Raw genomic sequence first — 136,846 nt, 5'->3', positions numbered from 1 at the left:
ATCTGAATGTGGTTTTTTCTTCACAATCACTTGAAGCTGACACCTAAAGTTGAATTTAGAGCTACTGCAAGTGACAGCAACATAAAGAAATATAGTCTCACTTTCAATTACTTAGAAATTACTACAGGTAAAATATTATATCTGTTTTCTCACCAGTATTATTGACTCTAGTTTTGGCCCGCAGGGTGTATATTTGATTTGGAATTCATTCTAAGCTGCATATTTAGGATATTTTCAATTTAGCAACATATGAGGCATCTAGTAGAGTGTTATTGCTTCCTGCAATAACAGGTAAAAATAAAGAAAATAATGTTTTATGCAGAATTCTATAGTCATTGCAACAGTAAATGGTAAATTTGCTGATCTCTATAAAACTTGAGAAGCAAAAGTTTGAAGATAAATGAAAATGCTATTAATATTATTGCTTAGCCAAATACTTTACTACTGAGGCACTGAAATTTGTCTTCTGATGTTAGTGCTTAAATAGGAGCACCCAACTTTCAAATGTGCACAGCACTACAAAAATTAGTGCTAACTTCAGCAAGTCTTGAGATACAGATACATCTGAAGCCACATAACAGAGGCATCTAAACTTAGGCACTGACAGTTGTAAAATGCTGATATGTATAATAATAATGTATAATGAGGCTTTAAAATTGAGTAATTTCTGAAATAAATCCTTTTCTCTCTCCTCATATCTGAGCCAGTTGCTCATGCATGCGATGCCTGTAAGAGTCCCAGTGATGTCTGCTTGCCCCTTTCCTGATGGAGCTGGCCCAGCCCTAACAGGGACCCCTCTGCAGTTCTAGTTTGAGCTCACCTGTACCTGAGGAATAAGAAATGCAGGGTGCAGACGTGAGGAAAGAGGAGAAAGAAATGAAGGTCTCTGGCCAGACAGAGGCTCCCATGCCTGTCCTTGCCAGCATTGCTTGGTCCCAGCACTGGAAGCTGGCTCAGAGAGCACATCCTTGTCTACCTGAGGAGCTGCAGGTGTGTTTGAGGGAAAGCTGCAGTTGGGATGATGCAAATGACCTTGGGGATGTGTGCAGGGCTTGATCCGATGCTGCCCATGGACCAACCTGGCCCAAGGAGTGCTGACTCAGAAAAAGGGTCAGGAAGGAGTGCAGACACTGAGAAAGCAGGAGGAGGAGGAGGGCTCCCCCAGCACAGAAGGTGTGAGCTATTGGTGGGCCTAATGCATGCAAGTGATTTTTTTCATATAAACGTTGTCTTTTTTTATGTTCTTCCATATTCTTATAGTAGCTTTATGTGTTGATAATTCTGAATGGTGTTTTTTGTTTATCTCATAGCAGAGTTTTAAAATTAATTGTATTGAAATTATGGCTTTGTCATAATGAAAAAGTTACTCTTACAACAGATCTGAAGATGGCTGGCATGACTAATTACTTTATTTGATTGTTTTCAGAATTGCCATTTCTTTTCTGTTTTACTGCAAAGTAAATAGGAAGACCACAAATAGTTGATTTATTTATCCTAAAAGTTCAGCTCAAGTACTAAGGTTTGGGACTGTTATGGCAATGGAATATGTGGTATAGATAAGCAACTTTAGAAAAGTATTTTCCCTCCTTTGCATTAGTGTCTAGCTTGCCATTAATTATTAAGCATCATCTGCTTGCCATTTTGAACTGCTTCATTTAAGGGTCTTGTGTCTTAAACAGGAAATTAATGTAGAGCATGTGAAGCCACAGAGCCCAGATGTACTCTTCAGATAAATGTTTGGCTGCTTTCTACAGATTGTGATCATTTTGGAGGCCCTTGATTTTAAGAGTCCATGCATTTTCTGAGCATTTTTCAAGCAGGATGATGTTTGCTGCTGGTTCTTTTTTGTAATCTGGGACTGACTGTCAGAAAACCTTGTGGTTTTCAGTGACTGGGTGTATACATAAAAAAAAACACACTGGCATGATTGCAGCTACGGTGGGGGACCTTCAAGACTCAGAATCATAGAAAATCTGGCTGAAAGGGTCCTCTGGAGGTCATCACCAAACTTCTCAGTCAGAGTGGGATTATCCCCACTGCTCCATTGTGCACACCTTCACCTACCTGATCTCTGAACACTTCTAAAGGTGGAGATCCCACAGCCTCTCCCAGAGTACAGAATAGCAAACCTGGTCCAGTGCTGATCTGCTGATCTATCCTCCATGTGAACTGATTTTGTTTCTCAGGTGCAACCAGAATTATTTCCCTAGCCTCAATCTACTGCCCTTGTATGTAATAGCAAAATTGTATTTGTTGTACATAGCATTTGTACACACAGTATTTATAATAGTGGAGGCAATGTCCAAGGTATAGGGAAAAAAAACCAAACCCACTTTGATCATTTAGTATTTAGGAAGTTTCCATTTTTAATACAACATAAAAGAGCTTTTTTTCTTTTTTTGAGGGAGCATGGGCTATTTTGTTTCTACAATACTTATCAAGCAAACAGTTAGAAAAATAACTTATGATTTTCTAATAAACCTCCAGTGCTTGTTAGTCTTCATCCAGTATCCATTTTACATTGATACAGATTTCTTGAAGGTGCAAAAATTGCAGTTATCTCATATCAAATTGAGTTCTTTATTACTAAGGTTCTTCTGATAGTCAAGGGATTTTTCATCACTTTTCAACACTTTTGAGGTCTCCATCTGGAAAGATCAAGATGTTCTTCAGGAGTATATGAGTTATTTTTATGTGTGTCTTGGTCTATATACAACTGTATACTTCCAAGCCTTTGTTTCTCATTACACAGGAAACAAAAGTTGGATGCTGCACACACATGGCAAGCAGCACAAATAGTGTGTAATGTTATGCACATAATTCATAGAAAAGCCATGCATGTTTTCTAGTTACCACACAGAGAGCAGATTTAGTTGCTTTAGCCATGAACCAGTGGATTAATGGTCAACCAGAAGACATTGTTTGATGACATCCATAGTGTTTTTCTCCTTTGCTAGGCACTATTGTTAAAAGTAAAATGAAGAGAAAACCAGAAGCCCTTATTGTACCCACACCATTTAAAATGATGTTTGTGTGTCTTCAGCTGGTTCAAAGCCCAGGTTGCTTCTTCCCTCTTCTCCATAAGGGTTCACCTCTTCATGATTTGATCCTGCCTCACCTCTGCTTTCTCTTGCTCTCCTGTAATGAAAATTCATTTTATATTAGATCATCCCTGTTCTGTTCAAGTCATTCTGGATCCCCAGAATTCCTGACTGTAAATAATACTATGTTTAACTGGAAATATTTATATAAAAGAAATCAGCTTTAAGAACTGTAGCAAATCTGCTATGTTCTTAGAAACCCTGTTAGTGGAGTGACATAGAAAACCAACCAAGATATCTTTGTTAATGCAATAATATTTAAGGAAAATATTATTACTATATAGCCTACAACCAGATTACAGAAAACTACAGGTGCTGATGAATGTGGGCAACCCTGCTGTTGGAGAAAGCACCACATTCCCAGCAGGACATCCCCTCCTCCTTGCAGCAGGACTGGCAGAAGCCTAGCCGCCCTGCAGCTCCCTGTGGACAAAGTTGGTTAAACTGATGGTGACAGGGAAATTGCATTAAGCTGCCAAAGCTGCCATGTACTGAGAAACAGGGAGATGAACCTTTAGCTAGCACTGTTGATGGGAAAGGGATAACAGGTTTTCATTCCTTAACTTGCTTCAAGTAAAACTGAAGCTTCATTTCTAAAAATCCTTATGATTCAATTATCAAGACATCTTCCAGTAGCCATGAGCATAGTATCAAAAAATATTACTCACTTTTTGCGATCTCTTTGCCCAGTGATGACCAAGGCAATAACTCCAACGACAATCAGACCCATGACCACCCCAAATACAATTAACCAGATGGTTACTGGTGGTTCATAGGGTGCAGCCAGGGTTGGAAGTATTCCCACAAACTCCAGTGTGCTATCATCCAGTCTGAAAGCCTCATTGATTCGTCCTCGAGACATACTGCCATTGAATGCAAATTCAAAGAGTATCACACATTTATTGGAAGGAAAGGAACAGTTTTCATTTGTTTTATAAACCTCCAGCATGCCAAGCTTCCCCTGAACTGTTCAGTTGAAAAGGCTGCAGAGGAGGTAAACCCATATTCCTTCTGGCGTGTGAGAGACAGCCACAGGAACTTAAAAAACCCTTAACCTACTGCAGCTTAACCGACATGTTCAGACACTTTATGGACTCTTAAACTCAGTCTTAACATTTATCAAATGAACCTACCGATCTCCTTCTCTCTTTGTATTTTTCATTCTCTTTACTATTTATTGTCTATTGAAAAGTTTCTTAGTTATGCCACATAAAACCACAGCTGTGACATCTTACCTGTTTCCATCCTACAGTCTTAAACAATTTTGACTAGTGTTTCTCACTGCCCTGAAGACCCTTCCCCTGGTGTATCATCTGTGCCTTGTTTTTCCTTAAACTTCTACGTGTGCTACTGAGCGCTAACCCAAGAGTAACTTTCACAGCCATACTCTTTTCCCTTAGTTCACCAATTTATCTCACTGCTTCTTCAACCCCATATCATGTTGATGCTGCTTTTAGATTTGTGCCCTCTTCATTTCCTACTGCACATTACCCACAATTTTCTGCAGAGCTGCAGTTTTACCTATCATTTTTATAGCAATGAATTACAGTGGTGTCACACCATGCTATGAAAGACCTGTAAGTTCACTGACCTGTAAGTGGGAACTAGCTCCTGCTCTGACCTCCTCTATATAATCAAATACATCTGGCTGTCTTTCTAGTACACCATTATTCTGGAGTCCTTGTTAACAATAATTCTTGTACTGACTTTTCAAAAATGAGAGGAAGAACACACGTGTGCATGCACACATCATTACTGAATTCCATATTTCAGTATATAGAATAGTTCCTGTTAAAATTTGAGCAATTAGATCTGCTGGCAAGGTATGATGCAATGAGGTTTGTTTTGGCAATTTTACAAGTCCCCTGAAGCATTTTACTTTGGCTGTTGTCCAAGATACCATCTGATAGATGGTCTGTTTGCTTTCTGTCATAATAGTTTTCATCCTAGTGTCTCTCATCCCACTATTTCCATTTTAACTGCAGAATTTACTTTCTTGTCACTGCTTCTGCCTCAGCTGACTGAAGCACTGCTTTCCCTTCCAACCTTCCATCTGGTTGGCTGGTTGTTTGTTTTTTTTCCCCCAGAGGAAAAAATCTCACCTGATGGCATTTTCCACATCAGCTTTGGGCACAAGGTTACTGATATCACCTGGCATGCTGACAGTAATGTAGAAGGAGATCCTTTGTGTCTGCTCCCTGACATGAACGTCTGTAATTCTGAAGGGGAAACAGAAGAAAAAAGTTATTTTCATTGTTGAGATGACATTAGCTTTAAATTTGGGCAAGTGAACAGTTGTGTTTGATTGGCATTGCCAGGGGTTTAGTTTACACTGGGGGAATGTTTCCTAGTGAAATCAGCTGGGAAGTGAAATCAATTTTCCTGCCAGAATTCCTTTTTCTATGTGCTAATTTGTAACTTGAGCTGGAGAGAGTCTCCCTCATACCTAAAGGAAGTCTTGGTATAATTTTCCACAGCATATAATCACTTCCAAAACAGAGTGTTTGGGGTTGGTCTCAAGAATGAGGTGATGTATGAAGTACTAAGTGAGAAAAAAAATATCTTTCTTCCTTATTTTTCTAGACCAGATTCTAGATATTATGTAATTGATGTTCTATAATGTCTAATAGCTTAAGGAGAAAGCTTCTGAACATTACTGAAGATACTTAATCAAAAGGGTTTTTTTCTTACCAAAATCACTTTCAGGTGAAAGATTTTATGCTTGTAGCTGAACCTAGATAAAATTAGTAAATGTGTACCAAATTCTAGTGCTTTATAGTCAACATGTTCATCTTTCCTTGGCCACAAACCTCTTGGATATTCAGTACAATACACATACATTGCTAGAAATGTTTCTTTCTAATCAGTGTACCTTTCCTGATATCCTGATGTAAGTGTTGGGCACAAATTGTCAAGGTTCATCTCCATCAGTGATAAGCTGAGGGAGACAAAGCCTTCTTAACCTAACTTTAGCACATTATTCCTAAACTTCAGGCTCTTGAGGGGAAAGATACCATATACCCAGGCTGGCATCTTGCCTTTTACAAAGAGCCGATGTTTGACATTGTTTCATTGTTTGTTATGTTGTTCATGCTGAACATATTGTTCATTGTTTCACCTTACAGTTGACAGAAGGCACAGTTAATCCCACCAGTTCCTGTCATTAGCCAAGCAGGAGCAATGCAGGCTTAGCTGGTACAATTAAGCAAGCCACTCACTGGAAGTCAACTTCCTGTTTCTTCACCTTTGCGAAGTATTTTCTCATGGCATAGGCGACAGATGACTTGAACAAGAAGAGCTCGTTGTCATCCCATTCATACTGCAGAAACAGCACAAGAGAGAGAAATTCCTCAGAGAGGGCAAGAAGTTAGAGACGTTAAGAAGTCCTTCTAAAAAGAAATAGCAACTGTAATGCTTGGCATGCACTTCAGTATTACTTATTTGTGCCATGATAGCACATCAGAAACCAACCCAAACCCTTTGGATCTGTTAATCTGGGCACTGTGCAGGAGGATAACCAAGGAGGCATCCCTGCTGCCAGACATCATTCTGTCCCTCTGCAATCTCTAGCACCTTTATATGGGACTGCTGAAGATGCTGCAGTCCCACCACATCTCTGTTACTTACAGGGAGAAAAGGCATCAGCAAGGCTATTCCTACTAAATATTGTGTATTTTCTTTGAAGTTCAAAGATTTCATTATTTAGATCTTGTTTTAATCACATAATTTTATTTGCAGACCTGTTCTGTTAAGGAGGAGAACCTTTGTGGTAGAGTAGTTGTGTGAAGGTGGCTAATTTATTTGCTTGATGAGCAAGGATTTTTGTTTGGGGTCTGTTTTGGTAAAAAACTCTTTGCATCAGTACTTCTACAGTAAGCATATATTTGTTTTTTTCCCCTGGAAAACAGATAGGTGATATAAAAAAAACCCCGAAACATTGCCTATGTGCATGCTTCTCCTGGCCTGCCTTATAAGTCCAAAGTTATTTGCAGTGGAAGACAAAAACAGCTTCTCTGGGGCAGGAACCAAGAGCTGCACAGGGGGCAAAAACCACCACAGGAGGTGATAAAGCAGCCTGGTCTGTTGTGAAATAGCATGTGTGCACAAAGGGAAAATTCCCAACTGAACTCTGTGGCACTATCTTTTTATTCCCCTCAGGCATAGATTTGATTGTGTTTATGGTACCTGGGCAGGAAAGCCTATAAATGCTGCCAATGATAGACAGTCAGCTCCTGACTTTCTTGAATATTATTCAGGAACTTGTGGTAGAAGGCAGCTCTGTTGTAACAGGCTTTATAAAACCCAGCTACATTTTTCAAATGTGTCCACTTCTTGAAACTGATGTAAAATGAGAGAGATGTATAAATATCTATGAGGAAGCCAGGGATAGACAGGGATAAACTGTTTAGCTGGGTCTGTTGCAATAGGACAAGGAGTAATGGTTTTAAACTAAAAGAGAGTTGATTTAGATTAGTTACTAGGAAGAAATTCTTTACCCTGAAGGTGGTGAGACATTGGAACAGGTTGCCCAGAGAGGTGGTGGATACTCAGTTTCTAGAAACATTCAAGGTCAGGCTGGGTGAGGCTTACAGTAGCTTGATCTAGCTGAAGATGTCCCTGCTTATTGCAGCAGGCTTGGGGTAGCTGATCTTTAAAGGTCCCTCATAACCTAAAGAATCCTGATTCCATTGATAAAGGGGAGGAAAGGGCAGGAAGAATCCACTGCTGTCAGTCCATTCAGGATCAAGTCCCGGGAATAGCACAGGTACCCAAGGCCACGGCAATCAGAGCAGTCCTCAGGGCATTTGGAGGGCAGGGGCTGTGCCAGCCCTGGCCATTCCCACCAGGAAAGGCTGAGGCTGAGTCCCCTTTGCGAGGCAAAGGCCCCAGGCTGTCTCTTGCTTGCACAGCCCTGCACTGAAAGCACCTCCTCCTGTTACTGCTGCTGCCTCCGGCAGCTGGCACTGTTCACTACACAGCTAAGAGGCTATTGCTGGGGTTTCTCAATTTTCTGTTTATGCCAAACATCTTCAGGCTGGCAGTGCTACTTTTTTATTATTATTTTTTTTACCAGGATCTAATTGAGCTTGATTCCTCTACTGATGCTTTCTGTACTTAGCATGCTAACTTCTTAATAATTTATTAATTTCTCTCACTTAAATTTTGTCTTTTTCAGTCTAATTTTATTTTAATTGCCACTGTGCCTCTCAATTGCCTTTATAAATACTGTTATTGGCTGTGTGGATGGGAAGTACCTGGCTGGCTTCTGATCTGTGTTTGAGTCATGACTGATCACACAGCTTCCCCAGGCATCTCAGGCACCCACTGTACACTGTGCTTCCGAGAGAAATGAACTCTGCCAAGCACCTCTGCCCTGTTACAGGGTGTTCGCTCCAAGATCCGATATGTGATTTGAAACACAGTGTAAGTGTGCCTGTGGTTCAAAAAGGACTTTCCATTGTAAAATACATCTAAATACCTGCAGACTGACAGCTCTCCACTGCCTAACACTGCCTTGTGTGACAGCCCTTTGCACACGTGGCATTGTGATCACACACATGGCATTGACCTGGTAGAGAATTTTGAATCCATGTTTGGAGTGGGGGTTGGTTTCCAAGTGGCTGGTGCTCCTGGAACTGTTTATTTTAAATATGACAGACCCCAAGGGATTCAGTGGGATCTTGTAGCACTTTCTCTTGAGGGCACTTTCATAAACCCCCAGCTGAAGCAAAGCTGTGGATGTTTCAGCGTCATCACCAGATGCACTGGTGATCCAGCGATGCTGTGGCAGCAGCTCTAATCTCATCAGCCTGAAAACAATTAGCAGGGTAATTGAGGCAGTGCACGCTCTGGTACAGCTGGCGTTGAGCCCAACCGAGAGTCTGGATGCTCAATTTGCCAGAACGTGGGGCTATCGAAATGTCCCTGCTGGTAAGAGCCAGGGCTGAGCCAGGGCCTGGAGGCTGTGTGAGCTGCAGGTGTGCCCAGCACAGCTCCACCTGAGCCCAAAGCAGGAATCTTTCCCTGCCTGCTCTCTCCAGAGCTAACGAGCACAAATACAAACCTGCTTGCTGGCATACTCAGAGTGCTTTATGCTGTTAGGTCAGTGCAAAGCAACTCAAAATATACCTTAAACAAACAATTGCACCACGGGGCCCACAGCTTCTGTGCACTGTGAGCTGTGCAAAGCACCCAAAACACTTTGCTCTGTGTAGCTGGGCTGAGATTCCTGCCTGAGATTCCCCCTGCCTATGCCAGTTCATGCATGTGCCATTACCTGCTGCTGCCATAGCAGCATTCAGCCATGTCCCTGGGGGCTCAGCAAAAGGGAAATTTGTGGGGAGGCAGAAAGCAACCGAATAGAAAAGGTTTCTTGCAAGTTGGTGATGTGAACTGGTTTTGAGAGGAAAATGCATGGCTTGCTCTTCAGCTTAGGAACCTACTGTCCATACAATAATTCAAATTAAGTAATCTGTATGAGATTGTTTTACAGCTGCTCAATTGCACAACAAAAGACTATGATAGCTAAAGGCAGGCATAAAAATGATATTAAGCTAAACATTAACCATAATGACTAATAAATGTGTTGTAATATGGAACCTTTTTATACTGTTGATATCAGTTTTGAATTGTATCTAACTCAACTAGGCAGTCTAGGAAGCAATAAAACTCCAGTGGGGCTTGCATGTGAGAGAGTGATTGAAGCGAAAGCATCAGTTCATATGAAAAATGAGCCCATGGTTTGTGTCCTTGCTAGTGCAATAGGCTCCAACACACAGGTCTAAACGACCTGCCTGATGATATACTCGTTCTTGGAAAATTACTAATGTCCTGCAAGGTGAAAATAGCTATTAACAGGAATGAAGTGTCTGCACTTAAACCTTCTACACTGCCTCCATGAGATTAGCATAAAGAGGAAGAGTTAGAATAAGGAGTGAATTTTCAGCCTGGGTTAAGCAGATGGGCTAAGCCAGTGCTCTGTTTAAAATCGTAAAAGCCATCTTTGGCTTTGATGAGATTTTTTCATTGCTGTAATACATTTTATTGGACCAGCTGGTATAATTGGGGAAAGCAGATAAGCTCTTGGGAATGAAAGCCTTTCTCCTCATCTGAAACAGAAGCAGCTGCCCTGCACTGTCCCCTGTACTCTCAATAACAAAGCTGTCTCTGCATCAGGGTAGGAGGGTAGGAAGGCGGTTGAATATATCAGGGCCTGGAAATATTACTGTAAACAGCCAAATAAAAATTTACAAAGAAATGCTAACAGATGTGTTTCAGTTTGAAAGCAAGAGCATTCAAGGACAGTGAGTGGGATCCACCAGCCTGCTTTTAAATGTGAAGTTAGCTGCTCTAGTAACTTCTGAAGGCAGCCACCATAGCCATGACAATGGCAATTAAAAGAAATTAGGTAGAAGCTTTAAGTAGACACATCAGCAAATGGGGAAAATACAGCCATTTTCATGTACACTCTATGTTAGGCCTGCTCTGTAGGAGGTGAAAAATCATGATTGGTATCTCTACAGAATAAATCATCTAGCTGAGATGCCTTTCCTAAAATGGGTGGGCTCACTCCCTGGAGAAGTTCTTCCATTAAATCTAGAGGGAGCCTTGACCACAAACTCAGACAAGACATACGTGATAATCCTTCACCTGAGCTGATGCCACCCTTCAGACACAGAGATCAGCCATTCCCTGACCCATTTTCTGAACCATTATCAAAACACCTCTGCTGCCCAAGCAATAAGAAGGATGCCACAGGACAAACACACTCACCGCCTGGTCCCCCAGAGCTGACTTCAGGCTGATGCGCACTTTGATGGCATTGCTAGAATCTGGTTTAAAAAGAAAAAAGGGTCATGTTAGAGCTGCAGCAACAAAAAGTCTGCTCCTGGGAAATGCTGAAGTGACTAAAATTTCCTTAGAAATTCCCTTGCTCCCCTTGGAGAGCTTGGTGGGACTGATTTTATTTCCCTTCAGTCACCTCTACTGCAAACACACTCATCTGAGCCGTCAGTTCCCAAGTCTGGTTTTGTAGCAGATTGAAGGAAAATTCCTCTCTCCCACCACTGGGAATGAGCATCTTATATGCAGATGCTGATGCCTGCTTTGGTGAATCCCACTATCAGAGACTGGCACAGGGCTGTAAGAGTTACAGTGTTTTCCAGTACCAGCAATCATTACACAAATATAACTTGGCTGGGTCATCACTCAGTGTCACAATAAGCTGAAAAATGTATTTTTCCACAGCCTCCTCCTTTTCCTCTCCTTGAACTCCCCTCTTTGACTAACACATGTCAGAAAAATCATAGCAGTAATATTTTTATACTGGCTTGCCCCAACACCTGGCTCCCAGGACCAGTGGCTCCCAGCTCTGCAATACAGGCACACTCTCTCAGGAAAGTGCCACACAAGACCAAACTTCTGAATATTTCTTTCTTCTGTAGAGCCATCCCACACTCTCAGTACTGTCATTATGAAATAAAAAGGCACCTCCATTTCTGAGAACTGAGTGGGTCTCTGACCAAGACACGTGCTGACTTCTCCAGCTCTGGCCATGAGGAAGCCAAACTGTGAGTAAAACTTACAGCTCAGTGTTTATTTACCATAACCCTGTTTTTCTAGGGAGAATAGCCTCCAACAGCTACAAAAGAGAGGGACTTTGCTAACCAAGGTTGTAAAGAATAACTAGTGTCCTTAAATCACCCACAAGCTATACATACATGGAGTCCAGTCTGTTTTCCAGCCAATGAATCTGCCAGAATTGTTTCTTTTCAGCCACTCATATAAAGGTTCAAAGTAGTGGAGCAAGGGAGCTGCATTCATGTATTTTTCTCCTGTTACACCTTCCAGTGCTTCAGTCCAGGGCTTGGATCTCCCTAATGCCAGCAATTGTCTGTATATGTGGAATGAGAAGTAATATGTTATTGCCATGTTCCATCTAGACAAGAAAAACATTCTGTGATCAGTATAAAAGTGTTTCTCTTTGCTTCTGATTCACTCCTTTCTCCCATTATTCCTATTAATAAAAATATGTTATTCCCACAAACAAGTAATTAAACTTTTGACGTTTAGAACCTTAGTGTACATAAATTTAGTCAACTTGTCAAAATGAATTGAGCGGGTATAGGCTAAATTTACAAGCTAGGTTTATTCTTGATGCAGCCTCATTTATTCCAGAAGCTTTGTAATATTCTGATTTATTATGTATGAGAAATGTGCTTTGTTACCTGAGTTTCTGCCCAGCTGCAGTGGAGTTGGTAATGTCACATTTGTGAAGAGGGCCAGTATGGTTAGCTGCCTTGCAAAGTGCCTCCTGAAACTGGAACTGATAGATGGTGCGGGTGTAATACCTAAAGGAAGGGCAAGGAAAAGGGAGGCACAGGTTGTATTAGCTGACTGTCAAGGAAACCTGGAAGCCTTTGACCTTTGGGAAGCTCTGCTGCATCAGCTGTCACTCCTGTTTGGGAAACTGCACTGCAGAGAGAGGCCAGCTTGTATTTATAGGCTAATCTAAATCAAATTTAGCAAAATGCCAAGATCAAATGGGCTAGAAGAGCCCCAAATCTGTTTGTTGCCACATAAATCAGGAGAGAGTAAAGCTTTTAAGGGCTAGTTCTCTGCTCTGAGCCCTCTAAAATGAGGTGGCTGGGACACAGCAGACATCCAGGGCTGCATGTTCATGGCCAAAATGACACGGGGCACAGTGATTCTACAGCAGGCAAACACCTCATACAGAAGTGCTCCTGCTGGTTTGATGGCAGCGTGAAACTTTTCTGTTCAGCAAGAGGGTCAACAGCCTCCTCACTGCTCAGAGATCATTATGGAACAACCCCCGATGTGCAGAGAAACACTCCCATTGAAACCAGCAACTTTCGATCTGGGCTTTAAACAAAATAAGATTGGGTCCTGAGAGTCTCCAGCAGATGTTTTAGGTAGTTGGGGCTTGTTCTGTAGACAAAACTTAAGTCATGAATTAAACACTGCACTACCTTATGAAGGAGTAATCATTGGCCACATGAAACAGTGTGGCAGGGTCACAGTAGGTTTCATCATGAGGGACTGGTTCCACAACACCAACTATGTCTCTCCTGCAGATGAAGGAAAAAAACAGGGTTTCTGTTTATAGACAATAGGCAAAGGTAATCTGACTCAGCTTTTCTTCTGTTTTGTCTGATACATACAGACACCTCTCACTTGCAAACAGAAGAATTCCTTACAGCCCCCAGTAACCCCATGCAAGTTCTGCTCCAGAGCAGGTCTGGAGACCACAGACAGGAAACTGTTTGGAAACTCACAGTGCAAGGAAGGGATTTTTCTGATAGCAGGATGTGCAATTAGTGGTATGAAATAATCTGCAAGACATGAGCTTCACACAACCACCTCATGTCCTGGGCCATCCCAAGTTTAGAGACCTGTGTTTTGTTCTGGGCAAGGGCATGAAGAGACTGGGCAAACCAAAAGGTAAATGGCCTCCTGTGCCACCGGGCTGGAGATGAGCTTTCTCTTTATTTTCCTCTCCTGAGACTGTGTTTCCTGAGAAGTACTACAGAAACAAACCCATACCTCGAGTTCTGAAAATTGTCATAAGCTTCCATGGAAATATTTTTCATAAACCTGTATTTCAAGTAGAGTGCTTTGCATTGCCACTGCAACAGATGTCATAAGCTTCCCTGAATAATCTGTCATTTTATATTTCTCTGACATCTCTGCTACTTTTGAATACATTGAAGCTGATTGATTTTTACAGTGGGTCAGGAGGCTTGCATATATCAAGTTTTATTATAGATTCTGATTGCTGATGGAGGCTTACTGTTCATGTTAGTGTTAGAGTTCAGGCTCCATTTTCAGTGTGGGGCTTGTTTGGGGTTTCTTTGCATTTTTCTGCCCTCATATTAAAACCAACCTGGGAAATCACAAACTGCACTCTGAATCAGTTATTTTTAATCTTGTGCTCCAAGGTGCTAAATATAGACTAATTGATGGGCATGATCTGAAAAGGCACCTCTGGCTGTTACTTGCCCAGGGAACTGTATTTTCTTTACTGTGAAAGGAGGTATCTTAGTACACAAGAAAGGAAAGATTCAGTCTGAAATCTTTCAGACAATTTGCCTCCAAAAGCACTATAGGTGGGGAGGAAACACAAAGCAGAGAAGTGTGCTCAGATATTTGGTGGATTGAGATCTGCATGTTTCTCTGGCTGGCAAGTACAATGAACTTCACTTTCCACTTGTCCTTAAGGATGTGGGGAGCAAACCAGCGCACATGACCAATGACACTTAGAGAAGGGCTGTACTTCAGCTGCAAAGATGTCTTGGGGAATCTATCAGGGGGACAGCAATGTTGATCTGAAAGAGGCCATGCAAAGGCCATGGGCTGTCTTTATCAGAAAGCTGACATTAGAAACAGGGAGAAAGTCTTTTGAGAGGTAGGGTAAACTGCTAGGGGCTGTACAGAGAGTTAATGGGGACACATGGCTTATGAGACATTGTCTGCATCACAGTGGGGTATTTCTATCTAGCACTCTACTGGTATTTACAGAAACACCCAGAGACAGAATTCCTGCCATATGGGGGCACAAACATCTCATCATGTTGAGTAACTAGGGTTGAGTTTGCAGGTTCATATAAAAAAAGTCCCCTTTGTTTCTCAAACTTACTTCATCTCCCACCACCGTTTGGTCCACTCCTGAGTTGTAATCTCACCCCTAAACACCATCCACCTCCATTTCTCCAGCATGTAAGTAAAAGGCATTGTTCCAACAATCGTTAGTGCTTGTTTGAGAAGAAAGTTGATTTCAGTTTCTGAAAGAGAAGCAGTTAAGGCAATGGTTATGGTAGCAATTAGTATCTGATTAGATGGCTAAAGTTGCTTCCCTTTACAGTTAATGCTTACATCTCGTTTGAATTACAGATTTTCACTTAAGAAAAAGTAGAAGGAAGAATATTACTGGAAAAAATATGATAAGTTAGGAATTGTACACTGTTTTGTCTCTCTTTCTTTCCCCCAAACTTTTTAATAATCTAGTCCTTTGACAACAGTCAATGATAACATTTAGTTACCCATCACTGAGAACCTTCCCAGTCTTCGAGGAATTTTGAGCTGAAGACATCTCAAAATGTATAAAATGTGCATCTTTGTCCATCTAAGGCAGTATTCAGAAGCCAGATGAACTGCATTATAATGAGGGCCTACCTATGTTGTCACTCAATATTCACTTCAGTGTGAGCTGTAAATCTTAAGGTTTCAGTTTCATTTGAACTGCTAAATACATATCTTGATAGAGATATGTATGGATTCATGCAACAGAGATTGAAAAGAGTTTTGGAGACTCATTTAAATGAACTATGAAGATTTAAGGATGGGTTGTTCAGTACTGAAGGTAGTGAAGTCCTAGCTATTTTTTTTTTAATTATGTAACAGCATTGTAAAGCAGTGATCCTTGCTTCACAATGTGTTTTGGGGAAAAATATAGGAAATTAGAGGAGTAAGATTTTCAGAAGCCTGTCAGTTGCTTGCTGAGTTTGCAGGCACAATCTTCTGCTACAAAATAAGGCAAGCAAGTGCTTTCATACAAATACATAATATTTATGCATTTATTTACCTTCATCATCTTGGAAAGTTGGCTCTAGGAGACCAAGAGATTTCAAATGCTGAGGAGTGGCTGCAGAAAGTGACATAATTTCACCTACAGCTTCATGGAAGCCCTCATTGGCACCACTCCTGAGCAGGTAGGGCTGTACCGCGTATGCCATGTCGTATTCAATGTGGCCCATCTCGTGGTGTGCGGTCAGGAAGTCATCCATGGTCACTTTGGTGCACATCTTGATCCTACACACCAGAATAAAGTGTCTGTGGTTAGAGGGAGAGGGGCCCAGAGAAAGGCAGCCTGAGCCCTGTTTGCTACAGCCATGGTGCAAAGCCCTCCAGAGCTGGCAAATGCCTCTTGCAGGACCTGGGCATCCTGGTATGCAGTGCAGATCCTCCTGCTACAGCAAGACTTCATGGGAAACTCAGCAAAACACCTTCAGCCACCTTGAAATTGTCCAGGGAATAAGAGAAAACTGCTGTTTTGTGAGAAGAGCTGCTCCCTAAAACCTGGTGATAAACTCACTGCACGTGTGGGAGTGAGTAACCACCAGCAATCTTATTAAGATAGCAATTTATAAAACTCTGTATGTTGGTGACTCCTGCTACTTCATCCTTGTGTAGGTACTACTGGTACTAAATTTACTAAAGGAATGTCTTCCAAATAGAGTCTTTTTTCACCTTCCCCAGACTGCTGAGGTGGGACACTGATGTGTTTCACTAAAGCTCTGCTGTGCACCAGTTTCTTTCCCTGGGTAACTGTGGGGACTGCAAGAAGGGTCAGAATTACTGTGAAAAGCATGCATTTTGTGGGAACTTGCTGTCCCACTCCTTTCCCAGATATGGAAGAAATTGATGGATTTTCATGAAACTGGATAACTCTGCTAAAGATAGACAGTGGACTCTCAGGAGATTTTCCCTTGCTGCCATTGCTGCAAAATGCACAGTCCACAAATCACAATGGTATCCACCTGAATTTCTGCTTTCTAAGCCCTAGAACATAGTAAATATTTCTCTAATTCATAAAAATCTTAGTCACATCTCAGATAAAATTTAAGAGTAGATCTGCTAGTAAATTTGAGTAGATCTTCACAGAAGAAGTTACACAGAAGGGTTTACAGTCTCACAGCATCCTTGCTCTCTTGTCTTCCTCTCCCCACTTTTCAGCCAGAAAAAAAATAAAGAAGAAATTAGGAGGTGGCACAAAAAGGGGTCATAGCAATTTCAGTACCTGTAATCATTTTTGCCCAGGTCCCACGCTGTAGGATGGCAGACAACCTTCCTGTTGTCTGTTGGCTCTGTGAGCATGGAGTTTTTCCAGAAGCCCTCAGTCATGGGATCAAGGCCGATGGAAACAAAGAAGGCCTCAGCAGATTTGAATATTTTAATTGCATCCCATTTCTGAAAGAAAGAGTGCCACCATTAACCTTGGCTTCTGCATGCAGCCTGTTCCCACTGCCCTGCTCAACACAGGGCAGCTGATTTTGTATTTATTTCCCAGGAGCTTCACAGCTGCACCTGGCCCATCGACAGAAAGTCAGTAGTGTCTGCCTTTGGCACTTCTGTGAATTCTGCTGGAAACTGGAATTAAGTTTTCCCTTAAAAATTTTGTTTTCCCTGCAAACAAAATAGGCTTCTGTACTCAGAGGTTCAGCAGATAGCACCTGACCCAGACCAGAGAAGCTCTCAATAAAAGATAAGGTAAGATAAAAAATGCATTCCTGGCAGTGATATGTCAGATCTGTGATCTGACCCTTCAGTCAACTTGGGGACAACTCATTAGAGGAAGTGGAGCTACATTCCCAGCAGATGAGCATGAGAGATTTCAGCCAGAACCATAAAACCTGGCAAATGCATCTATGGGAGTTGCTTATCAGATTAAAACTGCATGGTTATGTTCAGGCTAATTTTGCCATTCAGCTGTTTTATTATTCTACCCAGCAGGTGCTCTGCATTTACTGGACTGAGCTCTCACAGACACCTGGGTGGCAAACAGCTCATCTGGATGAAAACCCCAAATGGGGCACACCCACCAACAAGGATGAATCCCCCCCCCCATTGCTCAAAGGCTCTATAAATATTGCTTCCCTTCTCGCAGTGGTACTTCAACAGACTCATATTTATGACTACAAGGAGGTCAGTAGTGTAAAACAGAGGTGAGATTAATGCAGACTTATGCAAACTGCTAATGAATCAAATTCAACTATTCCTTCTCTTACCAGCATAACATTTCCATGGACTGCTGCCTATGAGAGGAGAGTAGATTTCAGGTGAACCATTGCATTTCAGAAAACAAATTCCATCTATCACCCTTTAGTTTTAAAAAGGTAGGAAGGCTTTGGCAAGACTACAGAGAATTATCTTTACCCATGTTCTTGGTCTGGTAAAGGTGCTGTCACAGCTCCTAGCTCTACAGTTCCCAAACACAGACCTCATGGTGCTATGCAGTTATCAAAAGAAAACAGGCAGCATTGCAGTTTCTCTAGCTGTATACAAATAAACAATACTGACAAAAATAAAACAAACTGTGATATACAAACTATTTGATTATGGTAATGACTGGAAAAGGTCATATTTGATACCAGCCCACTCCAGGAGTCCTGAAATATTTATAAGTACAAAATATATCTCTTAATGGCTAAGTGTCTCTGAGGAAAATAGACTTTGAGACAAGATTAAGGGGGTCAAAGAGGGTTCAGTAAAACAGAAAACAGCTAAGAGGATAAGTACAGTGAAAAATGCATAAGCACTTAAAGGTGAAAAGCAAAAAAAAGGATGCGAAAAGCAACACTTTGTTGGCAGTGTGTCTGCCTGAGGGCAGCCATGGATTTCTAGAGAGCAGCTAATATGTGGTGCATAATTTTTATACCCTCTAGATTTGTTACATAAAGCATATTGCATAAAGGTATGTCTTACCTTTTCAACCATTGCAGAAGTTACATCAATGTTTGGTTTGGCTGGATAGGGAACAGTCAAGGCATACAGATTTGTCCAGAATCTACCCCACATATCACCTTCATAAAAACAAAGAAACAAAGAAATACTTTAAATGATTTATTATGTATTGCTCAGAGGTGCCAGACAGGTCTATAAATTGTGCAGTGTCAAAAATAGGGACTCCTATTCATCTAAGCAGGCCTAATCCCGATGTGAGCTCTGGAAGGTCATGCATAGGTCAAACTCAGATCAAGGATCCTTTTATTACCCAATATCTGTAATTCCTGGATAATATAGTTTCAGGACTGATCATACTCCTAAAGGTGAGTGAAAACTGAACACCATTTTTGTTAGTCCACATGATTGTTGTGCCACGTTCAGGTACACAACTGTTACAACAGCTTAATGCTGCATCATTTGAAAGCCAAGACATGAAATGTGGGATCTTAGATTAAAATTTGAAAGGAAAAACAAGTGTCTCTGAAACTCTCATTTCTAAGGAAGACAAGTGCTGCAGAGGGGAGAAAAATGTCCCAGCCAAGTGCTAGAGTTTTGTGCTATGTGAGTTTTGGCTAGGATGAAAACCTGCCTTCCCTTTCTGCCACTGCTGTTAAGCACTTGTGTCATCTCTGCTAGAAATTTATCCATTTCTCCTCTACCCTTCTCTTATCTGTAACCTTTTTGTTAATATCCTGATTAAACAGTCAGATTACTCTCCACCCATGTGCCCTGAAGGTGATTGTCCTGTGCATTAAGTCAGGCTTGCAAAACATGGATGCATTGACATACCCAGCAAGTGAGCAGGGAGGCCTCCTGTGGAGCTGATGAGCTCAGGGCCATACGCTTGCCCCAGCTTGTGTCTCACATAGGCATGCAGCTGCTCATACAGAGGTTTTATCTGGAGGCAGAGGAGGAGAACAAAACAATTTTTTATTTTTTTTTTCACTTTGCTCTATTCCACTCATTACTCCTAAACAGAGAGCCTTGACAGATAACTGCATCCCAAACCTGCAGCTGAGTTTTGCCCCCTGCCTCAGGGGTCAGGCACTGAGTCCAGATTCCGGCCTCAGAAGTCCTGCTCAGGTATGAGGGAGGGAGCATTGCTAACTTTTGAGCTGCAATATCAAGGATGCCATCTACCCCATGGACCCTACCTGGAGGGGAGATGTGGACCTGCAGAGCTCCCTCTTTCCCAGCCTTTGGGGACCAAGCTGGTCCTTGAATGACTACAGAGGTAGGAATGCCGTGTATGTCTCCTCACATCTGTTTCTGTTAAACCCACGTAGACTGAGATCAGCCAGTTTAAAGCAGGTTTCATCTTCATTCATAACATCAGCACGTGAGCCCACCATTTCAAAACACAACCCTGCAACCCAGATGAGAATTTTTCCCGCCTCTACCTGATCAAATGTCTTCTCCACATCTTCAATCAGCTGGTCACGGCTGTATTTGTAATTCTCTGGAGACTTTGCTTCATAATTTGCTCTCCAGTAGTCTCCGTAGTCAGAATAACCTGTAAAGCATGGATGCATCACGTGAGGACACCACATGTAGCACTGCTTAGGTCTGCAGGGGAAGTGCAGCTCCCTGCGGATCCCATGCAGACCTGCAGCCTTCCCCCAAAGCAAAGCATCAAAATGCAAGATAGTTGGGTTTTAGCAGAGAGGAAGAAGTCTCCCTGAGGGTCTGTCTCATGAACATGCAGGTATGGAAGATTTCCAGTAAATTCAGAAATTGATGTCATGATTATCTGCTAGTTAGATTCATTCTCTGAAGGAGGTCAAAGGAAATCAGGAGTCCTGACTGGAGCTCCTGTGGCTGTGAGGGACAGCAGCCTCTGCTCAGGCTGGATGCTAGGGGTTTCTCACAGAAGGCATAAACCAGTGGACATTGAATGTGGGCCCCCTCCTCCAGAAACTAAACCACCAGGACATGTACAGACACCTGAGGTAAAATTCAGCTCCCAGTTCCACTGACTCTTCCAGTCCACTGAGCTCCATCAAGCCTGGAGTAAAAGTGGCTCCTAGCTGAAGTCTCTTCCTTAGTGGTATGGAGGAAGCCCATAGTCATCTATGTTTGAGGTTTTTCCCTCTCTTGCTATTTAGGCCATATTTTATCATCCATCTCCAGTTGATTTTTTCAAAACAAGGAGGATGGGAAAGAGGTGATACAGCTGCAGTCTGGCCAAGAGACAGATGATGTAGTTACTTCTGAAACTATCTTAGACGACCCCATAAGAAAATTAGAAGGCAGCTGCTACTGTTCCTTAAAAAGACAGTTCCATATGATTTGTGGAGATCTCAGACTGGAAGAACACATTCCTCAGTACAAAATCCTTTGTGAACACTCAGCTGCACCTGCTGTCCCAGGCCTACCAAATCTGATCATTCCAGCTAGGGAATAATGCTTATAAATACACCAATCATTGTGGCTGCTGCAAGAAGGCCAAGGTCCCTAGGAAAGAGGAGATGTCACCAAAATTCAGCAGCACTCAGAAGCTGTTTAAATGGAGTGTGCTTGTCCATAAATCACAAAAGGTGTAGTCCTGGGTGGTATGTAATGAGGGGCACTGATGCCTTTGGGAAAAGTGCTGACAATGAAGGGTGCCAACAAAAAGGTGCCTCTTCTTCCAGGCTGGGAAGAAACCTCTGAACTGGTCAATGGCAGTTGTCTGCAATGCCTCTTTCTTTGAGACCTGCGCACCAAGAGCAAATTATGTGCAAATTATGTATGTGTTTTGAATTCCTGGGAAAATTGTGTAAGGCTGCAGTATGTTTACTAGTTTCTGGAAGCCAGAAGGAAAACAAAAAAAAGAAACAGAAAGAAAACAAAAACTGACTTACCATTAAGCCTTGCAACCTCATTTTCAAGTTCAACATACTCTTCATATAATGGTCTCATCATCCTGCCAACACCAGCTCTCCAGCCTTCCCAGGCCCACAGTCTCTCATGATAATCAGTGCTCTCAGCCATAATAGCATCCAGACCTGTCAGAACAAAAAAGAAGGTACTAGGCTTTGAAAAGCAGAATTTTTCTTTCACAGCAGGCAAACAAACCAAAGTGAAAGAAATTAATGAAAGGAGAAGAAAACGCTTTGTATTTGATATACTGAAAGATCCCATTATTTCATTGCATCATTTCCTAATTTAAGGTTTTCTCCTTGTCTTTAAGAAGCAAGAAGCACATCATGAGTCTCTCAAATGCTCTCTCCACATTAGCTTCCCTTAAGTTGGTAGAATTCTCAGGACCGGCCTAACACAACATTGAGTCCAACATGATTGATGGCAGGGAATAAAAAATAGATTTTCTGTGATATAGGCAAACCTCAGGTGACAGGCAGGCTGCCACCTGACAAGCTGAGCAGCCCTCCCCAATTTTTTTTTGCTACAAACAGGAGACAATGTGTCTCATGGGCAGAAGGTCCAGTGGAGATCCCTGAACTGCGAGGTGCAATTAAATTATGACTAAGCTTTAGATAGCAGGAAATATCTGTTGAAATTACAGCCTGTTATTCTGCAGTCAGGAATCACCCTTTGGTTTTCTCTTTTTGTACCCTCAGGGTGAAGAGCACAGTAGGGGCAGTGGTTGGTGTCATACCTGGCTCCAGCACCAAACACTCAGATGGATTGTTGGTTTTACAGACAGTCCCAGTGCTGTAGATGGTACTCATTGTATTTAGCACAGTGCTCAGCTGTAAGTTAGATGCAAGATAGCCTGTTAGAAACACTTTGTGCAAAATAACAGCCAATTATGCTAATTCCTTAAGAGCTAGAATCAACACTTCACCCACCAGCTTAATATTTAAGCATATGTTTGAGCTCAGGAGAGATTAATGAAAGAATTTGCCTAAATGCATTACTGAACCAGACCTAGCTAGAAAAGACAGATAATCTCCCAAAAATATGACATAAACCTGCAGGTTCTTAATATCCAGTCAGACAGAGCTCTGGATTCAATGAGCACTGACTGTCACGAGAGAGCTGTCAATGCACAGCATCAGTAAAAAAAATAAAGTTTTTCAATATGCTTCCATAAGCATGAACCCACATAAACTTTGCAGGAAGGTTGTAGCTTTGAGTGGCAGCAAAAAGGGCCCCTTTGGCAGGTGCTGCCAGGATGACTGTTGCCTGAGGGTGTTTACATCACATCCCACTAATTGCATGGATCTGCTTGGACTCCATCTCTGAGAAGCTGTGGCTCATGTCATGGGCCAGCTGAAGGCCAAAATGCACCTGAAATAATTCAGCTCTATCTCAGAACCTATGATACATAGCTTTGTTTTAAACATTTTTTAATGTTTTCATGTCTTCATGCCTCAAGGAAAACGTGTATCACTTTTAGCTTTCCCTATAGGACTATGCAGTTTCTCACTTAGAGATTTAAATCAGAACTTGAAAGCTGTCAGTGGGAGAGATAGTTAGTGAGTAGCTCTAAATTTACCTCTGTCAGCATTAAAATATATCAGTGCCCAGGCAAAATTTGTGTCAGTGAAGAATACTTAGATATTCCTATGGAACCCCATCAGACTGTATAAAAAAGTAACTTTCCAACATGAATCAATGACTTCAGCCCCAAAAGCCATTATCTAGGAAATTCTAAGTACCTAAACAGGGAGGGTACTGAAGAATATACCTCCTCAACAGAAACAACATTAACATTGGTGCACTGTTGTGATCCAAAATAAATATATTTTTGTATGAACTGCCAGCATACCCACCAAGACAATCTCTTTTTCAGAAATGTATCTTATTTGGATCAGACAAGAGATCCAGCCAATCTGCTGCTTCCCTTGCATGGTGATTAGTACTGCTGACCTTAGAAGAAAAATCTCACCATTCTTCTGTAGTTAGGACTGTAGGATCCTGGACTGTAGGTTCCCATGGCTCATGCTACGTTTCAATTTGATCTTCAGCAAAGGGAAAGTAATTTAACTCTCAAGTATGTGGTTATAAATTCGTTTTGAGTCTGCATAGCTGCTCACTCCAATTTCACATAGAGTCATTATCCATATACCTGCCTCTTAGGTGAACTTGTCAGTGCAAATGTTAAATCTCATTATGACTCTTGCCAAATCTTGCTGCCCTTCATCAGCTTTCTGTGGAACCCTCTCCATTTTCAGGCATCCCAGGGTGCCCAGTGCAATGAAACATTCCTTCTTTTTCACAATGTGATAATGTACTATGTTCAGAGAAAGAAAGACTTCCTCCATCTCCACCTTTTTGACTCACTGAATGGCCTTTTACCCATCTCTTTCTGCTCCTTGCCCTAGGTCTGGACTTCACCAAGCACTTACCACATGCCTTTCTCAGTTTTATGGCTGATCCATCTATAAGTGCAAGGACTGCTCTGAGGCGTGTTTGAAATTTATTCCATAAAAAAACTGCTGACAGAAACGGCAACAAGCTTCCTAGGCCAGACTACCCCACAGTCCTGTATTGCTGTGAACACCTAGAACAGGTACACTTCCATACCATACACTGCATCATCCCAAAACAAGCAGACAGCACCATGTGAGGCAGCTGAACTCACCCACCAAAAATGATGATCTACATTCAACAACTTACTCTGTTATATTTTTCTGATGATAGCACAGATGATCCTCTTTCCTGGAGAGTCTGGATCTGGAGCTTGATGAGGTCATCTGTGATGCTGTCTACTGGGAAGTTGCTGGCATTCCTGGAGGCCTCCTCGTAAAATGCAGACCACTTGGCACCTGCCTGGCTCTGCAAGGAGTTCACACAACCCTGAATTAATCCCTCCAAAGGAGTGGAGTGGTCTGATGCACTCAGTGGGCAAAAATATCACTTCTATGAAGAGCTTTATTGGTGAAGAACACCCATGATTGTGGGCTGAGCACTTGCACTTCACAGTGAAATGGCTAGAGAGCTTTTTGGCTTTGTTTTATTCACACATCCAGATAACCATTTTTCTTTGGGAATAACAAAAAGCATGACTGTTTATGCACACCTTGCTTGTTATAATTGATCCAGCATCACTTTGCTGTGTCTTCTCCTACTCTAAATCATGTTTTCTTCCCTTAATGCTTTTCTTCACCCACCAGTTAGGAAATAAGCCAGAGCACAAAGAGATCTGTGACCCAGATGTCAATCCCCATTTCTGCTGCAGTAGCAGAAACACTCAACAGGCAAGATAGTGATACTGAGTCTGTTTTTAAGGCAAATATTACTTTCTTCTGAAATGCTGGCAAATAAAAGATTATACTTAGGCAAAGGAGGCTCTAAACAGGTGCCCAGATTGGACATTGCTTTTAACACTTCTGCAATTACAGACCATGATATGTGAAACTCCCAAATTTCAGTGTACAAAGTAGCAGCATTAGAACACATATTGGAGTTGGGACTGTCTTATTCACCTTTTTCTAATGTGTTTGTACACAGTTTAACACATCAGCAACAATTCCAAATGGCAACAAGAACAGTACCAATTAACCTGGGTCCTTGGGAGAGTTTATTTAATTGTGCTTATGCCAGAGTTTCCCAGCTCGTGGATTGGGCACCTGTAACACCTGTAAAACTGAAGAGTTCTTTCAGGCACCCTTTGCCCCTGTGCAGACACACCAGTAAGACCAACACCTTCTGCAGGGCTGTACCTGAGTTGTTCAGCCCCATGTGTGACGGGCACAGCACCCACTGCTCCAGGCTCCAGCAGAGAGGGGTGGTGGCAGAGGTAAACCCGTGGTAATCCCAGCCCCACATCTCCTCCATCCTAGCCATCACTGGGAGGCTTTCCAAGCTCTCCCCTTCATGGGAGCAAACAGTGCTAACACTCCTCAGCAGCTTGCAGAGCTCAGTGGGCAAGAGCCTGATAAGCACCCAAAGGAAGAGCAACACTGTGCTAATGTGTTCCTGAGCTCCTTGTCCTGAGCAGGAACAGAGAGGCCTCAGGACTGGCAGAGCAGAAGAGGGGGCTCGTTGGCTTCAAGAGCCAGTGGAAAGCAGTTGTCTTGCTGTCTGATATTTCCACAGCTAGAGGAATTGGTTGTAAGTCAGGGGAATAGTTGTAGGGCTTATGACACAATTTACAAGGAAAATGGATGTGAAGGAGCCAGAAGGGACAGTATTCATTAACTCTCCTCCAGCAGAATGTGAGGAGGAGAAACAGTGGGTTTATTGCCAGTGCTGCTGAAGAGATCAAGAGAGAGAAAAAGTTCTCTCTGAACACTTGACTAATTGGTTTTTATTACTGGTATCTCCTCATGTATTTTATTATCATCTCATTAATGCTGAAAATACTATATAGGGCTTTCATTTTATGTGTTTGGAAACATTACAGTTTAAGTATCTGGTGCCTTGGAAAAAATTCCAGATTGACAATGATTAGTCATTAGGATTTCTTCCAGCAACCAGTCTCCTTGCTTTAATTAAGAAATATGATAATTAAAACATGTTTTAATTAAGTTATATGACTACAAAGTGAAAGACCAGCCATTAAGCAAAAATAGATTTAGGATGTTCAACTTCACTTTTATGCTCTGAATTGTTTTCTCTAAGGCTTGAGTTAACTTTAAAAAATATGCCACTTCAAAACAAAGAAAAATTCAAGGTGGTTTTGTTCATTTTGAAAGGCTTTGGCTTACAAGGTCCTGAGCCAAGGCATGGCAATATCAGTAACCATGGCTGCCTGCTCCTGCAAGTTCTTGCCTAGAGACCCCGAGGCTGGGGCAGACAGAGGCTAGTGCTGAGAAGCAAGAACTGTTTTGGAAGACAGCATAAGTAAAAATGCTGTGGTCCTTCCTGCAGATAGAAATGGAGTTTCAAACCAACATACAAGACCATTGTAATAGAAACTCCACTGCTGCATTTGCTAGTCTGTGATTTCACTTCATTTTTCCCAGTCTAATACCTCCAGGCAGTCTACCAAGAGCCCTGACTATGAGAAGAGTGATGGGGGCGGGGGGAAGGTCCACCACTGGGTAACTGGTGTGGGCAGCTATATAAATCCATCAGCAAACATTTAACAGAATTCCTGCATCCAGAAAATATTTGCATATTCACTGAGAAGTAAAACAACTGCCTGTGTCAATAAAAAGCCCAATGTTTGTCTGGTCTTAGGGAAAGTGGAAGACCTGAACTCATGAGGGTTCAAGATTCAAATCCTGTTTCCTTGCACCACAGACAGCACCTACCCCAGACCCTTGGAGAGGATCTTCACCCTCAGGATATGTTCTCTCCAAGAGGAAAGGGAAATGCTTTGCTTTTGGAAAGAGAAACTCCACAGAGAAACACTACACAGGAGGCACTGGTGGTGTTGGACTCAGCAGAAGAAAGCATCTCCCTCCATCCAACACAGATTTTGAGGATGAACGTGCGGTGTTCCCTTGCCTTTTCTGTCCACTCACCTGAAGTGATGGCTAGGGACAGTCCAGCCTCTGGACATCCCTGTGCAGTGCAGGTAGTCCAGGTACTAACCCAAGGCTGTAGAGGCTGATAGTGGCCCAGGCACATCTGAATTGCTACATTACAGCAAGGCCCTTTACCCTCCCCAAAATGAAGCACAGCTACCAGAGAAGTAACACTCCAACTTCAGCCAAGCTTGGTGGAACCAAAACAAACCAGAAAGTGTCAGATTCCTAAGAGAACAGTAAAACCTATAGGATGGAGCACTTACCATTTTATTGGCATTCTCCTCAGTGATGTTGGTGTTATAATTCCATGACGCAATGGAGTTCTCATAGCTGATATTTTCTGCTCTCCTGTTAAACTCTTCTAAAAACTCTTGGGCTTCTTGTGTGACATTCTGAGGGGCCACAAGAGCACTCAGGCCACAGAGAAGCGAGAAGTGGACCAACACATTCATGTTCAGCATGAGAACCTTTCAACAAGCAGGTTTCCTCAGGTAAGCTTCTCTGTTGGCCTCTGCCTCATCAGCCTTCAAGCATGGTCACGGTGAAGAAGAAAGGCTGAATCCAATTTGCTGGACCTTTTATAGGTTTTATTCATTATAGGAGAGAAAGGGAAAAGTTTTTTATAAAAAAGCCAAATAAACAAAAGTCAATTATTAACTTTGGAAAAACATAATTACTCCTGCCATTTTATAGCCTTCTTATAAAAGGCTTTTACTTTTGGTTAATGTTTCCCAAGTGTGCTGTCAATGATACAGCTGGTCACTTTATCTATAGCCTACCCATGTCTCTGGTAGCTCAGGTTCTGTCAATCCTTTAACAGGTTGGTGACAAGCTGTAAAAATATTTAGAAACTTCACTGAAACACCAAGCCAAGAACCTTAACTCCCAGGCAGGAAGAAACTCCAGTTAGTCTGAGATAGGGTGCCTGGTTGGTTATTTAGGGCCATGTTGTTAAAGGCTTTGCAAAGCCCAGGTGATTCGGGGAACAGACCTCTTTTTCAAAGCAATCAGGAGATATAAAACCTGAATTTTAAATGTGTTCACTGAGCCACCAAAAAGCAGCAAGAGACTTTGTGAGATCACAGCATGTTGTGTAAATACCTAATCTGAAATATAAATCAACTGGGTTTAAGTACTAAGGTGACTAAGGCTACTAAAATGACTCCATCTTAATATTTAAATACCTTTGCTAATCTACCTCAGCAGTTACAGCAAATCAATGGGAGCATCAATGCATGAATTCGCTCTGGAAGTGCAGCTTGGGTTGAGTGTTATCGATCAGGCAATGCCTTAGTATTTTGTAAATTAGCCTATTTCTGCTCAGGATCACTAGGTTGGTTTTGTTTTGGGTCTTGTGGGGGTTTGTTTTGAGATGCAACTCTGAAACCACATCCACAGGGTTGTTTTCCTATTCCCAGCAGAGTTTCTCTGAAACCACCATGAGTCTGCCTCCCTGGGAGCAGCAGGAATCAGCCCCTTCATTGCCAAACCCTGGAGAGGAGATCCAGTCCTCAGGAGCCCTTGGGAACCCAGCACAGCCTCAGCAGGGACACCAGCAACAAGCATCTGGCAAGCACAGCCAGAAACCAGGGACCTTGAGGAAACACCTGGCTTCAACATCTTGTGGTACCCACGTCCTGCGGACCAGGGGTGATGTAATCTCTCACATGCATGTGCAATTCTCTAACAATCAGGGTTTTCTGAGTGAAAGTTAACAATATTCACTCAACCCTTCTCCAGAGGTCGTGTTCCCTAAATTTCATGTTGATCTTGGTGCCATCCAGACTTGCCATATTTTGTGCTTCCTTAGTGGTTGTGTCCAGACCTGCAAACAGTTGAAACTGTATCAATGACCAGGAATCCAATTAATGGAACATTTTACATCCAGTGCCTTACACACTTTCTTTCTGGCAACATTAGCCAACATCAACTGGTATTCCAGCTGAGACCTTTCTGGTAGTGCTACTTGCTCAGCTGTTCCCTTTTTTCTCTCTGTACATCTGGTTCGAGGGTGACAGCAATTACTGCATTGTAAATTTGTCTGGGCTGAAGCACATCACACTGATTTCAGTCCATTTTTCAAAATTTTATGATCATTTGGAATTGTAATCCTTTGAAGGACTCCCTTGGCAGTGCTTGGCAATGCCCAAAAACCTGTTAATAGATAGATATTCTCTTCCCACATCCAGATGATATGGGATACAGTAAAGCCCAGGAGAGGTATTAAAATGACCCCTCTTCTTGACTGGGAACCACAAAGCCTGTTTACTAAGTAATTATGTGCCTTTTGTGATTCTTGTCTTGCTCATTGCTTCTCAGTTTGCCAGTGAGACTGTCACACGGTGAAATGATGAAAGGTTTTTGTGCTGTTGTTTTGGTTGTTGTCTGTTAGAGCAGAGAATTATGCCTATTATTACCTTAATTTCTTCTTCCCCAGTAGAGAACAGGGACTATGTTGACCCTTCACTTCAACTCTCCTATTTTCTCTCCTGTGCTGGCAAGTTAATTGCACAATCACTGAGCTGGGTACTTTTTAGGGTACTGAAACAGGGCTAGCTGATTCAAAACTCCCTTTTTACATCCAGGTGTTATTTTTCCCCCTTTACAGTGCTCTCCTTGTCCAGAGGCAGCCCTGCTAGCTGTCACCTCCTTGCCATGGTGCAGGAGTCAGCTCTGCTCCTCGCTCCCACCTGCTGCTGCCACCTGTCCTTGCACAGCCTGAAACCACCCAGGAGCCCCCAAATGGCAGAATACTTCTAGGGGATACCTGTAGGGCAGAGAAGGGTGTCCCCTCATTTTGTATAGGGCTTGCCTCTGCACCTGCATTTAAATGTGTGTGCAAGCACTATAGCGAGCTGGAAATGGAGCAGCTCCATTGCTGCTGAATTCTGAATTATGCTGCAAATTCTTAGCCCTATTTCCAAGTTCTTTTCTGTTGCATGCCTAAGTCACAGAATCACCGGGTTAGAAAAGACTTCCAAGATCATCTAATCCAATCCAGCCCTAACACATCAACTAGACCATGGCACTGAGTGCCACATCCAGTCTTTCTTTAAACACATCCAGAGATGGTGACACCACCACCTCCCTGGGCAAACTATTCCAGTACTTTATCACTCTTTCTGTAAAAAACTTTTTTCTAATATCAAACATATATTTCCCTTGGCACAGCTTGAGACTGTGTCCTCTCGTTCTGTCAGTTGTTTCCTGGAGAAAGAGACCAACCCCACCTGACTACAAACACCTTTCAAGATGTTGTAGAGTGATAAGATCACCTCAGAGTCACCTTAAATGCAAACCTTGATACCTTATCTGAGGAATAACACAATACTTGCATTCCACCTTCCTTGCCATTGCTTTTACACAAAAGAAAAAATAAGCTGTGAGATGAATTAGCACAAAGCTACATTTTGAAAAGCTGTGTTGGAACACTGAGGAGTCACTGAGCCTCAAGCACATCAAACCTGCATAGATGGATTTGCTCCCATTGAGAACACATGGGAAACAATAGATTAATAGAATCATAAAATCCTAGAATATCCTGAGTTGGAAGGGATTCACAAGGATCATCAAAGTCCAACTCTTGGCCCTGCACAGGACAGCTCCAAGGCTCACATCATGTGCCTGAGAGTGATATCCAGGTCCTTCTTGAGCTCTGACAGAGTTGGTACTGTGATCACTTCCCTGGAGAGCCTGTTCTGGTGCCTGACCAACCTCTGGGCTATCAGAGACTTGATTGTGTCAGCCTTATTAGCACAGCAGGCTTTCTGCAGATTGGCTGGGCTCTTAGCTGGGAGTGATTTATATAGCCAGAGTTGGTGATGGCCATCCATGCTTGGGTGAGGAGCATTTCTTGTGGTGGACCTTCAATCTGGTCTGGAAAGCTGATGAGAGCATGAAGACAGTTATACCACAGCAAAAAGGGAACAATAAACAGCTGAGAAAGGGAACTCCCTCGAGCCTTTTCAGGAAATTCAAACCTCCAAGGGCAGCAAGACAGCAGCCATGGGTCTGGATGATGGAAGAGCAGCTGAGGGTTTAAACCGTGTCTCAGTGAAATCCATTGTTGTGTGCGATGGCAGCCAGCCGGCTTGGCAGGAGCAAAGGGCTGTGTCAGTTTGCCACTGCCACAGCACAAAGGCTGCCTGTAACCTGACATGCTGACACAGGCTCCTTCTCCTCCCGTGTGCCAGCTCTCCCCTCCATCCCTCTTGTCTGCGGCGGGAGCTGCAGCTCCCAGCTCCTACCTGGCGCTCCCAGTCCTGTCCCCAGGGAAGGAGTTGTCTGACATCTGCTGAAAGAGCTGCCCACCGATGTTCATCTGTACTCTGGCTCTGTCAAGGCAGTTTTCTGCCTCACCACTCATGTTGTTGGCTGAGCTGTGCTATGAATCTGGGACTGCAATAACAGAGAATTGCAGTCAGGACATGCCTCAATAAAAACCCTCTATGTTGCGTATTGGGCACCACACACCCTTAAAATGGCTTAAAATGCCATTTTCAGGACAAATTTTCCACACAGGAGCGCTGTTTAAGTTCTCTGTTACACTTTTGTCATTCTGCCTAGTGCATAAAGGATGGACAGAAGTTTTACTCAGTGGCCACTTTGTGGAGAAGGGCTCTGAGGGGCTGCGCGGCGCCAGGATTGCCTGTCCTGGAGCATCCCAGGGAGAGCGAGCTGCCGGGGCAGAGCCGCCTCACCGCCTGCACAAGGCTGCGGCCCCACTCTGCCATTCCTCTGCCCTTTGCCCAAGAGCAGCTCGCTTCAATTAAATACCTGGCAAATCCTTGCTCTGAGGACTCCCGTACAGTGGCTTTGTGGAGGCAGCGAACAGCCCAGGGGTGGCTTCAGCCCCTCCGCACATCTCCCTGCAGAAGTGCCTGGAGAGCGGCCGTGCTGCCCCGGCTGCACCTGGGCATCGCTGGGGGGAAATCCCCCATCCTCTTCCTCGTGCTTCGAACCGGGGGCTGGGCAAATAGTCCTTTTAATCCCCCGAGCAGCCTTTTTCCCACATGACTAACTCTTCTGCATGCGTGACATCCGCCTTGTGTCAGATGAAAGCCCTCCCGCCAGAGCTGGCACTGCGATGCTGGCTCCCTGGCTCCCTGGCTCCCTGGCTCCCTGGCTCCCTGGCTCCGCAGCTGCGAGCTTCACCCCGTGCAAGAGGGGCTTTGCCCGCACTGGGACACATCCCTGTCTACAAGAGGAGGCTTTCGTGAGATCCTCGTGTCCGCTCTCTCGGGAGAGCCGGAGCTGTGTGACAGCGAGGAGAGCGGGCATCTCTCCTCTGCTGGCAGGCACGGCCTGTCCAGCTCGACATCTGAGCCACCAAAGGCACGTACCAGCACAAAGCGTCAGTTCGAGCATCGGCAATTTGGGCTGAGCTGGCTCTTCCTCTGCAGAAACGAGAAAGGGCAGATAAGTGGCTGTCCGGTTTAATTCCCAACAGGAATGGAGGTAAAGGCAGCAAGTACAGAGCACAGAGCCTCCCCACCTGTTGTGCCGCACTCAGGACCTCTGTCTCTGAGGGGAAGAAGCCAGGGGAGGTTTCCTGAAGTTTTTAGCAGGAGGTGCTGCTACCTGATAGAGAGCACCCATCCCCCGCAGCTGGTTCCACTGCCCAGCCACTGCCCAGTGACCTCCCAGAGCACCGAGGGCTTTGCACCCCACTGGTCCGAGTCTGGGACCAATGCCTTGGACAACTAATCCGTATCTGTCCATAACCTCCTGTCCCAAGACAGGCTGATTTGCTCCCTGTTTTTCTTTTTCAGACCTCAAAAAAAGCTGTCACCTCCACACAGCTCCATTGCACTCCAAGGTTGCCACAGGCTGAGGGCTGTTTCTCAAGTCAGAGTGCTGAGCATTGACAAGGGGACAGTGCCCTGTGCACAGGGGCCAGCCTCAGATCTGAGGACATCAGGAGCTGTGTAAAGATGCTGCCAGTTTCCTGAAGCATCAGGAAACCAAAGTGTTTTTGCAAAATTTAGAAGAAAGCTTAGGAGCTGAATGATTTTTAGGAAGACAAGTGTACAAACTGGCAGGTTAAATTAGGATCTCATAAAGTGCAACTTTGAAGGCTACAGTAAAAATTAAAACCATAGGCTATAAAGGTTTATACATGCAACCACTCATGGGGCATAATATTCTGCATCCCTTACACCTTTCCCTTTACAAAAACCACCTTGCCCCAACAATGAAGGGAAAGGAATTGATCCTCTGAAACATGGCTTTGGTTCCAGGCAACATGTGTTTCTCACTTCAGTTTCACTAAGCGAGTGGTCCCAGTTCATTTTACAGTGACCATGTGTTCATGCATCAGCACCTGCAAAGTTGTTTAGATACAATATCATCAAGAACGTTAGTCCAAAGTCTAAAATTCCTGTTGGTCCACAACTGATAAAAGCTACATACTGTACTTTGTAGTGATCATAACTCAAATTATAGAAGAAAAGCAAAGGTGATAGAGAAATAATGCAAGAACACTCTTGCAGTTTTTCCAAAATTAAAGGCTTTCCATTTAGCCATTGCTGTAGATAGCAAATGCTTAGACAGATTCAAATTGCCACCTCTGAGGGAAAGGGAAACATGGTAGGAAGGAAGAGGACAGACTAACAAAATCAAACTTTGCTTTTTGATCTTAGGTCAAATTCAGTTCCTACTGAACCTGCTTACTTTACTCAGAACAAAGCTGGATCTGGGCTATATGGGCAAAATTACTCTGGTCTGATACAAATATCAATGCAGACACAAAATAGCCAGTTAAAACATAAGTCTTTTATGCAAAGTGCATCCACAATGTTTAATGTATTCACAAAACTGAACATACTGACACATTTGTGCTGGCAAGAGTGAACCACTCATCACTGTCGATGTACTTTATTTAGCTTTATGTGGTTTGAAAATCAGCAAGTTCAGTCTGTCAAATTAGGCATATCTAACTGTGCAAATTTTTCATTAGCAATTGTCTGTTTGCGTAGGAAGCTGTGGTATCACTCCATTGCACACATCCCTTCTTGCATGCCACATTAAAAGGAAACAAAAACCATGAGAGGCCAAAAGGAGCTGCTCATAGAAAGCCAAGCACAGATTGCTCACCACTAATAGATTGTGGACAGTTGGTCAATGCATTTTCTATAAAAGCTTGGTGTATTTAAAGCAGCTCATTTCATGAGTCACAGGTTACTGCTCTGATGAACTGACCAAATTTCTGAGGGCATCTGAGCCATGATTTAAGAGTATCTAGAATCACAGACTCCCACTTTTCACTGTGTTGTTTCACGTCTGTGTTGCACTTCTTCTCTGAGCTTGAAAGTAATTTCTTTTGTTTTCCCAAATGTGGGAGCTTACTCATGAATAACTCCTTCTGTCAAGACGTGATAACTCTCCTTTCTTAGTCAAAACTGGCACCCAGTTCTTGAAAGAAATTATCAACCCAAAATCTCTTGTGCTAATACTGTGATTTGTATTAATTCGGGAATTATTTTGTACTCACAGTGATGAAGGAACAGGCCTTGAATCCTGCCCTGAGACTTCTTGAGCCCACTTCACCCATCTCTTTTTTGAACATCAGCAGAAACAATGGACTGACTTCCCTCAAAATGTAGAATAAAGATGCTACTTTATGAAGGCTCAGCCAGGAAAGAGTTCTCCATGAAGATCAGAATGACAGAAGCAAATGTTGTACCTGGTCAGACAAACAGGAGCGTATAATGTGCACGAGGCCTGTGAGCTCATCCCTGCAGGTTCTTCAGTGCTGGCAGAGCCCCAGGGAAATACCAGGTCCAGCTGTTGAGTACCAGGCTGCAAGGTGGGCTGATAGAGATATTTAGGGCTGAGTACCACAGAGGCTCTTTACACTGATGTTCTTCAGCACTCCAAATGTGTAGCTAATCACTGACAGTGTAAACAACTTACTCATGCATGACTTGTGCTCATCCTAGTCTAGACATCAATGATCTCTCTCAAGTAAGCTGAACAGAACTGGACATGTCCTTTCTGAAATGTTGACTTGCCAGGGATGTGGAGCTAATGCTAAACGTTGCAGATTTTCTTCAAACAAAACTTCTCTGGGTTTATTGCTTCATTTAATTGAATTTTCCTTTCTCCTCTCTTTTCTCAAACACAGCTCTTGAAAATGAAACAGTTGAGTCTCGGGCACACCATGTACCTTTTTTCAAAATTCATTGGCATGAAATGCCAATGTAACTGAAAGCAGAACCAACTCATTGATTTAGGAAGCAGTTCACCATATAGACTATATTGCTTGTTACTCACTTTCCTGTTTATTATCAGAGGTTGGATGCAGGTGGTTTAGAGAAAAAAAAAGTGGAAGTTACATAAAACATCTGGGTCAGATCCTCAAGGGATATAAATTGTTGTTGCACCATTTGCAGGCTCTGGAGGACAGGTTGTACAAAATCAAAGTGTTGTTTTCTAACATGACCCTACTGTAGACTAGAAAAGAGATGTATTTCTTCTGTAACACTGTGACCTTGATTAACCTCATTTGTGGTATCTATTTCAGTGAAAGAGCTAATACCTACACTGACTTCAAAGTGTTGCTAAATGTGGTATATGGCTGCTCATATATAATTTCTTTTTCTCAAGCCATTTTCTGACAGCAGAGAGGCAAGCTAGATGTGTGCTCTGGGTGATTCCTGTATCATCATTAGCAGAAAATTAAGCCAAACTGCTGTAAAGTAATTATGCAGCTAAAAGGTGAGCTGTAAGGAAGACACTGATTAAATACTTACCACCACAGTCAGCCCACATTGCTTAATGTCTTGTTTAGGGGATTTCAGTCTGTTTTCAGATTGGCCAGTGCCATGGGCTGGACTGAACCTTCATTCAGGCCTTAAGAAAGAAGTATGCTCAGATAAGCCTGGACCTTTTTCATCTCAAGAGAATTTTATTTCAGTATCATACAGTACAATACAGGATAACAGCAATTCTTAATCTGTAACTTGAGGTTGCTCTTGCACCACTAAGCTGTTCTCACCAAAATCTTTCACAGGTTCTTGCAGAGGTGCTGCAGTCACAGCAATTCATTGTGGTCACACTGAGATGTAGCTATCTGTCATGCAAAGACTGGGAAAAGTATGAATGTTTAGAAAGGATAGGATCTGAATTACCTCAATAAAACCTTGCCTACATGAGAGACCTTGGAGCAATGACTGAAGCAGTAATAATAACACTGTACTCTCTATTTCCCCTCCAACACTGTCAAGATTCATTTTCAACATTCCTGTGAGAAATACATCCACATCTTGTGGATGGTAATTTTGAAGCACTGAGATATTATCACTAATAACTGACTTTATTAATCCTTTCCAGAACAGAGCAGCACACACTGGGACACAGAGATGATGCAGTCCTTGTCCAGAGAGACCCACCAGCAGGACATCAAAGACAACTGTGACAAATGAGATCACGTGATGCAAATGATTAGTGGGTTCCATAATTTTATTTTGTATTTATTTTTGTATTTTGTATTTATTTTGTATTTGTATTTAAATTTGTATTTATTTTGTATTGTATCCCCTGCCTCCCCCAGCCTTTGGCTTCCCTTGCTCAGCTTTCCCCTTTCACCCTGCTGCTTTCCCTTCTCCTTCCCATTCCTCCCTTTCTGCTGACACTGCTCCTAAGAGCCAGTGCTGAGACAAGTCAAAGGTGCTCAATACAGCCAAAAGGCTGAAGGATTTCCACCCTGGGAAACAAGAAACCTTTGTACCCTTCAGGACACTAGATGGTCCTTTACAAGCAGCTTTTCCTCTGTTTAAGCCTGTTCCTGTTGGTGAGGAGTCGGATGAAACACTCCTAATAAGCAAAGAGGTTTTCTAATATTGCATCTAAACATGACACTGGAAACAGGATGGTTAATGGTCAAATCCTGCCTTCAGTGATGTGGGCAGATGCTTGGTGACTGCAGATATTTTGCTTCAACACATTTCCATTCTGTTTTTATATTTATGCACACACAAAACTCTCCTTTTCTGTGGACCAGTGCTTCTGAGACAGCCAGAATTTTATCACTTATCCAGGTCAGGCATAGCAAACACAGAAGTTTGTGTTTTACACCTTGAATCCTTTCAAAAGTTATCCACCTATCACAAGAACATGAAGGCTCATCTGACCCCATGCTGGCTATCTTGGAAATCTACTCTAGCTTTATTATTAAAAACTGAAAGCAAGACTTTTCCAGAGAGCTGTGAAAGACTACTTACAAGGGCTTCTATATAACAACAGGACAAGGGGAAATGGCTTCAAACTGAAAGAGGGCAGGTTTAGATTGGATATTTGGAGAAAATCCTTTACTGTGATATTGTTGAGGCACTGGGACAGAACACCCAGAGAAGCTGTGGATGTCCCACCCCTGAAAGTGTTCAAGGCTGGACTGGACGGGGCTCTGAGTAACTTGGTCTAGCAGAAGGTGTCCCTGCCCATGACAAGGGGATTGCAACCAGATGATCTTAATATCCCTTCCAACCCAGGCTGGCTTGTGATTCTATGATTTAGTGAGAGCCACTAAACACTGACTGCACCTGTGGAAAATCTGCCCTTTGTTGCAACTTTTAATTTCAACAAATTTCAGAGTTTTGTTTTAATTGCCAGCTCACAAAATCTGTAACTTTGACAGTTAAGTGAAAAACACTTCTAGTACCATTTTTTTCTAGCCCCAGAGCTATAGATGATCCAGGTATTTTGACCTGGTCTTACAGAGGCTGTGAAAGCTTTTTTGTTTCTCAGTATATGAAAACTGTCATGCACTGTTGACTGTTCCATCCAAAGGCATACTACATAGCAGCAAACAGAAGTAATTTTACAGAGAAACTTTTGCATATGGCTTGAAAAAAACCTATCAAGACTTGGCAATGATGGATGATCTCGCCAGTGAGATTCAAGAATACTGCTGTTTCACATTTATGTCAGAGAAAAACAAACAATGGACATATTTAAATAATCATTAAAAATGAGATGTCTGGCACAAGGCAGGTTCCAACCCTGTTCTGCCACACATCTTCCAGAAATATTTTATGGATATTATCTGAGGCCTTCTTATTTGCGTTGCTCATGAAAAAGAACTGTAATGGAGGTTCAAGTGTATGTGTTATCAGCAAAAGGTTCTCTCAAGGGAAATTACGTAGAAGGACGTTTTTCTTGTCTTCATGTTTGACATTCAGGAGTAGTGACGAGAAAAGGCAGGCAAAGGAGTCTTTCAGGAAACCACCCAGGAGCAGTGGCAGCATTTCATAGGGATGTGAACCGTTCATCATCTGCTGCAAAGACTCCATTAATGTGGCCTGCTTTTAAATCCAGTGCTTCACAAGGAATCCCATTTTCTAGTGTCACTTCATCTTTCTCTTCTAAATTTTCTCTCTCTGTTGACTCTTTATTCTTTCTAAAAACAAGAAAGAAAAGATCATCTTATTCTGTTGACCTGCAGCACTCCGCCATGATTCCACAGAAAGAAAACTGCATATTTAGTTAGAAGTTTGTCATAGGTTATGCTCCTAAAGGCACAGTCTGGTGTACCTCCTTGCTGTAGTAAATACACCAGATGGGTTTATCTAAATACAGTAGCTGGGGAACACACAGATTGAAGCCCTTAGCAGCTTGAGATCAGAACTGGAGATCAGAAAAACTGAAGTAGACATGTTGTAAGTATATTTTAAATATTATTTCACCTTTTTATTCTGCAAAATGACTAAAAGATGCAAAAGAAAAGCTGGGGCAAAAAAAAATTTGAAAAAAATCTCTAAATCTGTTTGGGTTTTTTTACATCAGGAAGGTCTACATTAAGCATGTAGTCTGACCCTGTCATGTACATCATAGAACTCATCCCATGATCTGTACAAAATAAAACATATTTTTTAGAAACAGATCAGTCTTAGACTAACTATAGCCTTCAAATGTGGCAACTTAGTTGCCCTCACATCCATGATTACCTTCTTCAGGACATTCATGACTACTTTCTTAGGTAATCTCAATGCTGCAAATCTGCATTTTTTTCTTTAAACTTCATTATCAGCCACCTTCCTACCCAGTATTTTACAGTTCCGTTTTCTAGATCAAACAATTGCATGGCTTTCACTTTTCCAGACTTCGGTTGTCCTAAAAACATATTAAAATAATGGTTGAATAAAATTATCTACATAAAAAAAAAAAAAAAAAACAACTAAAAAAGTTACATAAAATGCAATTATGAGGAGATGTAATAAACAAATATCAGTCAACAGGTCATGATGTTCCTTTAATTCCAGATTTACTCTGACCTTGAGAACAATTAGTTCGTAGCAGAAAATCCTGCAGTACTTTATGGCCTGCAGCATCAGCGGTTTCAGAGGACAAGAAACTCAAAGGTCAACTGCGCTGTTTCTTCCTATCCCACAAAATGCACTGTAACAATCTGACTCAGGACAACTGTAAAAATCTGACTCAGTGTAACTGCCAATGATAGAGATATTAACAATAATAAAAATTTATTGGCCTCTGGGAGACTTGACATTACAGACTTGTTAAAACAAACTTGGGGTGTAGTAGCGGAAACCTCTGACCTCTGGCTGTTTACACTGATAAAAAGGCGTGTTCTTTAATACAGAACTGTGAGGACAGAACATAAAAATTACTAAGAAGGAGGTTCAAAAGAAATGAGAGGAGTAGAAGATATGTGAAACTCATTACCGGAGGAATTCAGAGAAGCTGAAAATTTCCATGAATCCAAGGGGTGACTCAACAAGTTAAGGGAAGAGAAAACATTGTGAGTTACCCAATATAAGAAGTCCAAATCCAGTTCAGGAAGGCCCACAGCTTCAAATTAATTCCTGGTAGAATTCATTTAGGGAAAGACAGTGTGCTTACTCTGTTTCCACTCTTCCCAAGGCAAATGTTTATGGCCCCTGCTGCAGATGGGATTTTAAGGGATAAGGGGAGACTTTGGGCTAGCTCAAGATAGACTGTAGAGGATGATCCTGCCCTGGGCATACGGCAAACCTATTGCTGTAAGGAGAGGTGTCCTATCGCTGCAAGGATGGGAGAACAAATACAAGGCTGGGAGACAGTGTGTCTGACCCAGCTCTCTGTAGGCACTGAATTCAACAAACCTCTCAGTTCAATAAATGATGCATGAGTCTAACTCAATACTGAAACTCCTCTGTAGGCAGATTTCTCCTCCCTGACACCCTGAGCATGGACACCCTGGAGCACGTGCTTTTGGTCTTATCTGAACTGAAGAATTTAAATGGTACTTTAAACTGCCTTTAAAGACAAAATGCCAGATTTATGAGAAGCCAACACAATCCTTGGGGCCAGAGTTCCAACATAGTTTACTAGACAAAAGAGTTCCCATTATGTAAGCTCTGGATGGACTTGTAAGAAAACTAATTACTGGACATGCTGAAGTCTTTGAAAACCTGGTCACTTCAGTGTCTGACAAAAAAATCAGCACTTTTGAAATCCTTTTTTCTGATGTCTGGCTTTTTTTTTTTTTTTTTTTTTTTCCTAAGTAGCCAAATTGCCCAGACCATCCCTTTTACCTCTCCAGTCCTTGCAACAGTAGATAGAAGGAATACATGCTTGGTTTACCCTCTCTCTCACTTCCCCACCCCTGCCTGCTCATGGTATTGATGTGAAAGGAGGGTTAGAGTTCAGCTACAGATGAACCTGCCCTGAGGAAAGATTATATGTAATGGAAGAGTAGGGAAACAGAGGGAGAAGTGAAAAAAGCATAGCAACTAAAAGGAGAAGAGCATGAGATGGGGAGGGTGCTAAGTGAGCACAGGCCAGCAGCAACAAGCCATATTAATGGCAGTGTGATGATAAGAGCATGTGGTTTACACCATATTGAGGGGAACTGCTCAAACTCGGCTGAGTTATTTTGAAAACACAGAGGGAAATCCCATCTTTCAGCATGATATGAAGCACAAGTGATTATTTTAGCTAGAAAAATCACAACTGTTTATCATAGTTTATTTATATTACACTTATGTAAAATGTTCAAAGATCCCCTTAAAGTTAGGCACTATAAAGAAAGACAGAGCCATGATGCCACAGAGGGCAGGTATGGGCTTCAGGTGGCAACATCCTTCAGTTTTACAGAAGAGGTTGCCTATGTTTAGGGCATGAGATAATTCAGTCCATACAACATGAGTGTGATAGGGCTTTAACTATCCACAGATTCCAAATATCCTCCCAGACTCTTTCTTTCCCCAACATCATCTTTCACCTATTGTTTGCTGAATTTTGTGGGGTTTCTTTGAAAACTGAAAGGGATTTTGGAAATTCATGCAACTCTTCTGATTGCAAAATATAACTGAAGGGATTCTGACTATACTACTAAAGGTTCTCTATGAGAAGCACTTAATCTTCACGACTGTTGTTCTTCTGATGTCTTTTAACATTCTTCAGGGTAATAAAAAGGTAGAATGGAAAAGTCTGTGCAACATGCCACTTTTCATATATTAATTCCCTGTTCTGATATATTTGGGGATACAATCCATTATAGAGTCATTAATTTTGATATTATCTGGTTATCAGCAGGAATTTACCCTTTTTCAGTTCTTCTGCTGTTCCTGTATAAATCTATTGCTGAAGTCAGAATTTTGTGTAAACCTAAACTCTGTGGCAGCCAAAAGCATGGCAGAAGCTGAACTTCTTTGGCAGAATCTCAACTCAGCTGAGAAATTTCTATTCCTTATATTCAACTCAGAGCCAGCAGAGATAGAAGGATCAAAATTCCGCCTGCTCTCTGTGTTGTTCCCACATGCTCACACTAGGGAAGCATAAATACCCTTCTCTTTTTCACCAGTGCCACCAGGATGTAAATGGAGAGGAAAAGAGAGTATCTCTCTCCTACCCTACCACCAGAAAAAACTCCTAAGCTCATGGGGAGATCTGCCCATGCACCTGTGAAGGGCTGGGTATTTTGGGCTCATCAGGTCTTGAGTAGTAAATGAAACCCTGCTCTGTTCCAGCAAGCAGGCCCCCTTCAGCCATAAATTAATCATTACTGTGTGCTCTACTGAGTCTTCTCAAGCTGCAGCCCTACCAGCTTTTGATACTACTGGCTTGGAAAGGACACAGTCACTGCCAGCCTTCCCCTTCTTGGTAGCTTTTTGGGGGTGGTCTGTGAGAGGAGACTCACCCATGCCACAATAAACCTTCACAATAATGACATCAATTGTCCTTTTAAAGCCCATCTCTAGTTAGGTGGCCTCCAGGATCATATTTTTACATTCTCCATTTCCTCATTATATTCCAAAACTACTAAGGCATCCATACTTAACAGTTTAAAGTTTTGAGTCTTTTCTTCAGAAAAGGAGAGATAGGTTATCTTTACCTAGCTAGTGAAGGATGCATAGCATTAATCTGTCTGAGGCTGCTCTGAAACACCGACCTTACTAACAAGTATTCCATTAAAACAGAAGAAAGACTAGGCTGCTTACTTCTTGTGTTTCTGAATCCCTGAAACAACGAGGAAAACAATCCCAGCCACAATGAGACAAAGAACAACACCAAATACAATAAGCCAGACGGGAGTAGAGGGTTCAACAGGAGGTGATAAGGTTGAGGTTATCTTCAGGAACTGCAGTGTTTTGTCACTCAGTAGGAAGGCATTGTTGATTCTGTTCCGGTTCATCCTTCAAGAGAAAAAAACCAAATAAACAGAAAAACACCACAACTCTTTATAAAGGCATTTTACAAGTTAAAAAGATAGCAGAAAATAAAAGGATTTTTCATGAATGTGCTGCAATTTAGTCAGGGCTGAACGTCATCCAGCATGATGAAGAAAAGGATGTGATCTACCATGGTGGTGATCAGGCTCTTCTCTCCAGCAACAGGACAAGACGATATAGCCTCAAACTGCATCAGAGGAGGTTCAGGCTGGACAACAGGAGGAATTTTCTTCATTGCAAGGGTTGTTAAGCATCGGAAAAGGCTGCCCAGGGAGTGGTGGAGTCACCATCCCTGGAGGTGCTCAAGACACAACTGTACATGGCACTTAGTGCCATTGTCTGCTTGACACAGTGGTGGTTCAGTCAAAGGTTGAACTTGATGACCTTGGAGGTCTTTTCCAACCTAAATGATTCTGTAATTCTATGATGTTGGCAGGATTACACAGACTTTGACTATAACAGAGACCTCAGTAATCAGAACATTTGGAACACCAGAGTTTCATATACATTTATCTGAAAATCTGGGAAATACAGATGAGACCTGAAGTACGGTATTATTATTTATTTCTGTTTTGAACCATGTCCTGAAGACATAGCAGCTTGTAAGCTGTAAGGCTGGCTCTGTTGCCTTGCTCATGCAGCATTCAAGATTAGCACAGGAGTGGCAGATCTAGCCTTCAATGCTTGCAGGATTTACTTGCAGTTGTCCCCTAGTCCCTCAAACTGAGCCATCCTGCATGTTATGGGCTGGTACATCTGCCCTTGCTAGTGTAGACTTTCCTAGATCTATGAGGCCCAGGAAACAATTTGGTCTGGAAGAATTCACACCTATTGTCAACATGTCCTTTTTCCTTGCAGGATGCAGCTAAAGGGATTTGTATTTTCCATATTTTTCCATTTCCATATGAGAGACTGTAAGTCTGAGAAATATGCTTTTTCACAGAAGTAGTACAACTGCTATCCTTTAGCGGATATCTTCACCCATTTTCTCTGCCTGTAAGCATTTCACTGACTGTAAGATATTTCTGGATCTAAATCTAAGCAGGCTTTAGAGGCTTTAGAAGTATCTTTTATTAGCTTTTTCAAAATGTTAAAATTTTTTAAGCAAATGGATTACATATACTGGTCTTGAAAGTTTATTTTTGATAGCAGTTTTATGAATTAATGGAGCTCTTTTTTGTATACAATTCAATTTATTTACTACAGAGCAAGTACTTCCTAAGAAAAAATGTATGGGAAATACAGGTAAGATTTAAAAAAAATCTCTTCTTGGAAATCATAATGTTTGGCTGTCCCTTAAACAGGAAGTTCTTAGCCTTAATAGAAAGTCAGCATTCCTGGACAGGACTGAAATCCATGGCATGTTTTAAGACTCATAATTCCATAAGCTGTCTGCCATTTAGAAAAGATTTCCTTACTGATATGAATGGATCATTGTGAACAGCTGAAATAAGCATTGTTTACCCTCATCCAATGGCTTGAATTTCAGAACTATGTGCTGAAACACATGCAGGCAACTACAAATGCATCTTATGTTTCTATATGCATAACTATATATTGTGTATATTTATGCAAAATCTTGAGTATCATACAGAACTCTCACATGGCTTACCTTTCTCTTTATTCTTACTTTGTAGAAATCTCATGCAACAAAATTCTAGTCCATGACTAGTGTTATGTGCTACCCTAGCATAAAGAATTATAATAAAGGTTTTGTATGGAAGCCTGCAATCAGAAGCAATTGAACAAAAAACATTGTAGTTTTATAGCGCATTTTATTTCTTGTTTTTAAATTAGGTAGGAATTAAAACTTTTCAGAAATAGCATATTCTTTATCAGGTGACAGACAACAGTTAAAAACCAAACAATAACAGCCTCCAATTTCTGTGCCAAACGGGGCACATAAAAGACTTAAATAAATCAGCTTATGCTACTGAATGTATCAAAGAATAACAGAAATGCAAAACCCCCACAATTCCAGCACTCTTACAGAGAGTTTCAGTGAATAAATAATCTGCTTCTCCACTAATGCTATGAAGCTATTGTTTAGTGTCTCTGTAGGAAATAGTTTAATCTGCTCATAAGCTTAAATTAATCTTTCCAAAAGAACGCATACTCATTCATCAGGAATTAGGCATTACACCTCCATAGAGATAACACAAATTTTCAAGACAGAGCACAGAATGCCTGAAAACAAAGAGATCCATTTTCCACTCCATGCTTGAGAAATATATGTGCATTATGCTGCTTGAGGGACTCATCCCTATAAACCCCTAGTGCAGGGGTTTTTTTTACCATTGAAGTCAGATTACCCTATTTTTCCTTTTTTCTTGTCAGCTCCACATTCTTCCTTTTACTTGCTACAGAATGTGATCATAGAAAACAAAGTGATTGTACTTTGTACAAGCAATGCTCCGATGTGATATTGACTGGCATTCTAGAATGAGCTGGTATGACAAGAATGTGAGCATAAGATTGCTTAAATCAAGATGGGACACAGTCAGCTCTGCTCATGAGGAATTCACACGAGCTCTTCTCACGTGAAAGCTGACTTCTAAATTAAGTCAGGTGATCTGTTAGTGAGAAGCACTGAAAGGGAGCCTATGGTCATTAGCCCAGGTACAGATGTACATGTAGCATGCAGTGAAAGCTAAATTATATTAATCACATCCAGAAAGTGTGTCCTTCCATCACCTGAGGAAGAAGGCTGTCTCACTGGGAAATGCAGCAGTTGGATGAGAGCAGTGTGCCACACACTGGACAGCACATCACAGGGAGGGCTCTGGAAAGGGACTAGATTTCTTCTGAGTCTCCAGCATCGACAAAGACTCTTTCCAAAGTTATAATCCCAAGGTTCACATTCTTCGCATTCTGTGGGACTTTTAAACACCCTCTAATCCCACATTCATTAAAGAGTACTGACCCCTCAGTGTTTTAGCAACTCGGATTAGTTCATCTTTAAAAATGCAAAGTTCTCATTCATACAAGGCCCTGAGAGAGGGCCTCAGTAACATACTCAGTAAACAAGGAAGAAAACATTGCAAAAGCAGTGACTGTACCTGATGGCTGCCTCTACCTCACTTCCAGGAACAGTTGTCACGTTTTTGGAAGAATCTGTGACTACAAACCAGAAGGACACTCGGTCTGTCACATTACAGAGCAGCACATTGGAAATTCTGCAGACATTTAAAACAAAAACCATCATTAAAGATGCATGGAATGAATTGTTGAAATATTGCTCTCAACTAAGGGGGAAAAATTTCTTATTTTTAAAAATGTTAACAGTTAATACCCAAGAAAGAAATACCATTCACAGCATTTCTCATTTTCCGTATGATTTTAAAGAAATCAAGCTTATGAAGACCAAATGAGTCTTCAAACAAATTTCTAAATCTATTACAGGCTTGCATGGTCTTGGACATACATTTAGTGTAATCAAATGGAAAAAAAACCCCATAGTTGAATAACAATCATCATTGGCTGTGACAAAGGCCATATAATGGAGCAAGCGCATTGGCGAACAAAGAATTCTGGTTTTGACAGTAAATACCACAGGAACCAGTCATTGAGAATTCCCCACGTGACTGTCAAGTGAGTGCAGTTCTTCTACAAGATACATTTGTTGGAGGGAAGATCAGTGGAACTGATGTTATGCTTTTTGACATCTTTGTTCACAGAGCCAGGAACAGAGTGGAGGGAACAAGCTAAATTTAGTCATTCTACTGGCACTGACCTCTTCCTTTTAGCTTATGCCGTGTCAAATATTTATATTATCTATTTTATAGGAAGATTGTTTTTGTGAAGTTTTATGTGAAGTTAAATGTGGAGGAGCACAGGGAGGTGGCCTCTCATGGCATACTACATAAACAGTGCGTGAAATGCCTTTTAAACGCCTTTTTTTTCCAGATTTCCACTAGTAAATGGTGGAAACATCAGAAAACCCTTCTGGAATGACACAATCGCGAGTGTTTGAGGAAAGGAAATTAAATCCATTCCGATCCAGGTCAGGACCGTGACAGGGCTCGGGCGCGCCCCGCGCTCTGCTGCGCAGCGCCACCTGCCGGCCCCCGGCAGCACCGCCCCGGGGGAGCCGGGAGTGGGACTGGGGGCACTGGGGGCACTGGGGGGATTGGGGGGACTGGTGGGAGTAGTGGGACTGGTGGGAGTAGTGGGATTGGTGGGACTGCTGGGACATCCACAGCTTCTCAGGGCACAAGTCACCACCAGTAAAGAATTTCTTACTCATATCTAATCTAAACCTACTCTTTCAATTTGAAGACAATCCCGTTAGTCCTGTCACTTGCCCTTGTCAAAAGGCTCTTTCCATCTTTCTTGTAGGCTCCTTTCAGGTACTGGAAGGTGCTATAACGTCAAACTAGAGCTCTGTTCTCCAGGCTAAGCAAACCAAATTGTCTCATCTTTTCCTGGAAGGAGAGGTGCTCCAGTCCTCTAATCACAAAATCATAGAATATTCTGAGTGGGAATGGACCCACAAGGATAATTAAGTCCAACTCTTATGGGAGTGCTCCATGCAGGGATCAAAGTCACAACCTTGGCATTTTTAGCACCATGCTCCAAACAGCTGAGCTGATTTCATTTTGGCTTTGACAGGTTCACGTCCTTCCTGTGCTGGGGACCCTAGAGGTGGGTGCAGCACTCCAGGTGGGGTCTCACCAGAGCACAGCAGAGGGGCAGAATCCCCTCTCTTGCCCTGCTGGCCACACTACTTTGGATGCAGTCCAGGATGCAGTTGGCTTTCGGGGATATAAGCACCCATTCCAGAGAGATATGCAATAAAATGGAAAGCAAGGATTTTGCAGAGCCAAAATGACCACTTTTACCTCTCTAGAACAGTATCAATTTTACAGAGAATTTTTATGGATAAAATAAGAGATCCATCCTCTGGAATTTGGAAAGATGTTCACATCAGTTTGCTGGCAACAGTCAGAAGATGAAAGTAGGTTTATTCTTTGCAAAACAAAAAGCAAGCACAAAATTTGCAGGAGAGGGGAAAAAAATGCTTACTTTTGGCTGGTGGCTGACAAACTCTTGCTGACTTCACAGAATATCTAAAATTGTAACTGCAGAGGAAGTTTTCTGTCTGGGTGTTTGTAACAGTAGGACCCAAAACTTCATGTTGCCAAAGTTCCTAAAGCTGCAGTTTCTGTGGTGCAATCAAAAACCAGGCCAGATGAAAATCTGAGTTTGTGTTGCTCTACAGATGTTCTTGAAATGGGGTAAGAAAGATTGATCCCCAAAGAGAAAGGCAGACAAGGACCGCCAGAACACCCTGACTTTCACACCCTCATTCAAAGACTCTTCAAGCTAGGGTCTTCCCTAAAGTGCCAAGGTTTTTAGCATGAGAAAAGGCAGTCAGTCATCACAGGGGTAGCATCTCTGTAGAACAATCAGCACTGAAACAAGGTGCAGCAAGGATTGCACTAGGATATGTAAATTTGGCTTATTTCCCCTGTTGTTTCTAAAATCTTTCTCCAATTCTAAAATCCTTCTCAATTACAAGCATCCAAACTCCAGTTTCACTGCCACCGTTTTTTCATCAGTGGAATACAAATGCCATAAACCCTTCCAGGCTCCAAAGAGAATAATCCCACTCATGAGAAATTCAAAGGGGATGAGTAAACACCAAAACAGATTGTCTCAACAAGCACCAATGTGGCAATTTCAGTGCAGTGCAGTGGTGCCCTTTTTTTTAATCCCATGCCATTTGCTTGAAGGTTTGATTCACAACATGAAGAACCATTGCAACTATGCTGTCACACTGTATAGAGCTGAGAAACCTGGCTTCTCCCAGCACTAATGAAGTGTATTTGTAAATATGTATGTGGACATTTTTTCCTTTCCTTAGCAGTTGATAGACTTTTGACATGCTATTATAGGAGACTGTTATCATCAAAATGACAAGATCCTGGTTCGACCTTATGGCACCATGGCCAAAGTCCAAAATTGGATTTCCTTTAATATACCGGTGAGTAGAGTGCAGGAAACCCTGGCAATTCCTTGGCCTGAAACACCATCGTGGCTCCTTATGGAGATTTAAATGATTGTTTAGGGGTAAGAACAAGCTGTCAGAGAGTCAAAGGGAGCTGAGTGCCCACAATGGCTGTTAGCTCATGAAAGAATCAGTCCCCAAGTCCCAGGTGCCTATCTCTAGCTCTCCCAAAAGCACCATGCCTCTTCCAACACAGGGCTCTGCAGTTGCTCCTGCAAAGGAACATTATTTTCTTCCCAGCAGGCATGGGATCACCTTGGTTTAACAGCTTTACTCCATCCTCTGATTTTGCTGTTCTAGTTGGTCGCAATATTTTTAGTATCAAAAAAGACTCTTAGGAAGATGGATAATATTGATGAATTATTTTTTGGTCACTTTGTAAGGAAAATTTTAGATTTTTTATCTATAAATGGGGGGAAGATGTACCAAAAGTATATTCTGTTATTTGAATGAAAACAAATGTGTTGACATTCTTTCTGCTCTAAAGATTAACTAGTCTCAGGCCCAAAAGAGATGCATATTATTTCAAATGAGTCACAGATTAGAGAAACCAGGGTTACTAACACAGGCTACAACAATAATTTTTTAACTGGGGGATCAAAGGTTGGCTTACGTAGTTCATGACCATATGTATTGAGAATCAATTGAAAGGTCATATATAAAGCAGGAAATAATGGGGTATTAATTTTCCACTGAAAAAGAAGTATTTATTTATATCTCAATTATTTGGTTACTGAGTAATTTGACTGATTGCACCCTTCTTCCGTTTTGTGCAAACTTGAAAATTTGACAAGCCTTTTAAACATTACACACTGCTCCATGATTTATTAAATTTCAGTTTGGAAATTAACTTCAGAGAACTCAAGATGTAACATGTAATCCTCCCCATTCTGTGCTGGGTCACTCAGTGGTTACACAAGGGCAACAACAGCATCAACTGCTGTTTAGAGTAGCGCATTGAAATGCTTGTCATCACAGGCCAGCTTTTATCCAGCTTCAGAAACCTAACAAGAGGTGACTGAGTATCAAAAATGATGGGGCAGATTGCAACAATGGTTATCCTGATCCACCAGACAAATAATTTTGGTAATTTGATGGTTATTCAGTACACTTGTTGAAGTTAATGGCATTTGTGTCTCACGTGGAAGTTAGTTGTAGCTGTGAGTTACTTCAAGGCTGCAGGGGTGTTAGAAATTAATGGGCTTTTAAAGGGGAGGTTTGTCACATCCTGGCCATGGCCACATGCATAATTTATACCCTGGCAGAACCAGTATTTAGCTATGCAAAATAATAGTGAATTTTTTCACAGGTTTTATTTTGACAAAAAAAATTCAATTAACCAGATGCCAAATTTCCATAGGTTTAGATGCTACCAGAATGCTGTCACAGGCAACTAGTTTGTTTTATATGACAGAATAACTGGTCATTGGTATTTTACATCTCCTGAAAAAAATCTGTTGACATTTTCATACAGAAGCTCATGTAGTGAAATTCAATTTATTTGCCAGCAGTGCAATGTAATTTATTTTCTACAAGCTCCTGTTTGTGCCTCCCCCTTCACCACAGTGAAGTCTCTTCACCAGCTCTGCCAGGGTGCTGTTCCTGTGTACAGCATGCTGCTGTTGCCTCTGGGGTGCTGGTTGCTCCTACACCTCCATGCCTGCTGCAGAGGGGATGGAACAGGACTGCACTCCTTCCTTCCAGCTGCCAGCCACAAGGGTGGGGAAAGGAGTGTGTCATTTCCAGGACATCCAACAGGATGGAGGCTTTTGCAACCTTCCTGCTCCCATGTAACAGGTAGATTCTTTGAGGTGTGCTGTGAGGTTCATCTAGCTTCTCCATCACTAAACTTACTCTGAAGTCCCTTGGGACTTGAGAGAAGTCTATGCATAGGAAACTCCTCAGCCAGTTGCCTAGGAAGTTGTGCCAGATCTCAGAGCTCCACAGCTCCCCTTCAGGTGACATGCTGTTGATAATGACCCCAAAGGTGTCTCTAACTCCTACATGAACTATCAGTTATACCTGCAACATATATCCTGTGAGGGGTGTACCCAAGTTATACCCCATGAGAAGGTCTGACACCGTCTTAAAAAGAGGTAAAGATGCCCAAGGCTGCCTGATTCCAAATATTATAGTGACTTTTCTGACCAACTTAGTAGCAGGGAATTATTGATGTGTGCAGTACAGCCTCCAAACTGGAGTAACACTGGCATGATCATATTTGTCCATAGGGAAAACTTTCTAGACAGGAAACTGAATTCATTAATATAACTTCTATGATTGCCCAGAGTGAGTACAGATAACTGCCATTATAACTTCTACTCCTTCCATACTGGCTTGATTTTTTCCCATTTCTTCAGCAATCTTATTTTAATCTGCACAAAACCACACTGCTTGAAGAGGAAAAAGATCACTTGCTTCTGACACAGAATTTTTGCTGCGTGAAAATAGCATGACTTTGAAGGAAGAGAATAATTTAAAAAAGGACCTAGGACTAAAATAAGTATACAAAAGTGGATCTTTATGGATCAGATGCTGAATGAAAACTCTGCTGCCTTGAAAGCCTGAGAAAAAGTCCTACATAATAATCTGTAATTATCTTGTATCTTGAACTCATTTTTTAAAGTGCCATTTTAATTGGGTTGAGTAGCACATTTGGCTGTTTTTGTTAAGCTTGATGTAACAGTTCTTTTGCTCAAAGGAGACCACTTCTGAAGAATAAAAATGAAACAGCAGAAATCAAACACTCCTGTCACATGGAGGGGGAAATCCCCTTTTACTTAAGAGAAATGCAGCACCCACAATAATAATCATGTGACTAAAGTTAACTAATATCTTTTCCAATGGGGATTATGGCTTCACCTGATGCAATGTCAGCTGGAAGCAGTTTTATTTTTAAGTAAATTGAAAACCTTATTCTTGTTAGCCTACCAAAAGTATCAATCTTTCATTTCAGATTGAAAAACAATGAAAAAAATAATAGGCCTGTGGAAATGCACTTACAAGGTTTTTCATTTCAGAAAGATAAGAACATTTTGAAAATACAGCTTGCTAAGTGCTCTGTCTAATCTGGTATCTAATTTCATAGAGTAGCAATGATCAGAAGCCTGAAAAGAATATTCAATACCTCAGGGTAGATTTAATCCCAAAACCAATTAAAGGCTGATTTCTATCTGCACTGCAACATCTGAAACTTCTTCTTGATGGTGGGTAACTCAACTGCTGTAATACCAGAGCTAGGAATGCCCAGCAGAGCACAGCACTGCTTAGCTATCCACCTGCCAGGGCTCCAAGTCAGCTCATCTTCAGCACACTGCTGAAGCTGAGCTCTAAGGAAGCATGCACCAGAGCTGCTTACTCAAAGATCTGTGCTACCTTTCCTGATCTCCCCATGTGTCCCTTCACCTCCTCTCAGTATGGTCTTTCTGCTGAAAGTGAACTGGCACCATCCCACTGAGATCCACTGCTGTGTCACTTCACATCCACAGGGATACTGGTTCAAAGATTGAACATTGCTTAAGATGGAGGAATGTGATGTTGAATATGTATCTGGGTGTCAGAAGTATAGTGGAGCAGCCTGTTTTTAGAATCTCTATATCATGATTTCTACAGCTCGGTACTGCAGAGGACAGGTCACTACATGCAGCATTGTTAATATGTATAAAGCAAATCCGAGCAGATGCTTACTGAGTTGTACTCTTGCTGGAATATCTTCTCATTGCAAAAGCCACCATTGCTTTGAAGAGGTACTCTTCATTAGCATCCCAGGCATACTGTAAAGGAAGATGGAAAATAATTAGTTTCAGCACCAGTGCTGGCAGTACAGAGAGGGTAAAGAGTCACTGAACTTGAAATGCTGTATTGATCAAGAAAATTAATAAATTCTCTGGTGGAGCTAAGAAAATAAATGCCCATTATTTAGTATGGACAAAGGACTTTGTCTAATAGGAAAAAAAAAAAAAAAGTGCAACATGAACTGTAATATAAGTAATATAAATTGCAAAGAATATTTCCAAAAACCGAATTAATTCAATATTTCTGCAAGCTGACCAAATGGAGATGTAAAGTTTATTATACAAAAGACTAGACATATTACTAGAACTCTCCCCACACAGCTGTACTCATGGCCTTGCCTCTTTTGCTGGAGAAACTCAGTTAAAGAAGATGGTTTAAATCCACCCTCAAAGAATATTTGGCTCTGGCCAAAAAAAATAATAAAAAACTGCCTAATGTTGGTGGTCTCTGGGAGTTGGACATTAGGACACCAGGAAATAACTGCAATCGCAGCCTTATTGCTCCACACTGTCCTGATTGCAAGAAGACTCAACTGTATAACAAATTATTATACTTCATGTGAGATAAAAGAAAGAAAATAGCATTCTTACTACTTCAATAAGAATGTAGGCTTCAAAACCTCTTGTCTGTTCTCTGTTGTCTTGATGAAAAATCATGCTTTCATAATTTAAGTTTTCTGAGACAGCTTCACTGGGTTCCCCTGGGCTTTCATTCACATATGCAATTCTAATGATCTGTAAGAACTGCATCTATTACATTTTTATAACCGGAGCCATGACTGAGGCATACTGATTGAATTTCTTCCCTTCTCAGCAGATTACAAAGATTATTAGTTTGTTGGAATTGTATTAAGGGAGGTTAGAAACAGCTTTCTTCAGTCAGTCAGAACACAAATCTAATCTTAAACTTTCAGCATTAAAAAAAATCTGCTCTGTAATCATCCAAATCAGAAACCCAGTGGTGTGGCCACTTACCTCTGTTGTCAACTTGGACCTACTTTTTCATGGTCCTTTGTAACACATTCAAAAAACAGTAATGTACATCAAAAAGCAGTAAATAGCATTGAAAATTCCAATTCTTAATTATGGTTTTTAAATTCTGATTTTGGGTGCATGGAGATGAAACCTCTCCTCAAACAAAGGGAGGATCCAACTTTCAGGTATCTGCAGCCCTCATGCTAGACTGGCATCCTGGGAAACTGAACAAGGAAGGATGCAGTTAGTTATTTCAAGGGCAGAAAGTGATCTTGTTTATCATCCCTAGATGAATGTTGAGTGAAATGGGCTCTCTGAGATGAGATAGGACAAGGAGAACAAAGCTGAGGTAGCAGACAACTTGAGCAGCATTAAAGCACAGCTGCACTGCTGAGAACCTGGGTTCTGACTCACCACCCCTGCCTTGTGAATGAACGGGCTTGTGAGCATATTGTGATAATGCTTGCCAACTTGGGAACTTAAACTAAAAAAAAAAAAAAAAACCCAGAGAGAAACTCTTTGGAAAAAATTTATAAAAGCCTGTGTTTTGATCCCACTGCACTGATGAAAAATGACAGTAATGAGAGCAACTAGTACTGAAAGAAAAAGAGATTGTGTAGTAAAGGAATTAATGCAGATTGGAGCCACAGAATCATTTATCATCTTTTTAAAGATATCTGTATTTAAACCATAAAGCACAATTTGCAGTACTAAAAGGGAAGATTTGTTTTTTCTGTGTGTGGCACTATTGACTGAATCCCTACATGCCATCTGCAGTCTTTGAGAACAGGTCCAAAAGGACAAAAAAAACCATAATTTGCTAGCCAGTGGATTAAACCAGCTGTACAGATAATTTAATCAGTTGTCTTGAAAATGTATAATGATGAAGCACACTCCATTTCATGCTTGCATGGACACAAATACAATGCAGCACTGCCAAGTACATGTAACCAAGTACATAAACTATGTTTATGTTTAGTGCAGTGCATATATACATGCACCATTTGTCACAGCTCTCATAAATAATGCACTAGCCTAGCACTTCTTTAAGTCAGAGTAACAAAAAGTGTATCTCAAAATCAGGGAAGATAATTTGTAGTGAGGAATTCCAGGCCCAGTTGAAAGAGTAGGCACTTGAAAAGAGAGAGAATAAACAGAAAACTGCAAGAAAGAGGAGGAGGAGATTGGCAGAGAAAGCTCAGAAGAAATCAGGGGTCTGCTTGGGTCAGGAGAACATATTGCAGACAACTTTCTGGGCAGACGGGCAAGAAGCCCCATGAGAATGGAGACTAAACAGGAAGTAGAGGAGATGACTGTGGGCTCTAGGTGAACAAGAACCTCTGTACATGCCTGCATATGGGAATATACAGGGGGAGGCAACATACTGAGGAGGAAAAGTAAGGCAACTTTACTTTAACATTATTTAACATTTATTTAACATAAATTTAACATTTAACTTTAGTTTAACAACAACTTTAAGCTAACAAACTGTATGAACTGAGGACAGGTGGGCATGAATTTCCAAAACATGGTTTCTAATCAGAAGCTTTCCCTAATCAGAGGTGCAAAGAAACATTGAATGATTTGGATTGGAAGGGACTCTAAAGGTCTTCTAGTTCCAACTGCCCTGCCATGGGCAGGGACACCTTCCTCTAAACCCTCCTACTATCAGCTTTATCATCTTCATCTTTATCCTCCAAATGCAAAGGCCTGGACCACAGCAGATGACTGAGGATGTCCCTATGCCGTGCAGCTATTGATGCACACCTGCTGCTGCTCTCGAGGAAACACGAAATTTCATTTGCAACCACATTTAAATATCATTTGCAACCACACTGTAAATATAACTGTTAATGAAACACTACATGATGGTATCAGAACTGTTAAATTTACCATATTCATTGTGCTACAAAGGAATCAATATAAAGATGTTGGCTCAGTTGCACTTGCCATCCTTTATACACTGAGGAGCAGAATTGGACACATTGTGAAAGGCAGTCTTAAATGCCTCTTACTGAATGAAGATGATGATGAGATAATGCATGAAAGATGATGAGTGTAGGTTGCTGATGGGGTGAAATGCTGTAATAGTGCTGTAAAAGACAAAATTTAAGATATGAGAATATAATATTACAAGATTGCTCTGAGCAACCTGACCTGACTTCAGTGTTGACCCAGCTTTGAGCAGGAGAGGACTAGGGACCATCCAAGATCTCTTCCCTCCAGAATGGCTCTGTGCTTAACTCTACAGCCATTCAGACTGCAGTGTGGCCACAGACACACAAACACACTTCTGGATCCCGTCTGGTGGCAAAACACAAGGTGTATGTTAGCATTCCTCCTCTTCATCCTCCACCCTGGAAGCAGCCTGAGTACATGAGCCAGAAGGGAAGTGCACTGTCTGCTTCAGCTGGCTGCAGCCCCTGCAGTGCCAGCTCCTTGACTCTTATGGTTAAAATGAGTGGTGAAACCAAGTTACACAGATTTGTCAGTGCTTATCACTTCTTCTCACTCTCCAGTTGCCTCTATTTGAACTCTCTACCCCTCTGCTGGCTCCATTAACAGAAAGCAACTAGTGACTAGTAGCTATTCCAGAAGCCACTCATAAAGTCAGAACCATCCTCATAGGGACTCATAAATCACCTTCCATTTAGGACTACAGGCACCATGTTTCTTCCCATAGATTAGCAAATAACATCTCTGTCAAGTACACCCATTATTTGCACATAAAATGGTAATGGCTGAATACCTACTCCATCAGAGCTGCTCTTTCCAGTCCCATTGTGATAAGAACTAAATAAATACACTAAAGGGAACTCCCTGCCTCAGAGTACAGCTTACCTGGTGAACAAATTAAAAAATGGTGTCCTGTTTTCATCAGCCTCACAGAGGGGATGGCATGTACTACACTATGTGAAAATCTGCACCAACCTATTCCCTATGCCCCTGAATGTAAACTGGAGCTATCCTGTAACTCCTGGAGAAAAATTGCCAAAGTATCAGGGCTTTCTGTTATCATGGAGTTTGAAGTGACCTGGAAATGAACTAAGGTGACTGTGTCCTGCTGCGACACAATGACACTATTACACTTTTCCTTGTTAAAACACATAAATAATACAAAGAAGTAAAGTACCCCAAATTCTTTAACGAAAATGAATTTCAGTTCAACAGTAGTTTCAGTTTTCAATTTCAGTCACTCACAGAGAAGACTGCAATGTATATGGAAAGGAACCACTATTACCTGTGTACTTAATAAATTGTTTACAATTTGCAGATGATTTTCTATGGCATCATACCACTTACAGCAAGCTATTGTTCTAAAATGCTGCTCTTGATTGTCCCATTCTTTGAGCTTTCACACACTTTGTTATAAGACATAAACAACTACAAAAAAGCAATAGACTCCTCAGTTACTGCTTTTTTTCTTGCAATACAAAGTGCCTTCAAGGGTAATGATTTTTCTCATACCCTTTTTGAATGAAAAATAAAAAAAACTATAAATGATCAAACAACGTCTCCCTATTTTATTACAGCTGGAAAAAGGCACAAAAAAAGGGCATTATCAGGAACTGCAATTTTTGTTCTCTGCTACTGTGTTGAACTAAGATTAAATCAAAATATTAGCTGTTATCATCAAGAGGAGATTGAATAATTAACATATTTTCAGCCATAGTATTACAGTATTTTTAATAACAAAAACCCAAAAAAACCTAGGCTCTCACTACTGTTTAATTAAAGTCTCTCACCTAAGAGAATTGACTTCACTATGAATTTCTTTACTTTAGCAGGTACCTTGAATATTTCTTTGTACTTTGTTTGGCTTATGAAATTACCAGTGAAATTTAGGTCCCTGCTACTGTTAGTTTAAATTGTCTGATCTTTCAGGATAACTTTAGAACAGTTTCTACAGTTATAGGGAATTTCTCATATCACCAGTCTTTTGAAACGTGTAACCTGCTGCTTTTTGTTTCCCAGGGTTCATAATAAAATCAGACACCAGACTTACAGTGGACATGACCATCCAGGATGTTTCATACCTAGTTTTCTGCTGAGCCCTGTTAATATGCTGCAGATTTGCTCTGAGTATTCAAAACTACTAACAAGGTACTGGACTCTGACAAATTTAATAGTGCCTTGGATCAGGAAGGACTACTCAGTCATCTAATGTCCCAGTCTCTCACTGCTCACACCAGTATTTCTACATTAAGCCCAAAGATCTGAATTAAGCCAAAGCATTTCAGTCCTCATGAGACAAGCCTGTGCACCACAGGCAGAGAAGAAAGGCCACTATCTGAAGCCCTCCATTAGCAGGGAATTGATGAGACATGCTTGAATGATCTCTACAGTTAATGCTTGTCTGAGAGCCTGATATAAAGTCTCATTTCATAAAGACCTAAAAATCTTTTCCTGCTTCTCTTCCTAGACATGCTTGACTTTACAATTAGCACTCTTGAGCAGAAGTGCTTTTTCCAAAATACAGACTTACATTTATGCAGCACTTCTCATGCATAAAGTGTAACATCCCTACTGCTTTTCCAGGGGAAAAAAAAATCTTTGACAGAAAATTATCTTTATGAAAAAATGAGCTTTATATTTCTCCTAAAGGATGCCATTTGAAGGAGTGGGCTAGTCAAATGTCAAGAAATGATTCCTGGGTCATGACTTGAGCAAACTATTACTATTACCACTGCAGAACAAATTGCTTGTGCTGCCTTCAGAAATTTTATAGCATATATTACTTCTATTTTGGCAGATACTGAGTTAGGAAGACTATGTGAAGATATTTTACTTACTGCATTGTCTCCCAAAGCTGTTTTGATACTAATCCGTACTTTGAAAGCATTCTGTGCTTCTGAAACAAAGAGAAAAAAGCAACATATATTGATATTTTGATCACTCAAAATAGGATTTGAAATCATTTACTTACCTGATTATTTCACAAATTTCATTTTGTGAAATGTGTCTTAAGAAATCACCCACTTAGGAGAACAGAAGTTACTTGCATGAAAAAAAGCCCTATAGAGTCTCAATGAGGTTTAACATGACCTCTTTAAGTGAGACCAACTTCCGTACTTAATTTGCAAACTTAGAAAAGAACTCATGAAAAATGCTCAGTTCTTCAATCTTCAAACTGAAGACAATAAATTAAAATAAAAATCTTAGAAGCTGGCAGCATTGTAGTCTAAACTGATAGCTACTTTACCTAAAGAAGGATGGGAATCAGCTCCAAATCTTACCTGGCTTGCAGAGCTCAGCATGAACAATGGCAACTACTGACAGTGTAAACAGCAAAGCACGTAACATCCCGTCAGCATGGAAAGGTTGAGGCAAAAAGAAGTGAGTCTCCCCTGTAAAGCACTCTTAAACTTTGTGTGACCCAGGATTAAAGCATCAGGAGCACAAGTGAGCGACCAAGTAAAAGGTTTAATAATTAACCCCCGTTATTTTAGCTAAAAACAGGCACTAGAAACAACTGTCTTCTGTTAGTTATTTACTACCTTTCTCTGTAGTAAAAAAAAAAAAAAAAAAAAAAAAAAAGCTGCAATAAGTATTTAATTTTCCTTCTTCCTTTTTAGAAAAATACAACATTTTACAGAGTGTTCCAGGCCAATGTTTTTTTCTCACAGGCATAGTGTCAGACACATGAGGTGTCTGTGGGATGTCACACCAGAGCAGCTGGCAACTGTTACCCACAGCAGGCGAATCTGAAGCTTGGCTGTCACTAGATCCCAAAGGAAGCTGCCACCTGTCTTCCATGGGAAACTGTCTTGCCCCAGTGAGGGTCCTTGAGGACGGAGGAAGACTGGGGACCCTTTTCACCTGCCAAAGGAAATGTGTGATGAATACAGAAATCCCAGACCCAAAAAAACAGGACTCAGGCATTGCCCCTCACTTGCCTTTGAACTCACAGCACTTGGGAAGGGCCAGCCTGATAGACAGTGCCGTGTCCCCCCAGCCCCACCTCAGCCCCACTCCTGTGTCTTGGCTCAAGCCCAGCAGAGCAAATGCCTCATTCTACACAAAAACACCCCACATCTGAGGCATTGCTTTGCATGAAAATAACTGTTATACATAGGGAGAAATACTTTCTTCCTGTCAGGGGCTTGTTAAGGTAGCAACTAGAATAAGCAGAGATGCAATGAAGGACTTAGTAGGAAGCATGTGGAAAAGGAACATATTCTTGTTTTGTAGACATGACCACTGTGTATACGTGTACAAACACATGTGGAAATATTTTAATGCATGCTGCACTATTAATCAAATGTTTACCAAGACAAATAAATAAATGTGGAGGAAAAACAATTCAGAAACTGGAATGTGTTGCAGGTATTTGAACAGTCTCTGCAATCTAGGCAGCAAGACAGGATTAGTTTATTTCATTCTGTTGCTGTACTCCCCCTGTAGCCATTCTGATTAATGGTTAGTTCCTACCTTGAAGATCGCTTCAGAATTACTTTCAGTTGGTCCTTTAGCACCATGAAGTGTCTTCAGACTGCAGACCCAAAGAGCTTCATGCAAATGACAAACAACGAGAAAATCTGACTTAACTGTGGGGCTGAATTTATGAAAAACAATGACCAATAATTACTGCATTAGATACTCGGACTTTTGGGTAACAGAGAACTTGCTCATTCCCAAGCACCTCTTTACTCTCACTAGGCAACCCAGTCTGGGTACGAAACTATTGGATACATTATCTGCTTAGATGTTCAATCTGTGCCTATGAAAACAAAAAAGTGATGCATTCATTTCTAATGATAGCTTAAATTAACATGCTGTATATATGCACATCAAAAGGAGCACACTGAAAAATGTACAGCTGTATGAAGGACTATCAGGTTTATGTAGCATTTGTAACTAAAAAAATCTTAAAAGAAAGTGAATGCAGTCAGTTTCATGGTAAATTCATGTGCATTGCTTCAATAGAAAACGTGTGAACTTTTTTGAACCTTTCAGGTAAACAATGAAGAACTTGGGAAGAGAGAAGAAAAGCCAAGCACTCTTTCCCTGATGGCAGAAGGCAAATGGAACTGAGTGTGATACACAGCATCACCAGTTCTCCCTGCTGTAAAACACCACAAATCAGTTCCTCCCCTCAGAATTGCACAGGGTCTGTGTCAAAGTACAGCAAAGGCACACGACACCCAGCAGGAACAAACTCAGAGGACATGACTGGATTCCCTGATCAGAGCTGCTGAATTCCAGCCAGGATGGCTGATTTTCCCCAATCTGTCTTGCTGGCAAGAAGCAAGACAAATTATTTTTTCCTGCAGAGAGGGGAGGAGGCCAGGAGAAGCAGCAGTGTGATAAACACCCCAGCTCAGAGCTCACAGGGAGAGCATCATGCAGTTGATATATACGTGCACAGCAACATGGATGTGTGCCAAATGCATCCAGCTGAAGGCCTATGTGCATATCCAGTTGTACATGCACAGGGTGCTGCATATAAGCAACCAATTGCTACACATCTATAAACATTTGCCCAAAGCCAGCACATTTTTTAAATAAGCCAGGTGGACATGCAAGACTATAGCAGGTGTTAGTAGGAAGATAACTTTGCTTCACATTAGTGCTATTTTTAAATGCTGTCTTAAAAGGCACTGCAACTTATCAGTTTACAAATGGATAATATATCCCTGTATAATCTAAAAAGACAGACATTCTGCCACTTCGTATCTTTGTAATAAATCTACAGGCCTGGATAGCTTTTTGCCCAGCCTCTCTGCTCTCATTTTGGCCAGATATACAGCACTGTTTAAACATGTCTACATTTATTTGCCACTGATTAATCAGTCAGGCATCAGTTTGCTTGAATAAATTACAATCTTCATGCACATATGCAAGGTATGTTTTTAACTGATTACTTTGTGAGGTGTTAGACTTCTAAGTAGTTCCTCTTTTACAGTATCTTTGCTTTTCCTAACTACCTTGGAGCTACAAGTCATAGCCATGAAGAATTTCATGCATGAGCAACATTCCAGAAATATCACTGAACTAGTGCAAAGAAATATTTATCTTATTGTACCAAATGAATTTGTCTGCCTACTTGAAAATAAGAGTATCTCTGTAGTTTTTTTCAGTGCTTTTGATCTACAGAAGTTCATGTATGATCTGTATGTATGTATTTAAAAATACATCAAAATTTGGACTACCAAACAAAGCAGGAGAGGACTGAAATTTCAAGAAAGCGTATGCTTGGTAAAACAAACCAATCCCCTCCATCTTCTCCATGTGATTAGCAATGTACTTTTTCTGCTCCTTTCAATGTCTTTGAAATGGAAAATCCCAGGTAAGTAAAATATTGATAGCTATTGTGTAAGTTAATTAACAGCTATGGCTAAACTTAACCTCAGTTTTCAAATTTAACAAATTAACAGTTTTAAACTCTGAGGAAGTTAATCTTTAGTCTCAAATAGTTGTGTCCAACTCTTACGAGGAAAGAGTCAATGTGTGACTGTCAGCACTAGTCACTCATGGAAATGTACCTGGCGAACTGCAGACCTCAACTGCAGTTGTGCCCAGAGCTCTGCAGTTCCCTGTGTGCAGTGGAAACGACAAACACTGCATGTCTTTTCCCATAGATATGGGGGAACAGGGTGTTGAATGAGGACTGCCACCACAGTCATCACTGTAACAGCACAGAAGTGACATGGCTGTCACCAAGTTTTTATCAGTGCTCACAGAAGCAGACAGTGCGTGAGGAATCATTCAGCTCTCGAGACAGTCGTGCAGGCGGGGGAAGGATGCACTCACCAGCATTCCCATATAGCGCCTCGGAAAGGGCACTTTGCAGTGGAAAGCACCAAGGACAGCCCACAGCAGGGCTGGCACTGAGAGAGAGCAAACAGAGACCCCAGCATAGGACAGGGCAGGAGGATGGTACTGCTGTCACCACTTCATCGTCACATTTATTATACAAACAACACATCAAGAAGCATCAATAAAAACTGACTCATCTCAAACACACTTCCTGGATGTCTCCTACTTAGCACATATTTTCTGGGTCCAGCAAACCCAAGCTAGTGATTTGACTGCCACTTCCTCATGTTCTCTTATTTCTGTTTGCATCATCCAGGGGAAAAAAAAAAAAAAAAAAAGGAGATGTATAATTCCATGAGGAAAGGTGCCACTCTTCTCCTAGAGCATAGGCCAATATTATAGTGAAGACAACTTTTACGTAACCTGTATGCTTATCAAATGTATTTTTCTTTTTTCCACAGAGGGCTTGGGCATACAACAGAGAGTGAACCCTTCTTATCTACTTATGTCTGTATACAATTGCAGAAAATACAAGAAATGGAAACCAGAAGAGCCACAGGGAAAGGAAGTTCAAATGTGTGCCAAACAGAGTCACTGCACTTCAACATGGAGCTGCTCTACTGTGCATGCCCAGTCCGTGCACACACCTTGAAGGACACACAAAGATTCAGAGCACAACGTGGTACATGCATGGTAGTTGCTCCATGGTACTTAACTACAAGTTGTAAGACAAAAGTTTCTCTGTTCTGGGCTATTCCATACAGTACAATCTGTGCATCCAGTATTGACCTTCTCATTGACATTCTCATAATGGGGTTCACGTGGCATTGGACCATAAAGGAGTATTTTTCTTTAGAAAATATGTAAGAATGAATTCCACAACCTGAAGGCTGCCACATAAATAAACTATGCTTGTGAAGGCCTGTGGTCTATTATTCCAGTGTAAGTAATAACAGCTACTGACTGGAATACAGTATTACTTTGGATATCTGAATGGCTCTTGCCTGGAATTGCCACATCTCTTTCTTTCTGACACTGTATCAATTAAATTGTGTGGAAGCCTGCACCTGGGCTTAAAGATCAAGATTATATGTGTATAAATTAATAAAAAACAAACGAAATTGAGAAAAATGCAACTTGTATTCTTGTTTTGAAGAGAATGACAGCTTTTTCCAGAATCATTATGGATATCTGTAATAGCTGTTTTGTGTTTTCTTACAATGAGACTCTACTTTTAATTGCTGAAATATGTAAGCTTAAGATGGTGCCTTCCCCAAGAGCACTGGAAAAATGCCATGATGAAATGTAGCATACCAAAGAAAGAAATTCTAGAATTTCTCAGTTTAGACTCATAAATAGCTTAAAGGAAGGTTAATATAATGGCACTTCCTCTGTTGATGGGAAGATGAAAGTTATCATTTCCTAATGAAATAAGATTATGAAACATATTTTGTTGGTTTTTTTCCAAACCTTTCATGGGCGTCAATGGTTCATCATCAATGGTGTGTTAAATGCACAATACTGCCATCTTCTGTATCCAAGAAACAGCAAATTATGGTATTTGACATGTATGTTCTGCACAAGGAACAGTGCAAGTACTACTGATGACAACTCCATCGTTTTAAGAGTGTCTTGGATCTGGCACATGGTTAAGTAACAACAGAGAGGTCATGGTCTGAATACTCATTGGTCAAGTGGCAAATGTAGCTGCTGACTATAGCAGTCACATGCTTGCTTTGAGTAACTTCACTGAGCTTCAGAGTAAGAAAGAGGATACTCATTATGCTGTTAATGAACAGCAGAGTCAATTAGTCAGATTTTGACAGAGCCTGCTGTGGTGTGCTTCACCGTCAGCAGCTCCGGCTGTTTCTGCAGCGTACTACCTCCAGGACACAGGAAATAAGCTCCTACACTGTGGTTTAGAAGAATGATTTAGACCTTAATCAACACTGTACATTATTAATAGCTATGCAAAACATGCCCAGGTGAAAGCTACAAACACACTGTCTCTGAAGGCTGCAATCTATCACTCCTGTCACAGAGGAATTGATTACTGATAACTCGCGTATTTCCACCCATCATACCCATGAGGGTCTGTGTGGAATAGCTTCCTGCCATGAAATGCGTTTATAATCAGGTCAGGTACTATGCCTCAGAGACGATGATGGGAATACATCAGCAGTGTGAGCTAAATTGATCAATGTACCACTCCGGTGTGCTGCTGCACTGGAGCTGACTTCCCGCAGCTCTCAGAGGCTGTGGGGCAGGGCAGGCACGCTCACAGCAGACAAGGGGCACACTCAAAGTTCACCTCATGGCAGGCACTGAACACCCCTCTCCCACACACAATTCTCAACACAACCAAGACAGCTCACACACAGAGCACAGGCTGTGGGCACTCAGGTACTGCCATGTGCAGCTACACCCCAGGCAAGCTCAGACAGCACTGCACAGGCACCCAGCTACCCAACAGGGCTGAGCACATCACACACAGCCAGGAAAGGCTGAGGGAATTGGGCCTGTTCAGCCTCGAAGAGACAGCCGAGAGCAGACCTCACCAACACGTATTAATATCAGAAGGGGGGTGTCAGAGGATGGATCCAGCAGTGGGCCATAGTCTCGGTGGTGCCGAGCAATAGGACAAGAGACACCGGACAGAAACTAATGCACTTGAGCAAGAACTTCTCTACCGTGTGTGACCAAGCACTGGAAAAAATTGCTCAGAGTGCATAGTCTCCTTCACGGGAGATATTCAGGAACCGTCTGGACACAGCCCTGTGCCCTGTGATGGCCGTGTTTGAGCAAGGAGATAGGAGCCGACGTGGACCACCGTGGTCCCTTCCAACCTGACCCAATCTGTGATTCTGTGATTACGGAATATTCTGTGCACGCCCTCGCTCGTGGTCTTTTGGAGATTTTGGTAACTGGGGCTCCCAGGCGCTGCCTTTCCGTGCGCTCGGTGCCGCACTGGGTCCCACCGCCCCTCAGCCACGGCAGCACAGCGCGCGCCCGAGCCCGCGCGCGCCCGCCGGAACCGATTGCGCGCCCTTCCGCCGCGGGGTCACGTGACGTCCCGTCTGCACCGCAAGATGGCGGCGCCCATGTTAGCGCCCGAGCCCCCCCTGGGGAAGCCGAGGTGAGGCCGCGGCCGGGCCGGGACCGGGACGCCCCGGGGCAAGGGGGAGGGTCCGCGGGTCCCTGCGGAGAGTCGCGGCCCCGTCCTGGCCGGGACCTCCAGAGCGCATGACGGCCGCGGCTGAGGCCGCCCCGTGGCCGGGCCCGGCAGTGGCGCAGCTCCGCGCGGCCGTGGCTCGGCGGGACAGGGGACGGGGCTCCGTGGTTCACGGGACGGGAGCGCCGCCGCGCTGGGGGCAGCGAGCGGGGCCGGAGACGGCGGAGCCGCGGGCGGGGGGCGCTGCCGGTCCCGCCCCCGGCCGGAACCCGGGGAGCGGGGCCGCCGTGGCCCGAGGCCGAGAAAGCGGCGGCGCTGGCCGATGTGAGGAGCAGCGGCGTGTGCGGGCCCGGGCTGAGCCCGTCCAGCACCGGCGCGGAGGCTGTGGGCCAGAGCAGCCATGCTCACAACGGGATTCCCCGGTCGTGGTGTTTGCCAAGGCCTCGCTCCGGTGTCGTGAGGCTGCAGGGAGAGGCGGACCCCAGCCCTGGAGCCGCTCGGGCTCCGCTGCTCCTTGCGCGCCAGATGTGTGCCCAGCTCCTCGGGTGCTGGCCTGGGAGTAAGGGGAGTTCCTCCGTCCCTTCCTTCCTTCCTTGGGTTTCAAGAAACGGAAGTTTCCAGGGAACTGGGAAGGAGCTTCTTGCTTGTCAGCCCCAGGCACCTACTGAGGGATACGATCCATTTCAGGCAGGGACACGAGGTGAGAAGCGGCCAGGCTGGCCGGGTCAGAGGCAAGGGCCCAGGTGGGGTCTGCGGGCAGGCGCTGCTGCCGGGTCAAACACCGGGGTGTCACCTTGGCACACGGAGGTGTGCAGGTGGTGAGGATGTGAACAATCCTGAACAGGATTGGAGATGTGAGTGAAGTTTTGGCTGGCTGAGTTACACTTGTGGAATCTTTTAAAAGCTCCAAAAGGGGAAGGTTTCCATCTCCCATCAGCGTTTGGTGTGGCACAATGACTAGAGCTGAAGATAATCCCTCCTTCCTACTTCTCCACTTTGACCTGCTTAGGAAGAGGAAAGGTAGAATGAAACTTGACAGAAAAGAGCTTGATGTAAAAAGGCTTTTAGACATTAGAGGCATTTTAACCATAGTGAAAACATGGTGCTGCTTGTAGGTAGCTGTTCAAAGCCATCAGACAAGCAAGGAAGAGTCTGACCAAGCTTCTGTAGCAGAAGAGCAGTGCTGAACATTGTCTGTAGGGGCTGTGGAGTGTGTTTTGTTAGCTGTGCATTGAGACTGCTGCTTGTGGAGAATATCAAAGGAGAAAAGAAAGGATGTGAAATTTCATGTCCTGTAAAGAGACTAGAATGTGCTGAAAGGTGTACCAAAGTTGTAGGGTAAGAGATCCCCAAGTTTTCCTCTCTTATCTAATGAGCAAGTTTCAGGAGCTGAAGGAGATTTCATGGAGTTGGTGACGATGTCAAATACTGCAGAGCTCAAAAAAGATGAGACCCCCTCTGTGGTGTCTTCTTGCTACTGCCCACATGCAAGTCTGAACGGCGCAGCCACAGATTTACGGATTTCACTGTCACATCAGATGCTGCTGTTGAGTTACTGTTTCCTATAAATGCCTGTTAATTTTGCAGTTTGTGGAATTTTGTATTGGTGAAGGAAATTAAGTGCAGGTATGGTAAATGTTTGGCTTTAACATAAATAATGTTTTCTCATCTTCAGCCATCAAAAGTACAGAGCTATTCTGAAGAAGGAGAAGAGGAAAAAAAAGCGACAGGCGCTTGCCAAGCTAAGGGATTCAGGTAACTGAAATGTTTGGTACTGTCAGTGGAACTAGAAGTGATTTGTTTGGGTTTTTTTTGCTTAAAGATATCATTTTGTGTACTTGTTGTGGCTGTAGCATGCAGTTATGTAGATGCACTGAATTGTGTATTTTCTCAGAAGCTGCAGAAAAAGATGAATCTGTGTCTGAGGAGGAAGAGGAAGAAGTGGAAGAAGAGGAGGAAGAAGAAGAAGAAAAAAAACTTGAGGCAGAAAGGTGAGAAATCTAGAAAATTGCATATATGAAATAAACACTTTTGTAATCAATTCCATTTTAGTACTTTGAAAAGTTTGAATATGTGAAACACAATCTTTATTGAATATGTCAGGCTATACAGTCCTTTCTTCTAAAGCCTGAGTGATTCCTATGGAATTTTCTGTTTTAAATAAGATTAGATAAGCTACAGTTATTATGGTAGTAAAAAATTTGAATTGTATTTAAATCAGTTGCATCAGTTGTGGGTAGTCCTTAAGTTGGTGGTGTAAGTGGTGTCTGGTTTCTTTGGTAGACAAAAACTACATGAGCAGTGGTTGCTGAGAGAAGAAAAGGCCCAAGAAGAGTTCAAGCTAAAGAAAGAAAAAGAAGAGGCTGCAAGAAAGCGCCAAGAAGAAGAAGAGGTACAAAGATGTAAAACTTTACAGTTGTGCTTGGCAACAAGGTAGACTTAGTGTAATGACTTTTATTATTTTGTGATGGACCCATGTTTCATAATGCTCGTGTGTTTGAAAGCATAGACTCTCCACTCTTTTGTATAAAAAAGCAAAATTGAAAAGAGAAGAAAACAACAACTCTTAAAAGAGTTTTTGTCGGAGATTTAGTTGCTTGTGACTGGATGAAAACGTAATGGTGAAGGAGTTGTAATACAACATGGTAGTTTTGACTTTGATTGTAAAGTATTGTTCCTTAATTTATTTTTTTATTATAAAGAGGAAGATCAAAGAAGAATGGGAAGAGCAGCAAAGAAAAGAGAGAGAAGTGGCACAGCAGAAGCAACAGGAGAAGAGAGAGAGAGAGGTGATTCCTGGTGGTGGGAGGATATACATGTTATATATCCTGTGACATGATCAGATGCAACAGTTACACGTGTTGAAGAGGCATTTTGTTATAATTGGCAAATGCATTAAGTAACCCATTCTGTCTAAGTTCCTAAACCATTATTCAGTCTTAAAGAGTATCCAGGGGGTCCATACACTGGTAACTCTTGTTAAGGCATCTGGTTGTTCACAGTATGTAATTGTTTATGTCAGGTAAATACAAAGGTACTGTGCCAATGCAGGTTCTGATAAGTGCACTTTCTGCATCATGTATTAAAGATAATCCTTCCTTAATGTCCCAGTTGAACACAGTCAGTCCTGAAGAAAATGCCCAAAGAGGATATGGAATATGGAAGTACATTGCTGCTGTTCCTTAACACAGTTCTTAATCAAAAGATGTGTTACAGCTCTTCTTTACCTGACTCATCCAACAGGACGTATCTTTTTTCAGAGCTCCTTGGGTGGAATAAAAAGTTATATTGAAGATGCAAGTCATTGATAACATTGCTGTTAATGATACATTCTTCTTAAGTTTTAGAAGTTCAGTGCCCTGGATGTAAGATGTCCTATACAGTAATCCAGTGTGAGGACTGGCCTCTTACTGCCACTGAAGAGTGATCGCAGCTTTCTAGGATCTGGTCATATTAGATTCTCCATAATCACAAAATTTCCAGTCATTTCACTGGAAAATGTCTTGCAGTTGTGTCTGATAGGCACAGCAGGAGAAGAGCCATGAGCAGACAGTTCTGATTCTCTGTAGTTAATAGCTGGTTGTGCCACTGATGATGTAACACTTGAATGAGGGATGCCAAAGAACAGCAGTTAGTGTATTTCCTTTTGTATTTCCTTGTATTACTTCCTCTGGTGTTCAAGTGTCCATTTCTCTCTTTGCAGAGTAGGCAGAGAAAACTCTGCTCGTGTCCTTTATTTAGGGTTGAGATACAGTTTGGAGAGAGTTGAATCATGATAACAGCAGGATTTTATTCCTCCCCTCTGTCCTTGTGTCTGGGTTTGCCCAAGGCCTCAGTGGGATAACTGGTGTCCCTGAACTAGATGGAAGCAGCTTTCTTTTTCGTTTGGTTATTGGATTCTTTGTCTTGTGTTTTTCTGGGTTATTATTTATGAGGATAGTGAGTTAAATTGGCTCATAGAGAGCAATGACAAGCACCCAAAGGGAAACTGATTGCCAACCTAGGAGCAGAGCCACCCATTTTAGCAACAGAAAGTTGTTTCATTTGTTTTGCCTGTGTCTTGAAACAGCAATTTATTCATATTCTAACAGTGATACAAGTGAAAAACTAATCTCCCTCCCTAAAATTAGGAAGTAGTTTTTTCTGGTTTGATGGGTGCAGGTGGTTTGAAGCTTTTTTGGAGACACTGAAGTAGTAGTTTTGGCTTTTTTTTTTTTTCTTGTTTGTGTGGTTTGGGGAGTTTTGTTTGTTTGTTCTGCTTCATTTTTCTTTACTAGGGTGGGTACTATCTGACATCCTTGGTGATCAGTACCAGATGCTGTCTGAGTCCTCATCTTGAATTGAATTTTTTGATTTTTATTTGTTCTTTCTAAATTTAATTATTTCTCTTCCAAATTAAACCAGTCCTAGCATATTTTCTAGTATTGATTATGTTTAAATGTCTTTTTTTCTAGGAAGTCCATAGAACAATTTATTAGAAATAGTGTGCAGCCAGTTTTGGAGAGTGGTATTGTTTTGCTCAGCCCACTTAGAAAAAGGAAGGGAAAGAATATCCTCATTGCTTTCCTATATTTGGAAGGCTAGATATGGTTAGCTTATGTTATTTAAGTTTCTTACCAGTTACATGTCTTGCTTTAACAGAGGCTCATTAAGCATTGCATTTTTCTGTCTTTTCCATAAAATGTGCAGGTTAAAACATTTCATGGAATTAAACAATTTAATTAAACAATTAAACTTACCTGTAACCAGGCAGTGTATTAGAGCAGGAGATAGATTTAAGCATTGATAGTTCAATGATAGTTTTAAAAAAGAAAATTAAACTTTTATGTTGTCTATCATTTAGTTTAGAAAATCATCTACGTGAAGGTCTTGTCTGATGTATCCTTTAACAGCTTTGTAGTACCTGAATTGCTACAGAGCCGAAAGTAAATCTCCTGTTTTTAAAGCAAACTCCATCACACTTTCATTATGCATAATCACTGAGCATTGTAAATTAGGTTCTTAACTAAAGAAACCAGATGTTTTGCGTGTCCTCAGGGTTTTTACTAGTCCTGTGTTTGCACCATTTATAGGCAGCTGTGCAGAGGATGCTGGATCAAGCTGAAAGCCAGGTATGCTCAGAGACTTTCTGAAAAAAGAACTGAAAAGTAATTTAATTTCCATCAAGTGTTTGCCTTCTAGCATGCTGTCCATCTGCTCTCGAGAACCTAATGGCCTGAATAAATTTAATATATAGTGGCTTGCATGAGCTGTACACAATTATTTACTGGGTGGAACATAATTAAGCATATTTCTGGCTGGTTGGTGGCAGTGCAGTTGTGCATGCTGATGACTGTTCTGGAGGTCTGAGTCAAAATGAACCTGGAAATACTGCTGTGTGCTGTTAAAAAACAGTGTGCATGATGGCTCATTTGTGAATTGTAATTCTAAATAAATCTGTCAGTCCTGGGTGGCAAGATAAACCTGTCTTTTAAAGCAGATTTCAGGCTCTAAATAAGAGGATTCAGTAGTAGAGGAGGGTGCAGATCCTTAAGGAAAAGAAAAAGTGGGGGAGAAGCTTGACTGCTTGGATGCCTGGAAGAGCATGGATCTCAAGCTGGCAGTGTGTAGAAAAGAAAACTGCAGTTTTCATTTGAATCTTAGAAATTGTCTTAAAGAATAATTTGGCTTAATTTATCCCTGTCACATGGTTGAATTTGTGAAGATTCTTGCTCTGATTAAACCACTGCATGAATCTGAAAAATAAGTTTTAACCTGGTTATCCATTGTTTATTGACTGCCATAAGCTACATTGGAGTTAATTTGGTTCCAAATAATGTTTAAACAATTCTTTAGGTAGGGAATCTGTTTCATAAGATGGGTAGGAAACTGCTCTGAACTGCTGCCTGCCCAGAGCTCAAGATGCATTAGCAGTTGTGCCTGCAAAGGAATAGTCAGAAATGTGGTATGTTAGAGACTGCATCAGAGTATCAGTTTAGGGTTCAGTTACTGCTGACATAACAGGACTGTTCTGGTGATAGAAAATTATGTCTGCAAGTCATGAACAGAATTGGTAGCTGGGTCAAATGCTGCTTGTGAATAAAAAGAATTTTCAGTTGATTTAAAATGAGAACTCGGGCCAGGCAGCTTTACAGACTGTTTGGTTAGAATGAAAATTCCTTTTTAAATATGTGTCTTGGTTGTAGTCATTCAAGGCTTGCAACCTGGTTTTGAATTATAAAAATCTTAATGACCCAAGATGATTAGTACAGACACTTTTACTTCCAGTGCTACCTATGAATTTAATGTTTTTTTAAATTCTGTCCTTTGGCAGGTTACTTTTATTTTAGCCTTTTCTAGATGTACGTAACAGTGATAATGATGAGCTTACTGAGCTTTGGGCTGTTGCAGAGAGAAAGAAGTAAACAGTCCTAGCTTTTTCTCTGCCAGATTTTGTGGTTTTGGCTGGGGTAGGGTTAATTTTTTTCACGGTAGCTAGTATGGGGCTTAGTTTTGGATTTACGCTTAAAATAGCGTTGAAAATGTGGATATGTTTTTGTTACTGGTGAGCATGACCTACACAGACCCAAGGCCTTTTCTGCCAAGGTTTTTTCTGCTTCTCATACTGCCACACTGGTGAAGAGGGAGGGGGTGCATGGTTGGTTGGGACACAGCCAGGACAGGTGACCCCAGCTGACCAAAGGGATGTTCCAGACCATCTGACATCATGCTCAGTATATAAAGTGTGGGAAGAATGAGGAAAGGGAGGACATTTGGAGAGATGGGGTTTGTCTTCCCAAGTCCCTGTTATATGTGGTGGGGCCTTGCTTTCCTGGAGATGGCTGAACACCTGCCTGCCCTTGGGAAGCAGTGGATTAATTCCTGGTTTTGCTTTGCTTCTGTGCCTGGCTTTTGCTTTCCTTAAACTGTCTTTATTTCAGTGCATGACTTTTATATCTTTTATCCTTCCATTTTCTCCCTGATCCCACTTGGTGGGGCTGTGAGCAAATGGCTCTGTGGGGCTTGGCTGCTGGCTGGGGTTAAACCATGACACAGGTGTATAAAGTGAGACCCAAGGCACAGGGCAGCTTTGAAAAAAAATGCTTTAAATAGGCTCAGCTTGCCTTGTAGAAACATAATGCTCATAACTGCATGTGAATTCAGTTGCTAAGTTTTATTTTTGGCAGTCCGTTTCTTTACTATTTTCTAACTTTTGTCTATTTTAATGTTTCTTCCACAGCTGGAGAATGGTGTGAGTTGGCATAACCCAGAGCCCCCAGAGAATCTGGGAACAGAGAAGGATAGAGCAAATTGCCCATTTTATATTAAAACAGGTTCCTGCCGATTTGGAGACAGGTAATCCATTGAATTTTTACCAGGATAGAAGTGTGTTGGGGAGATAAAAAGGAGGCAACTTAATTAGGTCATAAGCAAACTGAGGAAAAATTGCTGCATAAAATAGCTCTGTGTATTTGGATGTGGATTGAGAGCAGAGCATTGCCTGGTTGGAATTGAGCTATATATTGTTATGGCATGTTATTGGTGTTGCATTCTGGTTACATTGGTCAGACTTGAGTTTTCCTTAGCTTAGACTAATGCACAGATATATTCTGACAGAATGTATATGGTCTGTTAATAGTACAGGTCTGATATGTCAGATGCTAGTTTTTTATATTTTCTGATTTGCACATGTTCAAATCCCCAGGGGACTAAAGTAAGTTAAGGTAAATCTGCACATTTGGGAAAGTTGTCAGGTAGCTTCCAGGGTTCTCACTATTTAAATGTGTGATACATTCAGTTGTGGTTCTGCTACACTGACAGGGTACCCTTATCTAAGGAGGTAAGTGTTGTAAAAGGCAAGAACAGAGAAGCTCATCAGGATAATGAGAGATGAGCAACACCTCTGTACAGTGACTGACAAGTCCAGACTCTGCTTTCAAAGAGGGGGATGGAAGAGGACTGTGGTAGATGAACAGCAAACTCAGAAGTAGGGTGGGAATGATTATTTGCAGTTTAGTCAGGTGTCTCAGAACGTTTACCAGCTTTGAAAAAGAAAATACTTTCTTACATGAAACAAATGGCAAATTTGTTCCCAGAGGACACAGAGGAAGCCAGAAGTATAAATGAATTTATAGACTACATGTTTATTGGTGACCAGGAACAATGATGTCTCAAATGCAGCTTCTGGCTTGAAAATCCTTGATTTTTATTTTTTTTATTTTCCTTTTTTTTTTTTTTTTTTTTTTTTTTTTTTTTTTTTTTTTTTTGTGCTAAGAAGAAACAACAGCTTAGCAGGGAAGGACTCTTATATTTATTACATGAACCCTCAGCAAAAACTTACGAGGTTATTTTACTAACTTGTATCACTGAAACGTGTGGTGTAGCTATTGTAGTTTCCTTTATCCTGAGAGTAATTTGTTCTACTGTGATGTATATTGTGGATAATTATAAGATAATTCAACTATATGGAAGCTTCAAGTTCACATCTTTTTTTCTATTCTGACATATGTGTTGAATTCCATAATAAAAATTTCACCAGCCTATGTCACTGCAGACAGCATTTTTTTTCAGTAGTCTTTGTAATCTTTTCCGGTTTTTTTTTGTTTCAGTGGTCTTTAATGGAGATAACCTCCGTTGATTATTTATGGATTGCATAAAATTCAGTTTTGCTTTGAACTTTGCATTTGAACTATGAATAACCCTTGGAAAATAAGTACTGAGAAACATCATATTCTGCCCTTCCTCTTTCATCCCTGTTGATCTCAGCTACCTCTCTTTCATCTTCCTTTTTTTTTTCCTCACATACCTGCTTCCTTCATAATCTGGTCATTTTAATGTTTGGTGCTGTCTGCAAGTTGAAGGACTGGTACAGCTAGGGTAGGACTGGAAGGATGGGTGGGAAGGAGATGTGAAAAATTAAAAGCTAGTGTTATCAGCAAATAACTGTTGAATCTTGTCAAAGCTCATTACGTCCTGCAGAAGCTAAAACTGTCTGAGTTTACCAATTTCACCAGTAATTCAAACCCTAACATTTTGCAGTAATATGGGATTCTTGGGTCATTCACTTTCCATGGGGTTCCTTTAGTTCTGTCATGTGAATATATAATTTTGTGTACAGATAATATTAGGTGGGTTTATTATTTTGTGTTCTATTATTGAAATTGAACAGCAAAAGGAGGCAGCTTCTAAAATGTAAAAAAATAATAATCATCAAATTAATGGTCTCCTGGTTTAGTTTTGGATTTGGAGATTGGATTTTTTGTTTGTTTTTTATTTGGTTGTTGTTGTTGGCATTTTGAAGTCTGAGGGGTCAACCAGAAGGTGAGGGTCCATTTCTGACTGACTGGGTGTAGAAAAACTTCCTAGCTGACGTCTGGGTTGTAATTGTCCATTTTGAGACCTGACCTCCCTTGCAGTTCATCTGTGCTGTCCAGTGACATAAAGAGACTAGACTAGTCTGGATGTTTCTCTCATCATGTCATGAAGAGAAGGAATGTGTTGGAGAGTGCATGACCCAGTTGCTTGGGGACGTATTGAATGGGAATCATAAAGCACAGTGAAATAAACATGGAGAACATCTGTGTTCTTACTGAATCTAAAGGTGTCTAGGGGAGAATGGTATTTCAGCATTAGCAAGGTAGCCTGAATATGATGGATTGTGAGGGGGATGTAATACTTTCATGGCTGCCAAGAAGATGCAGATTAAGATTGAACTGATTTAGAAGACTTTTTTTGTTTGGGTTTTTTTTGGTGTGGCTTTTTTTTTTTTTTTAGGGTTTTGGGGTTTAGGGGGGTTTTGTTCATTTTTGGTTTGCTTTTTTTTGTTTGGTTTTGTTTGTTTTGGGGTTGTTTTGGGGTTTTTTTTGTTAGAAGTGGAAAAATACCAGTCTTGTATGCATCCAGGTGCAGGTGTAAATGTGCTGTTCTTGCCTTATTCCTGCTTTCCACCCCTATACGGTAAGAACAACTTCAGTAAAAGTTGTTCAGTTTGCAAAAAGAAGAGCGGGGACTTGCTTTAAAATCTCTTTATAGAAAGACTCCTGACAATATTTTAAGCCCTTCAGAAAATGGGAACACATTAACCCTAGTAGCCTAAAAGAAATTCAGCCCTCATTGTGACACTGGTATCTATAGTTTTTGTGGTTCTGCTTTCTTAAGCAAGAATGTGTTTGTTAATGGCAGTAAGGAAGTCTTAAGGTTATGTACAAACTGACTCCGAAAGATTTGGTTTATTAATTGAAATATCTTGATCTTCCTCTAATGGAATTTCTTTTATAATAACTGTAACTGAAAATGACAGATATTTGAAGCTTCAACAAATGTGTCTTCTGCTGAAAGTGCCAATCTTTCCTCTTTTCTTTCTTCACTACACCTGTCCAGGTGTTCTCGCAAGCATAACTACCCCACATCTAGCAAGACACTGCTCGTGCGAGGGATGTTCATCACTTTTGGCATGGAGCAGTGCCGGAGAGACGACTATGACACAGATGCCAGTCTGGAGTACAGTGATGAGGAGACCTACCAGCAGTTCCTGGAGTTCTATGAGGATGTGCTCCCCGAATTTCAGAATGTGGGGAAGGTGGTTCAATTCAAGGTATGCATCTAAGTGCCGTTTATGAGCCTCAAGAGAAATCTGTTCAGCATGCCCCAGGTAAACCCTGTGTACAGTAGGGAACTATGCAGTGTCCTTACAACAAACTGTGCATCTCTCATGTCACCTGGAAACTTGTCACTGTTCTTACAGAGCACCATCTTACTCTGGGTGAATCTTCTCTCCCATTCCCCTGAAGTGTTACAAAAGCTTGCACTTCTATATTGCATGCCCCTCAACAGTCCACTTATCTCACAGTCCTTTCTTTTCTTATCCTGTGCTAAGCCTTAGAGGATCCATTAAGACTGGTAGACAATATAAAAACATCTGAGCTACTGTATTTGGGCCTGAGGAATGAAATAGTGGGGGTATGAAATGTATTTGGAGAGTACACCTAAACAATGTAATTTCAGGACTGGCTGAATAAAATAAAATCAGATTACAATGAACTGAAAATATAGCAGGTATTTCAGTAGGAAGAATTATAGAAAGGTAAGTTACATAAATGGTCTTGAGATTCGTCATCCATCTTTTTTGTGCATTTGGTTTGCTCAGTGTTTTGTACTGATTTTTTCCCATTTATATTGTTACTTCTTACGGGGATAAAGAGGGATCTGTAAATGGAGACCTCAGAGATGAATGATGTGTATTAACAGTCCCATGTTGCCCCAAAATACGCAGCTTGGATGTGCAATCTCCTTGTATCAGAATCTATTGCAGTTTCCCTTTCCGCTTGCCATTCCTGAGTGGTTTCCTGCAGTCACCAGGAGGCACATAGTGCCTTTTCTTCTTTTGTGTTCATCTACTGACAGCTGCCTCAGGACTGAGACGGCATTAGCATTTCAAGCAAGAGGAAAGTAGAAAGAGTGAGTTTCCAGTAGTTGTATAATGAGCTTTATAAGTAAGAAGCCTTCACTTGTTTGGAGGAGTGGAGCATCCCCTCCATATTTTGACTCATGGAATAACAGCCGGTTGTCCTCTACTAGAAGACAGGATGCAGATTCCCTATGGAGCATGGATTGAAAAGCCTTATCAGCAGTGTCAGGTCCTTGGCTTTGTACTATCCTTCTGTGCAGGTATGCTAAGCTGCACCTGCTTGGGTCCCTGTGACTGTTAGTGCAGCATTCCTTGGCTTTTGAGGCAATTGTGCAACAGCAAGATGATTCTCATGCACATTTTCTCTACATTAGAGATTCTTCAGAATGACATGCTGGCTTGCAGGGATCTTAACTGTGAGTGAGCTGAGACTCTGTGACCATTTAGAATCAGATTATACACACCTCTCTTTCAGCTGACTTCCAGTGTAGCCCAAGGTTTTATTCTGGCTGTTTTTTTCTGGGAAGCTGCTCCAGAATCTGGAAGATCCTGATAAAACACTCCCCTAGAACACTATGGTTCTTTTCCTACCCAAAAATGTCTATGGTAAAATCATTCTCAGTTGTTCTTGTATTGACACTGTTTATCTCTAGTTTGACTCCTTATCCTGAAATACTTAATTATGCAAGTGCTTGTTATCGTGGCCCTTTGCTGCTCCAGCATACAAAGAGGTATTCCCCGAGGGTCAGTCAGGGTTCAGGGATGAGAGGAGCCGCTAAACCTCGTTTGCTGTGGACTTTGGAAGAGACCTGCAAGCAACAGAGGCTGGAACCACAGTTTGCCCTGGAGAACTGGGTTCCACCTGCTTGGACCTGCCTGTCTCAGAATTATTTATAACTAGCAGCATTTCAATTTTCAAAGGTAATTTGTATATTTTTGAGAGCTTTAGATATACTTTGAATGCTAAATCGTTACAAAAAAAGGTTTTTCAGAACTGTACAGTGAAAAATGGCATCTTCAGCTTCTCAGTCCCATTTCACAGGGATGCAGTGAAGATGTGTTGCTCTAGAGTCTCTTACTGTAATGAATCCCACATTTCCACGTGAGGATACTACTAATTGTCAGAGCAGGATTTGGCTGTTGCACAGTAGGGTTGGCCCAGACAAGTGCAAGACAATGGAGTACAAGCTTTTTTGTGGACTAGGTGTAGCCAAGGTCCCAGAGTTAATCAAAGCATAATGCTGGAAACAGTTAAACATAAGCCAGAAAGGCTTTTTTTTTTTTTTTTTTTTTTTTTTTGGTTAACACTAAGCGTTCAGAAAAACATCATCTCTAGGTTGATATGGATGAACTGTCATAAATAAGAATTGCCCATCTCAGAATGTGTGAGCTGCGGTACAGCATAAACCTCCCAATGCCCTAACTTCATGTTTCCATCCCCTCAGGTCAGTTGCAACTATGAGCCTCACCTGCGAGGAAATGTGTACGTCCAGTACCAGTCGTAAGTACTCACAGTCTTACCAAGTGTTAGAACCAAACTCTGGAGCTGAGTAACGAAAAAGAAGTGTTTGTATCATTCATGCAGTTCATTTTCATACTGTAGTGGGAGCCCAAAATTGGTAAGGAGTGTCTGAAATGCTTATGTGATGGTAATGCCATCTGTTATTTTTACTTTTTTAAGGGAGAAGGACTGTCAGGCAGCTCTGGCTCTGTTCAGTGGACGATGGTATGCAGGCAGACAGCTTCATTGTGAATTCTGTCCTGTGACGAGGTGGAAAACTGCCATATGTGGTGAGTCTTGGGAAAGAGAATATGTGAAAGAGTACTTACTTACTCACGGAAGTGAAAAAGAGGGATTAGGCTGTTGCTTTCAGATCTGCCTAATGCTGTATTCATTTCTGTTTGGAAGACAAATGTGCTAACTTGCTTGTAGATCCAGGAAAGAAAGCGAGTATTACACCATGTCATGTAAGTGTCTGAATTGTTCTAGTGGATTTACCACGGTCTAGAAAAAAGGTTTGGATTCTAGCTTTGGAAATAATAATCTTAAGGTGAAAGTCCAGGAAGTACTAATTTATCTCTTGAGAAGCAGTAGCAGTTTCTGGACTATCAACAGGTCTGAGGAGTAAATATGTGACTTATCTAGATTTACCTTCTTACATTAAGGTAAATAAAATTTAATGAAATTAAATGAAAAGTTAAGTTTGTTCTAAGCTAAAACCAAATCTCATAGCTGTTAAAAAGCTAATTCTAAGAAAAGTACACAATGAAAATTAATATTGTGTGAGTTAAATTGATAGGTAGTCAGATGCATGTTCTTCTGTTTGGAGAAGCAAAATTCAGTTTATTACATTTCTTCCAATTGGTACATAATGAAGAAAGAGATTGAACAGGTCTGGTTCATAAAAAAGCAAACCCTAATCTGTTGCAGGCTTATTTGAAAGACAGAAGTGTCCAAGAGGGAAACACTGCAACTTTCTTCATGTATTCAAAAATCCAAACAATGAGTTTTGGGAGGCTAATAGAGACATACGGATTTCTCCTGAACGGACTCATCAGTTGTCTAAAAACTCTGAGAGGAGAAACAGATCGAGCCATCGTGACGACTATTACAGCCGGTCCAGGAGAAGGGGCAGCCCGAGCCCTGACCATTCCTACCGCAGAAATGGAGAATCTGAGAGAAAAAAGAATCGCCGCAAAAGCAAGAGGCGGCGCCGGTCGGGGAGGTCGAGAAGTCGAGAGAGGAGGAGGTCTCACAGCAGGGGCAGGAAGAGGAGAGGCCGCAGTCGCAGCAGGAGTCACAGTCGGACACGCAGCAGGAGCAGGAGCAGGAGTTCCTCTCGATCCAGGAGCAGGGGTAAAAAGAGATCAAGCAGCAGAGGAAAAAATAGTGAAACTCCCAAAACAAAGTGAGAATTACTTTCAGAAATCACTAATTGATAAAAATAGAGCTGACAAAGAAATCTTCCCAATAGGGCACCAGATATATTTGAATTTCAAATAAAGTGTTCTTGCACATTAAAATGTTTCTTCCTAATAAAGGAACATAGTTTACTGTGTGCGAAGCTTGAGAAAATTAAAGTTTTAAGTCCTATAGAAGGTGTGAATGTCAAGTACTCTAGCTACTTGTCCCTCTGAACTGCTGCAACACCTGGATGCACACTGAGTATAAATAGAGAAGTGAAGCCTCTTTGGTATATGCTTATTTCTGTTATGTGTATGTTAAGTGTTTACTGTTCCTGTAAGGAGTTAGTACAGAACAGCCAGTCTGCAGTAAATTCACACCCCGGCACACTGCAGATCCAGGTCTGTGTAGATGACTGCCATTTGTATTTTTCATCTGTTTATTGGATACTGCTTTCTAGACAAAGAAAATATAATTGTTTCATGAATTGGAGAAAAGGGATCTCAAAGACATCAATGTTTGATTGTACAATACTTGCCCAGTAGGAGCTTTTTTGGTCATGAGTGTTGGATTTTTCTCTGCCCTGACTGAGCTGCTGAGCTGACTGCTTGTAGGGATTGCAGTAGACTAAAACCAAGTAGAAAGTACACAGAGAAACAATCAGTTTATTCAGTACCTTAATCCCCAAGAAAGAGTGGAGACCATAGAACTGTAATCCTTGAGTGAGGTTAGAAATACTTGGCATACCTCTTGGTTGCACACCATTTGTAGGTGAAAACAAGCTGCCTAACTTGTGCAGGAGAGGTGGGAAGTGTCCATCTGGGAACCAAAGATGTGATTGGAAGGCTCAATCAAGATGGCTGCAGAGTAGATGAAGAAACTGAAGGGTCTATACATGAAAGAATATGTTATGGTTTTGGGAGAAAAGGACTTGACTTAGAGCCTTTTTAGGTTTATTTTACAAATAGTTTAAGGCACCCTACTTCCTTGCTTTCCTATGGCCAAGGTGAAGAGTAGGGTACATAAAAATGAAAGTATTGGGACAGAAACCTTCTTGAAATGACAGCTATGTTAACGAAGTACCTGCAGTTAGATAAATCCTTACCAGTATTTTTTCACTTTTATTTAAAAGATTTGTGCTGTTAGATGTACTGTATTTTACTTGGCTTATCTTCAGGTTTTAATTTGGGCACCTCAGTGTCCTCAGACACTTGGAGAGAGCTTGTGGCACCAAAGGTGAGGTGCCCTAATGGTCTGTAGAGATACCTCCCTGTCTTTAGCCTCTCCAAAGAACTGGGCTCCTGCCTTTAGAGAACCGATCAGACCCCGTGGGTTAGAAGCCTAAAGCAGGCATGAAGTGCTCCCAAATAGGAATTTGTTACAACTCCCAGCAATGTAACATAAACTCCCTTAGAAAATCTGAGTATCTGAACTTTACCAACAGCATTCCTCACAGCAAGAATGTTTTTCCCCAGGATAGTTAATATCGAGTGAACATTGCTTCTGGACATGATATATGTATATTTTTGCTTTTCTAAATGCATAGTGCACCTAGCATGCTGATAATATGTTTTTCCTTCTTTCTTCATGTGTAACTTGTCCAATATGGAGTAATACAACAAAAGTGACGTTCAGTTCAAACCCGACTTTCACTATATATTGTCATAACTGTAGGCAGAGCTGTAGCTTAGTTAATTTGATTAAATGTTTTAGTTATTAACAGATGTAGGAATTGTAATGAATTAGCATAACTTTTGAAATAACTTTTTTAAAAGGCGTATTTCAAAGGATAGACAGCACTAAGTTTTTAATTCCATTTGAGAAATTTGTTACTGCCGGTTTCTTATAATGCACCTTTTTCTCACCACACCTTGGAGACAAATTTTCCCTGAGGTTTCTGTTTTTTTATAGATGCTCAATTGTCTCGCTGGGTCACTTGCACTGCATGTGGCAAACTCTGGTTCAGTTCGCCACCAGCTTGCTGTTTCCATTCTCCAGTCCCTGGGGCTGCCCTGCTTCCCACAGCTCTCTGGGGGAGAGCTGGCTTGTGCCTGTGCAGACACTGTGCACCCCAAGTCACACGGCCAGATGTCACAGAGCATTATCCCAGCAAAATCAGCTTTCCAGCTCAAGTAGAAGTGGTGGAGTGGGTGGTAGGAACTTGTGACCAGTCAGGTGAAAAAAGCAAACCAGGTCTCCATGAGATTAGAAACTAAGTGCCCACTAACAACCATGTGAGAATTCCATGGGTAATTAGGCTCCCTGTCTCTCCACAGTTTTGCAACAGGATTTGGGAAGCTGAGTGGCTGTATTAGAAAAAAAAAAAAACCACAACAAACCAAAAAATCAAACTTGCTCAGAAATGCATGTAAAAATTTAAGTATACTGTATTTCTGCTTCTACAATGGCTGAAACTTCAGTTTCTCTTGAGGTCTGGACCCAAACGCGCTGGCTGTACCTGTGCAGTGTAGGACTGGTAGCTGTGATTGCCCTTCACTTTCACACACCGTCGGTTTATTACACAGAATTTGAGTGCTGTAGATCTGACATTTAGGTTATGCATTCGTTAGCATGAAATCTGGCATTCCACCAGTTTTCTAACTTTGGAGTTCATATTTTTCAGTATTGCTTCTCTGCTTCATAACCTTAAGTAGTGTTATATGCATGGTTTTGTGTTTCCTTTCTATTATCTGAGTGCCCTATTTTATTCTGGAGAGAAAAACAGACTAGAAGTTTTTTAATGTTAAGCTTAATTATTTTCTTTCCCAAAGGGAAAAAGCCCCAGAAGAACACAGAAAGGATTTAAATTTGTATGGAACAGCCTATTCCCATTATATGTTATTCTGCATATTCCACAGAAAAGGACCTTATAAAGTGGATTAATATGAACCAAGTTTTATTTTAATGACTACTTAAAAGCAGCAGCTTTCAAAATCCATTTATTCAGTTGTGAATTCTGCAGGGATCACGAAGGTGCTTTGGAGTAATTCTGGCATTTTCACAGAGGTTCAGGGTGGCAGAGCCAGGGCCTGCCAGACACCCCACTCCAGTCAGGATGGGGAGCAGGGGCTGCTTCTGCCCTTCAGTGGCGGAGGAACAGCCCAGGCAGGCAGCAGCGCTGCCTTGTTCAGCAGCACAAGGGGAAGAGTGGCAAGGCAGTGGGAACCCCTGTAGGCATAGGCACTGTTGCTGCCCAGCAGAATTAAGGCATCAGGGAACTGGGCTTGCCCCCTTGCAGCTGTAGCTGCCAGCCACTTCTGTGGGATTTCATTCCCTGCAAACCCCCATCAAGGGCTGATGAGGGATGGCAAGTGTCTGTGTTGAATGCAAGGCATTTCTTATGGACGCCCAACAAGGCTTTCCCTCTCTGGCCCCAGCCCTTGTGTATAGGGCACATTGTCCAAAGTGCACCCCAAGTGACTCCTCTCCCACTTTTATACCCTGTGATGGCAGCATGGCCGTTTTACATCCAGTTTTGCATTAGCACGTTCAGTGTATTGGAAACTGCCCTCCAGTTTACCAGTGACATTCCTGTGCACTAAATAACTTGTTTTTTTTCTAAAGACATGCAAGAGCCTGCTAAAAGATGATATTGCTTCCTGTCCTGGATCAGCACTTCTTACAAAAAGTGAAAGATGAAAGTTTATGACAGTTAATAACCTAAAAGCTTAATTTACTTTCTTACATCATCCAAAGAGTGCAGCTCATTTTGCTTTCACTGTAAGCTTGTAATTAAAATAAACCCCAGTTATTCCACATATACTCCTACTCAGCACTGATGTATCAGGTGAACTCAGTATCTGTGGCTGAAAACCAAAACTGGTGTGACATGGACAGGTAACACTTTGTTGAGCCATGGGACAGACTGCAAAGCAAACTGGACAAACCTAACCCATGGTACGTGGGAACTTGACAGAGGCAGCCACAGGGTGGCCATCATTGTGGCCTTACCCCAAGAGGAACTGCAGATGTTTGTTTAGGAAGGCCCCTTCAAGTTAAAGACTTTTAAATCAGCGAAGTTGAAGACACTCAAGACAACAATCAACTTGCCTGAACAATCCAGAAATTCCTACTTATTCTTTAGCCCCCCCAATCCCTCCCCACAATATGGGAAATTCAAAAACCAGAATTTAATTTCAAATTACTTTCAATGCCTGAAGATGTTCATTTTTCCTCATGCTTTTGCTGATAATATCAAGCAGTTCAGTTCTTTTAGAAAGGTGGAGAACAGATTCATCTGACATATTTTTGGTTGAGACCAGGATGGTAAACATTGCATTGACTTGCTCAGAATTCTGAGAAAAGAGCTGAATATTCAGTCTGTATTATCCAGAAATCTCTCTCAACATGTGGTTTAATTTTCAAATGAAGTGGTACTACCCCATCAATTTAACATCCACTTAAATAAATTTTATGTTTAATGTGGCAAGCTTTCCAAAAACTTGCTAATTTATTGCTTTCTCTGCAATTTAAATGGATGTAAATAACTAAACTTGGACACAGTATCCTCAACATTTTTTAATGAAGTGCTCAAGAACAGGTTAAGCACTGTAATAAAATTGCCCTTTTTTTAAGCCAGCACTGAGTAGCCTCTTCTTTCCTCTGTGAATACAGGCACTAATTACATATAGACACAGCAATGGTGTAAAAATGGACATTTATTACAACTAAACCAATGTGACAGACAGAAGTCAAACAGTTTGTCACAATCACAACGAAGCTTAATCCAGCCAAGCACATACAAGTGACAGTGTAAACTTTAAAAACATGTTTAATACATATAAAATTGCTTCTGCTTTGACTTAAATCCATTTTACCACTTCAATCTCACACACAGGGTCCTTTTGCTACCCCCTCTACCCTCATCTATCCTTGCCTGCTGTGCTCTGGAGAAATGCCCTGGGACAGAAACAGTCTCTGGTCATCTGAAATGTGGGGTAAGTCCTAGAATGGGCATCCGTGGACAAATTCCAATGGCTTGAGTTCACAGGCACCACCCAGCTACCGCCACAGGAGCAGCACACACAGCCCAGCCCCAGCTGGCCGCTCTGTTGCCTCAAGGACTGATGCTGGGGTGTGGACCAGGGACCTCAGAAGTAGCAACACTGCATTTTTCTTTTGGCTGGATACTACTGAACCCACTCTCCAGCTGCCAGAAGCACTGCTGGAGCTAAGCTTTGTGAAAACATGGCACTACTCAGGTGAACAAGCCAAAACTCCTAAGGGAAGGTGTCTGGGTGGAGAGGGCGGGGACAACCCCCCTCCATGGGGACAGGCAACAGAACTTGGCTACTCCCAGGTGTAAACTCCCCTCTCCTCAAAACTACACATGGATCACATTTCTGCAAGTGAAACAGGCTCAGTTCATAATTACTGAGAGTCTGCTCAGTGTCAAAATATTACTGGATATCAGTTTACATGATTTGTAGTGAATATACTATACAAATCTAATGTTTAAGGGCTCTCACTGCAAATTAGTTGGTTCAATTATACATCATGCAGGAGTATTGTAAGGGATGTGTCAAATGTGTAATGTGTTGATCAAGAAAAGCAGTTAAATGACTTTGACACTTAGTGTGTCCTAAAGGTACCTACACACCCAATAAAGCGTAACTATAAAACACCGATAAGTACAAATTAATTGGTAGACTTTGAAAGACAATAAAAGGTCCCTTCTATAAAGCTTCTTCTTTCCCATCTTTAAAAGTATTCCATTTTCATTATGCATCTCTCTATTCAGTTAGAAAGCTGACCTCCTTTCTTGTGTTCATGGTCAAGCTAATATCAGACCTAAAAACAGTTTCCTTATTCAGTCTGGGCTAGTTTTCCTTTTCTCCTCCAAGCATTCCCTTTGGAGTATAATAACTTGCACAGTTTTGCTCAAGGTAGCTACACTAAAATACACCTTCATGTCTAGTGAGTTGATCAGTTTTCTTAGAAAAGCAGTTATCACCTTAACAGTTTTTTACCAGATTGATATGCAGATCCTGGCAGGATTCTTTGGTATAATGACAAATTCAGTAGTAAACAGATATTTCCAATCTTTATGTAACAACTGAAATAAGCAGAATAATCACAAATGGTGACTAAAATGTAGATGAACAAATTCTTTGGTTGCATAAACACAATTTGTACACCATAACATTTCATATTTGGAGTTGTCCATGTAGTTTCTTTTCATTTAGGTAGGCTATGCTTATGTCATAATAATATATTTATTTCCTGAAGTCAAGTTTACTTATTAAAAAAAGTAGACTTATCGAAGTCAAATGCAATTTTCCTATAACTGCAGTGAAGGGAAACACTGAGTCAATTTAAATCTAATTTCCTTTCATTTATAAATTTTGAGCTTAGGTTTCTTGTTCCCTTTTCAAAAAAAAAAAAAGTATTTTTCTTGTAGGCCTGAATGAAGCAGCTTAGCAAAACAGTAATACTGACAAACAGCATCTTACACCATTAGCTAAACATTACAATGAAGGCAGTGAACATTTACAGTATGAAACACTGAGATGGCATCAGCTGAAGAGAAGATTTATGTCAATCCAATTTCTTCAAGTACACTACGTGGGGTCTCTGCTTCCTATGGAGGGAAAATGTGAGACAGTAGTAAATGAACAGTTTCTACTGAGTGGTGCTGTACATGAGTTAGTATGGAAGATGCTGAATTGAAAGAAAGCTGAAAAGACACGAAAACATGGAAGCACTGCAGTTTGCAAACATGGTATTAGCTGCACTTATCACAGAGCTGTTAATTGGATTGCCATGGTTCACAGGAATAGCTGGTAGATTTTATTGCCTTTAAGCATAATAAAAATAAAACAATTCAGATGTAGCAGCAGGGTACAAATCAGAGCCGAGTAACAGAGGTAGGAACTGGGAAGGGATGGGGAAGGATCTTGCAATGGAGTCAGTCAATTTTTTGGTAAATTGTCTCAAGGGTCTCAAAAATCTGTTTGGGAATACAAATAAATGGGTGAATGAAACTACTGATGCAACTAAGATACAGTATCCCTTAAGATCCTTATAAAAGTTTTGGTTTGTTGTTTTTTATACAGTGATAACATGCTTAATGCATAAAACCAGGTCATGGTACATTGGTATGCCTGGTGTCAAATTGATTCCTTTCAAAGAGGGAGGATTTTTTAGGACAGGAATTTTATTATTCTATAACAGGCATAACGTTTTAGGTTAATTCTAATCTTAGAAAGCTTCCCTTAGATTCAGGGAAAGTTGTTTAATACCGAATTCCAAAGCATTATCATCAGGTTTGTATTCATTACTTCCATAGAATCTGAAAATAAATGGTTTAAATTAGAAACATTAGGCTGAGCCTTTCCATAACTATTAACAATGCCTTCCTAAATAAAAGGGGAGGGATACTGTGTCCATATCGAAACAAAAGCTTTAATATCAAGAGTATGAATAAACTTACTTTAGCATCCTAAAACAAGATATGTCATGCAGCAGAAAAAAAAGGCAGATAACAGTTAAGGCAGCCAACAGATTCTTTTTCAACTGCTTTGCAAATATTTATTAGAAAAATAATGTCAGTAAAACACAAAATTAAATACCTCAAACATTGCATATAACATCAGAACATTCTCTCTATCAACCTTGATTATGTGGCACAAAATGATCAAGTTTACTATCATCATTCAGGTCATGTATAAGGTGATTCAGCAGTGAAGGAACAGGCTATGATACTTTAAGGCAACTTCATTCAAAAGTCAGTCAGAGCTTGGAACAGGCCATCTCAGCATTTTCAGATGGCTTCTAAAATCCAGCAGCAAATAAAAATTGCAATAAAAAGATAAGTTAAATATGAAAACAAGATACTTGGACGTAGTGTTGGTTTGTTTTTTTTTCCCTCCACTGATGCAGTATTTAAATATTCTTAGAACTGCAGTGACCTTGACAAAGCCAGACTGGATAGCAGGATTAAAGATTTACATGTGTATTTTAACAAATCCCCAAAAGGAGGCACCTGAATGAAGAAATGGCTATAACTTTTTTATTATCTTCCCAGGTTACTTTGTTGCCTTCATTTTAGAAGACACACCCCTCCCATATCCACCAAAGCATTTTACTCAAGAAATCCTACACTGTTAAGTGACTATGGCACCAGAACTCAAGAGCATTCTACAAGAATACAACTTCTCAAGCATTTCAGGGTCTTCAAAACATTTGAAATAAATTCACTTTTCAATTTTAAATTTATTAGACATCAGCAGGCACTTAAGAGTTACTCAAGAGTGCAACAGGATATTTACAAAGTTACCTGAAAATAAAGTTCTTTACAGCTAGGAAGAAATACAGAACGGTACTGCCACTGTTTTTAGAGCAGTTTAGTATTCCTGTTTTCACTGCCAATTCAAAGTCTGAGATTATTTTCAGCAGGCATATACTTAAACACTAAGTTTCTTCAAGTAAACCAAGGTCATTGGCTAACCATTAAAAGCAACCTGTTTCAAGGACATTAGCTACTTGTCCACAGATACATCACCCATAGAACTCAGATATATTTTATTTTTTTTTTTATTACTGAAGCAGTAACCTTGAGACAGATGTGCCTTCTTATGTGCTCATCAACAATATGATCTCAAGGAACACCTTATAAGCTAATGCACTTTGCTAGAGGAATAACTTCAGTAATTATTACTTTTAAGAAACAAATAGAATTAATTCTATTTTGTTCACATTATTTGTTTTACTAAGTGTCAAACATTTAATCCAATTCTTATGGAAAACATTCTGCAGTGTTACACACTACCTGCAGCTCAGAATCACCCAAGGCAAACAACACAAATTTGAAATATCAGAACACTGATGAGGAAAAAAATTCATTCACATGAGACAAAAGTGCATGCAATACTTTATTTCAAACATGCCAGAAAAGCTAATTCATTACCTAGTCATTTAGAAGCAAGCAGCTGTATACAGATAACAAGAAAAACAGCATCTCATTACAGCTCAATGCACAGCATTTTAAGCCAACAGGCATGAAATAATGCAGGCTAAAGCAGCATTAACCAGACATCCAAACACATTGTTAATGGCTTACAGAAAAAAGGCAAACTTGGAAATGGAAAACCACTCCTATGTTCTTGTTTTCTAAGATTTCAGAATGCTGCAAATCCAATCCAAATCTTTTGTCTAACACCCTAAAATCTCCCATTTTTATGTCAGTTTAACATTTGGAAGGTAGTGCATTACCACATATAGTACATGGAGCTGGCTTGTTTGTGGTTCTTTTTAGTAACCACCTCCTTGATAATTCACGGAAACAATTTTCAGAATCAGTGCTCCAATACACAAGGCAGCCTGCATTTAAAACTGGAAATGCCAGTGTAAGAAGGCACATTGCAAGTATACTGTTAATGGACTTTCCAATCCTAACCATTAATGGTTGGACTCAGTAAGCTTAGAGGTCTTTTCCAACCTTAATGATTCTATGATTCCATTATTCATTTGGAAAACAATGATATTGTTCTCTCTTTCAGTGGCAGTAACTTAAATTACTCATAAGAGCATTCTGCACATTTAAATACAAGTGTTTTAACTTCAGATTTACACATTATTATTTTTGACATAATTAATTCTGCCTCCCTCCTTTTTGTAAGGTCAGTCACACTATTGTGCCAGTCTTCAGAAAGGGATAGTGTTATTTGCACCTTTAATTAAGATGCATGGTCTAGGTAGAATTTCATTCAGCATCATTCAGTACTTGTGTGTATACACATTTCATGATACTTCACTACTTTCTCTGTAGGTCTTAACTTCACCTACAGACTTTATGTATATGTTTAAATACCACCACAACCTATTTAAAAGATAAACATGGGTACCAGTGTTAGAGTATAGGTGTTGCAGTACACAGATGTTTAGCTCAGAAAATGCTATGGAACTTTCAAGCATAAGACTTCAAGCTTACACACAATAAAAAAGTTAAACCATATGCCAACAAGCACAAGTTTTGTTGAAATGAGACATGTGAAGAGACAACACTGTAAAACAGAGGGGGAAGAGGAAAGTACAACAGCAGAGAATGGTTGTGGCATTCTATTAGATTCAGGATGACTGGATTCAGCAAGCTGATGACAATGTTCTGTCATGAGTAAGTCACAGGTCTATCTCCTCTGAAATTCTGCATGCATGATGAATGAAGCCATTTAGTACACTGGTACATTAAAGTATTCATGACGTGGCTACAAAAGAAATGTACACATTCTTATACATAATAGAAAGGTGGACAGATATGCAAGAAAACAAAAATATTATCTTTCTATTATTGTATCTCTGACATTAAAAGGACATTTGATACAGAAATACAATATTGTGGTTTTGACTACACTAGATTTCCAGGGGGTGAGGGTAGTGAGGAGAATCATCATTTTACCCTCCCATACTTGCATGCTGTGTCCAACACCAGACAGAACAACTTTACACCATAAAAACTTTATTACATAAGCTAAGGGTTTCTTCATACCAAAAAAAGTTTGAAGCTCAAGGGATGGACCACCCTATCTATTATTTGACTCTGCATCAGGCATTGACTGTTGGCTTCTGTCAGAGACAGGCACTGGGCTAAGTGGCATCTGACACCACCCACCACATCTGCTCTAATAAAACACACACAGAGGTACCAGGCCTCCAGAACATGGCTGTGAATGCACCGTGCCAGGGTAGTACAACGGTGGCATTACTGGTGACAAAAATTACATTTTGTAGAAAAGAGGGTCTGTTCGGAAAAATTGAGGCCTCTGAGCGTAAGCTTCTAAAAGTAGGGAAAGATTTCTTTGCTTTTGGATTATGCTGCTGAACTCAATACACTCTTGTATGACTGGCATGAACATTAGTATTCAATTTGCTGAAAGATAAGCTAGAAAGAAAGCAACACTCAATTTTAACAATGGAGTAACAGCAATTTAGAAGCATCAGCCCCATATATGCCGATTAAACTTTTTCTGGGATGAAAACACACAAAACTCAACTCTCTGCATGTCAGTTTCCGTCTTTGATCCTGTACCAATTACAATCTTCAATCTATTTCAGTATCTCACTTCCAAGAATAACAGGAGTTTTAAAACAGAACTGAGAGAGTTCCCATGGACTTCTAAAACTGAGTCCTCTGTGGCATCTCAGTTTATTTGCATGTCCAAGCTCGCATGGTTTTAAATTTTATTCTCAAATTACAAAAGAAAAGCACAGAATATTCTAGAAGCTTTACAGTTTTTATACTGTTTTTCAGTATCAGTAATCTCAAGATCATGTTACAGTAGTTTCAATTATTCTGACCAAGCTAACTATAAATTCCGTAGTTCACAAAATAATAGCACCTGTAACTTTGTGACAGTTACAAATAAGTTATATGATGCATGCTATAATTCTTAAGCTCAAAAGAATTTGGTATATAATAAAGAATTACAAATTTCAACACTTAACAGCTCTCGCATGGCATAAGTAAAAAGCAGCAGTCCACATTAAAAACAAAATGCTAAGGCATATTCCTAACTGGAAAAGGCACTGCATGGTAATGGTGTATGTTATTAGTGAGTAGGAGTTTTGACTAAAAAGAAGAAAGTACTAACTTTAGAATTCCTGGAGCCTCCACAGACAAATATTCCTAGAAAGGTCCCTAGGCAAAACTTCTGCTTTACTTACGCTGCTGACTGTTCATTAAGACAACTGAAGAACTGGCATACTGTAATAGTCTAAAGTGCCCAATTATTATCTGGGAGATACCTGCATACACGATTCCCCTCTTCCTTGAAAAAAACTCATATGTTCCAGTGTTCACCATTGGAAATGTGGAGCAATCAAAACTGGTGTCTTCACTGAAATGCCTGTCAAATCTCCTAACAGATTTCTCCTTAATTTTACATTAGCTCTCTGGTCAGAAAGAATACTTTCTCTTTGGCCTGGAAACACTGACCATGTCCCCTTCTACAGAACTGTAGACATCAACAAATAAGGCCATGGAAGTGCTCATTTCATGTGCTTTCCCAACTTGAGGAGTCCCACACAGCCCTGGGGTATTCCCCACCCTGTTTGTATTTTCAATGGTTTACACCTTGAAGAATTCACTTCTTTGATGTTAAAATCATGGTACACAAAATTAGGTGACTGACTCACTCTTGTGGGATTAGTGCCCATCTTCACAGAAATTTATGGCTTACTGATAAAGCAAGATTGATTGTCAGATAACAATAGGAAGGAAGTGGTTATTTCACTCCTGGTGGCATTTTAGTTTACAGAACATGTGAACACCACCTGCAACTAGACTAGCAATAAACTGACCTTGTAGAGATGAAACTAGAGGATTAAATGCAAGACAACAGTAATGAAGATACAAAGCGATAACACCACAATATTGAGAAGGAAAACAGTGGTGTTCCAGTGAGGCCTCTGTATCCCACCAAGGGCATCTAGGACCATCCCACACAGAAGGCCTGGCACTGTGGGCAGTCTGACAAACAGCTGAAAGGAAAACGAAGTTCTGACAAAAAACATTTGTTTTTTGTTTCTCTGTTCGCCATCACAGAACTACAGCAACTCACAAGTTTCAACTACAATTGACTTTTTTTTGTGTTCCCCACTACACTGTCTCCAGAGCAGCTGACCTGCTGGTCTGAATACCAGAAAAGACAATATGGGGAAGGAACAGCTGTCAAACTGCACGATCAATATCTTGCCTTCCTTTGATGGGAATGTGCAGACCTCAAGGACATGTTTCACAGGCTCAGATGTAGTCTAAAATAATCTAGATCCAATGAGTTTATAAATTAGTAAATCCAGAAGCTAGGGAAGAGGCAACAGCATCCTTACAGCACAATGTAAGGGCAAACTAACGTGAATTACCACCTCTGAAAAATCATCGCTTAAAACTTTGGATGTAAACTGTTTATCTGACTTTAATACACAGGTCTTAGATCCTAGCATTGCCAGAAAAGTAATAGCTCTATAACACAAGCTGCACATTGTGGAACTGCAATATTTTAAAGTTAATAGAATTAATCTTTTTCAAAACGACATCTGTGTTTACAACTCATTTTAAAAAGCTAATAATACTTTCTGAAATTGTCAGCCTGAATCATTGGAGATTTTTTAAATCAGAAAAATGGTAGAGTTGATCTGAGTAAACAGAACTATTTAGCCAGTCCAACCCAAATGACATTTTCTCAGCGAACTCTGTCATGACCCAAACTAATTAAAAATCGTAACCAAAATAAAGTTAGAAGGGCCTTTATTTAATCCAGTCCCCCAAACAGCATACCTCTAACTTTCCTGAGAGATATTTCATCTATTACAGGCATCCACTGATGCCTTTACATTGTGCCCCAGGCAATCTACTTAAATGCTACATTATCATCTGCACTGGAAAATTTGCCTAACATTTACCTTGAATTATTTTCTTGCTGCAATTTAAGGTATTCTATGTCTGTAGTGGACAAGAAAACTGTGTTATTTCCTCAGGCAACAAAGAGGAATTATTTATGTCTATGCCAAACTGTCTCAAGTTCAGTGTGTTGCAGGGCTGCCATTTTACTGGTGACATTCCATGGCAGTGACACAGACTTCATCAATACTTAGAACAACTTCTTTTTCAGGGAAGGTTTGCTTAGGTTATCAAATTTTAACTTCTTTCCCATCAAAACCAGCACAAAGCCTGTGAAGTCAAGCCATGTTAAACCGCACACAAAAACTACAACTGCCACCTTTTGATAAAGACCTGTCTTTTTTCCTCACTCGGCATCTAACAAAACACTAGCTCAAACAAAACAGAAGATGTGGGTCCATGGAGTGTAAGGAAGTTTGGGAAGAATTTTACAGAAGCAGGGTATGGGGAAATCAAGAGCAGAGGAAGAGGGTTTCTGTTTAGAAAGATGAAATTTTTTCAGTTGGAAGAGAGTCACATTTAACAAGCACTTCCTTAGCAACGCTTCAAAAGCAATTACTTTTACACTCTACTTCTGAATCGTTATTAGGATATATTTCTAATGAACAGCTGCTTTAAGAAATTGCTGCTGTTCACTTGCCTCTTCAAGGCTTTCAAAGCAGGAAACTTTCCCAACCTTTGGTTACCTAACTGTTCAGAAACTTCTGTTAGACAGACAGGTTTGGGTTGGAAGGGGTATTTTAGATCATTTAGTTCCAACCTTTGTGCCATGGGCAGAGACACCTTCCAATAGGCCAGGTTGCTCTGGGCCCATCTAGCCTGGCCTTGGTATTTCCAACTAGGGCATTTTTATTAAAAATCCTAATTGTACTTTCAAAGAAGAGCCAAGTGTTTTCTCAGAGAACACAGAAACACTTTCGAGGTCTCGAGTATCTTCTAAGTATTAGCTATAATGCTCTTACAAAAAAAGAACAAAACCCCCAAAAAACACAAGGAATCAAATAAAAAGAAGCATGTTTCGTCAATGACAACTCCTGGTCAAGATCTTGTCTGCAGCTTTCCATATAGAGAAAACAAACAAAAAATCTTCAAGATCAGTGCAAACCAGTATACAGAATTCTCAACTAGAGTATGAAACAGCAAGTTGTCCTGCAAATGTTAACTCAGCAGAACATCCGAGCATATGCAGAGACTTCAAGTCTAAGACATCACTTCAACAGACCAGAGCAGAAGAGTACAGCAGCAGTGGCCGGCCTGCCTCTCTCCCAAAAGCAGTACAAAGATCACTTGAAGCTTTGTGCACTATAACCCGATAATAGTAGGTGCTTCCTGCCTCTTAGCTGCTGCTCTGATCTGCCAGCTCAGAGGTGATAATCGCTCTGGGAGGCTCTGCTTCACATGTGCCAATCAGTTGCTATGCAGCGGGCCAGGAACAATCGAGAGCCCAGCCTTTAGCACTAAGGATGGTTCTAAGAATCCATCAGAGGCTCCACCACACCACCACAAAAACACAAATGCTTTAAGCACATATTACGGCTGAATGCTTTGTATGGTGATGTTAGAGACAAAATTATTAAAATTCACTGGCTTCTCCGTCAGATAATCCGACAGTGTCTGTACGTTTGGCAAACTGCCCAACTATGCACATAAGGATTCATTAAGGTTTTCTTCCAGCACTGCAGATACAGGTTTGCATCGCTTATTCCCCTTTGCTTAAGGAAGCATTTCTTAAACTGCAGGGCTGTTATCTTTGAAGGGATGACCAGAATATACTGCTGCAACAAACCATGTCACGTCCAATATTATTCAGCTTCCATGGCAATGGCATTTAAGCATCCCCCTTCTTTCCTGGTCCTGCAGCACTTTGTGTTCTTACAATTGTTTGGACAAATGTTTGCAGGCACAAGTTGCAAACATGGAGAAGAAAAGCTGCTGACCTATATGTTTTTTAAAATGAGAAATTTGAATTGGATCATTTAAAATGGATCTAAAATCCAGTTCTAGAATGGTTGTATAAATAGTTTTTCTGGCACAGAGGAAAGAGGGACACAGAGGACAGCTGGAAACTCCAGAAGTCAATGCTGCTGCTGAAGCTCCTTGCTACACTCCTATGACTCAGGCCAACAGCAGGGGTGCAGCATATGACAAGTAAATTAGAACCTTCCTAGGCAAGCTGACTTGGGGGTTCACAGCACACAGTGAGTCAGGACAAGATGTGTGGAACACTGGCTTTTTAAAGCACTTAGATATAGTGATTTTTTTTTAAAAAAAAAGAAAATAGGATGTAATAAAAAGCAGCACCATCAGCTTTAGCAAAAGTCCTGACTTGCCAAAAGCAGCTGCTTTTTACTTCCCTTTTCAATGTCTCTGCTTTCTTTCTCCTGGCACGTCCCTCATGCTAGCCCTGCATGAGCTCAAGTTTTGGGTAACAAGCTAGGAGCCCCAGAGCCACAGGGCAAGTGGATGGACACAACACAAAGGTGGCAGTAGGAACAGATCCACTGTCCTCAACAAGAGTCACTGTCAGCATGAGTTTGGGTGATGAGCAAACTGTGTCCTTACTCAAGACCATGACTTTACCACTGTAAAACACTCAGTAGAAAGGAGAATTTCTACACAGTACAGTTTGAATGCATATAAAGATTTCACTTGGCTTTTAAATATTATGCAAGGCTTACCACAAATTTTACCCCATTCTCTATGGAACCAACTAATTCTGAATACGTGGCTTATTAAAACTGCCACATAGTCCTCAATACCCTAGTTTAAAAGAAAATCTCTCTAAAACACCCAACAAAACCACAAGTTCTACTCATTCTGGGCTTGGTTATGCCTTTAAGAGTAACAAGGATTAAATTAATTTGAAGTTGTATAACCAATTAAACATCAGGTTAATCCAAACACCAAAGCTATGAGTCAAACTCCTCCCCTTGTGCAAAGGCAGCCTCCTTTACCTCAGGAGATCTTTCTTTAACCCTGATGATCTTCATTCCTATTTACAAGCTGCAGCTCTTTACTGCAGGCAAACTATTCGCCATCTCTTACTATGTACAACCATCTATCTGTCCCTCTCCACTGAGCTCAGCAGATGCCATTTCTATTTCTCCATATTCTGAGGAACCATGACAACCTGGTAAATTAGGGTCTGAACACAGCAACTATTCCTTCACTCCTTCCAGGGAACAGTACATGGCAAGAAGTAGCATTCCATGGGCATCAGATAATGCCACTGTGTTTAATTTTATGGGGACAAAGCACATTTTTTCAACTAAACTATGCCCATACACAGAATTCACCCAAGGACACACTGCGGGCAAATAAATTGGAGTGATACAGAATTGCCTGAGCTTGTACGTGCCAGAATTGATCTTTGTAGCCATCTGAGACAAACAACAAAAAAAAAAGATTAGGACTCCTAAGCTCTGTTCGTAGCACAGGTCCCAAACATTATAGGTAGCTTTTTCTAGTTCTAATTGCAAGAAAAGTTTTACAAGCACAGTTCCAATTCTAACTTCACCATGAGAATCACGCTCTTTGTATGTGAACTTGTTATCATGAAGAGCATAGAAAAAGCAATAAAACTGGGGGGGAAATGAGCACTTAGGTTTTTCTTACAGTAGTTTTAGAGTATGTCCAATCTCATAAATAATGGTTTTCAACAAATGACTTGTTGGCTGCCCTAATTCTTCAGGTTTAATATGCAAGCAGATTATTGGAAGCTCCCCTCTTCCCAACATAGATCAATGGCTGTATCATATACTAGGAAACTCTTAAATGGTAAAAATACCCATACACCAAATATGAATTTAGTTTTGAACATGTTATAAATATTTTTGCCTACTACCATTATTTTCTTTTATCTGCAAACTAAATCCTGATATTTATATATATAAATCCTGATATATCCTGCATATGAAATTAGTTCTATTATCATAGTTCCACATTACAAAAGCAAATTGTTTACTGAACTACTTGTTTATCATTATACCAAGTAAGTTTTCTGCAGCAAATAATTTTCATGTATGTTTTAAACCTGCTTTATGCAAATTAAAATCTTACCTTTATTAGAAGGACTGCCACAACGTATTCCACTTATGCTTTGGACAAAAATATGTTGCAATGCACTATATATGCAAATAAGCTTTGTTCTGTCATGCAGCATCCGGCATTTTGATATACAGTCAATTGCAGCAGCGCCCAGTCTTTTTAGGGCCCATTTTCTTTGCATAGCAGATGTAAACAGCTCATTTTCCAATAAATACATGTTTATATGGGTTGATTGTAAGTAAACAAAGCCAAACATCTGTTTAGTTATTAGCTTTGGTATCCATTTCTCTAACTTGCATTATCTCACTTAATTATCAACACCAAAGAAAGCCAGTAGAAGTCAGACATTTCAAGTTGATGCGGTTAGTACATAAAAGGAAAATAAAAGGAAACACTCAAAGCACTCTTCAAAGACCATCATGCAAGTGTTGCAGAAAGTTAAGCCCATCACCCATTTTCTGTTTACCCTTGCAAGGACTTAATTACACGTGCAGCACTCTTTGCATAGCACCCATTTAATCCATGCCACCAAAATGGTAAACTTGGTAGTTACCAATCATCTAGATGGGGTCAAAAGGGCTAATGCCTTAGACTGCTCTTAATCATAAGATATCCTCAGACAAACCTCCCCAGTCTTCATTCTGGCTCTACAAACAAAATCAAGCAGCAGTGAAAATGTAGTATCAACTACTAAATTTCAAAAAAAGTGCAAATAAAAACCCAACATCCACCCAATTATGTACAGATTATTTACATTTAAAATAAGACTTAAAAATATTCTAAACAATACACAAAAGTAAACTCAGTTATTTCACTTAAATATGTTTCAGCTATTGTTCTTGTTTAGGTTAATACAATTTTAATAGGTTTTCCTAAAAGTCCATTGTTAAGAAAGCAAATAGAAATGCATCAGAAGAAAACATCTGTTCAAAGACTTCAAGTAGATGCCCTAAAAAAACCTCTAAAGTTTATTTTTCATTTCTTAAGCAGGTAAAGGATATTGGTACCTTAAAAGAGGTTGTAGAGAGTTCTTTAGGAAGCTTCAGTTGTACATGAAGGAATATTAATTCAAAGTTTTTACTTTTTTAAAGAGACTTAAAAGCAGTTCATCATTGGAACAGATTCAGAGCATAATAGGACAGGATGATACCAAATTTACATATATTTCATTCAGTAATTAACTGCCACACAGTATTACTATTAACATTAATATTAAAATAACACTTGTTTCATGAAGAAAAGTTTTAGCCAACCTATCATTCTTGAAGCAATTTAAACAATTTAATTCAAAATTCATATTTATTAAGTCACCGTTGTTAGTTGCTGAGTAGTCACTTTTTTGTCGTGCAAAAAGTTCATTTTCACTTTAATCAATTAATCTGTTAATGAAACATACTTAGAATTCTCAAAGAGTTGTGAACACCCAGGTCTTCTCACACTTTTTTTTTTGCCTTTTAATATCAAATTATTAGCCCTTCTAAAATTTAATATACACATTTTTATTGTATCTTGATATCCATCATCAGAACTACTACTGTTGCTAGACAGCAGGGCAAAAAAAAAAAAATACAGCTTTTTCCTTAAAAATAAAACACATACCAGCAATGTGCCCCAACATCTGTACAACACACAGAAAAGACCACAAAGAAATGAGAATCTGAAACTAAACACAACAGGATGCCTCCTGGGGACATTCGAATCTTTTTCACCTAATATTCTCTGGCACTCTAAGACCATCTCACAGAAAGTGAAAATTCTAGGAAAAGGTAGTAGCACTGCAACATGACATATCTCAGACAACAGAGTAAAAATGGAATTTTCTCCTCACAATCTCAAGATCCAAACATTTAACACTGCCCTTTTCGATATTCTGCCACATTCAATGAACTTGTTCTATTAAAAGGTAGATTAATGTGAGTGCTCAGAAAGAGTACCTGATTTTGAAAATAAGATACTCCTTACTCTCAAGCAGACTTCCCCAGCTGTTTGTTTAGTATGCTAATTGACCAGCAGCACATGACTGAACTCCTGGAAACAGCTATGGTACAATCAGCAGTGCTAAAATTTTCATTGCACCACCCTGACACATTGCTTCTATTGCTGAGGACAGGAGAGTGTCACTGGAAAAGAATCTATCAGTTCAATGTCCAGAATAAATACACCTGTATTAAAATTATAATCTACAAAGAGTTCAGTGTACTGTTAGTATACCCTCAACAGTTCTACAAGAATGGCTTGTATCAATAAATGATCAAGTTCACAGTTTGCAAACTGATCAGTACTGGAATCCACATCAGAGAGGGTATGAATAGTTACAAGACAGCAAGGACTGCTAATGCTAATTTATCTTATTTTTAATTGAAACTTTCTGATGTTTCAATTTGCAAAGCTTAATGAATGCATATTTAAAACTTTTATAAAAGACTCCTTCCTCAACTTGTTGAGTCTTAAGATCTCCTAATATTGATTTCTTTGATGTAATAGAATTAGTCACATCTTAGATGCATACACACTTAAACAACAACCAAAAATACCCCCAACTGAGTATGGGAAGAGGTCAAAGCATGATACAGTAACTTCCTGGATACTCAATGCCACTTTTTCAAGAAGATATTTAAATCTGGAAGTGTTAACCTCCTCTTCCCCCATTACTACTTGGGAAAAATGCAAGGTTCTACTATTCATTTTCTGGAATACTTCCTATTGCTTTGAACATGAGAGTAAGATTTTTGAAGTATTTGCAGGAAAGCCTACTCCACAGTGCAAGAAGGACAGTTTAAAAGTATCTATTAAAAATACAGAAATATCAAGGTTTACAGAGCTGTCTGTTACAATTAAATTCACAGTATTTAGAGGTTTGTTCCCAAGAGCTGCATGCAGCACTCCAGGTGGGGTCTCACCAGAGCAGGGTAGAAGGGCAGAATCCCCTCTCTCGGCCTGCTGGGACACTTACAGATGCAGCCCTGGGTAGAACTGGCTTTCTGCGCTGCAAACACACATTGCCAGGTCATGTCCAGCCTCTCATCCACCAGCACCCCCTCTCAGCTGCTCCTGACCTGTTCACCCTCCAGCCTATACAGATACCAGGGATTGCCTTGACCCAGGGCAGCATCCTGTACTTGATCTTGTGGAACTTTGTGACATTCCTACGGGCCCATTTCTCCAGTACCATCTCCCGAGTACCTCTGGATGGTATCCCATCCTTCACATGTGTCAACTGCACCATTCAGCTTGGTGTCTCCTGCAAATTTATTAAGGGTGCACTCAATTCCTCTATGTCATTAGCCAAGACATTAAACAGCACTGGTCCCATTACAGACCCCTAAGGAACACCACTGAAATTCATCAGGACACCAAGCCATTGATCACTATCTTTTGGCTGTAACTGTCCACCCATCAAATCCACCCCTCTTGAATTTAAAGAGAACAATGTTATGGGGAACTGTGCCCAGATAAACAACATCTGTAGCCCTCCCCTGGCCAACTGATGAAGCTGCTCCATTATAGAAGGCCAACCCAGAGAAGGGGTGCCCTATGTGCCCTAGCACAGCTCCTGGGAGGATCTGTTCCATGATCTTTCCAGGTATAGACAGCAGTCAGGATGACAGGTTGGTGGTTTCCAGAGTCCTCCTTTCTACCCTTTTTAAAAATGGGTACAAAGCTTCCCTCTTTCCCAGTCACCTGGGACTGCATTTGTTGTGACTTTTTGAGTATCATAGAGAGCGGCAAACACTCTAATAGCACTAGAAACCCTTTCTTCTATAAATACATCTCCAGAGACTGACTTCTGAAACGGATTTTACAAAAGCATCAGCTACCAAAACACTATAGCTTGTTCTTCTGTTAGTTGAGAGGGATTCCAAATCCATAAAAATCATAGCTATTTCCTAATCCCTAGATAATGAACTAACAATCTATCATTTCTCATGCACAGTAACTCTCATAGGTCTAAAATGCAATAGATCATTATCTGTGCCTGAAATCGAGCAGATACACGTTCTAAAACTGCAGAACCAACTGACCAACAAAGCTGACCACCTGAAACGGAAGTTATATGTGAACAGCAGATGGCATTCAAGGCAGTTGGATCTCTATAATAAAGATTCCATTATTCATTCTTTTTTCACATTCAGGGGACCACAGGTACAGCCAAGGCAAATAACGCCACTGCCAACTTAGGAAGGCAGTCTATTTCGACAGTACATATTTAAGAAAGAACATTAAGTGAAGACTGAATTAATTGCATTCATTGTGGTAAGTTTCTCAGGCAAATGGTAATAAAGACCTGCTTACAAAGGCTGTTTCCTAAACTAGACAAAATCCCTTATACTCCCACCCACTCGAGGCTTAAAAAGAAGAATTTTCTTTTGCCAGTGCTAATGACAAAATGAAGGAGTTTTGGCCTATCTCAAGAACAACCCAATACCTATTATTATGCATACCTTCAAACCTATGGTTTCCAATAAGCACATTTCATCTTCAATAAGAAAATTCTCATGGCATATACAGGAAATTCACCAGAGTTTAATTTCCAAAGATGCTAGTTCTAAAACCAAAAGCTTAAATCTGTGCAGCAGCCCTTAGCATCTAAGGCAAATCAGTCAACATGAACACTGTCGGCACCCCTCTGGATATAGGATGAGGCAAGGGTTTGAAATAGTGAAGAAAAGAAGGTTAATTGACAGCTTATCTCTTATTCTTCATGTGGAAGGACTAGTAAACACTGCCTGAGGCCAAACTGCAAGAGCCTAAGAAAAAAAAAAGGTTCACATAGTTTTTAGGTTTTTGATCATTACTTAAGTAGTGACCCAAACAAGCAAATGTGATTTGTAGAAAGACTCACTGGCCTTTTTATTTAGGTACCTCTTAAAGATAAATATATTTTTAAGTATTTAGATGTTCTGCAATCAAATACTAAAAAAATCCACAAAAACCCTACAAAAGAATAGTGGTGGACAAAATGAGGCTAATTTCCAAAACACTTTTCTAAAATTTACATAGGATAATCAACAAAAACCATTTTTACTCATAGCCGATGTTTAGGAAATTTTTCCTACTTCAAATGAAGATCAGCAAGTCTGTACAGATTTGCTTTAAAATATACACATGACTGCTCAGTTTAAGTATTAGAATTATTAACTTCTTGATTTTAGCATTTTAGAACAGTAAATGACCACGAACTCCCAAGCACCATACTGAATTACTCAAGCCATAAAAAAAAACCCAGGATAATTAGACTTTTGAGAGAAATAAATCAAATCCTCTTTTGTACAGAACATCTATCATTGGTAGTTCCATGCCTTAAAAAACTCAAGTGTCACAAAATGATGCACAAGCTTATCTTTTAGCTGTTCCACACATCATATGTATATATTTAATTCATGCAACAACATATGGCATCTACCAATTTCTTCCAGTGTAATCGAGCTGTTCTTGCTTAGAACCTCCTTTTCAGCAGTGCACGCCTTTGTAATCACTAGTTCAGTATTAAAATCTCTCTAGCAAACAAGATATAAAATGATCAGTGTCATGCAACAGCATTCTTTTGAACAGAAGAATTTCTACAATAGAGTGACAAGGAAGAATGTAAGCACTGAAGTTAATTACCTTTTACTACCTCTCATGTGGGTACCACTGCCAGCATTGCTGACTGACTGTTGATAAGCTATCAGGTGGTAATAAATATGGGGGAGGGGATAGGGAATGAATACTTGAACTAAGTACATTCCTGAAGAACTAACAGGAATGTCAAAGTGGGAGAGGTTAACAAGTTAGCGTGTTTCAATCCCACAAACTGTAGCAGTTAGTAAAGGGACCTCATAGCAGCAAGAGTTTTATGACAAACTGAAGTAGGTGCTCAGACACAGAAGTACATCCTGGAAAACTTCCACAGAAAATACAAGTATGCAAGGCTATTAAGAACTAATTCACTACTCAGCAATTTGTGCCTTAGAGTATTTCCTCTTAACATTACACAAATAGTCAATGTATCTGTTATGATTTTCTTTTGTATAAGTGTTCCGTACAGCTCTTCATCTTTAAGGTACTTCATACACCAATGCATGTAGCATTATTAATTAATAATGTTGTATAACGTTGTATTCCATTAATATTGTGTTTTCAGCTACGTATATATGTGTATGTATATATGTACATATATACAAGTTTGGCAGTTTGAGTATTCGGGGCCAAATAAAAATAATCACTTTGTTGTCCATAATTAAAATCTGACATGGTCAAAAACAAACACATGACAACCCTGCTAGAAATATGTTTTGCATTTGGGATCACACCATGTTTCAGTCCGGTAGTTTTGAAGTATTCTGGGAAGCAGATATTAACTCTAAGTACCAAAAATTATCCATATGTGAGGAACTGTTATTTTAACAACTCTCTTCCTCAAACCCAGCATTTACATAGTAAAAGTTGATACAAAACCCAACTTCCAAAGAAAAGAGTCCAAATTTATTAGAAGCTCAATTTAAGTATGAACCCAGACTTTTCCAGGGTTTATAAACTAAAATGCTTATTTAGGGAGTACCTTTATACCTAACCAACAGTCAATATAACTAAGAATGAAAAACATAGAAGCCCGCCATAGGACTCCAGTGGTGCTGTGATACACTGCTACATTTCAAGTTAATCACAATTATTTAACAAACACTGATAACTGAAAATTTCCTAAAGATGGGGAAAGAATAATCAGAGTAAAGCTATCAGGGCTAGGGAAAAGTCTCACATTGAAAAAGTGGTATTTCCCTTTGTGTAAGATTTTTAACTTGAAGTTATATTAATGTGAAATTATGTTCTCTGTAAAAAGAGAATATTCTTAGCTTAGAAAGAAAAATAGCAATCAATTCCTAGGAGTAAAACACATTATTTCTTTAGAACAGCCCTAGAAATTAGTGAAAATAAAGTTCAAAAACAGTAACAATAAGAATACAGTTATTCTGCTTTATGCAAAATTAACTATATTTGCAAGAGACAAACTGGAATATATAACTAATCTGTTATATCTGTTTTCATATAAAGAACAAAAGATTTTAAGAGAATAAACATTATTTTTCTCCTGTCTTTGTAAACTGCAACAGGACTTTGGTTAAGGTAATTTCTACAAAGAGGAAAGGACGACTTAAATTGAACCAGAACACAAGAAGTAAATAAGTGTATGTATTTCCTTTCTAGAAAAATAGGGTAGCAAATCTGTGTGTAATGGCTGACCTTGTTCATGATAAGAACTTTAATGTGCAGTGGATCTGCCTGTACTCTGAAAGGATTACAAAAACAGCTACCAGGGTAAAGAACACCACGTGTTTCCCCATCCTACTAATATTATATCCAACAAAAGACTACCAAGTGGAGCACAGAAGGCTTGTAAGAGAATTTAAAAATTAATTCATAGGAGAAAATAACAAATTGATGGTTCACACGGTGGGGGGGAAATAGAGCAACTTGGATCTATGTAGAATCTAGGCAGTAAACATCAGTATACTTTTAAAAAAAAAAGGTGAACCATCCATGTTAAATCATATGTTCCACTGACTTACACACAGGACTGATGATTCCCCTAATACACCAGAATTTTTTATTCCCATTTAGATATTCAAGGACCTTAACAGTATACATTTCAGTAAGAAGAAAAACCAAACAAAATCAAATAAACCCAAAATAACCAGCATAGGATGGACAAATATGGAGAAATGACATTAAGTTTTTCTATACCGTTGAACCCCTTCACATCAAATGTTTTTTTAAAAAAATGTTAGACATGCAATCTGCCATTCTTCAACAATAATAGCAAATTAACAAAAGCATTCAAAGTAAAAAAACTATGTTCTTATACTTTATTCTCTATGTTTCTATGGCACTACTATTACTGTTCTGTCAGCTTGGAAATGTTCCACAATAAGCAGCCTATAGCAGAAAAGCAGGTCTAAGAACTAATTAGAACTATACCTGAATGAGTCTCAAAGAAGAGAGTCTAGCTTCTGGATTTCAGCAATGAAACAGTAAAGAAGTGAACATGCATCAGGTATGACAAAAAAACTAATGGTTAATAAATAAAAAGAAGGAATGAAAGACATGAACAACACTAAGTTAAATTAGCTTGACCTACAATTATCTAAGTATAAACACAAAACAGCCACTTGCATTTACTAGCAGAACACAAAGTCACAGTAGGTTACAACATATGCATGCCAAACCAAACAAAAACAGCAGCTAACACCATCCTATTGCACACTTAGGATGACTAGATAGAACTACATACTAAGCATGCTAAAAAATACCTCCTAGAAGCTTAGAGGAACAGGAGGTTTTTGAGTCACAGCCTACCATGCTGACACTTTGGCCAGAGAAGTTGGATTTGCTTACCTCCTGCAAAAGATCTGCTTGTTCGATGGCTTTAAGAACATTTTTCTTGGAAGTCTCCTGAACTTCCCCTCCTAAAAGGAACTCATCCAGAATGAAGTAGGCTTTTTCAAAATTGAAGATGATATCAAGTTCACATACCTAAAAAGAACATCAAGCATTATTACAAAGTGGGAGGATACTCTCATTTGAGGTATATCTTCTCACAAAATTTAACTTGCTCACAGCTTCACCAAACTTTACCAAATCAAGCCTAAGGCTTGTAAGGACTGGGACAACAATAAAAAATCACATCTTGGAAAAAAAAAAAAAATTTTTTTGCTTGCATTAAAAACAGCTACAGCAACCTCTGAAAAAAGCTTTCAAAACTTTCACTGTTAAAAAGGCTTCAATTCACAGCAGTCTGTAAGACAGTTCTTCAAGATGCAAGAGAACATTCCCTATAAAAGTTATCTTGTTGCCTGTAGTACGCAATCTTACAGAAAGATATGAAAAGAAATAATCTTAAATTTCTTGTTCAGTCTGTGTATTTCATAGTCAGAAGAACTAGGAAGGAAGGCAGAATGAGAACCAGCTTTTCTAGAAGAGCTCATGTACATTACTACAGATGTTTGTGTTTGCTGTAAGCAGCTGTCTCTTTCTTTCCTTACCATTCCTGCCACTTCACAACTAACTGCCTCCTTTGGAAGCAAGATGTAAGAAGTGCTCACACTAGCGCAGTGCCAGGGAGAAGAACAGCTTCCTGCTAAGAGTAAGGTTTTATCTGACCACAAGTGAGACTACTATGAAATGAAACAAATACAGGTAATAAACACCAGATTGATAACAGTTCTTCTCCAAATCAAGAAATAAATATTGTATTTTAATAGAGGCAACCATCAGTTTAGTTTGGCCAAGTAATCCACACAAAATGTATTAAATGCACCTTTTCAATAACTACTTGGTTACGTTCCTGTAAAAGTGCTGTGGGCATAAAACGAAATTACTAAGTACAGAGAAACTAACTCACACTGCCAAAATACTTGTCAAGAAGTTCTACATAGCGATGGATTATTTCCAGAGTTATTAGTTCATTGTCCTGATCTTCAATAGCACAGCAGAAATAGAGGCTTGCATATCTGTAATAACAAAATAATCCTGATGTTAGCATACAAGCTTAAGCAAAATGAATGCACTTGGGGAGTATCATGTTCTCAGCAGTCATTCATACTCAAGTTCAGCATATTGGTAATCCAAATCACAACCAACCAAGTCCTACCAAAGAATGCCTGAAAGACCAGAAGACACACATATGTACAAGCTGACAGAACTGAAACAGCCAAAGAGGTGGTTGGAAAACTAAATATATTTTATTTTTTGGCGTAATGGGAGAGTTCTGAGGTGAGATACTTTCTCTCTCTCTGTAACATCCATACACCAGTATATTAATCAACGGATCCAATGTTAAACTATCATCATGTAAGCTATAAATAGATATTAACAACCACAGAAAATGCCTCAAGAAAGATAAACTGAATTAGGAATTCAAGTTTAGTCTTTATAGAGAATTAAAAAAAATTCAAAGAACTCCAACACCAATATCATCCACCCCAATACCACTAAGTCAACAACTCAATCCCTACTAACAGTCCTACTGTCCTGGCATCAGACTGATGAGAGGCTATCAAACGGTTTCTAGTAATCCACTTCCATCTTGGAGACAGGAAAGTTGTAACTTCAGATATGATCAAGTTCCACTTTAACAAAAAGACCATCCAATTCTACTGTGCTCTATCACACATTTGTTCAAGTCATGTTTAAAGAGAGCTGATTAAAAAAAACAAACTAAGCAGGAATGAAAGCTGAAAACCTCATTTAGTCTTTTCAAACATGTCAAAACCATATGCCTTTCAGTCTCACGTGGCACAAACCAGATTTCAAGTACCACCTGTTGTAACTGCTAATTTACATGAACCAGAAACAGCTTTTGTTTGCCTCTTTAGAGGAGACAACTGGCCACATTAAGCACTCCTGAGTAGCCAGCCCTACTGAAAAAGAAGTCATTCAGATGTGAATGCCTAAGGTACATAGTTGTTTCCCATAGAGAGAAATCCATGAATCTTTTAAACATTACACAGATTTTATCAGCTGGGACTTGTCAGACTTTTTGGCTAGAAGTTCTGAAAAATCCTTGCTGTATTTTCAGCTATGTTGAAATTTGTCTCCTAGACACCTATCCAGTACCATTTATGATCTAAAGTCCCCCCTTCTCCCACTCTAATCCAAATCAAATTGCTACTGCTTCAACATGAAATATTAATCAGAACAGCTTTTATACAAAAATCTTTAAACTACTCTAAGATATTGCTGCCTACCCTACCACAAAACATGATGGCAGAAGAGAGGAAGACACATCTACTGAAGGACACCTTCATTCCTTTTAACTATTCAGCATGGGGATTCATCAGCTCATCAGAAGTCCTATCTGAGCACAGTTCTTTTGATTTTACATTGCTCTGTTTATGCCTCACTAATTTTTCAAGGACATTTACAGTCATTATAGTAGCTTGCAATACTGAATCGGTATTAGGAACCTAAACTATTTTTACAAGTATTGAAAAGAAATATTATAAAGAAAAAAAGTGTTTTCAAACCTACTTTTGTACATGAGGAATTTGTAAGTCAAGCTCCACACTATCATATTTCACTGTAGCAAAAAAGAGCATTGACACATTATTTGACATTTTCACTAATCACCAGCACTCAGGCCAAATCCATCTAAACAAAGCCTTTCATCACCTTCAGATGAGCAGCACTGATTATCATGAAGTGCAGTTATACTGTTTCCTTACAATGCTTAAACACAAGTTGAACCATGTACCAGCAGACCTTATCAAATCAAATTTGACTCAAAGTTTACACACATGGGACAGTCCCTCTCTGCTCCCCTAGTACTTAAGAGACTCTCTTGATGCACAAACTATTTTATGGAAAAGGAAGGGGGGACAGAAAAGAGGGAGACCAACATAAAATACTTTCTGAGAAAATGGTCTGCTCTCAGTGTCCTCATTTAAAAGATAACATACTTTCAAAAGATCATATTTGGCAGCTAGTGAGCAGACTGCACATTCAAGCTCTGCCAACTGCAGCTCTAGAGAAATAAGACCAAGAAACAAAAACTACTCAGTGGTACCAAACAGAGGCCTGGGTATCTATTATTATATGCAGAGAATATTTGGGTATTTATTCTTTAAGTAGCAACCATGACTAATGGATCACTACTCAACAAAAGAAAACAAATGAAGATTTAATAAGCCTGAATGGCAAATGGCAGAAGAGTATAAACAAGTCATACCAAAGGGCATAAGCATACTACAAAGAATGTCTCAGATCCAAATTCTCAACGGCATTATTTTAATTTTTTTTCCCCTGCAGGAAGGGCTTCAGAAAAGAAGTGTTCACTTATAATCCACAACAGACACTGGAAGTTTTGCCAAGTATAGAAGTTTACATGAACAGTATCCACACAAAGACAAGTAGATTACTCAGGCTCAAAAAGATTTCTGCTCTGCAGAAACAGCTTCTTCCTAATGAGCCTGACAGAAACCTTTCATATGCACCCAACATAAAGGCAAACCCTGATAGAAAAGCACATACCCTAAAGTAAATAAAGTGCAGTCTGTAAGAAACATTTGGCCTTTTTTATTCCTGTTGCTGTCTGGATATTTTTTTATCTCACTAAATATTATTAAAATAATCTTCAGACTCAACTGCTTACCCTCATTTAGAAAAATATTTTATAATAAATATCCTCCAGTTATCAGAAAGGGGACCAAAACCAGAGAGACCAAAAACTGTTTGGACAAAATCACCTGAAAATGTATTACAGGATTAAAGAACAAAAAGGTAACACAGCGGGTATAAATACTTATGCAAATTCCTGTCTTCAGACAGATGGCCTCTGGATTTTTTTTTGATAGGAAACAAATCCATGCATCTTCTCCTCAAGAGCTGCAATAACTCAGCAGTGGGGAGGCTCACAACAGGAAGGCAATGTTTCTGCAGTTCTCTTCTGCTCTCCCAGCCATGTTCAGTAATTCTGCTGAGAGATCAGGTCACTGTGGGCAGAGCACAGCTTGCAAATCCTACCAGTTCAGTGGTGCTCTCCTAGATGAGAGAACACGTGCTTGAAGTCATCCCTGGAAGTTCGTCAGCAGGTAAGCCCGCAAACAAGCCATAAGTCTGTCAGCACCTAAGTCACTGTGCATGTGGATCCTAACTGCGGAAGTTTAAAGCTTACAAAGTTTGGTACAAACAGAACTGAACTCTAACAACGAGAAGGCAGACAAATGCTTAATGAGCCCAAGAATCTGTGGTTTGCTGATATCTGACCCAATGGAAATTGAACTCACCAATAAGCTGTGCCTGGCAAAAGGTTTCTTTCTTGTCCCACAACGTTACACATTTCTTTAATAAAAGATGAACTTCTGAGGCTCCAGGACAGAGTCTACTAAAGTGAAGCACTTTTCCAGTTTCTAATTTCAGCAAGGCTATAGCCCCCAGCAGTTTCAAAATGAACAAGAATTTGATACTGCTAATTCTCAAAGAAAAAGCTGTTGCTTCTTCATACTGAGGTCCTCCTAATGCCACACAAGCTAGAACCCTGTACAAAAATCTGATCTAATTAAAATTATCAAGCCCAAGTATCTAATTCACTATAATCATTGTATTCAGCCAGTTTTACAAAGCTACCTAATCAACACCACAGTAATACTTTTTAAGAGGTACAACTGGCTAAGTTATACGTAAGGAAAAAGAGGGATCATGCCAAGCTGGGCCACTGGCCACATGGCTGTACCTTCAGTTCACAATACTTTAAGAGGCACAATACCTGCACAATGGGCTCTTTCATTGCTTCTTTCAGTGAAGGGAGGGTAGAAAGTATTAAAACTTGTTCTAAGTCTTTAACATAACCTCAGATTATGCTTATGTTGTGCAAACGCAAAAGATAACTGCCATACCAAGAGCAGCAAAAGCTATGGTAGGATCATAATATCACATTCCAAATCAGTTCCACACTGACACATAAAAGCAAAGCCACAAATTAATTCCTTAATCAAATAAGTAATCAACAATAACTAAGTCCCATGAATGCAGTTAGCTAAATGCTAACAAAATAAAATCTATATAAAGTAAGTTTTTCTCCAAGTTCTGATTTTGACCGCAATATACTACACAATGAAAATAACTCATATTGCCAGAACATAAAATAGAGAAGTCTTCAAAGAAAAATAAAATACATCCTAAGTTCCTTCTTTAGCAAAATTATAAATTTTAACATTTAACACATTTTTTCTGCCACAGGGGGAAAGCTGCATGCTTTCTACCCTATATGCTATACCCTATATTTCTACCCTATATGCATTCTACCCCATATGCTCCAAAAACACTGTTACTTTTTAAATGACAAAATGTGAAGAGCAAACACATAAGCTGTGTTTAAGTTTCTAATCAGCCGTCTGCAGATGACTCCCCCTCTATTTTCATAAAGTATAATTGTTGCTGGCTTCCCATATTTAATTTTTTATTTTCCCAGCAAGTCACTTCAAATCTCTATGCTTCTTGAAGTTAGAAGCTCACATCCTCTTTCTAGTTTTTCAGGCTGATAGACACCAGAAGTTTATCTTTCAAAACAGCTACAGAATACATATAAGCCAATTCATGCACCATGACAAAAGCTGGGAACCGTTCCGTCTGTGTTTTGTAGTGCTGAAAGGAAAAAACTTTACAAGGCAATGACTGAGCCTATGTTGCAACCATTATAAATGCTGCATGTATGAAATCAGAGGGAAATAAAAGCAACATCACCTACATTTAGATTAATTTTAAGATCTATTTCCTTGAAGATTCAGAAAACATCCTATAAAGATTAAATGCTACAGAGTTAAGGAGGCTAATCAAAATAGTCCAGCAGTCTTAATAACTGTTAAGTAGCATAAGGAAGCTAAAGCTACTGTCTTGCCAACTTCTGCATTTGAGTTCATTCTGTTCCTGCAAAAAGGTATTATGAGACTCCTGAATATACTTCTGATACTGTCAATCATTCCTTGAGCTGCAATATCTAGGTTCAATTCTCCCACATGTGAACAATAAACACAAAAACAGCAAAAACAAAAAACAGCACTTAAATTCCAATAATTTAAGACTCAAAATAGCAATAGGCACATACTTTTGCAACTTATATTAAAAAATATTTACACCAGCAGGTTCAGATCCTTCTAAGCAATAGATCAGACAAGAACAAATCTTAGCAGAGATCCTCTAGAGATGCTTAAGAGGAATTGGGAGCACCTTTTGCAATTTCACAAGCCACAGAGTTTCTTCTGGTGTATTTCTCTTTTAGACACTAGCCTTTCAGCTACAAAAAGTCACCCTTTACAAAGAAACCATAGTAGTTGGTGCTCATCATCCTTAATTATGGTGCAATGATGGGAACAAGTCCTACAGACCTAAGAGCTGTAAGTGTTACCAGATACAGACATTTAAACTGTCACCTCTTATACCTAGTTCTTCTGGTGATGCTTCAGTCAAAAAAAAGTTGAGATGTTCATTAGCTTGGTACAAGCTCATCTTTAGCAGTTTCATAGGCTCTCTGTGCCAGACTGGTCTGCAGAGAGTGAAATAAGCTACTGCAGTCAGCTGTGCACACCAGCAGTCCAGCAGACAGACTGCAGTATTTAGACCATTTTTAGCCCAAGGTAGACATCTCACAGCAAATTTCTTCATTCTCCTTGACCACAGGACCCACAACACACCACTGAAATGCAACAGCACCACAACCAATCCCACCCAAATTTCCACCAGCTCCCTAGACACAAAAGGACATGGCAAGTAGTTGTTAACAGCAACAAACAGGGAGGGAAAGCAGCTGTGTGGAATCATCCCCGGAACAGCTACTGCTGTTCAAGCCTGGGTAAGGAAGGAAACAGACTGGCCTACTAATGCCTCATTTTTCTGATTTAGTGTCCCATGAATGCCCAGCTGAAAAAGCACTTGCAGGCATTAATACAGAAGGAAGCACAGCAAGTGTTTGAGCAAACTTGTCCACATACACATTCAAGGAGTTTTGTTAGGAAATCAAGAGGCAGAAAAAACTGTGTATGCTATCAGCACAGCCTCATGCATTGTGTCTCCTCTTTCTTCCTCACGCTGAAGAACTACATGCATTAGGCAGACCAGCAATACTCACACGCATGTCTTTACACAAACCAATGTATATATGAGAGCAGCACTTAAAACATCTAAACATATTTAATACTACCCATTTGTTATCCTGGAAAAGAGTTACAAACTCCTCATTTCTCGTCCAGTCCTTTCTGTCCTATCTACAGGGAATACAAACAATATTTACTGTGGGGCACAAACTATCTACCATCTCCATGAGAAAACAGGAATGCATCAACCTTCTCAGGTTTACAACTAACTCGGGAAGAGAGATAACTCAAGGCTTTGTAGCACCACCTTTAGCTGGAAGAGATGCAGCCTACCACATCAGGAGGAGGATTACTGTTATTTCTGGAGAAGAATTATGGTCACACCACTACTACACTGTGATACATTCTAAAGATCAGCACAATGCTAAAAAATGCTTGCCAAATGCTCCTAGAAAGGTTAGGAAACAACTGGAAAACGAAATTATTGTGAAGAAAATTATACATTACTTCCACTGAAAGAAAGCTGGTCATGATGTTTTCAATTATGAAAAATCCCTTTTGGTACTTACAGGAAAAAAAATCAAAAACACAAAACAAACAAAAAACAACCAAACAAAAAACAACAACAAAAAAAAATCACCAAGTACTTCAAAAAATTACCTCCTTATTTCTATGAGCCTTTAAAAGCAAGTTACATTTTCAGGTGATTTTTGAAGCCACTGCTTGAGGTAAATATTTATAAAATTTTTATCAGTTATTAAATCTGAAATGTGTACCAATATGAAGCATGTATGTACTGTGTGAACCTAAACAGAGTACCAAGAAGTACTGCCACTCCTTATGAAAATAGGAGGAAAGCTCATTTCTTCAGTACATTTCTAAATGCATGAGTGATTTTCCACACATGAATAACTCCTGCTTCGTTATCAAATTAGATTCAAGAGAAAAGTCAGTCTTCTCTGTAACCAGCAGAGGGAAGGGAAAAAAAAAAAAACAACAAAACAAAAACAACCTTCATTATTTTCTTGCTACTTAATACACGGTTTGTAATGCATGGTAATTACGAGGTTAGTGAGACAGAACCACCTTTTGTAGACAATCTTCAGGTCTCTCCATTCCAGAAAGCTGCACATTTTCGGTTTGCGGGCTAATACTGTTTGAACAAGTTCCCTTGTGATTTTCTTCTTTTCTTTGTCAGATAATGGGACATACCACTTCTGGAGTCTCAGTTTCCCCTGGCGACTAAAAAGCAACATAAACTGCATCTGTTGAATTGAAAGGAGGGGAAAAAAGAAAAGCATTAATCTCAGCCTCCGAGTTTTGAAAAGATCTCTCTCTGAAAAAAAACAAATAGGAAGCAAGACGGACATCCAAAACCTATACTACATTATGTATTTCTATAGCACTGGCAGATGTTACACAAGATTTGGAAGTAGCAATGATACAAAGGATTCTGCTGAGCAAGGTCAGTCAAGCCAAAGGCAGAAGAAAGCGCACACAAGTTTCAGAAAGCGGTGTCAAAACCATCGGCTAGCGAGCGAATATACCCCAATTTCAGACCAGCCACGTCCAGCACCAGTATGGTTTATTTGCGTTTTCTACCCAAAATGACAGAAAATCAGCACAGCAGACTCTTCCAATACACAACCTCATTTCCAATTCACCAAATTAGAGCCTTACAGGAGCAATTTACACTTAAAATCTTTCTGAAAAGCCTCGGAATACTTTAAAAGGCATCAGACCTCCCAGCGGAGGGTCCTACGGCACAGAAAAGCCCAGTCTTTTCCCACGTTACACAAAAGGCGAGATTAAGTGCTTTCCCTGCGGTCCTATGTTCCAGGTTTCGCTTCCTCTAAAGGAGTGATGTTGCAATTATATTTTAAGAGGAACTTGCCGGGCTGTGTTTTCCAGCAGCTGTAACATTAAATGAAACGGCTTGGGCTTTTTTCTTTTGCCTTTTCGCTCGAAGTTGTATAGGGCTGGGGAAGTTTCCCAGGCAATACGACAGACATGAAATACGATGCGAAAGCCCAGCCGGGTCCCGGGTGACAAGCGTGACCAGCGCCAGCCGCGACGAGCGGCGGCCGCGCCCGCAGCGACTCCGCGGTGCCAGGGCGCGGGCAGAGCCCCGCAGCCGCCCAACATCCCGCCTCGCCTCCCCACCGGCGCCAGCACCGCCCCGGCTCCCCCCTCGCGGAGCGGGCGGCTCGGGAGAGGAGCCCGGCTCCGCGCGGCTGTGCTCACCCTGCCCGGGAGATAGCGGAGCTGAGGCGGAGAAGAAGGCACCGCTGCCCAGACTGGCACCCCCGGTGCTGCCGCCGCGGCCGCCGAGCGGGACTGAGGGAGGGGTCGGGAGGGGACGGGAGATGCCGCCGCCGCGAGCGCGCGCGCGCCTCAACGGCCACCCCCCTCGGGCAGGTCAGGGGCGGGGCCGGGACCGCGAAGGGGCGGGGCCGGGGTGGAGAGGGAGGGGCCCGAGCCCCTCCGAACAAAACTTTATCAGCTGCCGCGGAGGGGGGACCGGAGCGAGCTCGGCCGTCACCCAATCGGAGAGCTCAGCGCGCGGGAGGGAGGGAGGAGCGAAGCGGTTCTGGACCAATAGGAGGCAGGAAAGGGCGGAGAAGGCGGAGCTGGTGATGGCGGCAGGAGGGGCTGGAGCAAGAGGCGGGGTTTAGATGCCCTAATCCGCGTGGCCCGAATTGCGATAGGGCGATGGTCTGCGCGGTAACAGCCAACCAGACGGCGCGGTGCAGATAGCGGTCCGTGAGTAGCCAATGGGCTGGCGCAGCACGGAGCCGGGGAAATGACATCAGTCAATCAGGCGCCCGGAGACTGAGGCTCCTCCCCCGGCCCCGCCAGCTCCGAGCCGGGAGGGAGTAAGGGAGGGGCGGCCGAGCCGCGCATGCGCCGCGCGGTGTTTGCTTCCAGCACGTGCGCGCCAAAGGGGCGGGGAGGGAGGGGGCGGAGGCTGAGGGGGCGCGCGCCGGGCGGGAGCGGCTGGGCTGCCTGTGAGGGGGACCGAGCCTGTGAGAGAATTGTCCTTCTGAGGGGACCCAGCCTGTGAGAGAATTGTCCTTCTGAGGGGACCCAGCCTGTGGGAGAATTGTCCTTCTGAGGGGACCCAGCCTGTGGGAGAATTGTCCTTCTGAGGGGACCCAACCTATGAGGGAATTGTCCTTCTGAGGGGACCCAGCCTGTGGGAGAGTTGTCCTGAGGGGACCCAACCTATGTGGGAATTGTCCTTCTGAGGGGACCCAGCCTATAAGGGAATTATCCTCCTGAGGGGATTGAGTCTGTGAAAGGATTGTCCTTCTGAAGAGACCGACCCTGTGAGGGGATTGTCCCTGCAAGGGGGAGTTCTTCCCCTAAAGTCACCCTGATTACGACCTGCAATTAGATTGGCAGGACCAGCCGCCGACGCGGACTTAGCGGTGTTGTGTTACATTAATGCTTGGCTTTAAAATTATCATTCATGTGCATCTACGGAGACTGCGTGTTGAAACAGATCGGATTGGGGGTTTGGTTGGTTGGCTGGTTTTGGTTTTGTTGTGGATTGGTTTGGTGTTAAAATTCTAATGGAGGTGGGTTGAAAACGCATTAGTTAGTTGAAAGAAGCAGAGCGGTGTTACTGCAAGCCGTAGTCGGGGAACCTAATTGTAAAAAAAAAAAATGTTTCAAACACCTAAAGCTCTCAGCATCGTCGCTGCTCACCACCACCCCCAGCAGTAAATGAGCAGCAAAGCTGACCGGGCTGATCCGATAATGGTGCGACAGTGACCGGCAGAACCCGGGAGAGGGTCGTGCTCCCAAAGCAGCTCTCCGTCAGGAGCAGCTCACAGCGCCTCAGGATGTGTCACACTTTTATTACTTTCTATTATTGACACTTTAAATTAGCGCCCATTCTTCTGACTACGAAACGGCTATGGCAGCAGAAACTGGGGCTGGAAATGCTTTTGTGTAAGAATGTGCATGGTCTGAAAGAAAAGCCAATTTTCTGGCATTTCAAGGAATGCTACATAAATTGTACTTGAGGAAAACTGCAGATGTATTCCTGATTTTATAGAAGAGGTTGTAATTGTAAGAATGAAGTGTCATGGGGACCAGGAGGCGTTTGTGCAACCAAGCTGAATGGATCAGGCAATTGCAGTATTAGAGGTCATGTAGAAAATGAGAGCTGCTGTTGTAGGGGCTTGTTCCTGTCACATTTAATGTTCGTTGAGCAGCTGTCCCGTTCTTATGTTAACCTGCCTTTCATCAAGCACAGGAACAGTTGTACTTGGATCTGTTACCTCAGAGAGTCTCCCCTTACACCAGTATGTTACTTTGTCCTCAGCAGTTGCCAAGCTTTGGAGTTCTGCTTCTTTCCTGTGAGGTTATTCCATGGTCTAAAATTCCTTGTTTTTCAGAAAACTTTCATAAACAATCTCTTTCCTAATCAGCACTTTTCTCATTGAATTCAGCATCATGTATTTGGTGATTCTCTGAGTGCATGTACACATCAGGGGCTTTGAGACCTCTTAAATCATAATTTGAGCCAACAACCAACTTTTATTTCTCTTCGTTTGTGCAACTTCCAGTTTATTAGCATCGTTATGGTAACAGGAGCTCCAGAATGAATTTCTGAAGGAGTTACACCAGACCTGTGTTACGATTTGTCACTTCCCAGCTCAGTGCAATATTTTTGCATATGGATCAAACCACACATTTTGCAAATACATAGTTGATTGAAATCAAACCACCCAGATGGTTCAAGAAATGTCTGTGTTTTGATGGCATAATGTCTCAAAGCTTCAGCTTCAGATTTTTTTTTTCTTTTTCAATCCTGGTTGGTTTCTTTGTTTGTTTGTTTTGGTTTTTGCCAGATTTTACTGCTCATTTACAGTGTATAATTTCATACATAATTGATACAAGGGCAATTGTTCCACTACTTTTCTCCCTTCTCTCTTTTACTTAGCTGGATTTCTTCAGACTGTAACCTGGAGTTTTTTCATTACATCTCCTGGGCAGAATCACTCTGCTATATGCAGTTTCAGGTGCTCTGATAAGGCATGTGGGACCAGTGCTACATGGTGGAAGCACTGATGGAAACTGTAGCCAGGTCCAACTTGGCAGAAGCTTTCTGTCTTCCACAGTCTGTCCTGCCTCCTCATCTCTGTTTCAGAGGATGCAATGTTCTCAAGCCTGCTGGGATTGCCACTCATACGATCATTCCTAAACTCATTTCTCTCAAAATGACCCTGCTTATTTTAAGCAGTTTAAGGTGTGATTCCATGTCATGAGTTTCAGATCATCTAAACTCTCTCCTTCCATTCCCACCTCACCTCCATGTTCCCATCTCTTTTCCTATGCTGGCATTTTGCCACATCTTGTATTGCCAGCAAGGCTGGTTTTGGATGTACAGGTGACTGAGGGAGTTGGCTTCAGGACTGAGCACCTGTGTCAGGGGACAGTGACAGAAGTAATGCTGTCCCTTCTGTTTGTGCCATTTCTTTCAGGAGCTTTAGAAGACTTGCTGTTCACTTTTTTTTCAGTGTTACAATTTGCACTAATTGTCCCTCTTAATACCAAATCCATCATTTGTTCCTTTATGAAATTATCCTGTCACCTACCCATTGAACTAGCAATGTACTGAACTAGTGCTAATTATCAAATTGATAAAGATATATATGATGCTTACAACAATAATATGTCTTCAAGTATTCCACAAACCCGTGACAGTGCAGATGTCAATGCAGTCTAATTTTAGACTTGACACAGTGAGTCTTCTGTTCATTAGCTTTTGTTCATTGTCTTATGTCCAGCTTGATGATAATCCCCTGATTTATTTTGGATGGATTTTTTGTTAGCTGCTATAATTGTAGAATCCTTTGTATAGTTGTAGAATCCTTTATATTCCATTTTAGATGTAAGGCAAGTCTTCAGGGGATATGTTCATTGACCAGAAGTCATTTGGGGTCCTTAGCCAAGAGTTTGCTTTGTAAGTTATTTCCAGCATGGCTTGAGACACAGAAGAGAAGTGCCTAGAGCTGGAGAGAGAATCGGGAAGGAAGCTTACATCAAACAAGATCAGATTTGCTTGGATTTGACTGGTATGGTTTATGTCAATTTTGGTGGGTTTGTTTGTTTGCTTTTAGTTAATTAGATTACAGTTGTTTTGACTAGAATAGTGGGTCTTATACATAAATTAACAAGGCCAACCTCCTGGCATTTGGCACTTCATGCATGTTGTTATTGCCAAATCTGAAGCTCATAAAATGATTTTGTTGTGTTTTCACTCTCAGCCAAAATGATGGGTAACATGAACTTTATAACATGAACTATTCATTAATTCCAATGGAAAATTTGCTTACAAAATTTTAACTGCTTTTCTTTTCTTCACACAGTATTTAGTAAAGGAAGGGCTTGCTCCTGCCTCCTTTTCAGCCATCTCAGCACCCTACAGAAGAGGGCAACATACTTTCAGAGTACATGCTGTGTTTTTGCAGTCCTCTGCTGAAGTAGGGCATTGATGTGTAAGACTCATTTTACTTTTAATTTATCTTCTTGATGCTCAATATCAGGCTACATTTCCATTGACTGAATAACTATGGAGTCATTATGGAGGCAATAAGAACTGAGTTACTACCCTTGGAAGTGATTACTGCTGGATTTTTGCCTCTTAAGCCTTCAAACAGGATGTTACGTTAGTATATGCAATTCCCTTCCCTGATGTGCTGTCTGAGCATTGGTCAAGCTATCAGTGTCCCATTATGATTCATGCAGAGCACTAATCCCAGTGGAACCAATGGAAGTAGAAATGAGACCACAAATGACAGTTTTTATTACTGCGCTCCTTTTTTTCTTTTTTTTTTTTTTTTTTTTTTTTTTTTTTACATGGAGTGATCCCTCTTGATGAAATAATAGACTATTAAGTGCAATCTAGTAGCCTGATTGCTAGGTGCTGTTAAATCATCAGATCATGGCTGGTGTCCTTACTCCTCTATCTTTTCTTTGTAAGGGTTACAGGTTTGCATGTCTTCTTTTAAACACAGTTGGTTTTCAGCAGACACATATGGTTCTCATGAACACAGATGTCAGGTTACATGTGTGATAGGCACAGCTCCAAAATTATCATCACGGAGGTTTATCCCTGAAGCTGAATTTTCAGAGCTGAAGGAATAGTTTGAAGCTGAAGTGTGCAGCCTGGTTATTAGAATTACAGTCTAAACCATGCCTTACACGTGACCTTTGCTTTGGAAAATAAAAACATGCTTTTGAAGCTATCTAGATATGTAGAAATGAGGCAAGGGAGTATGGTAAATGCCAGTCAATGAGGGCTTCCTCTTAACTACCACACTTATTAGCCTCAGCCTGGTGCAGGACACAGGAGCCATTTGAATAGGACATTCACAAACCAGCTGGCAGCATTGGCTGTGTTGGGCTAGTGAGCAGCAGATTTCTCTCTTACTTGGCTCATGTTCTTATCTTTTGTTTGTCCATGTTTTTGTTGGAGTAGTACTCAGAGGCCTCAAGTGAGGAAAATAACTGCACTGCAGACATTTATGAAGAGGTTGTTATGACTGCTAATGCTTCCTGCTCCACTGCTACAAACTCTGCCATAGTGCAGCAAAGACCTGAACAGTTTCTGAAGGAAGTGTGTGAGGAAACCTGAATTTTTAGCCTCATAAGGAAGTTGCTGGGAGGAATGGAGAGAGGAAAGGAGAGGAGACTGGGATTTCTAAGACTGCATCAATACTTTAAAGAGTTGTTCAGTACCGCATCTCACATATATCTTGCTCATTCTTTGGCAGTCCTAAGAAAGCAGTTGCTGCCACTGCTGTTTCTGAAGTGGCTGATGCTGCAGGTTAATGTGCTTGCTGTATCCATCCCCTCATATGAAGGAGTATCTGGACAGGCTTCTGCAGAACTACTCAATATTTCCCAGGATGAAGAAATATTTTTAATATACCGGGGCATGACTTTGGATTGGACACCTAGGAAGTCAGTCACATTCAGAGGAAGACACTGCAACAGGTTTTCTGGTACATAGTTTGGTCATCCTAAATCCACTGAAGTCCTCAATGTCCACTTCTGTCCTTGCTTTGAGACAGGTCCAACTGGTGATCCTGTAAGGCCTCTTTATCTGTGTGTGGAGACTGATCGAACATACCTTAAGAGGTACTGCTTTTTGCACCAAGGAGACAATCCAATTTCCAACTTCTGACTTTCCTGGATTGGCTTTGTGTACACATTGCTTTGTGCAGCCAGGAGATGCGGACTTCCACAGCAAGTGTCTTAATTTTCAGCATGTATAAACTTTTCATGAAAACTTGGAAACTACTCTGACTCTGAGATTGCAACCTGAAACCAGAATTTTTCATGTTATAATCAAAGTCATAAATCTCCCAAACTTCCACACTGATTCTACAGTATTACACTAAGCTTTTATTTCAAATCATTCTGGCAGACTCAGTATAACTTCCTCTGTTGTTTTAAAGAAAATATACTGCATGTTCTGCCACTACCATAAAGAGATCACACAATCTGTAAGGTCTTCATTTACTGCCATTTTCTTCTTTGGCTGAAGTGCTTTAAGATGATGAAAGTGGGACAGTCAAGGCTCAAGGAGAATTTAAATGATGTGTAGATACTGTGCTGGCTGTGTCCACTTGTGACAATTTTAGTCATATGAATTCTCATTCAAGCTGCCTGGACCACCTCTATTGCCATGGCTTTCTGAAGCCAATCCTTGCAGTGCAACCCTCAGCCTTCCACAAAGCTGCAGAACAGCAGCAACAGCAAACACCTTGCCAGGGGGATATGTGCATCATTTACCTGGGAACTTGAGGTTCTGACAGATTTTGAAGAACTAGAATGCACATGGAAAGAGTGTGATAAAGATCAGCACAGTGTCTCATGGAATGGGAATGTGATTTTATAAACAAAATCTCTGTAAACTGTTGATTCTTTCTTTTTATGCTTTCACACCCACATACTGGGAAATACCAAAATGTGTGTTTTTAATTGGTCTGGCCAAGATCATGTGTGTGATCATACAGAGAATAAGGATGCTCTCTGTTATTCCTCATTGTGCCTCTGGGCTTCTTGGCTGGCAAGTGAACTGATTTTGAACTTGCTTTTTATATCTCTAGGAGGGAGTAGTGTTTGGAGTACTTCGCCGTACTTCACCTCACTGTTTTGTTTCACTCTTCACAAATCAATGAATTTCATGAAAGTATATATTTTTGGCCCTGGACTCATTCTTTGTCTTGTTTGATACCCTATCTTTAGGTCAGTTTGTTCTTCCTCTCTGTCCACATCACTTTTTAACACATCCAACTGCTTCTTCTGGTACTTTCACACACAGACAGAGACACTTCCACTCTCACTCCATTAATGCCAATCTTAATATTTTTTTCACATCACTGTAAAAGAAACAAGTAGCTCCTCCTACCTCCCTGAACATGTTCAAGTCCGAGCCTCACTTTTTATTTAATGAGGATTTATTTAATACAGAAGGATATCAAATACACTTAGAAGACTGTCCCAGCAAGATGCAACCCCATTTACTCTCTGACTTTAGGATTCTGTGCTATTCCAGAGGGTTATTAGTGGAACAGAGCCAAAAGGACATTCAATTATTTGCTTAAGTCTGAAAGGCCAGTGTTTCACAAGTACAGAGTATGCTATTAACAAGGATGAATCCTTTGGCAATGTATCCTTTCTACTGCAAAATACTTGCCTAGTGGTACCCAAGACCCTTATTACAAATTCATGAATGATTTTAATGCATCCTGGCAGCTTTCAGAAGCATTGCAATCATGTGGAAGTAAGAAAGGAAATGAAAAGATCACTGGTTTGTGCAAAATAATAAAGCTATGCTCATATTTGATCTAGTTGTCTAGTGGAAAAGGAATAATTGAACTTTTTTTAAAAAAATTAAAAGACATTTATATTACATTACATCTCACCAGTCAATTTAGAAGTCTTGTTCACATAAGAGATAACTCAATATAGATCATCAATAAAAGACAAAGGATGTCTAAAATGGGCACAGTCCTTGGTGTGTTGGAGGAGTTGTAAAAGCATGTTGTAAACCTTAACTACCCCTTGCCAGAAAGTAATACACTAACAGAAAAATCTAGTTTTCAAGTCCTTTCATTTCTTCATAATATTTTGAAGACTCTCCCCAAATTGTGGGGTTTTTTTAGAGCACTCTCAGCTTGGAGGCAGTTTTTGTTGCAGAGACAAAGGTGTCAGAAAGGAAAGTGGATCTGAGAGTGAGCAGCTTTTTTTTCCGTGGGGCAATCCGGTGCTAAATGATAGTGGCACTTGACAAATAACATTTATTGTGGTACATGCTTGAAGAAGTATCCAGTAGCTGATTTCTAGTACAGTTTTCGTAATAATATTTTTCCCATTAAGCATCTGCTATGGAAACAAAAGAGATATTATCTGATCACAAGCCAGAGAGGAAGCATTGAATAGGATGCATTGAAATGAGGAGTGTTGTGTATAACACAATCAACCCTGATGTAAATCCAAAACTAAAGATTCAGACTTTCAAAATTCTGTCTCTTATTTCTATAGAGCCAAACACAGCTGAGCTTTGGATAGTGCTCCTAAATGCTTTAAAATCTCTTCCTTCTGTAAGGAGATCAAGTTTGTCCCACTTGCTCAGATTTACAGAATAAATTGATTTAAAGAAAGCTTAAAATTAATATATCTAACCAGTCTTTCATGAAGAAAGAATTCAAAGTTTTACAGTTTGCTTTGACACTGATAAATAATAACAATCATCATCATAATTGTCTTCAGAATTATGCATCTTCCCTCTCCATTCAGTCATGAGTAATTTGCATGGCGTGGTATCAAAGAACAGTGTAGTGAAATCACCCCAAAGTAGCTAAACAGTCTGAAAAAATTAGGCCTGTACATAAAGTACAGGTAAATTTAAAAAGGTTCCTCAGACAAGAGACCCATGCCTGAAACAGAGCAACAAGCCAGGAAATATTTAGGTTTATATTTATTTACAAATGTTTGTAGCAGATGGTTACCAACATTTCATCAGTGTGGCTGTTTAAGCAACTTAAAAGCTGTAACAAACAGCCCAATTTATGTAGCAGCTCGCCTGCTTCAGCCCACTCTCACTTGCATTACCCAGAATGGCTCCCATTACAATTCATCACAGCTAAGCAGCTGAAAAAGGAAATAGTGCAAAACCAGGAAAGCAGCATGCTTGTCCAAAACTAGAGATCAGTGGTCTCCCCATCAGAGATGCCTGCTTTGACAGATACTTCTGTGCACAACAGTTTTCAGAAGATTTCTCACTCTCCTATGTACACAGTGCACCTGGGTTATTACAGCTTTAAGAGACTACATATGCCAACACTACCTTAGGTGCTAGTTAGGTATAATTTACCTCACCGCTTTCTTTTTAAGACAGCACATTTAGTAGATGAACTAAGGTAGTCTGTCTTTCCCCACATTACCCTCCTTTTCATACAATAGCCAAGGTGGCTTGGATGGGGTGATGGCTGACAGATGAAGGTGGCTACTCAAATGGGTGTCTGTGACATATTTTGGTTAAAAAATACTGTCTGAAGAAAAGAGATAGAAATGAGCATCTCAGCTTAATTTCTCCCAAAGAAGGCCTTACACCTAAAAATATTGCATTTAGAATTGTCATATAGAATATATGTTTGGTATACCTCCTAATGAAACAGAGAGCTGGACTGCTCTCTCTTAGATACTTAATTTGTTCACAAATTCAAGAATAAAGATTATCTCTTCATAGGCAGCTGGACAAAACTACTAGTGATGCTAGAGTAGATAGAAGAAAACATCAATTTTATCACCATAAAAAGGATAGACAGTATAAGTAAACAGTGATTTAAAAATGGAAAGAGGAATGCTTGATTTGTAAAGATTTATTGTGAAGCATACTTTCCTGTTTCTTTGCTAGCAAGTGGTAAGGAAAAGGGTAGTTGTTGGTTAAGGAGAATGTCACTGCAGGTGGCTCAGAGTAGAGTGTTCCACTATCATTTCACTGTCTGACTTGGCCTCAGAAACCCAGGCCAAAGACTTGGTATGGTGTGAGTGCACATCAGTGTCTGAGAAAGTGTTATTGACTGTACATTTGCACTCATTTGTTCTTCCTGGGGAAATTCTATCTACAGTGACAATGTGCAACATCATACAAACTAAAAGGTTGTAGTTTATGCTGATTTAATTGATTAGGTTTAAATTACTAAGATGCTGAGAATAAAAGGGTTTTTTTCCTTTTCTATCTTTCATTTATACGTGTGCTCAAAACAACTTTCATGAGAAAATCTCTTAAATTAGGAGTGATGTGCTTTAAAATATTCTTTCTGTGTCACTTGCCACATTCCACAGCAAGTTTCATATAAGACCAAGCTGTGCATGTTTAGATACAATGCTTGCCCACAGTACACTTTGCTGAGGTCCCCCCTCATAGCTGAGGAGCTCCAAGCTTGCACATTAGCCCATCGTGGGAACATTTCCATGTCACAGCGTGACTGATGCTCCCATTGACTCGTTATTGCTGTACCCATTCGTGTGTACTGGAGCATTGAGCCAGTAGCTCTATGTGTGCCAGGACCTGCCATTGTGCCACCCACGGGAGCCGTGGCATGCCTGGGAATGACAGGGCTGTGGGTCAGGGATGCAGGACTACTGACACTGGCTTGTCTGAACCCTCACTGCAGATCTACCCCGTCCTAGAAACAGACAGGCATTACGTTAATTTTGGGTCTTAAAGCAGCTCCAGACTGAAATTGCCAGACTGAGGAGGAGATGATGGATGTGTGCAGGCTGAAAACTGGCTGGGAGCCCTGAATAACTCTCCAGTGTAGACATCAGTGCTTTGGAGACTTTGGCAGCATCTCCACTTACCTTCCACCGAGTGCTGAATCATCCTGCTCAGCTGGGATGAGCAGCAGCTGGCCAGGGGAGGGATGCCAGGGATGCTGCTGTGCTAAGGGGCTGTGCCTGACTGGGGCTCAAGGTGAGCTTTGAGGTTCAAGGGTGAATTTTGGGGTTTGGGACGCTCTTGGTTCCTGCATGGGAGCACAGACGATCTCCCACCCACACAGGGCAGATGCCTTCAGAACCAGGCAGAGCCAAACATGTCCATATCAGAAAAAGGAAGATTCACCAGACACCATGCAGGCAGACTTACGTGGTTCCCCTTTTCTCCCTTTGCTGCAGAGTGGAGCCAGTGCCTTGCCATCTCTTGGGAAGCAGAAGCTGTGGGCCTTGCTGCTGGTGGATGCAGCCAGTGCTGTTAGACTTTTCTTAGAAGTACCAGGTAATGACATATTTAAAATACATCAGATTACATTTTCATTAGTGTTGCCACTTCTGGAGAGAGAGAGGAATGCCGAGTGGTGATCACTATTATTGCTTTAACAAATTGTGTCTGTGCATGGCTGCCACCTGCCACTCTCAGTACTGTGCTGTAAAGAGAGCCCTGGATTTAAATCCAAGTGGTGACCTTGTTATCAGTTCCACGTTTTCAAAGCCCACAGAAACCTGGACCCAAATTATGGAATTTAGAAATAAATACAAAAGAGGTTTACCTTATGGTTTGAGTTCTAGGTCTTTATAATCCATACAGGCAATTTTTCATTTTTCTTTCCGCAGTAGGCTAAGATTTTAGTTACAGGAAGAAGGAAAGGGAAAAGAGGGGAGGAAAGGATAGAAGAAATGAAGAAAAGGATGGAAGAAGGGGAAGAAAATTAAAAGGGAAGGGAGAAAGGGAAGAATAACAAACAAGAAAAAAAAGAAAATAAAAATAATTTCTATGGAACAATGGCAGGAACTGTACATTTTAGAAAACTAACTGGTAACATAAGTGACAATAGTTCTATCAAAATGTGACCCACTGAACAAATGTGAAAGACAAAGTAAGTGAAAACATGTTATCTAGCAAATTATGGACATTAACTGCATTGTAGAGCCACCCCATCCTCTCCTAATTAATTCCATGGCTTGAATTACTGAGCTTGAGATTTCTTGTCCCCTCAGTACTCATGGTTCTTGGGACTCACAGCAGTCTGTGTAATGGGTCACCTTGGTGTTTTGTTTTATTTTATTTTATTTTATTTTATTTTATTTTATTTTATTTTATTTTATTTTATTTTATTTTATTTTATTTTATTTTATTTTATTTTATTTTATTTCATTTCATTTCATTTCATTTTATGAAATGAGAGCTGGGAATTCAAATTTTTACACTTGAGTCCTACCTTTACTTTCTTGACTATTGAATATGCAGATGCAGAAGGACAGAGTAATTTGGGATCTCTGGTTTCCCTAGCTGGCTGAGGGTCACAGACATAATATCAAAAGTGGAGTAGGGAATCCATGAATAATTGTTTGGGTGATAGTAAAAAATTATTTTGGGGAAAAGATAGTGCTTTGACCTTTGTCTGGATGCACAGCTTCCCTAAGACTTGTCCAGGCAATGACCTGGGTCATCATGAAATATGGCATAGATTGTTTGGAAAGTGTGGCTTTGAGTCTTTCTGCTGTGTAAATCCCTACATTCAGCAATTTAATAGGGATGTCCAAATTTGCATCAATGGCAAGATTAGCCATCTCTTTAATTTATAATCCAAAATCTTTGTCACAAATCTGGGGAAAATTACTCCAAACTTCGATCCTCAACCCTGGGAACTGTTGTCATGTAAATGCAAACTGTGGATTGGCTGTGGTCAGAGGTTTGTGATATGCATTGCTCCCATTTTAAACATGTGTAGAAAGAATGGATTTTGTAGTTGAAAGCCTGATAATTCTGTTATCCTTGTTCAATTTTTTTAGCACCATCTGTTCTTCTGATTTGGAAATTCCTGACAAATCATATGAGCAAAAGCTTATTTTATTTCTCCATGCAGTAGGCGAACCATTAGAATTACCAAAATCTGGTTGGGCAAAGAAATATGTTTATAAAATGATTGGTTTAAGTCTTTGTTTTCTGAGAAAATGACTTTTTAATGTACTGGCAGCTGTCTCCCTCTGGCATGTTTTCAGTTTAACAGTTTATGTTAGAGCTAGATCATTTGTTTCATAACTGTCTGTAGCGTAACAAACAGCACTTTTAAGTCTCCCAGCAGCCCAAATACCATATAAATGTTAACTGTCCCAATTGTAATACTTTTCCAATCACTGTTTTCTTAATTGTGCCTGAAAAATGCTTAAATAATATGGTCAGATGATAATCCTCTTTTAAGGCCCACAGGGTCATCTGAAACATTTGGATGTTTTTATTAGGTCATTTTTATTTAGTCAAGGAAGCTACCCAGCACATTAATGCCAAGTAAATAAATAAATAAATAAATAAATTTGCTAAAGTCGTTCTAGAATGCTTATTTAAATCTTTCCTAGAAAAAAAAAAATAGTGTTATTTTCTGGTCCCTAGACCTTCCAAAATGTAGCGTGGTAGGCGCTGTGCAAATACAATCTGGATGTTTACAGGCTAAATTAGGGTTTCAGTGCAATGTCCTCATACTTTGCTTTCAGATATGAATGCACTGGGGTTCATGGTCTCCTTCTTCCTTTTGTATCCAGTGGTGTCCAGTGGACCCAGACTGGTTTTTTGAGTGCAGAAGTCTGCACAGAGTTAGCTGTCCATGCTTCCATCCCTTGGGAATCATACAGGACATCCTCACCACCACTTTGGTGCAACACCTGCACCTTGGATTGAAATTGCCACAGGAGTGGCAGCTGGAAGTGAAACAGAGAGAAGCTCCCTCTTTTTCATCTCAAGTAGCCTTTTGACATCATTTTATCTCCTTAACTGTATATTGTGGATGTGGAAAAGCAGTCTCAGCATTGGTTTAATATTTCTGTTATTGGCTGATGTCTTAAGTTATAGCTTTCATATCTTCCAGATTCTGTACTGCATTAGTATATAACTCTGAACTTCACAGAAGGTGTTAGCAAGTTCTCTTCACAGGGTAGTTAGACAAAACAATCCTTTTCCAGCCTAAGAACCAAGGACACTGTTGCAGCTTCGGGCCCAAAAAATACAAACAACAGCGAATTGAGGAGAGCAATCTGGGAGGGTGTGACTTCATAACCTGAAACTGTAATTGGACAATTAACCTTAATAATGAACATTATGTAATGTTCATAATGTAATAATGTAAATGAACAAAAACTAATAGAAGTGTGAAAACTCATGACTCGGAATCCAGCTTGAGTCCATCTTGGGTCCATCTTGGGTGTAGCCACGGCCAGGCTCTTGTACTACCCAAGGTGTATCCTTTGAAGGCCTTTTTAACAAATACCTCCTTTATTCCATTAACACTGTCTAGCCTCTGTTCCAGGTAGCCTCACAAGGCATCAGGCAGTGTGGTGCAACCTCTCCCTGTTGCTTAGGGAAGAGAGAAGAATATAGGCCAACTGATCTGTAGTACAGTCTGATGCTACCAATACTCATTTGATAAGGGTTCCTTACATCCTTTTGAAGAGATGTTACTGATTTTACTAATTTATTAGATCCGCTGGTTCCACTGTGGAACCAGAGCAAACCTCAGGCACCTTAAGGCTTAAAGATGTTCTTTGATCATAACAATAGCATTTGTACCATATCCTAAATCCCATTCTTCTAATAAATTTTGCAGCCAAGTTAGGAAGGATCTACTGTAAGTAGAAAATTTTCTTACAAACCACATAGTAAATGTTGCCAGTCTCTGGGGTATTTCTGAGATACATCTGTGTCCCTGATTTGTCCCCAGGCTGTATGCATTTGGAACTGAAACACATTCTGTGTCACAATAATGTGCTTATGGACCATGTTAAAACAGAACAAATATTAAAACCTTCACAAGTCTTGTACCACAAATGATAGATGCATAAAGGAGGAGAAAATACAAGCTTTCTCTAGGAAGAAATGTCGGGATAAAACATCTATAGTGGAAAATGTATCTGGAGGGTGGCTTTTTAGGTGAGAAGCTGAAGTCCCATTAAATAAGTATATGTGGACAGGCTACTGCCATGGGCAGAAAAGGTGGTCTGGTCTGTGGCTTCTGAGATTTTCACTATAATCTGTAACAGTACTGATGTGATACTAATATGAAATGTGGAGTTACAAAGGCAGAATTACCAAGGTTGTACTGTGCCTTGCATAGAAAGGGAAGATCTTTTAACCACAGAACTCTCCATGTCAGGAAGGCTGATGTTCAATGACAAAAGAAGCATAATGGTCAGAAAGGTAGCTATGGGACTTGTGTGAATATCTTAGATGATCCAGTTTAAACTTGAAGACTGCCTAAGTCAGGGAAGTACATGTTGCATTTGTTATTTAATCTATCTCTTTGAATTATTATTATTATTAACCTTAGCAAAGATCCACTCATTTTGGAATCTGAGAAGCTTGCATGTATTATATTCTACGTATGTGACATGTCTTTTAGAACATGAGCTCATATTATTGAACCTCTGGGAAAACATTCCATGTAAGCTATTTAAGTTGAAGTTGCACCTGTATTTACCTACAGATACATTGCAGCTCTCATCACAACATTCTGTCTGTGGGAACCAGAGGGGAGGAGAGACACAATTCATCATTGGTGCTTGCTCTAGTTCAGGCACCAGAACAGCACACTAGGAGTGTGCTCCCAGATTCTGTAACACAGGTGGATGCAGAGGTAATCTTCAGGGCTAACAGTTTTATTGTGAAGTCCCAGATCTCAAGTGTTGGTAAATGGAGGAGCTGCTGGCAAGACCATGTGCAAAGATCTCAAATCTGTCTCATTTTTGCTTCCTCTCTGGCTTGGGAAGCTCCGACTCATGGTATGTAGGCAAAGCGCTCATGTCTACCTGAGCAAGATTCAGTTCTGGGAAGCTCTGTCTGCACAGTGGCATTCAGTGTGGGCTTTTCTCCAAGTGTCAGGGGATTGGTGCAGCACAAAATGGGACATAGCTCTCCTGGGTGAAAGCAATGCTGAGGAGAAAGCTGAAATTAAGCCACAGTATTAGAAACAAAAATATTAATAATTCTGAGTACAATTTTCATAATTAATAAAACCCCTTTGATTCAGTGTTTTAAATTGTGGAAGCTCTTGCAAGATGCTCTCAGCTCTGAAGTGTGTCCTAAAGTATTTTTTCATCTATTCAGATGGCAGTGGAGTGTCAGAAATGTCACATTCTGTGTGTGCAGATGTGTAATAGCATTCATGAGCTTCTGTGATGACACGGCTTTTGTCGGAGCTCTCTGACTATAACAGATCTCAAATAAGTGATTGTTCTGAGTAAATTGTCTATGCTATTGTTTTCCCACTGCAAACAGAACAGATCCATTTTTAAACAGGCTGGATAAAAATGACACAGAATTCAATGTGGGGAAAAAGGACAATTTCAATTATATTTTCCCTGATATTTCCTGAACTCTTGTAATAATTATTTTTATTTTTTTTTTATTGCATGTTTCTTTCTATTCAAGAACAGACAAAGCTTTGGAAAATGTTTCCTCCCATTAATAAACATGGGAATAATACACAATCATTCACTTATTTTTTTATCTCTTACACAGCTACAAAAGCTTGGGATAAGGCATAACTTTGATAAGGCTTACTCCAAGGCACAGCTGAAGAGAGCTGTGCTTTTGTTTCTTAGATTTCAGATGCTAGTTGCAGCAGGATACTTGTCCAATGCATTAGTGAAAGTCTTCAGTAGGACAAAGGTGCTTCAGCAGTCAATATTCACGGTTGAGCAGATGAGCTGAAGCCTCAGTATTTTACTGGGGAACTTGGAGCTGTCTGCCTGATGAGCCATTGAGGGGGGTTCATGACCTCTCTTGGTCATTAGAGGTCCCGTGTAAAATTTTGTGAGGAGAGGCTGTCAATCCAATACAGATGACAGCAGCCTGACTTGAAACTCTCACTGCAGTTTCAGCCAGATGCAGTATTGTCTTAGATTATGATTTACAGGACATTTACAAGATATTTCACTTCAGAGCAAGCAGAACAGCAGCAGCAAGTAGGGCAGCATGCCTCAGCAGGGTCTCATATACATGCACCCTTGGAAGAACAGCCTTTGGAAGGACCATGATTTAAGAGACAGTCTCTTGCCCAAATAGGCTGCTGTTTTTGGGGATATCACAGACCACTCAATCCACCTTTCAGCTCATTGGCTTTCTGTCCACTTGGCTCCACTCCCCTGCTTTTGGGACTGCCTGCAACCTCATCCATCACCAGCACACAGGTCAAGAGGGATATTTTGGGCAAATTCTAGCTAAGCAGGCAACTACTTTTTCCCTAGCATTCCCCTCATCCCACAGCTCCTGTTTATCTGAAACTAGGTGGTGCTGAATGTGATGCTGCTGCCATGAAGCAGAGGTTCTGGAGGGAACCATGCTGCCTTTTCTTTCCCTCTGCTTTTGGGGACACTTTCCCCAAGGCACTGGGGTTCCTGGGGTATTGCTTCTGGTGCAGAGGCGTGTAGTGTTATTCAGGGAAAAACAAATGTCTGAGGCCAGAAAGGACCCACTCATGTCCTTAATTAATGCAGTGCTTAGAGACTGTAAAGGTTCTACTTAATAGGACACTTAAGAAATAAAAGACATTTATGTTCTAGAGCCTTCTGTTTTAAACTGCATTGTCAGCTAAAATGTGTGTATTTTTAAATTTAGCTTTCATACTATATCAATTCCAGACCCAGTCACATTTTCCCTGTGGTAATACTACTAAAGTAATTCTCAGCTGAGCCCATAGCTTTTTTTTATGTCTCATCACTCTTAGACAACTGGAAACATGCAACAGATATTATGCATGTCCTGGAAATGAAGAATTATAGGAAAGGGTTGTCTCATCCCTGAGAGTGACTAAGTATTTTCCTGATAAGAACATCAGACTCAGACTGTCTTTTGGAGTAAATCACACTCAAAAGGTTCGCAAACCACTTTTAGTAATCCACCTTCCCTTTAATAGCCCCAAAGTGCTTGCATTATGTTCTTTGTGGATTCAGACTTTTCTATTTTAATTGCAGCAATTAAAAACATTAGCTCACAACCACAGTTTGGGTGGGGTGAGAAGATATGCTCGTTGCTCCACATTTTACTTCAGTCTCTCTATTCTGGGAAGCACTATGAGCAAATGTCCTGTCTAAAATGTTTTTGTTTTACTGAAAAGCCTATCACTGCTTCATTTTGTTTTCAGCAATATTCCTGCCTATTGCTGGGTGTTCCTGTGAGAACGAGATGCCATCTTGTGGTTGGATTTTCATCTCCCAAACCTAAGCTTGCTTTTCCGACAAACTAGTTCAACTGTCTTGACAGCTGAGAAGGTAAAATAACTAAACCTGCGTTTTTGGATTTCATTATGAACTCAAGTCCTTCACTAAGACCTACAGGCTTTTACAATAAAAGCCAGACAGTTTCGAGGTAAAATTGCCTGCTATTAATCATCATGTAGAATCTGACATTTGGAGATAATAATTTTTTAGTTATTGAAACAGAATGCTGATGGTATGGGCAAACTATTTTTTTCCAAATTCGAGCAAATATGTTGATTTTGGAAAGTGTAATGATTTTGTGCAACTGCTTGGAAAAAGGTGGTGCAAGTATTATTCAAGAGGAAACTTATGTTTTCCATAATTTAGAATGATATAAATAGCAGTTAGGACAACCTCATATTTTCCACCTAACTCCTCAACCTCAAGTGCAAAGCTGAGTAATAAAAAGCAAAATATGCCTGGAATATAAATTTTATAGACTTTGGGAATACTTACTTAAATACAGATTTTTGTCCAGTTAGTTTTTCAAATGTTGCCCATAAAGTTAAAATCTATTGCTTTTGAGCTGCTACTCCCAGTGTTCTGATATATTTTGTGCAATATAAAGATCCACTTTCTTATTTCATCTTCTTCAGTAAATGAAAGAAAAGCCAATGGTATGATTGCAGAAATCTTCTAGCAATGAAGGATAATTGCTATCAAGGTTTCTTTACAAGGACTGTACCATGAGCTCTGCAAGCAGAGCAGTAGAGCCCTAATTATGTCAGAAACAACTCCAGTTTCTGGAACAGCTGAGGAATGAAAGCAATAACATGGATATGATGCTGCTTTACCTCCCACTCCTTTTGGGCTGCAAGTTCAGTCCAACTTGGTTCTAAAACACAATTTACACTTTTTGGACCTGCTGTCAGGGTGCAGCTGTGCACAGTCTGCAGACAGACACTGCCTGAGTTGGGGATAAATGCACTCAGGGGCATGCTGACCCTGGCTGGACACGTCTCTACTCAGAAATGAAGCATGCCCAGAAACTTCCCTGTGAGTCAGGACTGCCTGCTGTGGGACAGCCCATGTTCGTGCCAGTTTGCCACCTGGCTGGCAGATGGAGGCGGCTGTAGGCACTCAGCCTGCTAGCCCTGCTGCCTTCACTGCCAGACTGTGCCTGGAAGCAGCTCTGGGGAGTGCTCACTCAGCCACAGTGGGAGCTGGAGCAGGGTAGGGTACACGTCTGTGGTCCTGTGCTCAGGAACCTGCCTGGATTGACTAAGTGGACAAACATCAAGTAGTAAAGGAGCTATATGTGCAGCCAGGGAAGGAATAGAGCAACATGGATTGTTGTAGACTGTTTATTTGTTATTCAGTGTAATTCTGTGCATTGCACAGGAAAAGAGCACCACATCTGAGGAGCTTGCAGGATGAGGGGAGAAAGGCAAAGGCTCAGGGGTGGAAATGCCTCGCCGAGACAGCTGCCGAGACAGCTGCCGAGACAGCCTTTGGCACTGCTGTGACCAAAACCCACCTGTGCAAAATGGAACTTGCATCCAGCTCCCACTAGTGCCTCTGACCCAATCAGCATCTGGCCTCATGGCCCAACTGAGCAGAGGAATGCAGGAAGGTCTTGCCACTTCCATGTCATATCCACCTCCATGCTGGAAGGTGGGTGATCAAGGTGAGTTAGGAAAGTGAAGGAGTGGGATGCTCTCCCAGGCCAGCTATGTAATAGTGCCAGACAACATATGCTGTCACATCTCAACTGGTGTCAATTTGTGGAGGAACATAACAAGTAAAAGTGTGAGTGTAAGCTGAGGATACAGTGAAGAAACAGCCTCTATACTGCTGCAAATTGATTTTTTTTTTTTTTTTTTTTGGCAGCAAAGAGGCTTTTATTCTCACTGCATCACAATGAGGGCTTCAAAGCCCATTTAAGTGCCTGTTTGCCTTTCCTTTTACTCTGCATTGCAGCTGGCATGACCAAGGAAAACAGCTTGCTCTGAATGCACATTAAAGCTTGGCCAGTGTATGTGTAAAGCAGACATGCCACAGCACCATTTTGTAGCCATCAGTCATCAGGATCAGAGAAGAAAGTGGAGAACACTATGGCAGTTCCATTTCTTCTGGGTGCATCCTCATCCATGTCAGCCAAGGCACAGCCACTGGCACTCTGGGCTTTGCTCAAACACGCCACATGGAAAGGGACTGGAACCAAAGGAAATGCAAACTGACAGAGCTGGATTATTGAGATTGACCTCCTTCTTCTGTAGAATTTCTCTACATCCACAGATTTATTTTGAAAATTTTATCAAACAAGCATGAAATTTTGTACTGGATGTTGCTTGTTTCCTCTCTGCTTTTTTTTTTTGTTTGTTTGTTTGTTTGTTTTTTTTTAACTAGCTGCTACACTGATTGATATTAAAAAAGGAAAGTGAAGAAAATGCATTCTTAGTTTTTTCAAAGTGATCCATTCCCCTCCTCTCTAAAACTGCCAAATTTGACAAGTAGCAAATAGAGCAGCACTGCATCCTGCCTTGAGTCTGCTTGGGAACACATACTACTGCAAAGTCAGCATGATCAGTAACTGAAGTTTCTATAAACATCAAGAGTATTTTCCATATACTATAGAGGTGAAATGAACCCATGTACTTTTTCACTCTGGTCTTCTGCATAAACAGTGCATAAAGCTGTCCTCTCCAACTGGCTTACAGTCTCTTTCAAAAGACACTTAATTTCATTTTAGGAGCCTGTTCATTTCCCCTGACAAATCATTCCAGCTGTTAATTACCTTATTTCAGGGAAATTCTGTCCTATTTCAAATCTGAGTTTATGTGGCAGAATTCAGCTTCTAGCTACTGAATTCTAGTAACCTGCTCTCTGCAGAGTGCAAGAGCCAGGCTGGAGGAGCTGTGCCTTTTTCCCAGGGAGGAAGGGGAAATGTGCGGATGTTGCTCCTTATCACTAAAAAAGCAAATGGGCAGCCCCAGACAGTGCTGGTAGCAGATTGCAACCCTATTAAAGTTTTCCTCCTCCCTTTTTCCCATTAATTCATGCCTGTAATAGCAACTCCCAAACCAGCACTTTTTCATGTGTAGGTATCTATCTAAAAAGACTGTAAGATCTCTTATCCTTTCTCAAACAAGCTGAATAACTCAGTTCTAAGAATCCCTTCCACATTCTGGACCATTTTTGTGTTCTTTCTTTGAATCTCCCCTCTCCAACATCCTCCTGGGCAACACACTATTCTAGCAGCAGTCTTAAAATTGCCACCAATGTTGCAGTGCATTTTTGTTCATTATATTTGATTCAATTGGCTTCTTTATTTTTAAGTTGTACCCCATACCCCCCATGTTAATACTCTGGTCCCCGTTGTCCCCTCCTACCCCCGTTGCCAATCCACCCTGATACCTGCCCCTTGTTCCCGAATGTTCCCTATTCCCCCTCCCATTAAGTTGTCAATCCTCCCTTGTGCCAACCCCCTGCCTGGACCGCCCCCTTTGGAATTCCCTTGTTCCTCCAAGCCCTATTGGACCATGTGTCCCACTCTCCTCCCCTTGTGTTTATGTATTGTGTAACACCGCCTTATGCTCCTCCCCCAAGTCTTCCCCATTGGTTTATTATTTGTACACTCCCCTTGCTCCTCCCCCGTTGCTGTACCCTTGTATCTTTTGTCTTTCATCGCTGGAGCCTTCAAGGGAGTAAATCTCTTTTGGAAGCCAAATGGAAGGCGTCTCCCTAGTCCTTGTTCCTGCCCTTTATGCTGGACTGCCTGTGCTGTAGAGCATAAGCCCTAAGCTGCCCTGCTTTCCAGGAGCAGCCCATGCTTGGCCTGGTGCCGGGAGCTGGCTGGGGAAAAATCCGGCATCGCATCGAACCAATATAACCTTCCAGCCCTGGCCTGACATTTCTTTTTATGTTGAATTTTCTGTGTTAAAATCATCACCAAGCCGTT

The 136,846-nt window shown here is 40.8% G+C and overlaps 4 protein-coding genes across 8 annotated transcripts; 1 reads left to right on the top strand and 3 right to left on the bottom strand.

Moving 5' to 3' along the window:
* Window positions 1-1,899: 1,899 nt before the first annotated feature.
* ACE2 (angiotensin converting enzyme 2) lies at window positions 1,900-27,518 on the bottom strand. Its single transcript, XM_058829708.1, has 18 exons — window positions 27,253-27,518; window positions 24,189-24,347; window positions 22,222-22,315; window positions 21,467-21,610; window positions 20,024-20,136; window positions 19,413-19,521; window positions 18,603-18,700; window positions 16,918-17,087; window positions 15,703-15,929; window positions 14,758-14,902; window positions 13,091-13,189; window positions 12,329-12,451; window positions 11,822-11,994; window positions 10,875-10,933; window positions 6,320-6,420; window positions 5,204-5,320; window positions 3,770-3,964; window positions 1,900-3,138 (listed from the first exon to the last, which is right to left on the bottom strand). Exons 1-18 carry the CDS (start codon window positions 27,448-27,450, stop codon window positions 3,018-3,020), a joined length of 2,445 nt encoding a protein of 814 aa, XP_058685691.1. The 5' UTR covers window positions 27,451-27,518; the 3' UTR covers window positions 1,900-3,017.
* An 8,336-nt stretch (window positions 27,519-35,854) lies between these two features.
* Window positions 35,855-58,833, bottom strand: CLTRN (collectrin, amino acid transport regulator). The gene is made up of 6 exons (XM_058829251.1): window positions 58,677-58,833; window positions 58,233-58,291; window positions 52,358-52,443; window positions 45,720-45,836; window positions 42,430-42,624; window positions 35,855-38,387 (listed from the first exon to the last, which is right to left on the bottom strand). The coding sequence occupies exons 1-6, from the start codon at window positions 58,741-58,743 to the stop codon at window positions 38,237-38,239; spliced, it is 675 nt and encodes a 224-aa protein (XP_058685234.1). The 5' UTR covers window positions 58,744-58,833; the 3' UTR covers window positions 35,855-38,236.
* Window positions 58,834-65,259: 6,426 nt separating this feature from the next.
* ZRSR2 (zinc finger CCCH-type, RNA binding motif and serine/arginine rich 2) lies at window positions 65,260-84,240 on the top strand. 2 transcript variants are annotated; one of them, XM_058852727.1, is made up of 11 exons: window positions 65,260-65,335; window positions 67,047-67,126; window positions 67,269-67,362; window positions 67,655-67,763; window positions 68,074-68,160; window positions 70,444-70,482; window positions 72,591-72,706; window positions 75,731-75,944; window positions 78,203-78,258; window positions 78,439-78,548; window positions 79,189-84,240. In XM_058852727.1, the coding sequence occupies exons 1-11, from the start codon at window positions 65,289-65,291 to the stop codon at window positions 79,668-79,670; spliced, it is 1,434 nt and encodes a 477-aa protein (XP_058708710.1). In that variant the 5' UTR covers window positions 65,260-65,288; the 3' UTR covers window positions 79,671-84,240. The 2 variants fall into 2 exon arrangements, with proteins under 2 accessions (XP_058708710.1, XP_058708624.1); XM_058852641.1 differs by having other exon boundaries at window positions 67,266-67,362.
* A 60-nt stretch (window positions 84,241-84,300) lies between these two features.
* AP1S2 (adaptor related protein complex 1 subunit sigma 2) lies at window positions 84,301-115,094 on the bottom strand. 4 transcript variants are annotated; one of them, XM_058852911.1, is made up of 6 exons: window positions 114,913-115,093; window positions 113,755-113,933; window positions 106,485-106,593; window positions 105,479-105,616; window positions 97,659-97,752; window positions 86,104-86,242 (listed from the first exon to the last, which is right to left on the bottom strand). In XM_058852911.1, exons 2-5 carry the CDS (start codon window positions 113,931-113,933, stop codon window positions 97,708-97,710), a joined length of 471 nt encoding a protein of 156 aa, XP_058708894.1. In that variant the 5' UTR covers window positions 114,913-115,093; the 3' UTR covers window positions 86,104-86,242; window positions 97,659-97,707. The 4 variants fall into 4 exon arrangements, with proteins under 4 accessions (XP_058708811.1, XP_058708894.1, XP_058709063.1 ...); XM_058853001.1 differs by lacking the exon at window positions 86,104-86,242 and adding an exon at window positions 89,740-89,867; XM_058852828.1 differs by lacking the exon at window positions 97,659-97,752 and having other exon boundaries at window positions 84,301-86,242; window positions 114,913-115,094.
* Between the last annotated feature and the right edge of the window lie 21,752 nt (window positions 115,095-136,846).

Source organism: Poecile atricapillus, chromosome 1 (genome assembly GCF_030490865.1).
Source record: "Poecile atricapillus isolate bPoeAtr1 chromosome 1, bPoeAtr1.hap1, whole genome shotgun sequence".
NCBI classification, from domain to species: domain Eukaryota; kingdom Metazoa; phylum Chordata; class Aves; order Passeriformes; family Paridae; genus Poecile; species Poecile atricapillus.
Note: the sequence above shows the minus strand (reverse complement) of the source record. Positions and strands in the feature narration are given on the sequence as shown.

What these genes read in the sequence shown, in the direction of transcription:
- CLTRN (XM_058829251.1), bottom strand. Translation starts at nt 58,743, where the DNA reads ATGTTACGTGCTTTGCTGTTTACACTGTCAGTAGTTGCCATTGTTCAT. An exon ending in TGCTGAGCTCTGCAAGCCAG is followed by an intron (nt 58,292 to 58,676) that starts GTAAGATTTGGA and finishes TCTTTGTTTCAG; the next exon opens with AAGCACAGAATGCTTTCAAA. An exon ending in TCCAGCAAGAGTACAACTCA is followed by an intron (nt 45,837 to 52,357) that starts GTAAGCATCTGC and finishes AAATGTCTGCAG; the next exon opens with AATTTCCAATGTGCTGCTCT.
- ACE2 (XM_058829708.1), bottom strand. Translation starts at nt 27,450, where the DNA reads ATGCTGAACATGAATGTGTTGGTCCACTTCTCGCTTCTCTGTGGCCTG. An exon ending in CAGCTCTGGGGGACCAGGCG is followed by an intron (nt 6,421 to 10,874) that starts GTGAGTGTGTTT and finishes CTGTTTCTGCAG; the next exon opens with TATGAATGGGATGACAACGA. An exon ending in GGGCAAAGAGATCGCAAAAA is followed by an intron (nt 3,139 to 3,769) that starts GTGAGTAATATT and finishes TTTTCATTACAG; the next exon opens with GAGAGCAAGAGAAAGCAGAG.
- AP1S2 (XM_058852828.1), bottom strand. Translation starts at nt 113,933, where the DNA reads ATGCAGTTTATGTTGCTTTTTAGTCGCCAGGGGAAACTGAGACTCCAG. An exon ending in TTGACAAGTATTTTGGCAGT is followed by an intron (nt 105,617 to 106,484) that starts GTGAGTTAGTTT and finishes TGTTCTTTTTAG; the next exon opens with GTATGTGAACTTGATATCAT. An exon ending in AAGCAGATCTTTTGCAGGAG is followed by an intron (nt 86,243 to 105,478) that starts GTAAGCAAATCC and finishes TTCCCTCCATAG; the next exon opens with GAAGCAGAGACCCCACGTAG.
- ZRSR2 (XM_058852641.1), top strand. Translation starts at nt 65,289, where the DNA reads ATGGCGGCGCCCATGTTAGCGCCCGAGCCCCCCCTGGGGAAGCCGAG. An exon ending in AGCGCCAAGAAGAAGAAGAG is followed by an intron (nt 67,764 to 68,073) that starts GTACAAAGATGT and finishes TTTATTATAAAG; the next exon opens with AGGAAGATCAAAGAAGAATG. An exon ending in TGGATCAAGCTGAAAGCCAG is followed by an intron (nt 70,483 to 72,590) that starts GTATGCTCAGAG and finishes TTTCTTCCACAG; the next exon opens with CTGGAGAATGGTGTGAGTTG.